Source organism: Microchirus variegatus (genome assembly GCF_963457635.1).
Source record: "Microchirus variegatus genome assembly, chromosome: 5".
Taxonomy (NCBI): domain Eukaryota; kingdom Metazoa; phylum Chordata; class Actinopteri; order Pleuronectiformes; family Soleidae; genus Microchirus; species Microchirus variegatus.
Genome location: NC_139806.1, coordinates 32,606,773 through 32,750,951, shown reverse-complemented (window position 1 = coordinate 32,750,951; position 144,179 = coordinate 32,606,773). Strand labels below are relative to the sequence as shown.

The window sequence follows — 144,179 nt, the reverse complement described above, 5'->3', positions numbered from 1 at the left end:
CCTGCTCCGGGCGGTAATCCGGGCACATCCGGTTACGTACATTGAACCGCAGAAGAAGAATAACGTCCGTTGTGGAGGTGTTTCACGAGCAACAGTGTCTTCTGACTCTGGGTCTGACTCCGGTCAGTAAAAGTCATTAAAGGGACTGTGGCGGGGAGTCGTGACGAAGCTATTTTTAAACACTGTTAAAACAATGTTTTGATAATGAGGAGCAGTGCATCTGCCATTCCAGAGGGGGGCGCTGCGCTTCTGAGAACGGATGTGCTGGATAGTACTGGCCAATCACAAGACTCTGTCTTCTGGGGGTGAAAGTTCACACTGAAATCTCGCAGCAGAAAAACACTGTCAGAAAAGAGGATTTCTATCGGCTAGTTTACAGCAACTAGGAGGTTTTTGACCATAAAAACAAGTTAATATATATGTAAGTAGACCTCCATAACTAACATTTATGTGCAACAGGACCACTCTATGTGACCTTTAAGGGGCTAACTGTATGTCCATAAAATGTGAGGAAATGTCAGGTGTAAAAAAACTGACCCTATTTAGCTGGTCTTAACTTTGAATTCCTGAAAGTTGACATCATCGCATGGACTTCTCAGTTGAATATCATGGTGAAACTGATTCTAGTGTAACAGCAATAGACCAGTGACACTATCCACATGTATATGAACTTCCCCCTGAGTCTGGCTTTCATGTAATGGTACAAGTTGGATCAGTGTAATACATGACACTTGTTTTTTTCCTTTAGCTTCTCTCGGGTTCTAGGGGTCACCACAGCGGATGACTTGCTTTTTCGGCACTAGGCGGACACTGGATTTGCCCTCCTCATTTTGAGAAAAACAGAAAATGCACCATTTTTTAATATACCTTTGATCAGTGGTTCTCAATCATTTTATACCAAGTAGCAGCTGAGAAAATATTGAGCTCTTCAAGTCGCTCCATTATCGGCAACTTTAAGATGCAGTAAATGGGCCGAGCAAAGTCAGCTATGGATCACTCACAGGAGGCAGATTCATTCCCAATGCGATAATTTGCGCCTTTTCCTTTCCACATACTTTTGACACTGGTATAGTCAAATTAGATTAAGATGAGCAAGAGATAAATCACTCTAATTATTATTAAATTGCATTTTTTTTTTTGTTCTTTTGGTTCATTTTCAATGCAATTCCTCAGCTCCACTCCAATCACATACCCTGGTATATATTTCTGATTTCCCCCCATAGCACAGTTGAGAACCATGGCCTTAGATGATGACAGATGATTCAAAGGCCTTTTGCCAAGAAAGAACACGAAATGGACATCGCCGGACTGGTATGATGTTATTTGATGCAGCTGTTACCATCTGGACCACATAGAGATGCAGATCAGGGTTTACCAACCATACAATGGCAAGATGAACTGCACTGGTATATGGTTTGGTCTGGTTTAGTTTGTTGTTTTCACAAAAAATGCTGGATTGATTTTTACAGTTGCTTTCATCATCAGACAGTATAGCCGAGCTGCACCTGCTGCTTCATTCACGTGTCTTTACCGCCATCGTGCTACTGTTGCATCTTCTCAGGAATGACCAAACAAGCAATCTGGTATGAATTGCAAATGTTTAATTGTTTATACAAAGCAACTCTGAAAATGTAACACTTTACACTCCACTTGCTTGATTATTTTAGATGAGAGATTCACTGTAATGTGTTCCCTGTTTGTTTGTTTTATTTGGATGAGAGGAAAGTAGAAAATGTCAGCTATTAAATGTGACAACGCAAGTTCATCTCCGTCCAAGTATCATTACTCGGTTATTTCGTTTTTGAATTGTATTTGCGTGGTTCCTACTGTATTTTTTTTATTATACAAACCACTTGGCGCAAAAACGGCTTACTAACATGACAAGTCATATGATTCACACATATTTCTATGTCAACTTTGGGTTTGGAAAACCCTTGTGGAATATTCCTCTCTTGAGTTTCCCCAAAGCCAACTTCAAGTCTCTGTTCAACCTCTTCCTACGCGGTGACGATCGAGCAACCGACCGCATCTTCCGACCGCACCTTCTTCCCACACCACCCACTTACCTCCTACAATCTCAATGGGAGGTAAACTCTAAACTAGAAGCAGTTACTGTCACTTCATGACGATGAACAATCATCGTCCAGTAACCCATTTTCTGGACCATAAATGCTTTGAGGAGCGTTATTCGGAGTGTACCAGCACCTTACTGTATAATTGCAATCTGCAAATATTTCCTACAGTTTCATCCCTACAAAAAAGGCAGAGACTGGATGTCTTTTCCGAAACTTAATTGTGGCTGTAATTTGCTGCTGGTGTATCACATCTCCCTCCAACTCAAGCCAAGTGCAGCCGCACAGTCCCGCTGCCTCCAGTTCCTCTCTGACTCACCAGTCCAGCCTGAACAATGCCCACCATTGAACTCTCAATGGATGCCTTTGATTCACAGCTGGAATCTATTAATGGTGTAGACAGTAGCCATGGTTACTCCACAATAAAAGAAACACATATATATTACAGAAATTAAAAAGCATTTGAGTGTGATTCATATTGAAACCTGGTAGGTCTCTAACACCTCCTTAGTTGGCCTTAAAAGTCATTTTAGATTTACTAAAGGTTAAGGAGGTGACTCACTTCATCCTTACATTTTCCACTCATGCTCCACAAGTTGTATTTACCTTGAGAACTTATGATTTCCACGATTTGAAACATCTGGGAAACATTTGCAAGACTGCATTCACGGTTTTGTTTCTTCATGTCACCTACATACTGTGCTCCTGACAGCGTTTCCTGCTAAACTGGGGTAATGGGATTCTGCAGCGTTAGACACATGGGATTTGTATGTCGAAGATTTGACCCTTGACTTAAAGGGACAGTACAGGTTTTTCTGAAGTGTCCTTGTATGAGGTACTGACGTCTTGATCACTGGTGCTGTTCAGATCTGGTATTAACATGGTTTTTAGTGATGGATGGTGCTGAATTTGACTCTTCACCTCCTGGATGTGTCCCCTGTGACAACATTAAAGATTTGGATTCCTCTGCCTTTTCTTCAAATACAAAATGAAGTCATGCCTATCAGTAAATAAACAAAATTATGTTCGTAACGAGCAGATTTGTCTGTTGTCGATGTGTTTATGTCTGTCTGACAAGATGAGCAACTGAGTGAATAAAAGTAATACTAAGCTCTCTTATCAAAGTTTAGCATGAAATGAGATTTTAACCATTAGAAGAATTGTGGAAATGACCTCTGCACCCTAATACAAATGACCACTAATTTGTGTAAAAATAAAAAAAGTGAAACTACAGCCAGTCTGAGTCAGGTCAACTGGGGCAGTGGTCTTTAATCACAAGGACAAATTGCTTCATGCTTGCTCAGAAATGTGACCACATGCGTCCTTAAACCATGCACCTCCCAGCCTGAGGATGCAGTCAGGACAGATTGGGAGTGTTACACTGACCTGTGACTTTGTGCCATCTGACATCACTCATGGCTCAATGTGATCAAACTAAACCTGAACTAGCTCTGACGGTGCTGTGCATGCCCCCAGCACTTTGAAACAACCTGAGACACCTGCATTTATGAAGCTGGTGTTGAGTGGCAAGCCAATGAAATGTATAATCTGAACAATCATTAATAAAAAAAAAAATATTATTATTATCAATAATAATAAAGATGATCTTCAGGGGTTTTGGATCAAACAGCCAAAGTGACACAGCTGCATACGCAGTTGAGAGGTGAGGCAGGCCTCTGCGAAAGAAAATTTCCACAATCAGATTTTCTAATCAAAAGTTCTTGTTGATTGTTACTCACAGAGATTCTCAGAAGAACTGGCCAGTTTTTATCACGAAAAAGCCATTATAGTCAGGCAGTGAGTGGAGGAGTAAACCAGGCTTAAGCGCTGCCAGCTGCTTGGGAAACCCCCGCCATGGCGTTCTGCAAGAATGCACAATGTAGGCAAACGAATCAGGATATGACCTGGAGTCACAGGTAGAATTGTGACGGTTTTGTCCCCAGCAACACATTCTATTAAGAAAATTTGCTATTTAGTTTCATAGCACATAGAGGTTTTGGATCCACTGCAGCCTCCAGTAATAATTTCAGATGTGTTAAAGCGGAACTAGTTCCTATTATCGCTGTTTTTTGTGTATCTGCGTCATTACCTTGTTTATGAAGCCTGACGGTTCGAAACAAACAGTTCAGCCATTGCTGAGAACGTTGTGTTTTATTGTAATCTCGGGGCTCAACGAGATCACTGAAAATCCCGTAATAGTTACGTAAGCAGCGGTTCTCCTGAACAACTGATCGTCCTGCTCCGGGCACTAGTCCGGGCACATCCGGTTGCGTACATTGAACCGCAGAAGAAGAATAACGTCCGTTGTGGAGGTGTTTCACGAGCAACAGTGTCTTCTGACTCTGGGTCTGACTCCGGTTTAAAGTCATAAAAGGGACTGCGGCGGGGAGTCGTGAAGAAGCTATTTTTGAACACTGTTAAAACAATGTTTTGATAATGAGGAGCAGTGCATCCGCCGTTCCAGAGGGGGGCGCTGCGCTTCTGAGAACGGATGTGCTGGATAGTACTGGCCAATCACAAGACTCTGTCTTCTGGGGGTGAAAGTTCACTCTGAAACATCGCGGCTGAAAAACACTGTCAGAAAAGAGGATTTCTATCGGCTAGTTTACAGCAACTCGGAGGTTTTTGACCATAAAAACAAGTTAATATATGTAAGTAGACCTCCATAACTAACATTTAATTATGTGCAACAGGACCACTCTATGTGACCTTTAAAAGACTTCAAAATCCTTCATTCCAATTTACCTAAGTGACACAAACTTCTTTACAGAGCACATCAAGGACTCCAGTTAAAGATGTTTCCCTATGGACTTTTCTGTGCGTGAGTGAGCAGTTTACAAACTGTCTTTCTCATGGCACGAATAAATAGAAAACAAATGTTCAAGATAGTGTGTATATATATATATATATAAGGTGGCATAGATTTTATTAGGGGAGCTAAAAATCTGTTTTCCTTGCCAGCTGCCAATGCTTTTCATGAACGTGTGCTCGCCTCGTGTTGGCTCTCAGCAAAAGAGGCAAGCAGAGAGTGTATGTGTTTTAGTACCTCATACAACCATGATTCAAACAAATCTGGACTATCGCGCTTTAACTCAGTGTAATGTTGAAGAAAAATGACGCAGCAGTGTGAAAACTAAACACAGTTTAAATCAAAACACGACTTCCCGTCATTACAATCTGTAGCATGTAATCATAAAGAACCCGAAGTATGTAGCAGAGCGGACAGCGCGGTGGAGGAGCGGGCCGGCCAAGTGTCTGACAGAGCGGAAGAATGTTTAAGACTTCGAATGTTCTGCTTTACAGTTTCGCTGAGGGAAGAGGGTGGTATGCAATGCCAGAGGCACTACAATCACTTCAACATGGCAGCAAAGCAAAACACTCCTTTGGAAAGATAGATTGCTATATTCAGCACTGTGTTCCCCATCATACTCAGGACTGGGTTTAAGAACAGCCTCCTCTTGGAGTTGTTTTTTCACTACAGACCAAAATGGTCATTGGTTCAATTTCCGATAAGTGGGCTTCATTGACGGAATCTTGTCCACTCAACGTCATACACATTATATATACAAGTTGTGCTCTGTGTGTGCAGCAGTGTTTTCTTTTAATGTTCTCTACTTCATGCTTCCTGTCATTTCAAAATGCACTTTTTACCTTTTCCGTGTGATTATTTTTCTAGGTGACTGAAAGGAACATGAATTTAGTAGAAATGTGAACCAAGTGCCTTCTTGGCTCAGAAAGGCAGAAAAATGTATTTATCGCTCATGTACACGAATGACAACAACTCCCAGAATGCACGGCACTCGCTTCCTGCGAGAGTTCACGTTTCCGCCACTATCACTCTGAGAGAAGCAGACGCATCCATGAGCAGACATCGCGAGTTGTCTAAAGACACAAATCCCTGATGGGAATTAGTTGGCGGATACATTACGGACCTGCAAGTTACACAGGGTTGTTCTGCACCGGCTGTGGACAGGAGATTTTTCTCCTGCTGAGTCATGAACAAAGGAAGGGACATTAACAGATAAAGTACACAAGTCTCGGAATAAACTTCTCCTATAAAGACAATCAAAGACAATTCATTTCATCTAACAAGAAGAAAATATGTCTGGGCTCTGGAAAAAAAAGATTTGAGCTTTTTAACAAAAGGTAAAATTTGTGTTAGGGTACAAGTAACACTTCTAAATAGCCTAATAATGTATATAGATTCTTAACACTTGCATAACTTTTAACATCTTCTTCTCTGACCCTCTGTTTCGGGTCCCTGCTCAAAAATGACTATATAGAGCATATCTCTGCAGTTACAAGCTCTACGTGAATTATCTAGGTATCAAATTAAAGATAACGCTTGTGAGATTCCACCAGGTGTCAGTTTCACTGTAGATGCTACTGTGTCGGTAAAATGCAGATGGAACCACGCAAAAATAAAGGATTTTTTTCTCTCACCTTAAAAAAATATTGCATTTTAAAGTAAATATCACCTTTAAAATATGCAGTAAGAGGAGCTTAAAAACTCACCGAGGTCATGTAACAACATGAGCTGTGCAAAAGTCTGATGCTGCTGAAGTGAAGCAGAGTAAAATGACAGAGGGTTTAGTAAGAAGATGCCTAGGTGTTCTCTCGTTTGACACAGTTTGGGACCATCTGTGTGATTTGAGATTTCTTAGGTACAAAATAAATAAAACCATTTAATTTTTTGTACATGTCACTATTGATCTAACAATAACTTGAATTTTTTAAAAAAAGGAAGAAAACTCACTTGTAATCGATGCTCCCTCTGTGGAGCGTAAAGACAACTCTCTGGCCATTTCTCAATATCGATACTTGCCCGTACTTGTCCAAGTTGTGTTCCATTTCTCAAGTACGCGAGCAGCGAATACGGTTCTCATACCCGTAAGTGTTGCATGGCGTGTTGAGCGCACTTGGGAAAGCCATGTATCCCAGAATGCATTATGTCGAAACACAGCAGCAGAGAAAAGTTTGTATATTATTAATGTTTTATTTATTTTAACTTTGAATTTTAGATGTACATTAAAGTCGCACTGTTATTTTATATGTATTTAAATATAATATGGACCCTATATATACATATATATACTGTATGTGTGTATATATGTATATATATATATATATATATATACATATATGTCTAAGTCTTACTCTACACTGCTGTAATATCTATTTTCCACATGGTACTGTATATTTTGATTAAAAAAAAAATCAATAAATGAAGTTAAATATTTAAAATGTGAAAAGAATGACAATATAAATGGATTTATTAAAAGTATTCTATATGTTCATTTATTAACAATGTAGGTGGCAGTAGTGAGGCTTAAGCACTTTGGGGCCACCCACCATTCAAATAGTAGAATAAGGAAGTACGCTGCTGTGCCTAATTGAAGAGATCGTACTTCTAAAGTATATACTTGCATACTTGGGTATTGAGAAAGGGCCTCTGACTCTGGTACCGGGGGCTTCAGGGAAGAGTAAATAAATGTCTGTTACAATCAAATGATTGTCAGTAACTGAAACTGGTTTATATGACATGTTGCTGTTTTTAAGTTGATTCCTTAAAAACTCCTGCCGACTGGTGGACTGACCAAGCTTAATGCTGGTTTTAAGATGATTATCCACAGTGGACAGTGATGAACAACAACAGCCTTGGCTGCCAAACATAATTATGCTCATGTGAATTCACTGTTACGGTTTATTCAATTCAACTTCCTCAAAACAATTTTGCAATTGCTTTGCTTAGGTAACAGATCTGTGAACTCAGTCCAACAGGAAAGAGCTTCATGTTTCGACTACAGTATCTAAACCACTGGATCTTATAATACCCCAGTGAACACATGATTGTGCTCAGGAAGTCGGTTTTTAACTGTTTACACACTTTTGAGTATGGAATGCTTCCAAATGAGTTTGACTCACCTTGGCATGGTTATCAAACTGTTTGTTATGTCTTGATATCCAGACATGTTTTATTCTTGTTAGATGAAATGAATTGTCTTTGATTGTCTTTATAGGAGAAGTGTATTTCCCGAGACTTGTGTTATCTGTTAATGTCACTTCCTTTGTTCATGACTCAGCAGGAGAAAAATCTCCCGTCCACAGCCGGTGCAGAATCCTGCCGGAGTTGATTTGGCTGAGCCTGTTGGCGAGACAACTTGGAAAGAGCATGATGATGCGCGCAGCTGTTGCCCCCAGTAACCCAGTGTTTGGTGGGAACAGTGGACCCTGAGGACTGATGATTAGTGATACTGAGTGTATGGGGAACTTTCAATATCTCAAACATTTTTCCATTTGAACTTCATCCCCAGAATGTCCCTGTGTCTTAAAAAACCTGTCATTTTCAACACAGAGCTGCATGAACTCAGATGGTCATGTGGTTATAATATGGTTATGCATTGGCAGGATGTGTTTCGTGTGTTTTGAGGGGCGGAGCTCTGGTGAGTGGGCAGACATGCGCTCAAATTACCAGGCTGATCAGATCAGATTTTTTTTTGTCAGGACCTTGTGGACACAAAAATCCATTGTCAATTGTGTTTTTCAAATCAGATTTGTATCACTTTATTATGTGGTCCAAGATCAGGGCCCGTATTTATCAAGCATCTTAGAATTACTCCTAAGAACCCTGCTAAGAGTAGACTTATGAGTAAAATAATTATTCGCTGAAGGGTGCACTTAAAAGTTAGTTATCAAGCGTCTTACTCACACTTTCAGCGAAGTGTAGGACTGAATCTTAAGTGTCACTCTCAGAGCTGAATTACGACAGTACTATGTGCCGTAAACTGAATTTTAGGTGACGTCACTTCCGTGTCCATAGAAATGACCAATCACGAAAGGGAATCCCTTGTCTAAGAATAAAGAAATATCGCCGATTCCGTGGGTGGTCCCGGATATTGCCGAGCACCCACGGAGATTGTCGAGCACTCACATGTGCCAGCCTACACTTGTCATTGATTTATTAATGACCACGACCGATCAACGGGTTGCATTGTAATGTCAGAAAACCTATCTGTGGTCCACAATGGACCAAGGCTGAAGTGTCACAAGACATTGTAAAAGAATAACAACCTGGAAATAATAGCGCACCAGTTTATAAGACGCACCGCTACCAGAGGAAACATATTCGTCACCAAGAATTAAAAAGAATGGTGAGTGACAAAACGACAAATTAAATATTTGTTATAGGATGTGTCAGAATGGTTTTGAATTGTGAATTGGGTCCATGATTTGATCAGGTTTTGATTAATTAATGAGTGAAGTTCCTGTTGAGTCAGTAGGCTGTTATTACCTAAAAACTTATAGGCGGTTACGGTAGCTACGCTGTTCAATCCAGGCTGTGGTGTTGGGTTGTAGATTTTTCTTTTTTCTTCTTCAGTCTTTTGCGTTAGGGTTGCATAATTGAGATTAAAATCCTCTTATGCATCACCAGTGTGTAGACTGTGTTTGTGAAAGAGATCGTGTCTGTGTGCGTGCGTGCGTTCATTGCGGCCACTGCTGTTAATTGATCTAATGTGTTTTACTATGAGACGAATGTGCGCGTGTCAAAATAGCAACAATCATGCAAGCACGATGATGAGAACCCACCAGCAAAAACATAAATTGGCACCCCTGACGTTTGATCAGCTGCTCGTCATCTAACAAAGCCAGGACATCCTTCTCACCTCAGTGCCATCCCCTGCTGGCAACTCCTAACCACTTAAGACACCTCTGGAGGTCTCTTAAATATCTGGGAGAGTAGGAGTGATTCTTAAGACTTAAGAAAGTTGATGAATAGCTTTTATTCTTAAGTTTGAGAGTAGGACTAAATTTCACAAATTCTCAGGACTTAAGTGTGAAACGGCACTCTAAGACGCTTGATAAATACGGCCCCAGATGTATATGTGATATGTGGTCATATGACATGAAGGGTCCGATCAGAATCCGTGCGCTATATGCATGTACTGCGTGTTGCTGGCATTGCCCTGCAGCGCAGCAAAATCTGTCGTCCTATAGAACAAAATCTCAACTCCAAATTTGATGCTATAACTTGTTTTTGAATTTCTCAAATCAGTAAAGGTACATGTTCTGTTATCTTGCATTTCTCCTGCTTAAATATTCTTATTCTATGTTTTCTTGTTTGGTTTGGTTGATGACAAAGAGAGGTATTTGTGTGCATGTCTGCTGTTTTAAAGCGGAACTAGACCGGAAGTTCCTATTATCGCTGTTTTTTTTGGTGTGTATCTGCGTCATTACCTTGTTTATGAAGCCCTGACGGTTCGAAACAAACAGTTCAGCCATTGCTGAGAACGTTGTGTTTTATTGTAATCTCGGGGCTCAACGAGATCACTGAAAATCCCGTAATAGTTACGTAAGCAGCGGTTCTCCTGAACAACCGATCGTCCTGCTCCAGGCACTAGTCCGGGCACATCCGGTTACGTACAATGAACCGCAGAAGAAGAATAACGTCCGTTGTGGAGGTGTTTCACGAGCGACAGTGTCTTCTGACTCTGGGTCTGACTCCGGTTTAAAGTCATAAAAGGGACTGCGGCGGGGAGTCGTGACGAAGCTATTTTTAAACACTGTTAAAACAATGTTTTGATAATGAGGAGCAGTGCATCCGCCGTTCCAGAGGGGGGCGCTGCGCTTCTGAGAACGGATGTGCTGGATAGTACTGGCCAATCACAAGACTCTGTCTTCTGGGGGTGAAAGTTCACTCTGGAATCTCGCAGCAGAAAAACACTGTCAAAAAAGAGGATTTCTATCGGCTAGTTCACAGCAACTAGGAGGTTTTTGACCATAAAAACAAGTTAATATATGTAAGTAGACCTCCATAACTAACATTTATGTGCAACAGGACCACTCTATGTGACCTTTAAGAGGGCAGTAGTGTTCAGATGTGGGACACCTGTAGTTAAATATGTTAGCTGTCAATTTTGGTGTGAATTTAATCAGATTTGAATCAGAGTTGAATAATGTGGTTGGTAATCTGAACGTACTCAGATTACTCAGACAAGTGTAGCCTGCTGTTGCCAGTGTTTCCATTCTTGTAGACCACATCTGTATGGCAAAGCAATATCTTAGCACATGATGTTGCTGTTTGCTGCTGCTGCATTACCAATTAAAGGCTGCAGATGTGAAACTCATGTCCATCTTACGTTCCAAAAGCCTTGTGAGGGCCCCAGGCAGAAGGACCTGGAAGGCTTACAATGAACCAGAATAACCCTTCTCTCCGCACAGAAGCCGGTCTTACTGACGAATTACCTGCTTGTTTGCATTTAACTGACAAGCAACCGATGTTTCTGCCGTTACAAATGAAACCCATGAAATGACAAATTTATTTTCATGTAACATAATCTCTACCACTTCTGTCACCATTTTGAAATTTTGAAGCTATTGGCAGCAAGCCTCAACTTTGAAAACAAACAATGTTGAAACACTTAAAAACTAAGCTTGAGTTCCCAGACAATTGTTTGCTTTGCTCACCCTAGTAACTGCCTCTGTAGGGATTTTACCAAGGAGGAGATGGCTTTAATAAAGTTTCAGTTTTGTATTCACTGTGCAACTGGATGGCAAGGAAAAGGAGCTGATGTGTGGACTAAAGCCCTACCCCTCCATTTTGTGTGATCACAAGTACGTGTAGGGTAAACCGGGGTCGTACCTATGTTCCCCGGGTCCTATGTTCCCCGTTTTTCCAAAAAAGGTCCTATGTTCCCCACTTTGTATGTGACAGGGGAACAAAGGACCCTTTTTTGAAAAAGGGTAGGGTTAGGGTTAGGGTTAGAGAAAGGGTCCTATGTTCCCCGGTCACATACAAAGCGGGGAACATAGGACCCGGGGAACAAAGGACCCGGGGAACAAAGGACCCGGGGAACAAAGGACCCGGGGAACATAGGTACGGTCCCGGTGAACCAATAGACCACTTGGCAGGCTATGTCACGCGCACGTCACCTTCTCTCTACTGCGCATGTCGGATGCAGAAAGCGCTATTGCGAACAACAGGTAAACCAACAACATGTCTTGTTCTGCTGTCGATTACACGAATTGTTTTAACAAACAAGACAAAAGCATGAAGTTTTACCGGATACCGCCACGTTGCGCCCCTTTCAAGGCTAACCGGAGACGTCTTTGGTTGCAAGCCATCAGCGAGCGACTTGAACGAGCAAATGATAAAAGAAGCAAGAATGTGCAGTGCTCACTAGATATCAGTTAAAGGTACAATATGTAGTATTTTTGGGTTTATATAACCCAAAATCCACTTTTTTATACATATTATGTGCTCCTGCATTGTCTAGTCGCTGTAGAATAGTTTTTGTTTCATTTTCGTAGTGTTTCAAAAAGTCATGTAAAATAACATGACCGCGGACCACGGTTGCATAGCCACTGTTAGCAGCGAGACGCCATGTTTCTACCGGAGCCTGTAAGGACAAACGCGAGAGAACAAATCAAGCGTCTCTTTACTTGTAGCTGAAGTCCCGCCTCCACTCTCTCCGCTTCGTCTGCTACGGCCGCGGTAGCTCCGCCCTCTCCCTCGCCTCACGAACCTCATCTGCTGACACGGAGAAAGACAACGAGGACGACATTTGACCGGCTGAGGATACCGTAGCGCTCAGGGAAGGGAGGGGGTGAGCAGAGGAGCAGTTTTTTGTTGTAAATTTCAGAATCTCCTCTAGATGGCACTATAAACTACTTATTTCCCCTTTAACGTTACGTTAATTTTTGGCCTCAGGTAACAAGATTAGAAGCTTAGAAGCTAATGTACTCTGGTTGTTTTGTTGTTGTGTAGAATTTTCCAGTAGGTATGGAGCACGTACTATTGCTTATCTTTTATTTTCCTGTCTTGCTTTGTCGGTTTACAACCTATTAAGTAGTGTATTAAGTTGTGTGTAGAATAAAACCTCTTAAAGACCTCGCCCTTCCCAGTGTAGTTTATTGAGCTGTAGGAAGCAGCCGGTAAAAATCTGGACAAGTTGTGTTGCTAACACTTCACTTTTGTAAGCATCCAGAGTCGTGTAGGACTTCAAGTTCTCCTTGGAATAAAGACTCGGAGTGTCGATCAGGTACGAGTGGATATCGGGCCACTGCAGACGGGGCCACTTCATCTCGTCATTAATCCACTCACCGGCGCCTAAAGCATATGTGTCATCAAGCTGTATCCCATTCACCAAGGATAATTTCCTCGCATAACTTGCTTTATCACTAGGCAACAAGCTGGTGAAAACATCTCCTTTTTTTAAGCTGTTTGAACTCGTACATGAGAGCCGGCTAACTTCTAACACTGCTACTTAAACGCTGATTGGCGTCCTTCTGCAACCGAGCTGCGCGCATCCGCACTGTTTGTAACAACCAAGAGGCCTATACTTGTTGAGACAGAGTGGTAGGGTGAAATGTAATTGGTAATTAGCCCTTCAAACTAAGATTTTGCAGGGGCACACTTCAAACGGGCAGCTATGAGATATTTCCTAGATTAACGAAATCCAAGGAGCCTATTTTTTCTGTAATAAATCTAACATTTGTTAGCACTTATGTAGCTACCATATTTTCCAGACGGGTCGTACCTATGTTCCCCGGGTCCTATGTTCCCCGTTTTTCCCAAAAAAGGTCCACTTTGTATGTGACAGGGGAACATAGGACGCTTTTTTTGAAAAAGGGTAGGGTTAGGATTAGGGTTAGAGAAAGGGTCCTATGTTCCCCGGTCACATACAAAGCGGGGAACATAGGACCCGGGGAACATAGGACCCGGGGAACATAGGTACGGTCCCTTCCAGACTATAAGTTGTGCTTTTTTAATAGTTTGGCTGGCCATGCGACCTAAATTTAGAAGCGACTTATATCAAAAAATATACGCTATGTTATCTATGACCACAAGAGGACACCGTGCACACTTTAGCGATGCTACTGCACCCCGACTCAACCATAAAGACAGAGAGAACGCAGATAAAAATGCCACCAAAAAGAAAAAGCTGTACTGCAGAATTTAAACTGCAAATTAATAAAGTATGCAGCCAAAAAACGGTAATCAAGCAGCAGAAAGAACTCATCCGGAACTGGTGAAAAGCAGAGGTAACTCTTAGTTCTATGGAAAAATCAAAGAAGTCTAAATGAGATTGAAAGCGCGATGGCCAGAGCTGGAGGAACGAGTCCAAAAATGAGTTGAACAGCGTGCTGCTGGAATGCTTACAGACCGATGTGTCACGATCTCACCTGCACCTTCCTCATTATTTTTATTATTTGTAGTGTTGTTTTTGCTGCTGCTGTGTTCCCTCACTCTGACTCTGCAGGGGGGCGTGGTTAACCTACTTCCTCCAAGACGCCGGTGATTGTCAACACCTGCGCGGCTCCGCCACACCTGCTCCAGATGAGCAATCAACTGGGCTTAAAAGCGGAGCCCTTCCTCGTCACCGGCGTCAGATCGTTTTCCTCACGTACATGGTATAGTCATGCTAATCGTTTGCTCGCTGAACTTACCTGCTTTGGATACTCACCTGCCTATCTTCGCTCCAGGTTGCCACGTCTCCCGCCGCTCCTCAAACTCACTGGTTGTGTTTCCCTACGGTCCTTGGATCCTGGTCTTCAAACCCGTGAGTTTGTTCCTCGCTGGAACACCGCCATCCTGCCGAGCCACCCCCGCAGTAGCTGCAAGGACCTTTTTCCCCCTGTCTCTAATTCTATCCCCTATCGCTCCCTTAGTTTTTGGGAGTCGCTTTATGTTAATCGTTTCTGTAAATAAATACTCTTTTGTTTTGAATTACACCTTCGTCTCCGTCTGCTTCCGGGTCCAACTGTAAACAAACCCTGACACGATGCAATTAATATATGTTTTTTTCCTCTTCAATGCATATTTTTGACAGATGCGACTAATACTTCGGTGCGACATATAGTCCAGAAAATACAGTCTTGTATGCTCACCACAACAAATTTTGATGGCATGTGTATTCCCATACGTTAAAGTGGTATCCTGACATCTCTGCTTTGCTTCACATAAGTGCATAATAATTGTAAATAACTGACAGCAGCTTTTTTAAATTTTATGTGATGGCTTGTTAAATCTCAGAAAGCAAAAAAAAAACAAAAACATGATGACATAATGACGTGATGTTCTTGAATGGGTGTCCCATTTTGTAGGTATTTGTATTGTAGGTAGATTTTTTACTCTACTCCTTATAACTCCAAGTAAAGTGTTAAGGGGTGGGAGTAGAAATGAGAAATGGGATTGGTCCACCGGGTTGAAAAAAGAGTGTGGGGAGGAAACAGACTCTGGTGAAGATCTTGGCAGGATGAATAGGGAACTTGTTGGTGTGAGTCCCAAAGCAATAAAACTGGAGGAATCCATGGTGCATCAGGCAGGAGGGGAGGCTGGAAGTGGCAGGTTTATGGGAGCAGGTGTAGAGCAGGGATTCCCAACCTTTCTGATGACTGAGCAGCAAGTTCTGACTGACCCATTGTGGAGAGACGTTGTAGCATAGGACTGGGCAATAATTCACCTAGTGGAAGTACACAGTGAGTGCAAACCTCCGCCAATACACTCAAACTGTGTCAATACACTCAACTGTGTCAATACACTCATGTATCCTGTATTCATTGGGCCACAAATTACCTTAGTGGAGGGTAATGATTATTGTAATAAACGGTTGAATTCTTCAATGGCAACATCACAAAAGCTCAATATTAATGCACTGTGCAAACATAATATGGAGATATAACACATGAATAACACATTTTATACCAGATATGTAAAATATTGCTCTCTTGAAAAAGTGATTGCTGTTTTCTGCCCATAAATGCATTTTAAACCACACACTTCATCAGTTTTCACTCAGGAGCTTAAAAAGGTGCAAAATGTTCTCCTCAAAACTCCTCATCATGTCAGGACGAAACAAACATGGTCACATACATGTGTTGGCAAAGGCTGCAGGAAAACACTATGATAACAATATACATGAAATGTAGCACATTTACAGTATATACAGGGTCCAGCTGTTCTGATGGTACTCAAATGCAACAGGCAGACCAGCTACCAAAACAGAGCCTCAACAACACTACGGTGGCCCTGAGGTGCACAAACACAAACGCAAATCACAAAACACAAATGCAAATCACAAAACACAACGCAAATTACAAAACACAACGCAAATTACAAAACACAACGCAAATCAAAAACACAAACGCAAAACACAACGCAAATCAAAAACACAAACGCAAATCACAAACGCAAATCAAAAAACACAAACTCAAATCATAAACACAAACGCAAATCAAAAAAGACAAATGCTAATCACAAAACACAAAAAAATTAATCCAAAACGGAAACGCAAATCAGACAACGCAAACACAAAAGCACAAACACGAAAACATTAACTGAAAACGGAAACGCAAATAACACAACGCAAACACAAAAGCACAAACACGAAAACATTAACTCAAAACGGAAACGCAAATAACACAACGCAAACACAAAAGCACAAACACGAAAACATTAACTCAAAACGGAAACACAAATCACACAACGCAAACACGAAAACATTAACTCAAAACGGAAACGCAAATCACACAACGCAAACACAAAAGCACAAACACGAAAACATTACGCTTACAGTCCTTGTATTTGTCTTTTTCACTCAGTATTGGAAGCACAAAAACTCTGACATAAGAGAGAAAAGGAGGGGAGACAGTTTTTGATTTATATTTCCTCTATTGTATGGGAATGTGTGACAATTTTTAAAAGAACCATGTGTGCTGCAGCTCTGAGACTCTCTCAATAATGAGCCTTTGTCACTGGATCCAAACAGCCTTCACATTAGATGAAAATGCATTGGCGGCCAACGGTCCCCAGCTGGAAGTGTGAATGGAAACTTTTCCAGCATAAAGCCTCCGAAGTTTGAAAATGGGGGATTCCTATAAAACTGCTGGCACTGCTGTCCCCCACGAGAGACAAAACACAAAGACCCTTTCACTGTAACATTTCTATCTCTGTTGCACAGTTACAGTTACAGTCTCAGTGACCACAGTCACTGCTGCCATTAAATGATGAAACAAGTCACTGCCAGTTGTGTATTGTTGCGCGTGTGTGTGACCTGAAGTTTACACAAAGTATTATTACTTTTCAAGGTGAAGACATGTTGTATGGTTAGCATGAGGTTCGGTTAAGGTTGGTTGAAGGAGGTGCTTGAACGGGGTTAAATAAGATCATATGATCTTGTTAAAGGTCTGCTCAGTACCCTTTTGTGTTTACAGTGTGTTGGGTTCAGTGTCATGTGTGAACAATAGGGGAAGTTTTGTACCATCTTACAGATCAGCACTTGTTTGTTTTGGAGCTGTGCCTGTTGGTCTGTCAGTCACTCAGTTTGCTAAAGATCAAAATAGCTCAGCTGCTTCAATGAAAGATGTCAGGATCTCTCTCCTGGCAGGAGGAAAGATAAGCATGACAGGAGTTAATGAAGTTTGCTTTCCACTGCCATTTTCCGCTAACTGCCAGGCACACCAGATGTGGAGTTTTTGCTTCGAATGTGTGTTTCTGTGTGAGTCTGTGTCGCTGTAAATGCTAATGTCATTCAAGACAATGTTTGCACACCCCACAGTTAAAAGGTTGGAGCAGGTCTTGCAGCCACTGTGTAGACAGAGTTTTGCTGGTTGAAACAGAGAATCTTAAGCCCAATTTATACTTCAACGTAAAGTGCTCTGCGTAGGTTACGCAGAGTCCTCTGCGTCGACGTTGAACCTGTCGAAAGAGCCTCTGCGTCGTCTCCGACTGCACAAAATATTTTTTTTCAGTGTCCGTCACTCCGTCAAGGGACAACGGAGACGGCAAGAGCTACGATTGGTCCTCAGGACAGGCTGAGCGAAGCTGCTTTGTGCCGGCTCACAGTGAGCACCGAGCGTCCACAGACGAGGAGCTGATCCCCGCCGATAACGCCGCTGCCAAACTATAAATACGTCATATCTTAACACACAAACCACATGTTTAGACTCTAAATGGCCAATTTCTCGCCTCAAATTATCTTAAAACTGCGTTCCGTCACACAGAAAAGTGAGAAACGGCCACTGTTTCAACAAGAACAGTCTTTCGCTCTCTTTCTTTCTCGGACGCCATTGCTCACTGTAGCTAGAAGCACAACAACCTTGCGCAGCGACCCCTACTGATCGGGCGGAAAATTGCAGCGCGTGTCCGTCACCACGACGCAGAAGTATAAAGGCTCGAGGCGTCTCAGTGGTGACGCAGTCGGATAACGTATTACGCAGTCGGAGAAGTATAATGTGGCCTTTTTGTGTTTCCACTAGCACGCTTCTACCTGCCTCGGCACGGCACAGTTACTTTGCTTTTCCATTAGTGATAGTACCTGGTACGTTTTTTAGTACCTGCTCTGGCGAGGTTCCAAGTGAGCTGAGCCGATACTGTGCGTGACGTCATGGGAGTAAAAGTGGGTTTTTAGCCAAGACTTGAAGGCAGAAATGGAGGGGGGCGGATCTAATGTCCTGAGGGAGCTGGTTCCAAAGACGTGGAGCAGTGACAGCAAATCTATTGAATTAACTGATTCTAATGATTCAGTCCATCAAAAAACAATTGTTTTACAAGTCACTAGTCACTAGTTTGTGAGTGTCGTATATAAAAACGAAGTTACAGTTTAGTTTATAGTTTCATGCAACCATGATGAAACTATATATATACTATACCATAATGGAAAAGCCAAGCTGGGACCGTGTAGTGGAAACACGGCATTAGAACTACCAAGGGGAGACATTTGGACCATTTTTTAGGGTGATAACTTTGTTGAAATTTAACATATGAAACCACGGAAGTCTGACTTTTGCTAAATGTGTGTATTTATTGTTTTAATAATGTTATATAATTAAAATGACAAAATGCAAAAAAAGTTCTAGTAGAAGTGTCTAAAGTAACTCATTATGTTCTTACCTTCTAATTACAGATTAATACCAAGTAACACATTTCTGTTACCATATATTTACTGGGTAAATAGCTAGTATTTGGGGGCTGTAGCTACCTGCTTATTATCAGCTTATAACCCAATAATACACTAAAATTCACCATATGGACTGCCAGGTAAATACCCAGTATTTTTGTTTACACCTATTGGTCTGTATCCAGTAATGTCCAATAAACATTTAACAAGCTTAGTAGCTCCTGGATTAAAACTATCAACTTTAATTCATTTTGGGCCGCCAGAAATGTTTCTGCGGGCCGCCATTGGCCCCCAAGCCGCACTTTGAGAACCAATGGTCTAATCCATTGCATTCTCACACATTTAGGCCTTCATTATACGTGGGTGGAACAAATAGGATGTGATGTCATAGAAGTGGAGAATTCATTTTATTTCAGTGCAGAGGCTGATGGAGGAAGTATTTAATCTTGGCCAGTGTTTATCCAAGCTGAAGTGGGGCAGGACTGCTGGAAAAAATAGCTGTTGACTTTCATGCAGAGATCACAGGATCACTGCTCTCTGTCCTGGACTCCTCATCGAATGAGCACAGACAGAGGCGCTTGTACACATACACAATAGAAGACTCCAGACTAACTTTTTGGTGCACTTTTTAATTTAGATTTAGCACAAGATTCAGGAACAGGCTGCTGTAATCGCTCAAAAAGTGCCACTTGCTCCTTTTGTCTTGCCTCTTTTACATGTAACTGGTTCATGAGTTAGTTTGATCAACAGCCTTTCTGTGTGGAGTTTGGATTGTTTCTCTGGGTACTCCAGTTTCCTCCCACAGTCCAATAACATGCTGTGGTTAATTGTACACTTTAAATTGACTGTATAGGTGCGAGTGAGAGAGTAAAAGCTTGTTTGTCTCTGTGTGTTAAGGCCACATATACTGTACTTCTCCGACTGCGTAATGCGTTATCCGACTGCGTAACCACGGAGACCACTCGAGCCTTCACACTTCGCGTTCGCGGTGACGGATAGGCACTTTAATTTCCCCGCCCAATCAGTAGGGGTCGCTACGCAAGGTTGTGGTTGTGCTTTTGGCTACAATGGCGTCCGAGAGAGAAAGAAGTCGTTGTTGTTGCAGCTGAATAACATTGGAACAGTGGCTGTTTCTCACTTTTCTGGCCAGAAATTGGCCATTTAGAGTCTAAACATGTGCTGTGTGTATCAAGATATGATGTATTTATAGTTTGGCAGCGACGTTGTCGGCGGTGATCGGCTCCGCCTCTGTGGACGCTCGGTGCGCACTGTGAGCCGGCACAGAGCAGCGTTAGCTCGGCCTTGTCCTGAGGACCAATCACAGCTCTTGCCGTCTCCGTTGTCCCTTGACGGAGTGACGGACAATTAAAAAATATTTTGTGCAGCCGGAGACGACACAGAGGACTCTGCGTAACCTACGTAGAGCACTTTACGCAGGAATATAAATTGGGCTTTAGCCCTGCACTGGCGACCTATCCAGGATGTGACTTTACTGTGTCAGCTGGGATTGGCTTCAGCGGCCCCACAACTCTCATGTGGAGTATAAAGCAGTAGAGAATGAATGGATGGATGAAAATTGCTCAAGGCGAATACTGTCGATTGTGTTGATACATGTAATGCGCGATTTTAAGTGGTTATGCAAAAGTTCTGGCCCTTTTGTTGTTGGTTTAACATCTATACCCATGTATCACAGAGACATACTCCGCTGTTATAGGCCTATTTCTTTTCATTTTGAATTTACATCTCATTCACCGGTGTTCTCATGGCTGCTGCACAAAACCCAAGGAGCACTAGTGCTCAGGAATATCTGGATTAGAGCAAATCAGAGGCGAAATCCTGCCCCTTCTCTTCCCTCGATTGCGTGTGAGTTCAGTCAAGCACGGAGAGAGAACGCAGGCATTCGCAGATAGACCTAAGGGAATATGAAATTCCACGGTGTTGATGTGTGAAACCTTAAGCGCACCAATATGATGAAAGAAAATATTGAGCTCCACTTGAAAGAGTTTTGGTCGCATGTGCGACCAAATTGCGTCTCTCCGTTTCTGAAACTCTGTGCATGTATTGACACACTGTATAATACATTTATTGTCTGACTTTCTTTAAGCTCAGTCCTATTTCACTTACGTGTAGACATAGACGTCCGGATTCTTATTGAATTCAATGTTTAATTTTCACTCTGCGCTGTGCTGTCCTACCCTACACTTAAAGGGACAGTGTGTAGTATTTATGGGTTTATATAACCCAAAATCCACTTTTTTTATACATATTATGTGCTACTGCATTGTCTAGTCGCTGTATAATAGTTGTTGTTTCATTTTCGTAGTGTTTCAAAAAGTCATGTAAAATAACATGGTCGCGGGCCGCGGTTGCATAGCCACTGTTAGCAGCGAGACGCCATGTTTCTACCGGAGCCTGTAAGGACAAACGCGAGAGAACTTGTAGCGGAAGTCCCGCCTCCACTCTCTCGCTTCGTCTGCTACGGCCGTGGTAGCTCGCCCTCTCCCTCGCCTCACGAACCTCATCTGCTGACACGGAGAAAGACAACGAGGACGACATTTGACCAGCTGCGGATACCGTAGCGCTCAGGGAAGGGAGGGGGTGAGCAGAGGAGCAGTTCTTTGTTGTAAATTTCAGCCTCTCCTCTAGATGGCACTATAAACTACTTATTTCCCCTTTAAGGCCAGCACAGGGAGAGTGAAAATCAAACATGCAAACTGGCTGATCATGTGCTGCACCGCAGGATTTTTTGATAGACACTAGCTTATTTGCACTGGGTGATATCCAAGATACGAATGGGAGGAATTGACTGTGAGCGTACACAGAGACATAACTGCAGGAACTGACTGTGCTGAAGCCATGTGACAAAGCCTTTGTTCTGGTGTTTTTTCAAATTAAGGTCAGAGAGGTTCTGTCTGGGTGAGGCTCTTACAGTTTTCTCTCATCTGGTAACTTGCATAATAACCAGCATTATTAAAGTACGGTTTTTGCAATCACCATCACTACAAAAATAAGAAATCACAGTTTTAGTTTGAGATGAAGATGACACAAGAAAAATGAAAACTGCTGCACAGGGGCTTTTCTTAGGTTGCAAATGGTACTATTATTATTATTATTAGTTAATATGATTGATGATCACTCAAAGCTGCTTTTTTTAAATTTTAAGTGTCCGTCACTCCGTCAAGGGACAACGGAGACGGCAAGAGCTGCGATTGGTCCTCAGGACAGGCCGAGCTAAGCTGCTCTGTGCCGGCTCACAGTGAGCACCGAGCGTCCACAGACGCGGAGCTGATCCCCGCCGATAACGCTGCTGCCAAACTATAAATACGTCATATCTTAACACACACAGCACATGTTTAGCCTCTAAATGGCCAATTTCTCGCCTCAAATTATCTTAAAACTGCGTTCCGTCACACAGAAAAGTGAGAAACGGCCACTGTTTCAACAACAACAGTCTTTCTCTCTCTTTCTTTCTCGGACGCCATTGCTCACTGTAGCCTGAAGCAGAACAACCTTGCGCAGCGACCCCTACTGATCAGGCGGGAAATTGCAGCGCGTGTCCATCACCACGACGCAGAAGTATAAATCGTCGAGGCGTCTCCACGCAGATGCAGACGGATAACGCATACGCAGTCGGAGAAGTATGATGTGGCCTTAACCCGTTCACACTCATTCACTCACACTTTCACTCATCTTTCAAACCCATTCACATACTGCCAGCACAGCCGTCAGGAGCAGCGTGGGGTTAAAGGTCACACTGGCATGTAGACTAGCAGAGCCAGGAATCAAAGGCCCCAACCTTGAAGTTGAAAGACAATTCACAATACCACTGATTTACCATCGCCCCCATGTGCTCTTAAAGCTCACATAGAGTGGTCCTGTTGCACATATATGTGAGTTATGGAGGTCTACTTACATACATTCACTTGTTTTTATGGTCAAAAACCTCCTAGTTGCTGTACGAACGAGATAGAAATCCTCTTTCCTGACGCTGTTGCCCAGCCGCGATATTTCAGACTCAACTCTCTCACCCAGAAGACAGAGCGTGTTGTGATTGGCCAGCCAGCGTAGAGCCTTCCCAACTGTCTTGTGATTGGCCAGTACCCGGAAGTGACATATTCAGCACACCCGCTCTCAGAAGCGCAGCTCCCCCCCTCTGGAACGGTGGATGCACTGCTACTCATTAATAAAGCTATTTAGATGTGTAACAGTTAAACTGAAATGTCAAATTATGAAACAGCTAAACTGAGTTTAATGACCTGTAACTGAACTCCAAGCTCTTAATATGTTTTTAATGATTGTGTTTATAATTTTATGCAGTTTTGTCCACATTGTGGTGAATTAAGTTTAACCTCAAGCAAGCAAACTGACCTATTTTCTCAAGCAGTCAATCAGTTGTTTGGACCATAAAAGGATTGAAAAAAAAAAGCCTAGATTGATTGGTTTCCCAAACCCCCAAATGATGATATAACATAGCCTTGTTATGTCCAGAAACCAAACATTTAGTTTTCTGCCACAGGGGAGAAAAGAAACCAGAACATTCTGTATTTACATCTAAAAAGCTGAACTTAAGAAATTAATTTTTTGATTATTAAGATAGTTGGTGATTCATTTTGTAGATAATATTTGTTCTTAATATCTTCGTACCGTATATGTATCTCTGTAAATGACCTCTTTTATTCACTTTACCTTCTGCAAGTAAGCCATATGTAAAAAAGTAATACTAAATAAATAAATAAAAGGGTTTAACCAAAAAAAAACTGTGACTAACTTCTTCCAAATGTTGTGTTCACTGTGTCTGTTTACTCCAGAGCAAAATGACAGGCCCTGGCAGTTCTGCAAACAAGAAAAGTGGATTGCTGGATGGGTCACAAGGCTCACATCAGCCTCTTGAAAATACAAACTGATGATGGCGGAAGTAGAAGAGAATCACTGTAATTCTGAGTACATTCACGAGGAAAAAATTCACTTCACCAAACTTTTCCAAAATACTCTGTAATGCATTGTATACACATTATTACTATGGCCATTGTTATTCCATCACACTCTGCTTTCACGCCATATTAGGTTAACTGTATACCATGGTAACATGTCTTTCAACACTGAATTGCAGGTAAATGTTTGGCTTCATTAATTGGACTTAATTTCCACTCTGATAAAAAAAAAGAACAAAAAATCAGCTAACCAACCTATTGTGAAAATAAGTCTTACAACTAAAGTACGTTTTCCTTTTGAGTAGCCTTCAAACCAACACCACCATCATCATCATCATCAATCATTAACTTCTTCTGCTTAGTTTGTGTGTTATGTCGGATTAGGCAATCACAGAGTCGTAAATGTGTGTGGTCAAGGGTCATGTTTCTTTATATAACACGTTTTTTTTGCTGTACACGCTTTAATAAAGTCAAAAGAAACAATATCAATTAAATGGTTAGAAAAACAATCAACAAATAAAACGAGTAAAACACAGCAATAGAAACAACACTTCAGAAAAATAACAGGGGAGCAATATTACCTTTACCTAGTCCCATCCTCATGGCTGAGGGTCAGGGACTATCCCCGATTCCCTCCCGTCTCTGGCTCTGTGAGAACACTCTGCCAGTGATATGCCCATCCAGTCTCGGACATCATCACCCCACCCCACTACTCTTACCATTGCTGGTCTCTTGTAATATGTGAGTGGCGATGTTACCAGCTCTTGTTTACGTCTTTTTATGGTGTTAAATAGTGTTCTTCCCACTCCCAGCTTTTCTAACACAGAGTCGTGTGTGCAATGGTCAGTCCAGTTGATACGCAGCTTCTTCCTGGAGCATTTCATCTCCAGGGCCTGGATCCTGCAGATGTCACTGGCCTCAGCACTTTCAGTTAAGTGGCTGTTTTGAGGGCCCTGTCCTTCAAGATTACATCTAGACTTCGGAGAGCTGCACAAGCTGTTCCTTTGGCATACACCGATCTTGTAGCTGGCTGTTTGTTCCATTGTGGACACCAGGTACTTAAATCCTGAGACTTGTTGTAGTTGTTCTCCTCGGCAGGTGGCTGTTACTTGGGTATAGGTTCCTTGGTTACGGCCATCACTTTGGTCTTTTTGGTGCTCACTAGAGGCAAAAGTAGCTATCAGTGCCAATGTCGTCTGCAAAGTGGAGGTTGTTGATGATCCTGCAACTCACATTGACACCAATCATGGAGTGTTCCTCCATAGATTCCCTCATTTCAGCCTCTAGGTAGAAGTTGAAACACATCAGCAACAACAAGCAGCCTTGCCTTACCCCCTTCCAGACTACAAACCACTAGTGTTGTGTCGGTCATGAATGATTCAAATCTTTTGAGTGAACGAACTGACTGGGATTACTTCATGAACTGAACTCACCTTCTCAAAAACAAAGTACCCTGCGCGAGTTGTTCGCCACTGCTGGAGACAAGGTGAAGGGACCTCTACTGAGAGCCCCCCACAATCCTCCGCATTAAAATAACAATATATAGATAAATAAAAGACATGCTCAACTGGGATTCAAAGTGAAAGCGAATGATTAGGACAATAACTGTTGTTCTCTCATCAAAAAGATTTGATTAGAAAAAAATATCAGGACGTTGTAATAATTAGAGCAGTCACAACAAAATTAGTAATTCTCCTCTGCCTCTTAGCTTGGTTGGAGCTAACAGCTAAGCTAAGTGGTTAATTTATCATCTATTGTAGCCTGGACGTACCCAATCAAATCTGCATGTGATTTGGTTTCACGTCTGGCAAAGACGGCGTTTTGGCCAATTCAGAATCTCCGAAGAAAATGGAACCTATCACATACGGATTCTCTCCTCTGGAATGCAAGAGGCTGGCTAAACATGATGACAGAGAAGTGACGTCTAGCAGCTTTTGTATACATCCAACATGGCGACCATCGATCAGCAGCTGTCTTACAATTCCTCAAATGCCTCCATTGCTTGCCACCATTGCTCCACAAAGCTCCCCCGGGCAAAAGTAATCGGACGCCATTAGAGAGCCATCACTCCTAGAATATTACAACAAACACCATTGATGGCACATTTACCGTCTCTCTGCATGAGTCATCCAGATCATTGGTCTGACTGGTTGTAAGTCTATACAATTGTGTACAGAGGCTTTTTCATCCACGTCCGTTGGTCACTCCACTTGGAAGTAGGTGGTGAATTCATCCTTTCCAGAATCAAATACGATTGAGATGCGTTCCAGCATTAGCTAGGCTATATAATATGTTAACTCAATATTATATGATCTACATCTCAAAATACTTCCCCACACTACTTTTCAGATGCTTTAAAGGGACACTGTGTAGTATTTATGGGTTTATATGACCCAAAATCCACTTTTGTATACATATTAGGGCTGAACGATATATCGTTATCGTATCGATATCGAGAATATGAACATTCAAGATATTAATATCGAAAAAGCGACGATATAAACGATATAGATTTCCCCCCCGCGCTCGCCCTGAATGTACAGCTCCGGCAGTCGAAATAAACTCTTTTTTACGATTGCCCTTGAATGCACCACTACGGCCAGCCAATCACAAACCCTATTTCATGCTTGCTGTGGATCGACAGCTGAAGCAAACCAATGACAAACATAGGAGGGCGGGAGGGAGACGGAGACTGAGACGCACACTCACACTCACACACACACACACACACACGACATACAGCGGGAAAATCAAAAGTGACATGAGTGCGGAAGATAATGAGGCCGGTGGCGATTTTGTGCCAAAACATAAATCATCGATCATTTCGCCACAACCACGGACACTGTGGTCAAGCCGGACAACCGAACCTCACATCAGTTTAACCATCCATTTTATTACAACAAACTCCGAACTCAAGACCCGCTGTCTGCAGACGTCCTTCTTCCCCGGGCAGCATACAGGTGATAATATAGCGCAGGAGATGAGAGGTGCGTTAGCTGCTAACGGTTAGCTGCTAACGGTTAGCTGCTAACGGTTAGCTGCTAACGGTTAGCTGCTAACGGTTAGCTGCTAACGGTTAGCTGCTAACGGTTAGCTGCTAACGGTTAGCTGCTAACGGTTAGCTGCTAACGGTTAGCTGCTAACGGTTAGCTGCTAACGGTTAGCACACTGGGACTTGAAGGAGGACCAACAGGTTTGCGCAATGACTGATATAACGCATCGAACATTAAAGCGGAGCTGCAGTAAAAAATGTGATGATGATGAAAAAAGATTTTTTATTTATTCTTTGGTAACTTTATGTTAATGTTGATGACTGGCAGTGAGTTCTCATAAATATATAATTTTTTTTATGAAAAATGCTTGGTTTTCACCGAACCTGTAGTCATATCGTATCGTATCGATATCGAGATATCTGCCATGAATATCGAGATATGAAATTTTGTCCATATCGTTCAGCCCTAATACATATTATGTGCTCCTTCATTGTCTAGTCGCTGTATAATATTCTTTGTTTCATTTTCGTAGTGTTTCAAAAAGTCATCTAAAATAACATGGTCGCGGGCCGCTACTGCATTTCCACGACGCCATGTTTCTACAGGAGCCTGTATAGACACATGCGAGAGAACAAATCAATCGTCGCTTTACTTGTAGCAGGAAGTCCCGCCTCCACTCTCTCCGCTTCGTCTGCTACGGCCGCGGTAGCTCCGCCCTCTCCCTCGCCTCGCGAACCTCATCTGCTGACACGGAGAAAGACGACGAGGACGACATTTGACCTGCTGAGGATACCGTAGCGCTCAGGGAAGGGAGGGGGTGAGCAGAGGAGCAGTTCTTTGTTGTAAATTTCAGCCTCTCCTCTAGATGGCACTATAAACTACTTACTTCACCTTTAATGTTTTGATTGTTCAGTCACAAGGACGGTTTTTGGTGTTGTTCTCAGCAAAATAAAATTACATCACTGTCTTAATTTTTATGCAAAGAGGGCATTCAAAGTGAATCCAAGGCCAAGCTGTATTCACAGTGCCTGGGTCCCTAAACCTTATGTCTATCAGATCTGGCTATGTGCTTACAACATATAATCTGACCTCAGCATCAGAGGTCCTCCTGCAGTTTCCCTATACATTACCCATATAACTGTGGTAATAACCACAGCACTGTGAGTTTACATTGCTGTGGTTACGCTTCACTGCTCTCTCCACCACAGGGTCCATGACATGTGACTGCTACTGGCCTCAATATAACCTCAATATAACCTCATGATCACTGCACATTTGAATACAGAGCAAGTGCCAAGTCTAACTGATCCAAAATGGGATCCGTTTTACTGTTAATCACTCACTCTGGAAACAAAGAGCATGTTACAATCAAAGAAATGTCAGAAAAGAGGCCAGAAAGGGCAAAAATTCAAAGCCTGACCCTTTGAAGGCGGAGAGGAGGCTTCTTTCTCACTGCCTTTCTTCCTGCTGGTTAACTAGACATGTGATTAACTATTGCTGTCTGCTACTGAGCCTGCCCCGCAGACAGCCTGCTGTGCCTTCAGAGGAATTACTGCCAGAGGGCGACTCAGTCAACACCAAGGTACGTCGTATTTAAATACACTTTACACACTCATGTTCCGTGTCATGATGATGATGTTGGGAGTCTTATGATGAATTTTCATTTTTTTAATCCTGTTGTTGCACTTTTTTTAAAGGTTTATGCTACTTGTGTTTGACCACACTCCTGCCTGAGTGTCCCAGGTTATTTGAGATATCACTAGTGCATTTACTAGGTTTTGAGGCATTCTCACATTCTCTATGTACTGAGAGAAGGTGGCAACACTCTGAAAACTCTGTTAAAGAATGTACAGTGGTTTGAAACTCAAGACAAAATTAAAATGACTGTTTTATCAATGCTATTCTTCTGCTGGTGAAACTATTTCTAGTGTGTGTGTGTATACATCCACACCCGTAACCAAACCCAACCTTCCCTTTGCAAACAGAAGGAGTCATGTAACTGTGCACCTGCTGAGGTGAGTATATCAACTACATAGTAGTAGTTAAATTTCACAGTCCTTAAAAAAGCACATGCGATACAATAACGATTTTTGGCTAAGAGGTAAAGACAGGCATGCTGCAATGATAATAATAATATTGTGGGGGTTTAATGTTTTTGTTCTGAAAGTTCCCATTGGAAATCCAGTAGGATTCCAAGTTGCACACACCCACTGAGTAAATACATCTAGAGCCTGAGTACGGTGCTCAACTATTTAAGTGTAAACATATAAACTGTGAGACAGGAGTTAGCAATATTTTACACAATTGTGTGAGTGTTCTACCATTCAGAATTGTGGGGGGACTCGCTCCTCTGTCAAACTCCCTTGCTTGTTTTTTACCGTTACTGCTCACTTGCACAGGCAGAAATTAGATTATGGCTGCTCAGTCAGTTGCGTTTTGTTCCTTGGCCAGTGGAAAACAGGACAATTATGTGATGTGATGTTCCTTAGCATGCCTTTACGGTGTGTGTGTGTGTGTGTGTGTGTGTGTGTGTGTGTGTGTGTGTGTGTGTGTGTGTGTGTGTGTGTGTGTGTTCTTGTACTTGCAGCATACTGAGGACCAGTTTTTAACCAACAAAGTGAGGTCATTTTTACAGAGTGAGGACATTTTGGCCGGTCCTCACTTTGTTTTCATTGAAATCACTTCCTTAGGTTGATATAACATGTTATACTGAATTTGTTAAAAAAAAAAAAAAAAAAATCAAATTTTGGACGACATAGTATAGTACGACGTTTTTTCAAATTTTGGACCAACATTTTTTTGTCAAAGATTTTCTCAAATTTTGGACGACATAGTATATAGTATGACGTTTTTGTCAAACTCTGGGTAAAAAAATTTGTTGTCAAATTTTGGATCAAATTCTTTTTTTCAATTTTTTTTTCAATTTTTGGATGACATAGTATAGTATGACGTTTTTGTCAAGTTTTGGACCAAAAAGTTTGGGTCAATTTTTTTTTTGTCAAATTTTGGCCCAAAAAATAAATAAATAAATAAATAATCAAAAAAGTTTTCCAGCCCTTTTTGCTCTGGGGCTCCACCTGCAGACATTTTATTGTACTGCAACCAGTAGTTCTTTGTAGATGTCATTCATGAAGTAGATTTTTGTAATTGTGGTGATTTATAAAGTGGAAATGCTGGTCCTCAGCATGCAGCAAGTACAAGTGTGTGTGTGTGTGTGTGTGTGTGTGTGTGTGTGTGTGTGTGTGTGTGTGTGTGTGTGTGTGTGTGTGTGTGTGTGTGTGTGTGTGTGTGTGTGTGTGTGTGTGTGTGTGTGTGTGTGTGTGTGTGTGTGTGTGTGTGTGTGTGTGTGTGTGTAGCCCATGCATTGTGAAGCTAGATCATGTGAAGTGTATAGGTAAGCAGCAATCCCAGGAGAGATGCATCTGATCTAGTCACTCCAAGTCACTGACGTGAAACGTTATTTTGTGGGCCATTCTTTGCAAAATAATTTTTGACATAACAGCTATTCAACTAGTGAAAGTGTTAAGATGTTTTACATAACTGGAAGATAATCGTAAGGAAGTTCAGCGGTTTATGGATTTGCAAATGTGATTGTATGATAGACTATACATCCAGCTCCATTTCAGAAATAATCTGTATCCATTAGCAAACCCAAAATTGTGTATTTAGTGAGCCTTTGGGAGCACTGTGTGCTGGGAGTTGATTCTCTCCTGTGCAGTTGTTTGTTTAGTTTCACATAGTATTTCTAAGTAAACGAGAAAAGTAAAATAAAGAAGATTTCTATTATGAGACCGACACAAAGTAAACGAAGGCGGGTAACTATGTCATCATTTTTAAAGATCTTTAAAAATGTTTTTGATGCAGCAAGTGGACCAACAACTTGTGTGTACTGAGGGGTAAAATCGCTTGAAATTGCCCAGAATATCATTTTAGTGAAGACAAGTCAGCTTGGAAAAACATGAATACACAATATCAACAAAATGGAAAACCCTAATCATCAAAACTGCGTTGTAAAGCCAAAGCTAATCAGAGGCTTCACCCATTGAATTGGTCGATTGGCATCATGCTCATTTAATGCATGTGACTCAATTCCTGCATTTCCTAGGCTGTTGTTTTTGTTTAACTGTAGAGAAATATTATCTGTTTAGCGCTTCTTGATTTTATTACTGTGACAATATAGACATTTCTTACCGTACTGGATTTTTTCAATCAGACAACTGAAGCCTTAAATATGCTCCAGCTGTTCAACACAAACTGTGATTTTTTGTTATTTTATCCCTTCTCTCTCTCTCTCTCTCCATCTCTGTCTTTCTATCTCTCCTGAGTCTCATTATACATTAATCGTTGACAATGAACCAAGACAGAAATACAATTTGAGTTTTCCTTTCAAAAGGGAGAAAAAAATAGTTTTTTTACTACTAAATTTAAGTTTCACAATAGAAATCTATTTCCGTGCTTCATAACGGCCGAGGAATGTGCATCGTGAAAAATCCTGACCTGAACATCCCTGACCTGAACTGATTTTAATCTTGCATAGAGAGTGCAGTACTGATTGATTTTTTTGGATAGGGGTAACTGCAGGTGACCTGATTTTCAGTCAACCATTTTTTTTACGAGTGACGACATCAGATGTGGCCAGAGTTTCAACCCGACTCTTAAATCCTCTTTAAAAACCTTACTTTTTCTCCTTGGCCTTGAATTCGGGTTGATCTGTATTGTTTTATGTTTGCTATTTTATTAATTTGGTTCTGTACAGCGCTCTGGTCAATCTCGGTTTGAATGTGATCTGTAAATAAGATTTGAGTTGAGTATTTAAAATCCAACATCTTTTTTTGTTCTTTTATCGCTCCACATAGCCCAAGCACCATCATGCCTGGCCCGACAACAGGGAAGAAGCTGGATCTTTCCAAGCTCACAGATGAGGAGGCCAAGCATGTGCTGGAAGTTGTCCAGCGTGACTTTGACTTGCGTAAAAAGGAGGAAGACAGACTTGGGTATGTTACCAACATCCAGGCTTTCTGAACTTCACACTGTGTGATTCAACTTAAAGTGGAACTAGACCGGAAGTTCCTATTATCGCTGTTTTTTTGGTGTGTATCTACGTCATTACCTTGTTTATGAAGCCTGACGGTTCGAAACAAACAGTTCAGCCATTGCTGAGAACGTTGTGTTTTATTGTAATCTCGGGGCTCAACGAGATCACTGAAAATCCCGTAATAGTTACGTAAGCAGCGGTTCTCCTGAACAACCGATCGTCCTGCTCCGGGCACTAGTCCGGGCACATCCGGTTGCGTACATTGAACCGCAGAAGAAGAATAACGTCCGTTGTGGAGGTGTTTCACGAGCAACAGTGTCTTCTGACTCTGGGTCTGACTCCGGGTCAAAGTCATAAAAGGGACTGCGGCGGGGAGTCGTGACGAAGCTATTTTTAAACACTGTTAAAACAATGTTTTGATAATGAGGAGCAGTGCATCCGCCGTTCCAGAGGGGGGCGCTGCGCTTCTGAGAACAGATGTGCTGGATAGTACTGGCCAATCACAAGACTCTGTCTTCTGGGGGTGAAAGTTCACTCTGAAATCTCGCAGCAGAAAAACACTGTCAGAAAAGAGGATTTCTATCGGCTAGTTCACAGCATCTAGGAGGTTTTTGACCATAAAAACAGGTTAATGTATGTAAGTAGACCTCCATAACTAACATTTATGTGCAACAGGACCACTCTATGTGACCTTTAACTCTTTAAGTCCAACATGTAACTAATTATATAGTGTTTAAAATCATTGAGTAGTTTGAAGTTAATTCAGTTTATGATTGGGATACATTATGATAATAAAAATGGCTGGTTGGATCATAAATAAAATCAATGTTAATGCAACTATCATTTTATAATATGCACTCACATCAACTTCCCATCCTGTTTGTGCAGTGCAACCTGCACGGCTGTAAGACTAGCTTAAATGCTCTACAGCTTCACAGGAGAAACATGGAGAGAGTTAAAAAACTACTGCATCTGTCAAAAACGTACTTGTGCAACACCGTCATCACACGTCCGCAAGGAATACGCACAGTGGTTTCAGGTTTTTTTTTTTATACCCAACCTGACCAGCAGTGTTAGCATGAGTTGCATTGACGTTCCCCCGATGCTGTCACTACTTGTTTTCCCTGATAATAGACATGTGCAGTGTAAATGAACATGAATGAACTCATACTGTAGATGTAAAATGAAAGGCCCAAATAAACGTGACTAAAACTGTACTCTAATCTAATTATGATTTCAGAATAGGATATTTGTCCTGCTACTGTGAGCAGGTTGTTCCATGCAGGAGCTGTTTTGTTGCTCGGAAAAAAGTGATATAAATGCATTATGTTCCTCATGACTCGTCACCTAAAAATAGAAAATACACAAAAAAAACAGTCAAAGTTAATAATAAAGTTAAATGTGATACAGACTAGGGTGCAGAGAAACATTTGTTGAGAGTTTCTTTGTGAACTCAGGTTTGCACGTAATTCCGTTTATCAATAACATTAAATAAAATATTTTTCTCATGTTGTGCATTAGTGGCATGTTAGTCAAGAGCAAAAATAGCAGCTTGATTAAACAATGAGACTCTTGCTTTAAATGCCATTCATGTTGGCCTGTTAGCTATTACCTAGCTATAGGTAAGTATTAAAAAATTAAATGAATTCATCAATAAATACATAGAAAATGTTTTTAAAAGATAAAAAATACCTAAGTGTGTGTGCGTGTGTGCGTGAATTTGAATGAATGGTGGTGCTTAAGTGGTTATTATGGTGGGGAGTTGTGGTCATGAACCTGGCTTCCGTTATTTGAGTTTGAGTTTTTGTTTGACGCCCATTTTTCTTATCTAATTTCCCTTATCAATCCACATCGCATACAGACAAGAATTAATCGTTAAAAAAAAATCTTATCAGCACATTGGCCATCAATACAATCCCCATTAATATTAATAATTATAGCAATTATCATGACAAAACAGTTCAAATACTTCTGTTCCAGTGCTTGAATGTACAATGTACAAATGTTGTGGTCCCCAAGGACTAACACCATGGCTGTAGCAGCACTGTCCTTCACCTCAGTCGCAGGTGTGGCAGTGCTACGTCCCAGCACAGGTGCATCGTACAGACCACCTCATCCTTACTCACAATAGCCTGACTTCCCTCTCTGCTAATTATAGTAGCACTTTGGTTGCTACACTTCCTCAGCTGCTATAAAGCATGTATGGTCCGGATGTTGTGTATTTATCAACAAATTGACAAAAAACTTTTGGTGATAAATAAATTTTTCATTGGTTAAAGGGTGGTCCTGTTGCACATAAATGTTGTGCATGTATATTAACTTGTTTTTATTGTCAAAAACCTCCTAGTTGCTGTAAACGAGCCGATAGAAATCCTCTTTTCTGACAGTGTTTTTCTGCTGCGAGATTTCAGAGTGAACTTTCACCCCCAGAAGACAGAGTCTTGTGATTGGCCAGTACTATCCAGCACATCCGTTCTCAGAAGCGCAGCGCCCCCCTCTGGAACGGCAGATGCACTGCTCCTCATTATCAAAACATTGTTTTAACAGTGTTTAAAAATAGCTTCGTCACGACTCCCCGCCGCAGTCCCTTTTATGACTTTAAACCGGAGTCAGACCCAGAGTCAGAAGACACTGTTGCTCGTGAAACACCTCCACAACGGACGTTATTCTTCTTCTGCGGTTCAATGTACGAAACCGGATGTGTCCGGACTAGTGCCCGGAGCAGGATGATCGGTTGTTCAGGAGAACCGCTGCTTACGTAACTATTACGGGATTTTCAGTGATATCGTTGAGCCCTGAGATTACAATAAAACACAACGTTCTCAGCAGTGGCTGAACTGTTTGTTTAGAACCGTCCAGGCTTCATAAACAAGGTAATGACGCAGATACACACCAAAAAAACAGCGATAATAGGAACTTCCGGTCTAGTTCCGCTTTAAACGGCAATTAATTGTCAACTTCTTCTATCGACCTTGTCTGTTACACCAACTGTCCTCATGTCCTCCTTAACAACATCCATGAACCTCCTCTGTGGTCTTCCTCTTTTCCTCCTGCCCGGCAGCTCCATTTTCAACATCCTTTGTCAATATAATCACCAAACCGTCTCAACCTCGACTCTCTTACTTTATTTCCAAACCATTCAGGGTTAGGGTTTTTTTTTTTGGTTTTTTTTCAAAAACACATCCTCCGTTGAGGAAATAATGGGCAGTTAGCCTCCTTCTTCATAACAGTCTTTGATCTCCAGGGATTTGTCTATTCTTTTTAGTGATGGAGATTCATCACTCGTCCAAGTGCTGGTTGAGGAGTTGGCTACAGCAACAGGCAGATCATTTATATGCTTTTATTCACAAACACAAAGACAACACTGTCTTCCAGTTCCAGCCATGTTGACTGTGGTCCCACCATGGTTCTTCTTCAGTCATTTGTTTTCCATTCAAATGAGTGGTTGTTTGCTGCACATGGAAGTGGTTTTTTTCCTCTAAGTCCTCTGCCATCTATAAATAGTTAACTCTCCATGTGGTTTACATATAAAACTGTCACACCTAAATCTTTTACAACCACATATGTTGGACCACAGAAAGAAATAACTTATTTTGCTGATGATTTACAACAGAAGTCCTTTTACTGTTAGATTTGTTTGGTATTAAATGTTGTGTCGGGACTTCATTTACCAATTGCTCACAGGGGTTCGTTTCATCTTTGAAACGTTTTGTTGGTTGCGAGACTTTGCAAATCCATGTGAAAGGATTTGTGAAATATGCTGGTTTTGCGTAAATAGGCAGCACGTCTTTGCTAAAGCTGATGCTACTTTATGTCAATTTTAATGTATGTTTACATCATAAAATCAGTAGAATGTTGTGTTTAGTGCGGATTGTGCAGCACAGTTTAAGCAGGCCTGTTCTAGCTAACAGCAATTTAACTAATTAATTAATTATTAATTTATTAATTATTAATTAATTAATTACCACTGTTAGCATAATAAATAAAGTAATAAACTGAACTAATGTAAGTATGAGACTTCTAATTTGAAACTTAACAGAAAATACCTTTTACGCTCTTATTCTGGAAACCTACAGGAAGCTGCATACCGTCTTCCTTGTCAGCAATTAGACTCAGAGCCATAATGCGTGAGTAATGGGGGCAAGATCTTTTAATCAAGTCTTTTCAATGTAATGTTAATGGTCCGAGATATACTTACGTCTCTAAAAACATATAGTGCCACACAAACTCTTACCATTGCACATTTTTTTTTTACTTTTAACCTTGTCAACTATTTGTCAGTGCTTGTAAGGCTTGGATTGATCATGGCACCTAATGTAGCAGATCTGTGGGATTTGGTTTTACAGCTATTACTTTAAAATCATATCACGCACGGCCTGAACCATGAGTAAAGCCTATAAAGTCTGCCATTTAGATTGTAATTTCAAAAAGCACGGCCTCAGAAACATCTTTCATAAACAATAAACATCATCTCAGTCATTGTTGTGTGTGCGCCATCTTTGCTGAGTGACATGTGGGACTTGTTATCTGAATTTTTCCCTCAGCACAGTCTTGTGCTGCTGAGTGTGTTTGTTACTTTTCCAACAATCAGCACAAGTTTGCTTTAATTTTGCTGAAGTAAAATGTCTGACTAGTTCAAGATGCGTGTTTTCAAGTGACTCGCGGAAGGTGAAAGATGTGTTTGTCTGAGCAGGATTAAGATTTACATCTTAAAGCTCTGGAGTCTGGGTGGTGTTTTTTTTTGGTATTGAATTTGTTGAATGAGTTTCGAGTTAAAAGTCCCTCGTTATCAACTTTGAGATGCAATGGAAACAAACATTTCCATGATTTCTGACTAGGTTGTGTTCAGTTGTCCTGAACACAACTACTAGTGTACTGTAAATCAGATACTTTTTACCATAAAGTTTTAGAGAAATTTCAATTAGACAGGAACCCCCCTCACTGTCCATTTTTAAAACTCATCTTAAAACCCATTTTTATTCTTCTGCGTTCAACTCAGCATGAGACTCTGCTCTTGTTTTAGTGTTTAAAGCGGAACTAGACCGGAAGTTCCTATTATCGCTGTTTTTTTTGGTGTGTATCTGCGTCATTACCTTGTTTATTAAGCCCTGACGGTTCGAAACAAACAGTTCAGCCATTGCTGAGAACGTTGTGTTTTATTGTAATCTCGGGGCTCAACGAGATCACTGAAAATCCCGTAATAGTTACGTAAGCAGTGGTTCTCCTGAACAACCGATCGTCCTGCTCCGGGCACTAGTCCGGGCACATCCGGTTACGTACAATGAACCGCAGAAGAAGAATAACGTCGGTTGTGGAGGTGTTTCACGAGCAACAGTGTCTTCTGACTCTGGGTCTGACTCTGGTTTAAAGTCATAAAAGGGACTGCGGCGGGGAGTCGTGAAGAAGCTATTTTTAAACACTGTTAAAACAATGTTTTGATAATGAGGAGCAGTGCATCCGCCGTTCCAGAGGGGGGCGCTGCGCTTCTGAGAACGGATGTGCTGGATAGTACTGGCCAATCACAAGACTCTGTCTTCTGGGGGTGAAAGTTCACTCTGAAACATCGCGGCTGAAAAACACCGTCAGAAAAGAGGATTTCTATCGGCTAGTTTACAGCAACTAGGAGGTTTTTGACCATAAAAACAAGTTAATGTATGTAAGTAGACCTCCATAACTAACATTTATGTGCAACAGGACCACTCTATGACACCTTTAATTGTTTTCATTGTTTACATTTTTTAAATATTTTTATTGTTTAAACATTGTTATTGTTTTATAGTTTTATTGTTTTAATATATATATTTTTTAATTGTTTTATGGATTGTATTTTGTCTCCTCTGTTTTATGTGCCATGATTTATTTATTGTATTGTTAAGCACTTTGTCCCAGCTTTAACTGCCTAAAGCGCTCTATAAATAAAGAAATTAGCACTTTATAAATCACCAAAAAGTGCTAATGTGAGACTCAAAATTTGAGATTTCTCTAAAGCTATGTCTAATTAGTCCGTCTTGTCCAGACCTTATGGGAAATTTAGTTTTTATTACATCTAAAATTTGAGAATTAAATGAAAAATTGTGAATGTGGGACTTTTGACTTGAAATTTCTCTAAAACTGCACAGTAAAAATGTCTGATTTCCAGTATGCTAGTAGTCATAGATATCTGAGGACAATTTTATTGTGTTCTAGTATCTCAAAGTTGAGAATTATTTTCCATTTAAAAGTACAAACGTGGGACTTTTATTTTGAATTTTCTCTGAACCTGTATATTAAAAATGTGTGATTTACAGGACGCTTGTAGTCATAGATGTCCTCAGCAACTCCACAACTTTATCAATCTTGTTCAGAACTTATAGAGAACTCGCTTTATACAGTCGCTCAAAGTCCAGTTATTAGGTCTCTGAAACTGCGAGGAATTCCATTATATTTTCCCTTCAAAGATGTGCTTTCAAATGCGTAAAAATGATGTCATGTCTTTAAGTGCGACATTAACACCATACATCAAATTAGAGAGAAAAGAGCTAAATGATTACGCATGTTGAATTTTACCACAGGCGACAAAAATTGCATATTTGTTCTCACACAGTGTTTTTTTGGGGGTTGGTAAATTAACTGTTTTGCAGGCTTTGATTACAGGTGGTTACAAAGAATGCAATGATGTATTTGCTGATCTCACTTTTCCAAAATTGTCAACCTTTTTAGGGATCTGAAGACCAAGATTGAGAAGGAAGACATCAAGAGAGAGTTGTTAGGCCACCGCTCCAGCCTCACCGAGTCTTACTGTATTCGCTGCCTTCAGCCCTTCAAGTTCCTGGTCAACAGTAAGCGACAATGTCTGGACTGCCACTCGTACGTCTGCAAGTCCTGCTGTCGCTACAACAAGAAGGAGCAAGGATCGGTGTGTGATTCCTGTCACATGGCCAGGTAGGTACATGAAACTTTAGAAAGACATCTAAAATTGCAATAATATATTTTTTTTTTTATGCTGAAAGACTTGATAGGGTTAGGTAAAATAGGCAGTAAAATGCCTCCTGAGAACGCAAGCATATATTTATTTAGCATTAGCATGCTACTATTTTGCAGCTAACTTGGCAAACCTGCTTCCAAAAGGTAAGCTAGCAAGGCTACGATTAGGGCTAACATAAAACAAGCACTGTGCAACCTGACAGTGGCGTAACAGTCACAACAGTTTGCTACGTTAATGCCATAAGAAAATTAAAAAAAATTGCATTGTGCCTAATGAGGTTGCACAGTGTTTGCATTATGTTAGCATTTATCATGCATTACCATAACTGAAAAATCTTCTTCAGCTCCCAGGAATACATACACTACTTCCTACGGGCACTGCACTAGTATGGAATAAAATCATACATAGGCTAAGAATGTTAAAATAAATGGATGAACGAAAATAAAATAAAATACTACTGATAAAATAGATAAAATGCAAATAAAATACCATTAATAAAAATGAACTCACATAAAAAGAAATTAAAAATATATACAAGATATAAGATACAGGGGGCTAAAATATACAAATTGACTAAGAAGATAATACATTAGTTAAAAGCCAGATTAAATAAGCTGGTCTTGAGCCTGCTTTTAAAAATATTAACATCCTCTGCGGCCCTCAGATCCTCTGGCAGGCTATTCCACAGACTGAAAAGATGACTCACCGTAAATTTGTGTTCTAGCTTTGGGGATTATTTGAAGGCCAGTGCCGGAGGATCTCAGGGTCTGCAAGGGTTCATATGGTAAAAGCAATTATATAAGGTAAGAAGGTCCAAGAACCCTAAGACATTTAAAAACCATTAGAAGGATCTAGAGAAAGGGGCGGACTCTGGCTATGTTCTTTAAATGATAAAATCCTGTTTTTGTTGTGTGTTTAATGAGTGGAATAAAATTGAGCACAGAGTCAAAGATGACACCCATGTTCTTTACCTGATTGTTAGGATTTATGGACAGTGTTTGCAGTTTTGATAAAGGTTTCTATCTCTGAGCCTTAGGATCGATAATTTAAACCTCAGTCTTGGCCTGGTTGAGCTGTAGGAAGTTTTCTGCCATCCAAGATTTGATGTCTAAAATACAATTAAAAAGGGAATCGATTGGCCCAGTGTCATCAGGAGACATGGATATGTACAGCTGAGTGTCATCCGCATAGCTGTGGAAATTGATACCATGCCTCCTGATGACATTTCCTAGTGGGAGCATGTACAGTATAGATTAAAAAGTACAGGGCCTAAAATTGAGCTTTGGGGGCACACCACACTTGATTTCATGGATCCTTGAGGAGCTTGTGTCCAAACTTACAAGAAACTTTCTATCCGTGAGATAAGAACGGAACCATTGAAGGGCATGTACCAGAGAGGGGCCGACCAGGTGTCTTCGTCTGTTTAACAGAATTGGGAGATCGACTTTATCAAAAGCAGCGCTTAGATCCAGCAACACAAGGACTGTAAGCTTGTATGAGTCCAAATTGCATGTGAGATCATTGACAATCCTCAATAGGTCTCTGTACTGTGGTTAGTCCTAAAATGTTGCTTAAAAATGGTAAGTTGGACACTGGTCTGTAGATATTAAGTTTCCTCACTGACAACTAATTTTGTTTCTAAAGCAATAATTCACACAATAAGAGCTTACAAAGGCAACTGTAAGTTTAGGAGCATGCATTGACACTTTTTCAAATCAATAACTGTTGGCCCTGTTCAGACCTGGTGCTAACATCCAATTCTGAGTGATCTGATTCCAAGTGGTCAGCATTAAATTTAGGTGTAAACAATGTCTTCAGTTCCCATCAGTCAAGCTACATTCAAAGGTGGTCTGACACATGTGGTCACATTTGTATATGTGTTAATGCAAATCTGTTCTCAGGAGGCATTTTACTGCCCAAGATCTGTCACACCATTAGATCTTAATAATCCAGATCATTCCAGCTCAGTAACTCTTGTTAGCTTAAACGTGGCTCAGTTCTGGAAAGCACTGTTGACTGCCAAAGTTTAAAACACAGCATGCTGTTCACCTCCTGCTCTAACCTGACATCAGTGTTTCACTTGCACTCTACTACCGCAAGTGAAAGTAGAGTCTGAGTAATCAGGCAGCTTAATCGGACAAATAAATGGACCATTTCTTAAAATAAACAGATCATTCATCTACCAATTATTAGTTACCCATGTACATCCATTCTTTGGCAAAGTTGAGGATTTGATGATGTAAGTACACAGGGCGACGTAAAATACAGTTTGGAGAGGCAGAGCACTGCTGTTGTTCATGATTTTGAAGGAATGTGATGAAGTTAAGCCGTGTTTGTATAATTTCTTATTTAAAAAGGAATCTGCATCATATTTTGGTCAACTACTGTGGTGATTTCTGAAGATCGGCACCAGCCAATAAAAACTATACTGGTAAATTAACACTCCCTTGCTTTTTTAAACAAAATATTATTTACTTCCGATAATGTCTCCAAGATCATTTTGATGCTCGATAAACTTACAATAGGGTGAATGTCACCTCTGTCAAAGCCTGAGCGGATCTGCATCGGGGAACCGTGAGAGCAAATCCGACTTTGTGTGATTTTAAAATATGTATTTGGGTCTTATGACTCTGATTGGTTTATAGGTCTGCACATCCTTTCAACTGTCTGTCCCTGACCCTCTTTTTTCCCTCGCCTAAAGAAATATTGCATTTTAAAGTAAATATCACCTTGAAAATATGCAGTAGGAGCTTAAAAACACATGGAGGTCATGTAACAACATGTGGACATGAGGTGTTCAAAGTCTGATTCTGCTGAGGTGAAGCAGAGTAAAATTACAGAGGTTTTAGTAAAAAAGGTGCCTAGGCGTTCTCTAGTTTGGCACCATCTGTAATCTTTGATTCTGTGCTGTCCCGCCGACATGTTTTTTTGTTTGTTTACATAATCATGCTGATTCTCCGGTGCCGCTTTTCAATGTTTATGCTGTTCCGGAAACCGGGGGCATCAGGGAAGAAGACGCAATAGTCCAACAAGATTCTCTTGTTTTAAATAATTTTAATTTAAATAATTAAAACCTTTCTTTTTTTAATGCAAAATTTTAACCAACGCTGTTTATATGCAATTGGTCTTCCTCCTGAGTCACAATTGTCTGAAAAAATTAACTCTGCTTCCATACCTGACACAGGACTGAAATTGTTATTATTAAAGTCACGAATGACTAAGTAATAGCTGCCAATCCAGGAAATTGCTCAATTTAAAACCTTCTAGACCTAAGCTCTGTTTTTGACATTTTAACTTGCATTCCTAAAAGATTGCCAGGAAACCGGGTCGGAATCAAAGGCACTGGCCCTAGAATGGTGTCATTTTCACCTATCCATCTTCATCTCACGTACAGTCCCTGACAAAAGTCTTGTCACTTCTCCATTTTGTAGAAACAACAGCGTATGACCTGACTTTTAATTATTCCATTGGTTTTAGAAATGGCTCATATGAAAACTAAAACCCTCCCAAATTATGTTTAATTTACTACAATAAATATGCTTCACTGAAGAAATTTTGATCATTTAATGAACATGGAAAGGTCTGATTTTGGCAAGACAAAAGTTTTGTTGCCTACAGAGAGTAATGTGAAAAAACACAAAAATATGTTGCATATCAACAGTAGTGGTGCTGTGAGATCCATATTTAATATCTTGCATGAGCTTGAAGGACTGCATCCAATGCGGTTCGACAACGATTCATACACTTTATTGATGAAGTCATCAGGAATAGCAAAGAAAGAAGTCTTCCATGCCTCCCAGAGTTTGTCAAGATTCTTTGGTTTCGTCTTCCATGCTTCCTCTTTCATTCTACCCCAGACATGCTCAATGATGTTCAATGTCTGGTGACTGGGCTGGACAGTCCTGGAGCTCCTTGATCTTCTTCACCTTAAAGGAATTTTGATGTAGAGATGGAAGTATGCGATGGAGCACCGTCCTGCTGCAAAATCTGATCCATTTTATGGTTGGGAATGTTAGAGGTAACTAATAGAAAAGCTATTGATATTGCCCTCCACCCTGCAAATCTCTTGCACACCGCCACACTGGATGTAACCCCAGACCATGATGCCACCAAACTTAACTTCTTTCTGGGTGAAACTCGGATCCATGGGGGCTCCAGTAGGTCTCCTGCAATATTTGCGGCGGCTGTGATGTAATTCGGCCGAAGATTCATCTGAGAAATTCACCTTCAACCACTTTTCCAGCCTCCATCCTTTTAGCAGGCTGTTGGCCTTGGCAAATGTCACACGTTTTTTTTAATTGCCTTTTGTTTAGTGCTGGTTTCTGGGCACTGATTCGATCTTCATGAACTCTGGGAGGCGTGTAAGACTGCTTTCTTTACTATTCCCGATGACATAAAATTAAAGCCTGGATGGCACAGATGTTCCTGCAACTTAATGAATCCAAAATGAACAACATTCTTGTTTGGCCAATCCCATTCTGCCAATGTTATGAATTCGTTTCTCCTCTGTTTATTTTTCCCGCATTAGGAACACAGTCAGAAATGTGGTCGTCATTTTGGATTCCAACCTCATGTTTGACAATCACGTGTCTAATGTTGGGCAATTCTATCTTGCTCAACATTTTGAAGTCAAAATGTTTTCTCACGACCTCTGACTTTGAAAAAGTGATTCTTTCTTTTTATTTCTACATGCTTGGACTATTGCAAGAAGATGATCTCTCATCTCTAGCTTATATATTTATATTATTGTAAAATGCCGCTACCAAGCTTTTAACAAATGCCCGGAGATAGGCACATGTTACTAATATTAATTTATCGCTACAATGGTTGCCTGTGAGAACATTACATAAAACATAAAAATGATTTATTACACATTACGTTTACTATTTTTATTTGACTGGGTCTATTGTTTGTGAATGAGGCTTATTTCTCACACTCTCACAAATGGTTTGTTTTTACAATCAATAGAGTCATCCTCCATTTGCCATTCAAGAGAATACAGAGAAGGCATTTCCACCGGGATTATATATCTATGGATTATTTTTATTTATCTATGGTATTGCAACAAGTATTTTCTGTAACTAATATGGTTGTGCGTATCTTTTATGTTTTCTGACTACCATGTCTACGTCCAACAGGGTCCTCAAAATTGGCACACTAGAGTGGTACCATGAAAACGTCCGTACCCGCTTCAAGCGCTTTGGCAGCGCCAAGGTGATGCGATCGCTCTTCAAGAGGCTGGGTGACGAACACAGTTGCTCTCAAAGTGACTTTGGAGGTGAGTGGTATATTTCTCTCGCTCGTGATATGATTTGTCATTAAAGGGACACTATGTAGTATTTATGGGTTTATATAACCCAAAATCCACTTTTTTATACATATTATGTGCTCCTGCATTGTCTAGTCGATGTATGATAGTTTTTGTTTCATTTTCGTAGTGTTTCAAAAAGTCATGTAAAATAACACGGTCGCGGGCCGCGGTTGCATAGCCACTGTTAGCAGCGAGACGCCATGTTTCTACGGGAGCCTGTAAGGACAAACGCGAGAGAACAAATCAAGCGTCTCTTTACTTGTAGCAGGAAGTCCCGCCTCCACTCTCTCCGCTTCGTCTGCTACAGCCGCGGTAGCTCCGCCCTCTCCCTCGCCTCACGAACCTCATCTGCTGACACGGAGAAAGACGACGAGGACGACATTTGACCAGCTGAGGATACCGTAGCGCTCAGGGAAGGGAGGGGGTGAGCAGAGGAGCAGGTCTTTGTTGTAAATTTCAGCCTCTCCTCTGGATGACACTATAAACTACTTACTTCACCTTTAAATTAACTTTAAGAGGTAAAGAATGTCTTTGGAATGTTTTAATGCCTAATCTACTTGTGAAAAGCTCTATGTGATAAGCAGATGATGAAAACTCTCCCACTACCTAACAAATGCTGTCATGCAGAGAGCAGAGAGATTAGTCTCCACCAGATGACTGAAACGCTGTGGGTATATGCACTGCTGCCACGTGAGAAAGTGTATGTGAATGTTGAGCAGAGCAAAGCAAAGGTTACAAACTTGGTAGGATGTCAGGTCTCAGCTCATGGTGACTTTGAAGCAGCAGCCTTAACAAATTTCCGTCTGTTCTTACTCATACTTTTACAAGCCCCGAGAGGCTGCTGCGGGTCAGTTGTTGATTGTGTTGGAGCTGCAGAGCATTGTCGAGCTTACTTAAGAAATCCCTAAATGAAAATGTTTCAAGGAAAGTCAGCAAGTGTGAACTTTACTGTAGTGGCATGGAAAGTGTTTATCAGCCTTCAAAATCACACCAAAGCATCTTCAAAAGAGTAAAACATCACCATGACAGGTTTATAACGTGCTCAACCTCAACAACTGGAGTTAGTAATGCATTTTTCCAAGTGGCACTCGAGTTAGTATTCATAGGATTTAAAACGGACCTAGACTGGAAGTTCCAATTAACGCTGTTTTTTAGTGTGTATCTGCGTCATTACCTTGTTTAAGAAGCCCTGAACAGTTCAGCCACTGCTGAAAAACACGGTCCGGTTACTTAAACACCGGTTCTCCGGAGCAGCAGATCGTCCTGGTCCGGGCACATCCGGTAGCGTACATTGAACCGCAGAAGAAGAATAACGTCCGTTGTGGAGGTGTTTCACGAGCGACAGTGTCTTCTGACTCTGGGTCTGACTCCGGGTCAAAGTCATAAAAGGGACTGCGGCGGGGAGTCGTAAAACAATGTTTTGATAATGAGTAGCAGTGCATCCACCGTTCCAGAGGGGGGAGCTGCGCTTCTGAGAGCGGGTGTGCTGAATATATCACTTCCGGGTACTGGCCAATCACAAGACTCTGTCTTCTGGGTGAAAGAGTTGAGTCGCAAATCTCGCGGCTGGGGAACAGCGTCAGAAAAGAGGATTTCTATCGGCTCGTTTACAGCAACTTGGAGGTTTTTGACCATAAAAACAAGTCAATATATGTAAGTAGACCTCCATAACTAACATATGCAACAGGACCACTCTATGTGAGCTTTAAGTTCACTCAAGTAATGCCATGTCCAGTGATAAAACAGTCAAAGACTTCAGAATGTCCCAGCACCTTACCAAGACCACATTTCTATACACATGACATCCAAACTACACTTGAGTTGACATGCTATTCACATTTTTTTTAGTTTAAAAACTAATATCTCTGACTGGTGATTCCATGACTTGACTTTTTCAATGAAAAGTGCAGTTCAAAGTCATATTTCCATGCCGTGTGTTGGTTAAACATGAAAATCCTGTTTTACTTTTCCACCATATGGTCCTTTGTATTTATCTGCAGCAGACAAATGTGCAGCGTGCAAGTGCACAGTCTACTTCCTCTATACAGCACGCACTAGGGTGATATATCACTTTCTCAATGTTTCCAGATCTGGCTCGTCAGATCAGTGACCTGAAATGACCACTTGACATGTCGAAATTCTGAATTTCTAGAAAAACTAGGCTTGTAGACATCTTCAGGATAGTTTATCCTTTACAACTGGAGACATTATTAGCAGAGAGAGCAGTGTGATGGGAGGTCTTGCTTATGTTTGCTGCTCATGTTTAAAGTCTGCACTTGCAGTACTTCTTGAAAACCTATCCTCCAACACTCAGTTTGATGTTTCCGAAGTCGCTCGTATGAAACATTGGTTCTCTGCAATGAAGCACCATTATTATACGCCACAGGTCTCCAAGTGAGATCATAGCATCGGCTCAATGAATTTTGAGGACACTGTCGAGACTCCCGTGAGTGCGTACTGTAATGCTGAGTCACACATGAGGGTTCGGGGAGGGTATACAGTGAAAGAGTTGACTGGCTCGGCCCAGCAAGCCCGTGTAATCCTCCAGTCACATGTCTCCCATTCTGTGCCTGGAACTGAAGAATCCAGTTCTCCGGAGCTCCAGCAACCAAAGACAGAGAGAGAGAGAGAGAAACGAGACACACAGACAGACAGAGAGAGAGAGAGAGAGAGAGAGAGAGAGAGAGGGAGAACAAAGCGTTTTTTTGTCATGTCCTGATGTGGAATCAAGTTTCTAGTGTGTATACACGTACAAGATGTTACCACTTATGAAATGTGGTCATAAATATGCATGTTAACAGATGCATTCTGTTGAAAATGATCAGCAGCTCGTCACATGTGGAGATTCATGTGACCACCTGGATTAAATTCAACATGCATGACTGTACACTCACTTAAAAACACACACTCATGCTCCCGACTCTTTTTTTTATTTTTTGGTTTTTTACTGTATGCATGTTGCTGTGGTCCATCAGGCCCCCACAGCTTGGATGGTGTCATTCTATGTGCTCGCTATCTTTGTGTGTAAGTGTGGAAATGTGACACTGATGCTGCAATAGAGCGTAGCAGCGACCGCCCACTTTTTCCCAAGAAGTAAAATTTCCCATGATACATTTTCTCCACTGACATTTTAGAAAAATGCAATTCAGAAAAGTTTTAAGCGTCAAGCAACTACAAGACGAATCATGACCAGACAATTATTAATTAAAAGAGGGGGAAAGTACAAACAGCAATACTACAAGGCTAAATCCAAAATTCCAGACTAAGTGTAAAAGTACTACACGTCCCATTGACTATTGTGAATTGTCCTTTTCCAACGACGCCCAGATATTCTTCTTGAATTAAACCGTCTATAGCAGGGGTTCTCAAAGTTTTGACATCTGAGGGCCAATTTAGGAACCCAACATTGGACTAAGGGCTGAAAGAAATCCCATTTGTAATACTTTTAATGACCAGATTTCAGATGTACAGTTTAGCGTTAATATAATGTCATTTAAGCATTAATACAATAACGCTTTATAATATTCTGGGTAATTACCCAGTATTTTGGCCATTTTTCTTACCTTCTAATTACAGGTTAATACCAAGTAACACATTCCTGTTATATTTACTAGCTACCTACTTATTACCAGCTTATAACCCAATAATACACTAAAATTCACCATATAGAAACCAGGTAACTACCCAGTATTTTTCTTTACACTTATTGGTCTGTATCAAGTAATGTTCAATAAACATTTAACAAGCTTAGTAGCTCCTGGATTAAAACTATCAACTGTAATTCATTGAGGGCCGCCAGAAATGTTTCTGCGGGCCGCCATTGGCCCCCGGGCCGCACTTTGAGAACCAATGGTCTATAGCATATATAACATGTTACAAAAGGAAATCAATGGCTGCTCTGTGGTAAAAATGTAATGTAAAAGTGAACCATCCCATCATAGCTAACAATACTTTAAGCAGTTCTTGGTTCATGACCCTGAGGGTAGTGTAGTGTTATTTCTCACAAATAAAACGTGTGGTTCTTAAAATGCTGTTGATATCATATACTGTAGATCTATGGCTTCTATGGGATCATGTCATGTCATTTGTACTCACCTGCCACTGTCAAATGGACATTCCACTATCTTAACTGTGGCACATCGGTTTAGCAAAATAGTCTCACTTTGTGGCTCTGGCCAAGCTCCCCTCAACCAAGGAGACAACACTCAACACAATTTAATAGGTTAAAGCGGAACTAGACCGGAAGTTCCTATTATCGCTGTTTTTTTTTTTTTTTGGTGTGTATCTGCGTCATTACCTTGTTTATGAAGCCCTGACGGTTCGAAACAAACAGTTCAGCCATTGCTGAGAACGTTGTGTTTTATTGTAATCTCGGGGCTCAACGAGATCACTGAAAATCCTGTAATAGTTACGTAAGCAGCGGTTCTCCTGAACAACCGATCGTCCTGCTCCGGGCACTAGTCCGGGCACATCCGGTTACATACATTGAACCGCAGAAGAAGAATAATGTCCGTTGTGGAGGTGTTTCACGAGCAACAGTGTCTTCTGACTCTGGGTCTGACTCCGGTTTAAAGTCATAAAAGGGACTGCGGCGGGGAGTCGTGACGAAGCTATTTTTAAACACTGTTAAAACAATGTTTTAATAATGAGGAGCAGTGCATCCACCGTTCCAGAGGGGGGCGCTGCACTTCTGAGAACGGATGTGCTGGATAGTACTGGCCAATCACAAGACTCTGTCTTCTGGGGGTGAAAGTTCACTCTGAAATCTCTCAACGGAAAAACACTGTCAGAAAAGAGGATTTCTATCGGCTAGTTCACAGCAACTAGGAGGTTTTTGACCATAAAAACAAGTTAATATATGTAAGTAGACCTCCATAACTAACATTTATGTGCAACAGGACCACTCTATGTGACCTTTAAATATTTTAAAAGCTAAAAGCTGATGTACATATTTCACATAATATCCCTCTTCAAAGAGGCAACAAGCAACTTTCTTGTCCCCAACAGTTGCTGTTTAGTGACTGTAATTAAGACTCAGCAAGAGCAAGACACTGATCAGGACACGAGTACTCATGATGATTAGTTTAAGCCAAAAAGTTGTATATTTCAGCTTTAAGTAACAGTAAATGTGTTTTAAAGAAGTGCATTTAGAAAGACGGCACTACTAATTCACCAAATAGCCACAAACAGGAGTCACACATTTTTCGTAGCTTTAATCCAGCGTGTGTGTGGTCCTCAGATCCACAAAGGATTTAAGTAAATAGTGCATAAGTAGTATGCTGCCTGACAATGAAATGTTTTCTGAGTATGCCTGATGGTAAGTCTGAACAGACTGATAGTTCACAGTCAGAATTAAGTATTCACCATAGACCTGAAAATGATCCACTTGGACTTTGTAGTTTTGAAAGACTAATACAGTTGCTACAGTGGTTTGGGAGCAGACCAGAGGGTTCTGGTTATAGGCTGGCTTTCTCTGTGCTTGTCTGCCTTTTATTCACATTGGCATAGTAACAGACCAACACAGGAGGCAGAGAAGTTTTAGGGCCAATTCCAATTCCTATCTTAGTAGTGTTAGTAGTGTTGATAACATGGGTTTATATATGTTACATAAAGTATATTTGGGCCCTCAAAAGCATCCGTGTGCCCATCTAACGTTCCGTTTACCGGCGTCATTCTTTTCCGGGCACAGAAAAAAGTGAGTTTAAAAAGTTAAAATTTGCATATGGTTGCATACTTGTCCATGAACACGTGTTGAGTGTTCCTTTAACTTCTTTGTGCCTCTCACTGAAACTGGTGTCACTCTTCTCTCATGGTGGTTAAAAATGTTTGCTGACTTTTGTTTTCAGAAATCACCAGCCTCCTTGTGCCACGTGTTGTCATTCAGTTGTTTTATATCCAGTCTGAACACTAACACGACCGCTCTCTTTGTCAGCAGATGGATATGAGGAGCGCTGCATGGATGCAACAGATTCACAACTCTACAAAGAGGTATGACAACCTTTTTCATTGAGTTGAACTACTCAAACTACAAAAAATCCTGTTTCTCTATAACAAAGGTTTTGTTACGATTATACAAAAAATAGACGTTTTGCAGGTATTTAAAGGCATAGTTTACGTTATAACTGCACTAGCTTGAGACATGGAGGCTTGACAACATGGCTAACAGCAGGGACACAAGGAAAAACAGATTCAAGCCACTTAACAAAAGGCTCATCAAACGAAATAAACACTTGCTTTTTTGCCATCTATATCACTGCTCGACAGCCTTTTCCAACTGGAAACTGATCTGCTCAGTCTCTGCACCAATGTCCATTCACCCCTAACCCTTACCCCACCACATAAGCCTAACCCTAACCCCTAACCCAACTACTGGTTGGTGTTAAAGCGGAACTAGACCGGAAGTTCCTATTAACACTGTTTTTTAGTGCGTATCTGCGTCATTACCTTGTTTATGAAGCCCTGAAGGTTATAACGTTGAAGAAGAATAACGTCCGTTGTGGAGGTGTTTCACGAGCGACAGTGTCTTCTGACTCTGGGTCTGACTCCGGGTCAAAGTCATAAACAATGTTTTGATAATGAGGAGCAGTGCATCCACTGTTCCAGAGGGGGGAGCTGCGCTTCTGATGGCGGGTGTGCCACCCCAATGTCACTTCCGGGTACTGGCCAATCACAACACAGTCCGTCTTATCAGGCGAGATTTATGTCTGAAATAGCACGGCTGACAAGTGCTTCAAAAAGGACAGATTTCTATCGGCTCGTTTACAGCAACTAGGAGGTTTTTGACCATAAAAACAAGTTAATATATGTAAGTAGACCTCCATAACTAACATATATGTGCAACAGGACCACTTTATGTGACCTTTAACATTTGGTGGTCATCCCTGTTACCCGCTAATTATGCGGTTTATATCTTGCAGGTGACTAAACCACATTTTACATTTTTTAGTTTGTATTAAAATAACAAGTAGGACTTTTGTTAAGTGGCTAAAGCTGGTTCCTAGTGCAGGGACATGCACGATGCAGTCAGTGCTGACTATGTGTCAGAAACTTAGAAAAGCTATATTAAACACACTTCAGAAAACCTTTTATTCCCTGTTAAGTTTGAGTGAGTTTGTGGCCAAAATTATAAAAATGCAAACCAAATCCATTTGTAGTCAAAGCCAGAGCAGCTGGATCGACAAACATGACTCACTCATGTTGATTTGTTGACCTGACCTAAAGCTGCTGTCTGCTGTTTTATCAATGAAATCATGTCTGGGTGGGAAAAATCGACTCTCATCTGCAACACAGATTGTTTCAGTCGTGCAGCTCAGCATTCGCTGCATGTATGTGTGTGTTAGAGACAGCTGAGTGTCTGCAGGTCTCTGCTGTAGTCAGCCTGATCTTCATCACGCTGACAGGCCCGACCTTTGTTAAAAAAGCACAGGGTTTCTAACATCATTTGTCTCTGTGATATAACCCAGCCCCAGATTCCACAACTGCACCGTGTTGACAGCCGGTGACATCGAAGGTAAAGGAACAGTTGAACTGGTGTTGGCTGGCTAAATACCAGGCTGCCACACACACAATTGCACACATAAGAGTGGAAGCAGAGTTGTAAAGAGCCTCTGCGTCAAGTCTTGGGAGTATAAAAAATCGGCGATGAGTCCACTGGAATTCATCATAAAACTACGACTGTTCTGTTTATACCACAGTATCTGTGTAATGTAGGAGCTAAAGCTGTGTTTATTTTCAATCGCTCCAGCAGTTATCAAGTGGAGAAAAAAACTGTGATGGGACTCTTGGGCTCTGCGGGGCCGCTGGAAGTTCTCTTTGTTCCAATGTGACTAACAATTAAGGTTTTATTTGATTTTTACAGGATAGACTTTTGATGTCACACTAAGACGAGACTAGACAGCTGCCAAGTGATTCCTGTGTCCTCTGTTTGATTTAATTTAGTGCCATCTGCTGTTCCAAATAGTGCACTACATTTTACCGCACAGATGAACACACTGGGATTTAGTTGGTGTTTCCTCAAAGTCAATGATCCATCCTTACGAGATAGGATCCTTCCAAGATCAGGTCCTTTAGAGATGAGGAAAGATTCCCTTCTGGCATTCTAGGAATACATAAATGGAGCAGGCTAGTAAATGTACAAACACGCATGCACAAAGGAAAATTCCACAACATAAATCCACCAGTACTTACTCTATTTTTAGACAATGTACATTTAGTTGTAGTTTGAATGTGAAAAGCAAAACATTCATTTTATTGTATTTTATATATTGAGTTTGCATGGCAACCATTATATATGCAAATGTACGTAAGTTTCCAAACATAGGCCCCAATTGTATAGTTTTTCTAATTGAGTTCTAACAGTATATTAAAACTCTATTTATAAAAAAAAACGTAATTAGAAAAAACCTCTACATCACATGTGTCAAACTCAAGGCCCGGGGGCCAGATGTGGCCCACGAAGTCGAGTGTGTTGACCATAAACTATATTTCCCCACAATGCATGGCGATTGTGTTACCCGTGAAGTGACGGCATCCTGCCACTAGTTTGCAGTGTATCATTGCATATGCATCATGTGACGAATGAATTGAGATTGAAATATCCACAAATTATCCCAAAATGTCCAGGAAGAGAACGATTGATGCAGATGGAAGGCAGTTTCAAGAAAGATGGGAAGGCAAATACATGTTTGTGCTTCAAGGAGGAAAAACCGGTATGTCTTTTGTGTTATGTCAAGTAGATTGTAGTCAAAGACTACAATCTAGACATTTTGACACCAAACAAGGAGCCAAGTGTGCTAAAGTTAGCCTTCAAGAAAAACATCCAAGAAATGTCAAATTGTCAAAGAATTAAAAGGCAAACTGCGATCGCAGCAGAATATATCATCAGTGATAAGGATTCATGTCCTTGACATTTAGTTTGAGGATCCTTCATTGACTTTGAGAAACACCCACTGTCTTGTTGAAGGGTTTGGGGGTAGATTGGAAGGTCCATCATAGTCTCTTTCTTTGTGGGCTTCATATCCTTTGAGCAATACTAATATTCATCATGAGCATCTGGTTTTCCCGAAAACATACTCTGGTGATATTTGTGCTGAGGTATTTTCCAGGCTTCTCAACACCTCTTTCAACAACGTGTATAAAAAAAGAAAAAACTTGGTCTACTCAAAATTATTCACATCTGTCTTAAATTGCAGCACTTTGTTGTCAATTTAACCAAAGATGGTGAACCAGCATGACACATCCAACGTTTTAAAAAACAGGTTTTACTAACCATATAAGGGTTTTTAGTGTCTGTCAATAATGTGTTCGGGTTTTTTTGCATGACGGCTCAAATTTCATATTATTAGACCACTCTAAATTGAGCTAAGTGTTATGCATCTGACAGAGGTTGCAGCAACACTCCCAGTAGATTTAAATGAATAAAGCTATACATATCTTTCTTGCATTTTTACACTTTTCTTTTGTAATCTTAAATTGCTCCTAATAAGCGTATGGCACTCTCAACCGTAAGATAAACCCACCAGGATTTGAAACTCATCATTATTTAATTTGCATATTATTATGATAAAAGTATAACCAATTAAAACATTTGGACCGAATAAAATAATTGGCTGATCTACCTGTCTGTCAGCTTTCGAGTCGCGCGCATCTCTGACAGAGCAGTGTTATCAAGGTAGCGACTTTGACGCTAAATCTGCAGACTTTTTGTGGTGTTTGGCGTTAAAGCACGTATCACTCTGCAGTTACTGTGGTGGGACTTTTAGGAAGGCGGACTTGTTGATGTTCACATTTTTACAAAGTTGCTGTGAGACATGCAAGGAAGTAAGTTTAGCTTTAGGCTACGTTTACACTAGCTGGATATTTTTAAAAACGGATATTTTCTTCCCTTTATTTTCCAAAATAACTTTGTGCACACATCCTCGTTTTCCAAAAACTTATATTAACCCGCATAAATATGCTGTCCAGAGCCATCATAACTACCCCAAGCCAGTGGGTGGCAGCAGAAGAAGTAGAAAGCCATACAAGCCAATCAGAATCCTCATCGACGACAACAACGACTGACCTCTAACCCTCGTTGTATGGACGTAACAATACAAGTGACAGAGTGACAGCAGCGATGATTGCGACATCCTAAAAATTATCACGCCACTCCTCCGGGACCTCGTTAATAACGCTTTACAAACTGTGGTAAGCTACGTGTAGCCACAGCTGCTCTGGAGCAGACTGACGGAAGCGTGGCTGCCAATGTGCGCCAAACGGCCCCTCCGACCACCACTATCATGCATGTTTTTTTGAACTGTGGGAGGAAGCCGGAGAACCCGTAGAAAACCCCCACACACACACGGGGAGAACATGCAAACTCCTTGCAGAAAGGTTGGTGCAACAAAAAAGATGATGAAAAAGAGGACTAATGACAGCAAATACAATAGGGCTTCACTGTGGCCTTAAGCCTGAGGTATGAGCTCTAGTGTGCTGTTCTAGTTCACTAATCATCAAATTGGAGCTCTTGTTACAACTGGGGCTCAAAGTTGTTCCAACCGGGGTTTGAACCCAGCAACTTGGGCCGTCTTGCTGCAAAGGCGAGAGACATAATATAGGAGCTGTATTTCCAAATGCAAACATGTAAAACGTGCTTGCACCAACACAAATGCTACTGCAACCCGGAAGGCTTGCATGATCATAACCAAATGTAAAAAGGTCGCACTTTTGGAGCCTAGATTGCCTAAAACTCTGTTTTTCTCCGTTTGTCTCCGTTTGGAGTTTTCCTTAATCTCCACTTTTGCCGGAGTTTTTAGAAAGAAACGTTTTCAGAGGCGAAATCTCTGTTCATGTGTAAACAAAAGGCACAAATGAAGGGGAAAGTCTCTTTTTAAAAATACCTGTGCTACTGTAAAACGTAGTACTAATCTACTGAGAATAATTTAAACACTAGTGTCAAAGGCATCAATTGATCTTGCCTAATGGTGAGATAAAGTGGTGAACACACGTCTGTCTAATGGGAATTCTTGGCAAAGGGCAAAACACAGTCAAGGACACTGACCACGTGTACAAATCAAAAACCTGAACTATACTTCAAATGTTTTTGTTTTAGTTGTTTCTTTAGGAGCACGTTCTTCGCTTCTTTGTTTCATCTTATCTTCTTTCTTCTCTCTTCATTCTCTCATCTCTGGTGGTGGTGCTGGGGGTGACAAAAAATGAAGAAGGCCAAAAGGCGACTCAGTGTTGACCCCATTGATTTCCAAGTGGGCTGGAACTACCCCAAGTCAAGAGGAGTGTCATATCAGGTACAAAAAGGACAACTAAACACAGTCAGCTTTTCCCCCCAAAAAAAACTAATCTGTATTTCCTCTTACAAAGAAGCCTTTACTTTGTTCCTTTGTCTTCTTTCTGTTTTTTTGTCTTTGACAAACTGCTTTAGTGGTGGATGTGATGATATCTCAGGATATTAGTGTTGAAGTCTGTCATTAGTCATTCTCCTTTTTTGTTCATCTTATCTTCTTTCTTCTCTCTTCATTCTCTCATCTCTGGTGGTGGTGCCGGGGGTGACAAAAGATGAAGAAGGCCAAAAGGCGACTCAGTGTTGACCCCATTGATTTCCAAGTGGGCTGGGACTACCCCAAGTCAAGAGGAGGGTCATATCAGGTACAAAAAGGACAACTAACCACAAAAAAACGAATCTGTATTTCCTCTTACAAAGAAGCCTTTACTCTGTTCCTTTGTCTTCCTTCTGTTTTTTTGGTCTTTGACAAACCGCTTTAGTGGAGGATGTGATGATATCTCAGGATATTAGTGTTGAAGTCTGTCATTAGTCATTCTCCTTTTTGGCCACAGTACACCAGTGTACTACCAAATGTGCATGCTCGTGTGCACACAGACGCTAATGCGTCTTGTCAGCTCATTAACAGAATGCTCTACATAAACCAGATAAAACCACCATAAAATAGACTCAAATATCCAAAAAGAACATTGGATGCACTGGAAAAGCCATGTTTGCTATTATATGAAAAGACATGTTTTTAAAACACTAAATGAAAAGGTAAGTTTCCTCAAATGTTCCATAGATGCCATAGATTTGGTCAAGCTAAAGCCCAATTTATACTTCTGCGTAAAGTGCTCTGCGTAGGTTACGCAGAGACTCTGCATCGACGCAGAGCCTGTCGAAGAGTCTCTGCGTTGTCTCCGACTGCACAAAATATTTTTTAAGTGTCCGTCACTCCGTCAAGGGACAACAGAGACGACAAGAGCTGCGATTGGTCCTCAGGACAGGCCGAGGGAAGCTGCTCTGTGCCGGCTCACAGTGAGCACCGAGCGTCCACAGACGCGGAGCTGATCCCCGCCGATAACGCCGCTGCCAAACTATAAATACGTCATATCTTAACACACACAGCACATGTTTAGACTCTAAATGGCCAATTTCTCGCCTCAAATTATCTTAAAACTGCGTTCCGTGACACAGAAAAGTGACAAACGGCTACAGTTTCAACAACAACAGTCTTTCTCTCTCTTTCTCTCTCGACACCATTGCTTACTGTAGCCTGAAGCACAACAACCTTGCGCAGCGACCCCTACTGATCGGGCGGGTAATTGCAGCGCGTGTCCGTCACCACGACGCAGAAGTATAAAGGCTCGAGTCTGGTGACGCAGACGGATAACGCATTACGCAGTCGGAGAAGTATAATGTGGCCTTTACACATTTGCACTACCACAAGTAAAGACAGCAACCAGGAACCAGTGTCGGATCGCGATTTTTGCAGGTCCTAATATCCAAGCAAAGTTTGATGAGTTTTCATGCAAGACCTTTAAAATGTGCTCTAGTGAAAGTAACAAAAAAGATGATGAAAAAGAGGACTAATGACAGCAAATACAATAGGGCTTCACTGTGGCCTTAAGCCTGAGGTATGAGCTCTCGTGTGCTGTTCTAGTTCACTAATCATCAAATTGGAGCTCTTTTTATAATGTGATCTGTGTTTAAAAAGGTGTCCAGAGCGCATCAGGGAACTATGGTGGCCCCTTTGCATACCTTTGCCTTTGCATATTTTTTTTTATTGTAAGTTTCTGCTTCCAAAAGCGAAAGCCCCAAGACTCTCACGACATCATGATGATGGGTGTAGCTGAGAGGGAGTCGATGCTCGCCGAAGCTGCCGTGGCCTCTGTTTTCCACCAGATTTCACAGGAGCAAAGCACAGGTCAGGACAAACTCGTACTGTTCAAGTTTAACAATGATGTTAGACTACAAACAATGTAAAATATATAAGCTATATGCTGTAAATAGAGCTGCACTACCACCAGCTAATTAACCTTTACCAATTAAATGATTTCAACAGCAGGTAATATGATACAAAGTTATGTATTGTTCAAATAAAAACAACTCGCACTAAGTTCCATTTTCAGGATAATGGGGCCGTACCTATGTTCCCCGGGTCCTTTTTTTTTTTTACTGTTAATAGCACTTCTATTATATTTGTTTCACAGTAAATCAGTCATACACATAGTATGGTATTGCTAACAATGGCTAGCACCAGATGCATTTGCATTTCCGACTTCTCAACTGGAACTGGGGTCATGTCAGTCCAAGATCCAAGTTCGGATGTAAGCGGATCGCAGCATAATACTGTTACATCGTCCAGTGATTCCAGAAAGTCAAGATTTGTAATGATCTTATTTAGAGTTCTTGGCTGTGTGTCCTATCAGTGCTGTAAAACGATGTGGCTTTTGGTGTACTTTAGAGCCATTTTACAGCGGATCTGTACAACTATTGCAGTAAATATCATGAATGGCCATTATATTATTATTATTTGAAGCTATAATCAGCATGACAGTAACTTAATGTTAAGTTTAAGTTAAGTTAAGTTACATTTTCTGTCTGTGGCCATCATATATGTAGTTTTGCCTCGGTTCATAACCTAAGTGAAAACGATTGCTCATGCATGTTTGTTTCTAGATGATCTCGTGTACACAGGCAACCCAACCATCCCGTCTCGCTCAGTCTCCCAGCTCAGCCACTCCTCCTGTGGCAGTGGGAGTGCGGGGGCTCCCCATGGCAGCGGCAGCAGCTATCTGCCTGGCCCCGATGACTCGGAGGAGGAGGAGGAAGAGGAGGAAGAGGAGGAAGAGGAGGACGGTGACCACTGCCAGCATTACCTGTTCTACCACTCTCACTTAGGCCCCTCCAACCACACTTCTCAGGAGAGCCTGAACTCGGCTAACCCCCCACCTCAGGTCTGTAATATGCTTTATGTTAATATATTTCTCAATTCTGAGGTTGTTGCATTGACTTTGCAGCTGCTTTGTGACTCTTGCAAACCCAGCGTGCCTCGTTACTGTGCTGTAAAACCTAAGATTCAGTATTCTGTTGGTTGAGAAATGGCAATTTCTTACGTTTTGCATGCATGCCACACATTAGAAACGGGGCGTACAGTCCTTATATAATTAAAATCCCACTGCTCTCAGATATTCTGTCTGATATCAATACACTTTATTGGTGTGTGTACAACCCATATGGCTTTTAATGATGGTTAATAAAAGGTTCAACATTTTTTCTGTGCTACAGTTCATAAAAACTATTTTATTATTATTATTTTTTTTTTTAATCTCCCTAGTATGTTACAAACTGAAGAAAAACATCTTGAAGCATTTTACATTTGAACATAGTTTAAGGATAGTATATTGAGTGGATGGCAAACAAACAAGTGATTCAACACTTAGTTGTTGCTCTGAGCTCAAGAAAGTGTGTTGTAAAGTTTTTGCTTCAGAAATAAAAAGGTAGGCTTCTTGTAGAGTATGTAAAAAGAGAAATAATGGTATGATCTGTCCAAGAATTTTACTGTGGCTTGGAGTCACATTTCTGAAAGACAACAGCAAGCAGAGCGAGTTTTATTTCATTCATCCCAGGCCTTTGGATCAGTGCATGACAGAGAGGGAGGGAGAGCGACACGTTGTGGAGCGATGTAGTGGCGACAGCTGCAAGATCAGAAGATGTTTACGTATTGCATCAGTGTCTATTTATGTGATGGCACACCGCTCAGTCCCTGGAAATGATCACAACAACTGTTTATGGTGTGTTCATGAGAAGCAGATCAAAACAGGCTTTGTTGTTTACATTAGACTGACTGACTTTCTAGTTGATTTCAAGTCAAAGTCAAAATAAGTCCTCGCGTTCACGTGTCTTTGTGTCGACGCAGACACTGATCTATTTTTGTACGTGTGACGTCATTCGTTTACAGACTTTATTTTTGGGTACATTTTGATTCGTTTATGTGGAAACTCGGGACAAGCTTATCAGGAGTCAGATCACCTGACTTTTGTCTGTCAAATATAGAGTCAAGCTGGAGAAATGTGTGTGTCAATGCTTGGTGGCAACTGAGAAGCCATTGGTGTGTGTGTATATATTACATTTTAGTTTAATAACATTTGTGCAGGTCTGTGCAGTTAGGTTTGACACGTTTGTGTCAAAATGATTCAATCAAAAAAAAACGACTTCAAAACTTTTTCACTTCAAACAAAAAAAAAAACGACTTCAAAACTTTTTTCACTTCAAATCGAAAAAAAAAACATTTTCAATAAAAACAACCACACTTAATTTTTTTTCTTTGATTGAAAATATTTTTTTGGATTGAAGCAACTTTTTTTCGATTTGAATAATTAAGACACAAATGTCCTACCCATAATATGGCACAAACGCAAAACAGCATTACTTCAATCAAAAACTTGCTTCAAACCAAAAAAACCTTCACTTTGATCAAAGAAAACATTTTCAATCAAAGAAAAACAGTGTTCAAATGCATTTTTTGAGTCTCAAATATATTTTTGCATCCAAACAATTTATTTATTTGATTAAAAAGGTTTTTTTTGATTGAAGTGAATGTTTTTTTGATTGAAAAAATTTTTTTTGATTGAAGCAAACTTTTTTTTGATTGAATAATAAAGACACAAATCTAACTCCATAATACTGGGGCCACATGGTTGGTGTTTCGTGGTTCACAACCCAGTCAGAAAAAGGGCCCTTTCTGCATAGAGTTTGCATGTTTTGCTTAGCTGTTTTATGGGTGTGTCACATTTTTATTGGTCCCCATTCTATAGGTAGTTGGTTATATGATTCGGTCATATGAAGAAGCATCACACCGGGTTGTTTTTTGTTGTTTGTTTGTTTTTTGTCTTTGGGTGAGGCACACACCGGGCGCTAATGTTCATCATCTTCCTCTCATTAACAGTAATGCCTCATGTGGTTTCAATAAGGACACAAGTTCTGAAAGCCACACTTGGTACGATCAGAGATTGAGCCAAACCATTTAAGCAAACACAGTTCTTAAGCTTGTCTTGTAATTAATGCCAATTTTACATTAAATGAGAGGAATGTCTTTCTCCCTCTCTCTCCCTCACTCACGTGGCAAAACCAAACCTTCAATCATTTTGAATCTATCACATGTTTCACTGGTTCCCCAGAGCGCAGCCTGCACAGAACACATCTGTACGTGTGAATGGCTGCAGGAGCATTTTCGATGCATCCGTTTGCTATACAATGCTAACTTCGTGTTGTTGTTTTTTTTTTTTTTATTCTACCACGCCGCCACGTCTATTGCCATATTCAAGTAAAACTTGTTAACATGTAATTGCAACATGGAAAGTCATGAATAAGGTTGTGGATATATATTATATAACATGCTTGTCTCATGTTACACTGTAAACAACACCATTTGAACACAATGTATTTATATATATAGGGTCCAGTGGTAGACTGCAAGACCAAAAAGAGAGGCTGGAGATCAACATTAAGGAGGAAAAAACTGCTGTATATTTATTTCTTCTCATTTTCTCTGTAAAACCTAGTCATGGTTGTTTGTGAAAAACAGAAGATCAGCAGTTTCTGAGAAGGCTTGAAATGCTTGATTCAAAGTCACTGATGCCTACATGCCTAAATGCAATGAACTGTTTACATGTGATTGGCTGATTAGATCAGGGCCTCAAACTTGAATTATTTGGGGGGCCTCTAGTCTGGTCAGGAGGGGGGCCAGTTTGAGGGGGGGGGGGAAACCCCTCTGTTCAGGATGAATGGGCAATATGCTCTTAAAATGATATCTTGATATCACAATATCACAATGATATTGCACACATATATTATAGATATTTTTTTTGTTTTATGTAGAATTTATACATATAGTTCACCAAAAAAAAAACGTGTAAACAACTATAATAAAAAAAAAACTAGATTACATAGACAGTAATTTGACTGTTGATTGGAATACATTGAATAATATGATAGTATGAATATTATGAAAAACAATGTAATATTATAATAAGACATTGTTTACACATGCACTGTGTTTACTTGGAGGATGAGGTCACGGGCCAGTTTTCATTAGTAAGTGGTGGGCCGCTTGAAATTGACTTGGGGGGCCATGTGGCCCAAGGGCTGTGAGTTTGAGACAGCTGGGATTAGATCGTCGTGTTAACAAGCAGCATATTTCATTTGTATCTTGACAACTTTTTAGGCTGAATTGGACCATTTGAGGAATTGACAGTCAGTGGAACAGTTATCATTTTTCAGAATATAATCTCTGTCGTGTTCTTCTTACACACCAACCAGGCCTCTTCGACTCCAAACAGCGACTCTCCTCTTCCTCAGAGTGAAGGCGTGGACCTGGAGGAGCAGCAGCTCAGACAGAAGCTGCGTGAAATGACCAACAACATAAGTGACCACAGCCTAAGCTCTGACGAGGACGAGCCCAAAAGGCCTCATTCCTCGCATGAGATCAACGCATGGAGGAGCCTAGACGGGGACATCAGACCTTCCAGAATCCCAACCAGACCTACATCCAGGTCCAGCATCACTGACTTCAGAGTGGGCGAGCAGCCTCAACAGAATGACTCTCAGAAGGTAGGTCACAGGTCACAGCAAAACATCATTTGAGGACAATTTAAAGGGGAAATGAGTAGTTTATAGTGCCATCTAGAGGAGAGGCTGAAATTTACAACAAAGACCTGCTCCTCTGCTCACCCCCTCCCTTCCCTGAGCGCTACGGTATCCTCAGCCGGTCAAATGTCGTCCTCGTCGTCTTTCTCCGTGTCAGCAGATGAGGTTCGTGAGGCGAGGGAGAAGGCGGAGCTACCGCGGCCGTAGCAGACGAAGCGGAGAGAGTGGAGGCGGGACTTCCTGCTACAAGTAAAGAGACGCTTGATTTGTTCTCTCGCGTTTGTCCTTACAGGCTCCGGTAGAAACATGGCGTCTCGCTGCTAACAGTGGCTATGCAACCGCGGTCCGCGGTCATGTTATTTAACATGACTTTTTGAAACACTACGAAAATGAAACAAAAACTATTATACAGCGACTAGACAATGCAGGAGCACATAATATGTATAAAAAAGTGGATTTGGGGTTATATAAACCCATAAATACTACATATTGTACCTTTAATCCTTTATCTACATGTGACCATTTGTACTTATACTACGACCCCCAAAAGTTCATTATATGTTGCACACCTGGCCATAAAAAAAGAAAAAAACTCATCCCATTCCATAACAACTCTGCAGGAATCCAACTTGCGCGCATTTGCACATGCTGTTGTCATAAATCAACTCACTCGGCCTCAGCGTTTATTTCTTTTCTTTGTATTCTGAACACATCGCAAACTCTTAAGAAACTACGCCAAGCTGCCTCGGTTGTTTTTTAACGAGCATTTCTCTCTTTCCAAAATAACAGAACTACAATGCTCTGGTGAGGAATCTATTTTCACCACCACCGCTGTCGCTTTACTGCAAGCCAGTTCAGAGTCTCTCTCTTAAGGACTGAGAGTATGACACAGAACAATAACAGCACACTTCTGAGAGCTCATGAAGCCTCCATAGCACTGCTACTTAGATTAGAGTTCACATGTGGGGACTTTTAATTACCCGTTTCCGTAACACTTTATAATAACTATTCGTTATAACTAGTTAATACATCATTAGTAAACTGTTGAGTAATGAGTTGCTAATGACTTGTTAGGTGTCTGTTAACAGGTTTGCTAAGGATTTATAACGATGCCTTATAGAAAGCCAATAGATATCTTACAAGCTGTTAGTTAAGTGAGTAATAAATGACTTGTTAACTGTATGTTAATGATTTATAACTATACCTTAGAAAGTAGTAATAGATCATGAACAAGCTATTAGTAAACTATTTACTAATGACTTGTTCAGTACCAGTTATTCGTTTGTATATGTTATTGGGACGTTATTCTAAAGTTGCAACTATTCCTCATTTATTAACCTTTAGTAAATGAGGAATAGTTGCAACTTTAGAATAACGTCCCAATAACATATACAAACTATTAACTGGTACTGAACAAGTCATTAGTAAATAGTTTACTAATAGCTTGTTCATGATCTATTACTACTTTATTAGGCATCGTTATAAATCCTTAAAGGTCACATAGAGTGGTCCTGTTGCACATATATGTGAGTTATGGAGGTCTACTTACATATATTAAGTTGTTTTTATGGTCAAAATCCTCCTAGTTGATGTAAACGAGCCGATTGAAATCTGTCCTTTTCGAAGCGCTTGTCAGTCGAGCTATTTTTAGCCATAAATCTCGCCGAGAAGACAGAGTGTGTTGTGATTGGCCAGGTATCTGGAAGTGACGTAATCTATCACGTCAGCTCTCAGAAGCGCAGCTCCCCCTCTGGAGCGTTGGATGCACTGCTCCTCATTATCAAAACATTGTTTTAACAGTGTTTAAAAATAGCTTCGTCACGACTCCCCACCGCAGTCCCTTTATGACTTTAAACCGGAGTCAGACCCAGAGTCAGAAGACACTGTTGCTCGTGAAACACCTCCACAACGGACGTTATTCTTCTTCTGCGGTTCAATGTACGCAACCGGATGTGCCCGGACTAGTGCCCGGAGCAGGACGATCGGTTGTTCAGGAGAACCGCTGCTTACGTAACGTTAACGGGATTTTCAGTGATCTCGTTGAGCCCCGAGATTACAATAAAACACAACTTTCTCAGCAATGGCTGAACTGTTTGTTTCGAACCGTCAGGGCTTCATAAACAAGGTAATGACGCAGATACACACCAAAAAAAACAGCGATAATAGGAACTTCCGGTCTAGTTCCGCTTTAACAAACCTGTTAACAGACACTTAACAAGTCATTAGCAACTCATTAATCAACAGTTTACTAATGATGTATTAACTAGTTATAATAGATAGTTATTATAAAGTGTTACCGAAGTTTCTATATTGAGTAAAATACATAAATCTACAGCTCATCAACGCTTGCGATCAAAGCAATGCTGTGTGTATGACGTGCACACGTGAATCTATGGGGGGAAACAATGTAATGTTACATTTTGGCACACGGTTGTGTTCAGTACGTGTCATGTCAATATTTTTTAAAGTGAAGTATTGGTGGGAAAATGATCTCTGGGAGGTGGAGGGCAAGATTTCTGCAATAGAACACATGTTGCAGCACAATGTAGGGCCTTTTGAGGACAGACAGAATGTGAGATGATGTTGAAAAGAATTACTTACCTTTTTCCAGCCCAAACCAGGTGCTATTTGAGCCTAAATTTAGCATTAATTAACAGGAAATAGCAGTCCTCGCTGTCATTCCCTAATTCTGCCACATGCTGTAATAATACTGGTATACACATTTGTGATATGTCAATAATTATTGTCAGTTTGGTTCCAAACCATGAGCTCACATGATCACATGTGGTTTGCAGAAACACACAATAGCAACACATGATCCCAGGAGACTGGGCTGGGATTTCTCAATGTGCTCGTCCGCTCCAAACTGTCGACTGAAAAACAGATTTGTTTATTTATGAATTTGTTTTGTTTTGTCATTTTTTTCACTTATCAGTTCTCAAATGTAGATAAAAGAAGAGCATGCTTAAGACGACCAGCTTAAAATTATGACACAATTATTCCATCATGATATTATATAATAATATTAAGATATTTGTTATATTTCCCAGAATTTCAAAGTAAAAGTATTTGTTTTGATAAGGAATGATGATATGGACACTTCATTTTATTGATTCCAACTGGCATTTGAATAATAGACAGCGTTTCTTCAGCGTTACTTTTTTTGGGATGACAGCAGAATAAAGATCTACAAGCAACAAAAGCTTTAGTGAATAACACAAATCTATTTTAGTGGAGCCGCAGAATGTGATACAACGCTGGAAAAGATTGAAATGTGTCCCTTTTAAAGCAGGGGTTCTCAAAGTTTTGATACCCGAGGGCCAATTTAGGAACCCAACTTTGAACTGAGGGCCGCCAAAGGAAAAAAAACAGAAATAAATCCCATTTGTAATAACATTAATGACCAGATTGCAGTTCTACAGTTTAGTGTTCAGTAATATAAGCGTTAATATTATGTAATTTAAGCATTAAAATAATAACGCTTTATAATTTACTGGGTAATTACCCAGTATTTTGGCCATTGTTCTTACCTTCTAATTACAGGTTAATACCAAGTAACAAATTTCTGTTACCATATATTTACTGGGTAAATAGCTAGTAATTGGGGGCTGTAGCTACCTGCTTATTACCAGCTTATAACCCAATAATACACTAAAATTCACCATATAGAAACCAGGTAAATACCCAGTATTTTTGTTTACACTTATTGGTCTGTATCCAGTAATGTCCAATAAACATTTAACAAGCTTAGTAGCTCCTGGATTAAAACTATCAACTGTAATTCATTGCGGGGCCGCCAGAAATGTTTCTGCGGGCCGCCATTGGCCCCGGGGCCGCACTTTGAGAACCAATGCTTTAAAGGCAAGGCCAAAGTTATTACAATTTACCCTAAGGGATTTCAACCAGAGTCACGTGGTGGCAAGACATTTGAAATCAGGGCACAAGTTATTTTTCCTTCTATTCTCTGGGTTCTGCCTTCAAACATTTCTGGCTGTCCTCACCACTTATCCTCTGAGGGTCATTAATTTGTTGTTGTTTTTTTATTCTTATAAGTATTTCATGTGTGAGAAATAGTTGGCCAAAGATTCCTCCAGTCGATCATACCATATTTCTTTCGTAGATTAACCATACGACGGAGACCGCGGAGAGGAAGTTGCACCACCTGGAGGAGGAATCAGAGTCAAACTTCAGAGGCTCGACAGCTTTACTCGTCGCACTCGAAGGCCAGGTAGCTCAAGCAGCTGCTAAAGTCCAGAACGCCCAGAGCGAGGTAAAAAAAAAAAAAAGAAAAGAAAAAAGAGGATGACAACTTAAGCAGTTGAATGAATTGGTTTTACAGAGTCATATTTTCCCCTCAAGGTGTCTTACATAGAGAACAGGATTGCTGCTCTGAATGCTTCTGGCATGCCTGTGGACAGAAGGAGAAGGGTAAAGACCTGTCACTTTCTTTAAAGCGGAACTAGACCGGAAGTTCCTATTATCGCTGTTTTTTAAGTGTGTATCTGCGTCATTACCTTGTTTATGAAGCCCTGACGGTTCGAAACAAACAGTTCAGCCATTGCTGAGAACGTTGTGTTTTATTGTAATCTCGGGGCTCAACGAGATCACTGAAAATCCCGTAATAGTTACGTAAGCAGCGGTTTTCCTGAACAACCGATCGTCCTGCTCCGGGCGGTAGTCCGGGCACATCCGGTTACGTACATTGAACCGCAGAAGAAGAATAACGTCCGTTGTGGAGGTGTTTCACGAGCAACAGTGTCTTCTGACTCTGAGTCTGACTCCGGTTTAAAGTCATAAAGGGACTGCGGCGGGGAGTCGTGACGAAGCTATTTTTAAACACTGTTAAAACAATGTTTTGATAATGAGGAGCAGTGCATCCGCCGTTCCAGAGGGGGGCGCTGCGCTTCTGAGAACGGATGTGCTGGATATTACTGGCCAATCACAAGACTCTGTCTTCTGGGGGTGAAAGTTCACTCTGAAACATCGCGGCTGAAAAACACTGTCAGAAAAGAGGATTTCTATCGGCTCGTTTACAGAAACTAGGAGGTTTTTGACCATAAAAACAAGTTAATATATGTAAGTAGACCTCCATAACTAACATTTATGTGCAACAGGACCACTCTATGTGACCTTTAAAGGAATTTATTTTATGTAGAGTCAGAGCTGTTTAAAGCAGAACTATGCCGGATTTTCACCCTAATTTAACAGCCTTGGAGTCATTGTGATGGTTCAATGGCTTGTTGCGGAGAGATTGTTGCGTCTGTTAGTGAGAAACACAAATTGATTCGCGGCATTACACCAGATACCTGCTATAAGATAATAGCATTATTTCAGATGTTCATCATGACAGAGCCAGCAAAAAAAGAAGCAGAGAAAACTGTTGTTGGAGGAAGCGAATGGCGAGAATTGAAAAACAAGATGTTGGCACACTCGCTACCAAACACATTTGTTTTTTGGGTGGGTTGTTGGCACAGACACGGCTCCGCGCTTTGTTTTTGCCGGCTCAGCTGGAAAAAAACTTCACATGACCAGGAGAGGTTGAGGGAGGGGTCAGCGCGGAGTTTCTATGACGGTGAGGATAAAGCGGTAGGCGATGGATAGATGGGTGTTATCGTAAAAAATATGTTTTCCAAAACTGTAGGGGGAGCTCTCTGTAGAGAAAAAGTTTACCGGACTTACAAAGTTCTGCTTTAAGGATACCAGATGGAAATCTTCGCTTACTTAAAATATCTTTTCCTTCAGTGGAAAATCTAATAAGTGCAAACACTGGACTTAATTATCAAGCGATTTTAAGAACAGATTTAAACTTAATGTATTGTATATGCAGTTCTGTGGCTCCAGCCCTGTACATTTTGAATCAGTCTATAAAAGCAGATGTGTCTTTGATTCTATCCTCCAAAGTGCCATGTATCTTCCCCACATTCTTACATCTTTTTCTTTGTCTCTCACTCCGGGGGGTTTTCTAGTCTGCGATCCCGATCCAACCGCGAAGACTTTCCCACATCAACACAAGTAAGAATCAGCACTGCCGACCCTGACATCTTTACCCTGTTAAAGTCAAGAGCGCCATTATCTATTTTGTGAACTGGTGGACCGTGTGTTCTTGTCCTGTAATTATCTTATAATCCTGTAAAATAGTGTCTTCCAGTTCTCAGTGTGTTGACTGATTTAATATTTCATGCAGAATAATGGTTCATCCATAGATGGTTCAGCTGTTCAAGTGCTGTCATCGGTAAAAACGTTTGGCATTGTTTCTAATTAACTTTGTCCTACATACGTACAAGAAACAGCACTGACTATCCTGACTATCCAAACTGTAGATAAATTAAAAAGTTACTTATCAATCCTAAAAATGTGGGTTAATCTCCAATAATTACCAGGGGAAATGTCAAAAAATCTCAAAAATTATCAAAGGAGTGGGTTTTATTTAGGGACAGCACTGCCAATCACAACCGGCTAGCTGCATAAACCCTGCTGCTGTTCGGTGACTGTGTCAGACGGAGTCTGTGCTCTGGGTCATAGAGGAAGTACTGAACAAATAGTTTTAAGGTCCCCTATTGTGCAAAATCAACTTTTTAATATTTTAGTACTTATATTTGGGACTCAGTGGGCCATACCAGTCCCCAAAATGTGAAAAAACAAGACTCAGTCATGTTTTAGTGGTTCCACTTTGTGTAAAGCCCAATTTATACTTCTGCGTAAAGTGCTCTGCGTATGTTACGCAGAGACTATGCGTCGACGCAGAGCCTGTCGAAGAGCCTCTACGTCGTCTCCGACTGCACAAAATAATTTTTAAGTGTCCGTCACTCCGTCAAGGGACAACGGAGACGGCAAGAGCTGCGATTGGTCCTCAGTACAGGCCGAGCTAAGCTGCTCTGTGCCGGCTCACAGTGAGTACCCGACCGCCTACAGAGGCGGAGCTGATCCCAGCCGAATACGCCGCTGCCAAACTATAAATACGTCATATCTTAACACACACAGCACATGTTTAGACTCTAAATGGCCAATTTCTCGCCTCAAATGATCTCAAAACTGCGTTTACGTGACACAGAAAAGTGAGAAACGGCTACTGTTTCAACAACAACAGTCTTTCTCTCTCGACGCCATTGCTCACTGTAGCCAGAAGCACAACAACCTTGCGCAGCGACCCCTACTGATCGGGCGGGAAATTGCAGCGCGTGTCCGTCACCACGACGCAGAAGTATAAAGGCTCGAGGCGTCTCCGTGGTGACGCAGACGGATAACGCATACGCAGTCAGAGAAGTATAATGTGGCCTTAAGTATAGGCGATAAAACACGCGATGTTTACACCTCCCGACCAAGCGACGACAGTGCGCACATTTCACCGTGAATGTTGGCACCCCGCCAGGCAGAGTACTTCACAGCTCCACCGTAGCTCCCCCTTGTCCCTGTGAAATACGAGAGTGCAGGCGAGGGAGGAAGAGCGGCTGCACAGCGGAGCACAGTGTTTTACACAAACTTCTAGCCTCAGAGGACTTGTGTGTCCAGTGGATATATTTTATTTACGAAGAAAAATGTTCACAAGGCTGTTTTGGCAGAGTTATTGAACTGCTATTGTGCTTCATCCTTATGATTTTTTGACTAAAGCATGACACAGACATGTTCATTAGGGCACCAGGACCTAGTTTAACTTGGGTTAATAGGGTATAATATGGGACCTTTAACAGATTCTAATGATTCAGTTACACTGACAACAACTGCTTTACAAGTCACCGTTCGCTCGTTTTTTCGAGTGTAAAACAGGCATTTTCATGCAGCCGTGCCGCGATGACCACCCACGTTGAGTAGGTACTATTTTTGTAGTGGAAAACCAACCTAATCCGTGTGTAAAAAGGGCCATTAGTAAATGCTGACTGAGCTATGCCACCTGTGGTGAGAAACCAACACTGCTGCCAGTGAGGAATTTTGGCCACCTAATAAAATCTACACCAGCTTAAATCTATGATATTTTAGGAATATATTTTGCTGCTTTATTGTTCCATTAGTTCCACTTTTTTTTTAAACTTGAAACTAAAGTTTGAAAACTGTTTTAAGCTAAAGTTCAGAAACTCTTATTAAGCCCACTGGAGCACAGGAGCTGCCCTGGTGTGTGCGTTTGTCACTTAGGTAAATCTGAAGAAAGGATTTCAAATGCCTAAAGGCCACATTATACTTCTCCGACTGCGTAATGCGTTATCCCTCTGCGTCACCACGTAGACCACTCGAGCCTTTATACTTCTGCTTCGTGGTGACGGATAGGCGATGCAATTTCCCGCCTGATCAATAGGGGTCGCTGCGCAAAGTTGTTGTGCTTTTGGCTACAGTGAGCAATGGTGTCCGAGGGAGAAAGACTGTTGTTGTTGAAACAGCGACCGTTTGTCACTTTTCTGTGTCCCGGAACGCAGTTTTAAGATAATTTGAGGCGAGAAATTGGCCATTTAGAGTCTAAACATGTGCTGTGTGTGTTAAGATATGACATATTTATAGTTTATCCGTTGTCCCTTGACGGAGTGACGGACACTTAAAAAATATTCCGTGCACCCGGAGACGACGCAGAGGCTCTTTGACAGGTTCTGCGTCGACGCAGAGGACTCTGCGTAGGCTACGCAGAGCACTTTACGCAGGAGTATAAATTGGGCTTAAGTCACAAAATTACACATTTGAACTCAATGAAAGAGACAGCAGTGAAGGTGTGAATCCCTAAACCAGTTTGAAGAGTGCCTACGTTCAATTGGCCACATCTTCCTCTAAATATGTTCAGATTGTCCATGTGTTTCCATGTATGACACCGTTGGAAAGCTTATAAACCTCCCTTTCAGACCGTAAATAACTCAAACCCACCTTGGGAGACTTGTTCCTGGTATTTCCATGGCTGGGCACAAATATTATTTAGTTAATCAAACACTGAAGCTGACATAGATTTGTTTTGGTGAGACTTTTGTTGAGTGGCCTTGAATCTGTTGTGTCTCTATTCTATGAGCGCGAGACTTCCTTGTCTTATTTTGGTTCTCAACACAGGGCTAGAATGTCCAGATTTTCCTCCAGCCGTCTGGTTCGTAACACATGAACTGCAAATTGACTTCCATTTAAAGCGACAGCATGCACTTCTCCTTTGTCCTCCTGCTCCCGCTCACACATGGATGTACAATATATAGTTGCTGTTTGTCTCCAGGCCAGGTGGACAGATTTGTGAGGAACTCCCACTACAGGGGCTCCCTGACACAGAGGAACCCCGTGAAGAAGCCAAAGACCAGGGCCACCTGTGCGGTATGACCCCACCCTGTGGTGCTGGGTGTTGTGAAGAGTTCATATCCAAACAGGACAGAGGAACTAACCGTTTCGAAAACTAGAGGAAATTCAAACGTAGCACGATATTTTTGGATACTCTGACTTTCAGCTGACTCACATGTATATGACTGTGTTGCGAATGTTGCTTCTAATTTTGGATATGAACTCTTTGTGGCTTGGTGTCACCTGGTGGTGGCTTTTAGTTGGGATTAGTTGTGGGGGTTTTTTTCAAGGACACGTAAGATCACACCTCCTTGATTAGATTGATTGATTGCATGATTAGAATTTCCATGTCTGATTTTCATATTTACAATCTGAAACCAATTTTTTAAATGCTTAGCAACTTTTCTAATCCTTAAAATATGTAAGGTAGTTATAACACATTTTCTAAAATAAATGTTATAATGTTATAACATTGTTATAATGGGTTATATATATATATATATATATATATACATATATATATATATATACATATATATACATATATATATATACATATATATATATGTTATAATAATGTTATAATAAATCTGGAGCAGTCCAGGATCAAATTACTGCCGTAGTAAACCTCCATGTCATCTGGTATTAAGTGTTCAGCCTCCAAATTCAGGTGTGGAAAACACCTAAATTCATCTTCAATGTATTGTCCGATTTACAAAAATGACAAATGACAAATTACACATTACAAAAAAAATACATTCAGATACATTCTCGCTGGGAAACGTGAGAATTAGCCTTTAAATCCGTTAATGTCTAATCAAAGTCCACCTCCTCAGCTGACTCTCATCAGTGTTGTTGTGCTTCTCAGGGCCCAAACATTACAATATCAATACTGATCAACAAATGATGAAAAAAATGAAAAAAATATCTATAATTTATTGTGAAAAAAAGAGAAACTTTATTGCTAATCTGACACACAGCAGTTCTGAATAAGTATGTGAACTCTCACTCTCCTGTGATTATCATTGTTTGGTTTTATATTCTGAAGCAAAACAATAGACAAAGTGCTCAAGTGTTTCTTTTGGGATTACGCTGATTAATTTTTCTTCAGTGATCACTCACAATCGCACACAATGATTCACAAATCATCACCGGGTTTATAATGAGATCTGCTGTGAAGGTCGTCCTCTTCTCAATGATTTTTTTCTTGAATCCATAAATCAAAAATGAATTAACCCAATCAAAGCACGAAATGACTGATCACCTAACCACTGTCCCTCTCTGTTGTGTCTCGTTGCAGAAACCACTTATGACGCAGGGCTCCTGAGGAGGAGACTGAGCCTCATGTGACCGAGCAGTTGTTTGTGAGTTTACGTTGACGTTCCGCTGAATAAACTGAGGTGTGTGTCACTTACATTTCAGAGATCGTCTCCTGGAGTGGGACTGCGTCAAACTTTATTAAAGACTATGCCCTTTTGACATTGACATCTTATGTTAATGTATTTATAGCATTGGTTCTCAAAGTGCGGCCCGGGGGTCCAATGGCGGCCCGCAGAAACATTTCTGGCGGCCCACAATGAATTACAGTTGATAGTTTTAATCCAGGAGCTAAACTTGTTAAATGTTTATTGGACATTACTGGATACAGACCAATAAGTGTAAACAAAAATACTGGGTATTTACCTGGTTTCTATATGGTGAATGTTAGTGAATTATTGTGTTATAAGCTGGTAATAAGCAGGTAGCTACAGCCCCCAATTACTAGCTATTTACCCAGTAAATATATGGTAACAGAAATGTGTTACTTGGTATTAACCTGTAATTAGAAGGTAAGAACAATGGCCAAAATACTGGGTAATTACCCAGTAAAGTATAAAGCGTTATTATATTAACGCTTTTATTACTTAACGCTAAACTGTAGAACTGCAATCTGGTCATTAAAATGATTACAAATGGGATTTCTTTCTGGGGTTTTTTTCCGTTTTTTTCCTTTGGCGGCCCTCAGTCCAATGTTGGGTTCCTAAATTGGCCCTCAGGTATCAACACTTTGAGAACCCCTGATTTATAGCATATCATTTAAGTGTTTGTTCAGGTTTTTTTGAAGTGTGGTTGTATATTATGATACTGACTTATTGTTGACACTGGCTGCACACTCTTAATGAAAGCATGGCTCCAATAACAGGACCTTAATAAAAAACCTGACTTTAGCCCCTTAACAAATAAAATCCCCACCTGCTTAAATCTACAGTATATAAAGGTTATGTTAGTCACTTTATCTCATCATTACACAGCCTTTTCAATGGTAAACTTAAGTCTGTGCTGCTTTGCATATCGCTCACTCTCTGCACCACAGTCAATAGTAAAAACCACATGACACCAGGAGTTATCGATCATTAAGTGCAAATTGAAAAGTTATTTTGTGACCAGTGTTTGAAATCCTTCATTCAGATTAACTGATGCAGCGATACAAAACTTGCCAAATGAGGCAGCAGTGGATCAACTGCTAAATGTTCTCTATGGAGTTTGTTGCAGGAAAGTGAACCAAAAAAATAAATAAATAAATAAATATAAATGTATGTATACATATATTCTCTAGTCAGAAAAGGCTGTGTATCATTGAACACAGTGCCTAACCTGAACTATCCCTTCACATGACATGCATTAGCATTGCTAGGTTCATTCATCTTAGAGTATTTAAACTAGTGTAAATTGTTGTGTTGCAAAGATATTTACATTACATTTCGTGCTATAATCTCGTTGTCTCTTGACAACGTGATTCTGAAATCAAGGCAATCAGGCATTAATTATGTTAAATAAGAATACAGTGATATTAATTAAATAAACACACAGTTTTTTCTTCTGTGTTATGTTGATGAATAACCTTTTTTTTTTTTTTACATCAGAATTATTACTGATTATTGTGTTGTATACTGAACTTGCATTGTTGTCACTTAAGTAAACTTGTCTTCCTCTTGTATAACAATAACACAATGCACAAAGGTAACTTCTGATTATTTCTCTCAATGACTCAACAGCAGTTGTCTCTCAGATGCATATGAGGAAGTGTCTCGTTTTCTATGTTTCTATTTGTTTACTCAATCATTTATAGTAGGTGTGTATATGTGATAAATTAAAGGAAAGTGCTGAATGAGCTGAGGATAATGCTATGATGTTCTTGAGGCTTTTTAGCCGTCCATGTGTCTATTTGAAATCCTTCCGTTTCACTTCACTGATGGAGATCAGAGAGAAATGAGTCACTCTAAAGCCAACACTGAGCTGCTTAATCTAAACCACTGTTAAGTCCAGGCCTCTGTTTCATTAAATGTCTAAATATAAATATGCAATGAATTGTTTTGTCTATTAGTAAATGATGTACAAATGTATTTTTTTTAGTTTTTGACGTTACAGCTGCAACTTCAGAGAGCCAGCAGTTCTCCAGGCAGTGCAACTGTTTGTTTTGCCTTTGTTCCTTCTTCTTGCATGTGCACATGTGCATTATCTCACCATGTCCTTAATAAATCACTTGTCTGTTAAGGTCACATGACAACTGTGTTTCTGCTTGGAACCAACAGGGGAAAAATGCATTATTATGAAATGGAGTTAAGGCCACATTATACTTCTCCGACTGCGTAATGCGTTAACCGTCTGCGTCACCACGTAGACCACTCGAGCCTTTATACTTCTGCGTCGTGGTGACGGATAGGCGATGCAATTTCCTGCCCGATCAGTAGGGGTCGCTGCGCAAGGTTGTTGTGCTTTTGGCTACAGTGAGCAATGGCGTCCGAGGGAGAAAGACTGTTGTTGTTGAAACAGCGGCCGTTTGTCACTTTTCTGTGTCCCGGAACGCAGTTTTAAGATAATTTGAGTCGAGAAATTGGCCATTTAGAGTCTAAACATGTGCTGTGTGTGTTAAGATATGACGTATTTATAGTTCGGCAGCGACGAAGTCAGCGGTGTTTAGCTCGGTGCTCACTGTGAGCCGGCACAGAGCAGCTTCGCTCGGCCTGTCCTGAGGACCAATCGCAGCTCTTGCCGTCTCCATTGTCCCTTGACGGAGTGACGGACACTTAAAAAATATTCGGTAACGCTTTCTTTTACAGTCCCCTAATTACCAGGTATTTACCTGGTAAATTCATAGTAACACAAAAGTGTTACTAGGTAATTACCAATGGTAATAAGAAAGTAAATACAGTGAAACCGTAGCCAAAATACTGGGTAATGCACGGTAATGTACTCGTTAAGTAAAGTAAAACTGTACTGTAAAAGAAAGTCAAGCTTGTTTCCATGTAATTACCATGTAATTAATTACACACATAGTTTGGGTTAGGGTTAGGTTACCCCTAAGGTAAATAGCTAATAATTAGGGGACTGTAGGTACTTGCTTATTACCAGTTTATAACCCAATAATACACTAAAATTTACCATATAGATACCAGCATTTAGGCCATAGTTTCGCTGTACATACCTTCTTATTAACAGCAGTAGTTACACAATAACACACTATAATTTACTATAAAGTTACCAGGTAAATGCCCAGTATTTTGGCAACAGTTTCACTGTATTTTCTTTCTTATTACCATTGGTAATTACCTAGTAACACTTTTGTGTTACCATGAATTTACCAGGTAAATACATGGTAATTATGGGACTGTAAAAGAAAGCGTTACCAAATATTCCGTGCACCCAGAGACGACGCAGAGGCTCTTCGACAGGTTCTGCGTCGACGCAGAGGACTCTGCGTAGCCTACGCAGAGGACTTTACGCAGGAGTATAAATTGGGCTTTAAGACCATTGAGGTTCCATTGGTCAGCGGTTCCCAAAATGTGGACCGTGGCCCCCTAGTGGTCCTTGAAGCTACTGCAGATGTTCCATACGTGTACGCTCACAAATCGAGGGACGAATTTTGTGTAGTTTGTGTGTCAATTGTCAGCCAGACAGCATCTCAGCCTCATTTGAGATTGAGTATGAGTCTGGAAAGCGTGTAGTCACCTCCTACTTCCAAGAGATGTGACCTACGGACTTAGATTGAAATGCTTCTGTACACAAGTGGATAGACCCACACCCAAGCACACCAATGACCTGGATGACGTATGTTGGTCTTCGGTGGCTGCCATTTTGGATGCATCCAAAAGCTGCTAGATGTGGATTAAGTGAACCGATCGTAAACATGTTTTTTTTTAAGCTAGAGAAGACAAAGAAGCGACGTCGAGCCACTTTTGTATACATCCAACATGGCTGCCACCAAAGACCAGACCAAGAGTGGAAGGAGATTTTTACGTTCTTTTGATCTCCTGAATCTGGTTTGAATCTCGATTCTTGAGCAATTCTGACGTCAACCAGTGATTAACGATCACGAGCGGAGCAGAGATATCTTGGAAGTCGTGACTAAACAGTTTCACAACGAACATTCCTAACAGCGGCGCCATCTTGGCACCATCTCTATCATACTCCAGCCTGGTCACCAAGAAAAGGATGAGAACATGTCACCTGTGTGCTGATTATTTTAAAGAATATATATTTCTTACATATCACAGAGCAAGGCAGCAGACTACAGCTGCAGCCTGGATGAGACTAACCTCAGGTGTTTAAAATAACACAATGTAGGATTTGCTCTCAGGGTCCCCCTACAGTTGGAAACATGTCTTATGGCATTTTATACAAACATGATGAAATTTATGTTTCAACATATTAGAAACTAAAACGATGCAGACCCACTCAGGCTTTGGAGGTGGTGCCATTAACCCTGTTGTAAGTTGATGTGCCATCAAAATGATGTTGAAGACATTATTTGAAGGTCGAAGATCCTTCATCGTGTCGCGTTAACGCTGTCATAACCAAGTGTGCTGATTGTGATTGTGATGCATTGTGATTGTTTATGAGGAGGCTGTTGATACTGAGGGAATAAACATCTTGTTCGGCCCTAACCTGGAGCTTTTTGTCCCTAAAACTTAACCAAGCAGGAAATGGGTACAACAGCCTCATTTCCTGATTCCCACCAAAAGTGCCATAAGTGATTGAAACCACATCTGTGGACATGAAAAGCAAGTCTTGTCATTTTAGTATGGAAAAATGCAGTAGAGAGGCACAAAGGCAAAATATAATCCTGACAATTGAGTGGTGTAATAAGCTCACATTACGTGTTTTATTTTCTCGATCTCATCTTCACAACTTTTACTTTTTCCTTTGCTCTGGTTCTACAGAAGCTTTTTCCAATCAGCACGGTTTCACTGTAGCATCTACACGCTTAGTGATGTTTTAAATCACTGCTCACACGTCTGCATCCCATGGAACCCCACTATTGTGAAAACATAATGTTTCGCAATAAGCCAGAGTCTGACTGCAGGGGAGTAAAGGCACTGTATATGGGAGTGTGAGCAAGCTAAATACATGCAGATCAAGCCTGGAATCATTTAAATCCTGGTGTGATTGATGCACAGGAACTTATTTACAGTTGGTGATTGTAAAAGGACTACTGGGAAATCAGAGGCCTGGGGGGGGGCTAGATCAAACTTTCCTTTTGGTCCAGATCCAGATGTCCAATAGCGAGCTGGATCTAGGCAACATCATGTGACGACAAATGTGATGACACTCTTTATGTGACGACACTCATCCGTTCACATCAGGGGAGGAAGAACAGACAGATCAGTCAGAGAAAAGTAAAAGCAGTTAGATAGATAGATAGATAGATAGATAGATAGATAGATAGATAGATAGATAGATAGATAGATAGATAGATAGATAGATAGATAGATACTTTATTCATCTCACAGAGAAATTCACATCACAGAGAAATTCACACAGTTACTTCAGTTCTTAAAAGAGAGTTTTTAATGAAGACAGACGTTTTAGCTTAAAGGAAAACAAACAAAAAAACAAAGAAATAGGTCGATTTTGGATCAAAATGGTAGATGATTTGAGAATTGAAAAAAAAACACACTGATACAAAGTGACAAATGATCTACCTGTCTGGGGTTTTATTCAAATAACAATATCACACACAGTTAGGGTGCAACTCTGCAGCATGAAGATGGAATGAAGGTGTTTCCGTGATGCAGATCCACCAGGTGCGTCTCCCTCCACTCTAACAGACCTTCCTGCTCCGCTCCGACACTCTCGTACACTCTGTGGGCTGAGACATCACGTCACGGTCGTGTTCAACAGGGAAGATGAAACGTGATGTCAGAGTTCAGCGGAGCGAGCGGTGAAAGAAAACTGGCAATATTTCTAATTCATTTTCCAAACGGCCAGTAAAGGTAAGATTCACAAGGATAAAGTACATTTGCTTGTCATGTTGGTATGTGCTGCCCCCTATTGGTAGATTTGCAGCATCTCTGCGGAGTTGGAGCCGTGTTGTGTTTGTTTCCATGACCAGTTTTTCAGAAGGAAATTGAGACTATTTGGAATCATGGATTGGATCACAGCTTGAGGTAAATTTCGAATAATGAAGTCACAAAAAAACTAATTGGAACTTCCTGAAGCAGGCAGCAGTGGATCAACAACAACTGATATGTGCTGTGATGTATAATCAATGATTTTCTCTATGGGTTAATTACTTTACAATACCTCAAACAGCCCTACTAAAAAATCCAAGCTGTTCCTTTAACTTACCTATAGCGAGCAGAAGCTCGCTGACTTGGTCTCCTGTCATGGCTGATGTCTCTGTGAAGGATAAACCCCTGTCACTGGCTAGACTCTGTCCTTCCTGTGTGATGACAAGGAAATTAGGAATTATATATCAGTTGATAAATTAAAAATATCGGTGTCTATAGTGAACGAGGGCTGATTGTGATGAGGTCTGTTTTCTACCTGCACTGAGACTTGCCTCTCCTCAGCCAGATCCCCCTTGTTTCCCACCAACCACATGACAATAGTTCCTGGGATATAGTGTTTCTCCAGCTCTTTGATCCACATTTGAGCTCTGATAAATGTTTCCTACAGTGACACAAGCACAGTCAAAGTCAACCAGCAAGCCAAGAGGAAGTGAGGTGAATCATTAATTCATCATCAATCATTAAGCCTCTGTTCCTTTTACCCTTTTTGTGATATCGTAGACCAGGATTGCAGCATGGGCTCCTCTGTAGTAAAGTGGCGTGACACTGTGGTATTTTTCCTGCCCGGCCGTGTCCCATATCTCAAAGCGAAGAGTGACATCACTCAGATGCACCACACGGGTCAGGTAGGCACCTGGAGGGTCCACATATAACATCTTCACTTGTAAATCTAGCAGTGCTTGAAGGATGGATTAATGGATTTGTGATATTTAACCACAGCCGTAACTGTCATGAAACTCACAGCCCACAGTCGGCGACGGACTCCTGAACTCGTCCCTTCCGAATCGCAGAGCCAAACTCGACTTTCCCACACCAGAACTTCCCAGAAGGACCATCTTGACCCTGAGCGTCCGCAGGGGTCCCTTCAGAGTGTCCCTGCGGACTTGCACTCCACCTGGCGCCCTCGGGAGACGCTCCCCCATTCAGAGAATGGTTCTATTTTTCCTGTTAAAAAATCAGTATACTGCTCAAAGGAACAAATGTGTCTCCTTTGTCGTTGCCTCTGTTTCCTTGACAGAAAACAAAACTAAAAGCAAAGTCCAGTCTTAACTTGTAAATCGTCAACACTCGCTCCTAAAATGTCATAAAAGCGTTCTCACCTTCTTATCACACCTGGTGATTCCAACAATGAAGTCAGCATTTCCTGTTTGGGACACTTTGGAACATTTCTGACTCGTACAAAAAGACTGTGGGAAAGTTTGGTCTCTTATCTCCTATCTGTGTTACTTCCCCCCTGTAAATCTGCAAGTTTAATGTTATGTCGGTGTTGAAAGCGGAAGCTGATTATTTCTCATACACAAACATAAGCCATGTTGAAGTGATCAGTAGTTTGAACAATAATGACTTCCCTGGATTCTGCACACAGTCTGCATCTGACCTGTTTTCTTCCTGCACTTAGCTCCTCGCATCACTTCTCAATCAACACAGGAGGGCGCTGTTTCATTCCTTACAAACTTTCTGTGTGACTGATCGTAAAGTAGTGAAGCTTCACAGTCTATGCTCATCATGTGGTGCTCTTTTCCCCCCTACATTTAATTTGGACTTTTTAAACAAAGGTCATTGGTTATTTGTATATTTAATTTGTATATTACATTTATATATAGTTTCCCTGCTGTACAGTACAGACCAAGCTATCTTTAATAACCCCCTGCTCCATTCCTATATTCTTATGTTACATTTGTAATCTATCTCCTCCTCCGGTCAGTTGTTGTGTCTTCTTATTCTGTTTAAAGTGCAATTACACAGTGATCAAATTATTTGTATGTGTGCATATTTGGTCAATACTTGGTCAATAAAACTGATTCTGATTCTGGAAAGTCCAAAAGTGCACATATGGGATTAGGCAGTTTTTCAATTACAGTAATTATTGCGATAATACAATGTTTTTGCATTATATCATTATATCATATAATTGTATTTTTGTAATTTCAAGGGTTTTATTCTAATGTTATTATCATCTACACAGTACAATAACAATAAAAGCTATTATATTATATTATATTATATGTTATATTATGTGATGTTATATCTTGTGTTTTATACATATGCTTTTTTTTTGTTTTACAATTTAAAAGTACATATCTATGTTCACATTTTATCTTTTTGTAAATTAGATTATTTAATATCTGTTAATGTACGGGCTCCATGCTGCTTAATGTGCTCTCATTTAGTTTTGCAATTCAGGGTATGATGTACGAATTTCTGATTTATTTATTTATTTATTTATTTATTATTTGTTCCTTTTTGTCTGGAATGCGTGTCAAGTGCATGATAATGGTAATAATAATAGCACTGTGGTTGTTATCATAGCCAATCCACATAACAACTGATATGGCATCACACAAATATGTAAGAACACCATATAAAAACACCCTCTTTAGTCTATGATACAAGATTTAAAAATACACAGTGAGGTCACTATAAACTGTCCCCTGCCAGTCATGACACACTGCATTGCACTGTGACATCAAGATTATGGAACAGTACATTGTGTTTGACTCATTCAGCAACTGGCTCTGTCTCTTTAAGAAACACAAGCTCTCTCACTGCTCATCAGTAAAAATAGCAGAGGGAGTGTGAGAGAAAAGCCAGGGTCCATGTCTGTGGCTGCAGCTGTGCTTTCTGCCTGAAACTGATCCCTCAACAAGTCCCCATCCAGGGGTTGGTGCTGCATTCAAGGAACCTGCGTAAATCTCAACATGGGGATTCTGATTCAACATCACTATGTAAATGAAGCCAATGGTGTAGCAATTGGCGTGCTGCGAATTTGTGTAATAGTGACAGATTATAGATTAGACACAAATATGGCCTATATTGGACACATAAATCAAGAACTGACAGATGCACAATATTGTTGTTGTTTTTCGATGATATTTAACATGCTGATATGCTGAGAGGGTGCTTGGGCTGATAATCGATGCTGATTTTTCTAGTGAAATTAATATTTTGCATTTTTGTTGTCTTCACAGTGTAAAATAAAATAGTAGGAGAGCGCACAAGCATGGAAGTCGAGGTAGCAGCAGGTTATTCATCCTACTGTGTTTTGTTTACATTCCAAAGCCATTATTAGCCTATACCGATATCGTGCCAATACAATAAATCATTTACCAAAAAATGAAATGTATCCAAACAATGTTTCAGCCTTGACATGACCTGTCATTATGCCACATTTTTATTTGTTTATTGCAGGAAAGTGTATATTATTATCATCATTATCAGGGGTAACACGTTTATTGTTGTATTGTTGGTATTTAGACTGTATAAATACATACGTTTTATATTACAGCATATACTCTGGTCCCTCTGTTACACACTATGTCATATTCATTGTACATATTCAATTAGATTATACCTTTTGGTTACCTTGTATATACTTTATTACATACTTCAGCTGCACGTGTACCTTTGTGTGTACATAGTAGTCATTATTTTATTATGAAGCAGTATGTTGTTGGTACTAAAAAAACAACAACAAACAAACAAACTGCGTTTCACGGAAGAACACGATATATCCCACACGACGTGAAGGCAGCACGAATGAGTACTCGCTCAGAAGTTCGTGCGACAGGTACGAGTTCGGCGAAGTCCGTCGCACCGTGAAGCAGCCGCTTACACTGCCAGTATTAGATAAAGCGACACATTTAAAACATGTTTTAACTGTAGTTTGCCTACAGTTAGTGTCTTTATCGTCAATGCCGGGGTTAACGTGTCCCCACAGAGTGCTGTGCTACAGTCGCGACGCTGTTCGGACCGAAGCTGCAGTTGGGGGGCGCTGCTAGCTTAAAGAGAGACGCACGTGCTTGACTTTCCTTCACTTCACGTTACTAGTCCGCACTGTGACGGTCTTCACAGTCAGGAAGGAGTGTTGAGACGGATGTGTGACAATGCTCTCACTCCTCCGCCTTTAACGTGACATTTTTTAGGGACACACACACACGCACTCAGACGCCGTCCCGTCGTTGGACTGTTCGGTGCCGCTGCTTCCGCCGCACCGCTGGACTGACCGTACATTAAACGCGCCTCGGCGGATAGGATTCGAGGGCTGTGTGGTGTGGTGTGGAACCATGGGGACGCAGGGCACAGGACGGAAACGGTCCACGAAGAAGGATAAGTCGACGGCGGAGGACGATGCCCTGAATCTCATAGCGAGAGAGGTGAGCGGAGCAGTTTGATTTGAGTGAGGAAGGAAGGAAGGAAGGAAGGAGTCCGTAACATAAGTGTTCCTCCTCTAATACATGACCCACACACCAATGGGATAATTAATGATATCGCGATTAATAACACTCACTATAAGTTAGTCATGGTGAATTTTAAAGTGACGTGAAAATGCTGCCTGACAGCTGTGTAACATACAGTCCTGGTTATTTATTTTCAAGTGCCACAAGGGGGCGCTGCATCCTTCTGTCATAGGACCTCATTATTTATTATGTCTTTCTTAAGAATTAATATACATGTCCTGAGTAACATGCCTTTACGCCATTACATTATTTATTTATTTATTTTAAACATGAATGTAATGATAACATTATTTCATCTTTTGCCTTCATATTTGTAGGATTTTAGGTGTTAACACAAAACACTTTGTATGAGAGAAAGTGCTTAAAATCTGGACATCGGTCCATCTGTGAAGATCTGCTTAAAGCCTACGGATGCTAACCATAATGAAGACATATTTTATTTTATCACAATACTATTGTGAGCTGTAATTGTTTTGGTTAGAATAATTGTATGAAAGATTGATTATATGACTGATTATGTGCTATAGTTATTTGTGTTTGTACAATGTATGAATATTGTACCAGGACAGGTTGAAACGTTTGTGATATTGCTATGTAAGTAAATAACATCTTTATTATGCATATTTTCTTGGACCATATGGACATTTCTGGACCAAAGAACTCGATAAGTGCATTAAAAAATGTATATCTTTATCTTTGATGAAACTAATCTTAAATTGCAGGTTGATAACAATCTTTGCTGACCCTGTTCTACACTGTGCTCCCTATTCTTTAGTTTGACTTCCTAACATCCAGGCAACTACTGGTCTGTTTCCTGTTGTTACAAATTTGTAGACTTGAAACATGCTTACATGGACTCACTCAACTATTCTTTAAATGTTGCTTGGTAACATAGTTTCACCAAATGTGTGTTTTATTTTTTTTAAGCAACACCTGAGAGTGTTTGTCAAGGATTTATCTAACAAGCGGAGGAGAAAAACATTTCCTGTCTCAAATCCATGTTACAATAAGACAATAATCACAGGCTACAAACATTGTCCTAAGGCAACAGAGTATACGTAGTTTGTAGCTGGATGAGACTAGAGGACAATAATTCAGTCATGATTAGTGGAATATCATTTTTATTCAGTCATCACATTTTTATGAATGCAGCCTGGCCACATAGCGGAATAGTGGTTACAACAAAAAAAGACCCAAACAAGGGCCCTTCTCTGTGTGCTTGCATTTTCTCTGGGTTCTCCAGTTCTCTACTACAGTCCAAAAACATGCAGAGGTTAATCTGACATTCTAAAGTGACCATAGTTGTGAGTGTGACAGTAGTTGTGTGTCTTTACACAGTGGTATGCAAAAGTTAGGGGTCCCCTGTAAATCTTCAATAGCATTATCTGTAAATGCTTTGCGAGTGCGGCTATTTTAATTTGAAAAGACTAGGGCTGTGAAGTCAAAGTCGACTGGTCGACACGCTCTGGCTCGACCAAAATGGTGATTGGTCTACTAGTTTTTTTTTTTTAATAATAATAATTATTATTTTTTATGGTGAATTTCATTAGGAGGAAAGTACCAAGTCTAATAGGGGTGTTTTAGAGCCCACGTTTCATTGTTTTCACTCCGGTCTCAATCTAGAAGACGCTTTAGCGCTGTAATTAAGGGAATAACAGATGCGTCAGATGAGCTGATCTCTTTAGTTAACTGCTCAAAGAGAGAGGGAGAGTTCTGTCTGTTACCATGGTAACATACGCTATGAATCCAGACTCTAATTGGAAGCATTTAGAGCAGGGGTTCTCAAAGTTTTTGATACCTGAGGGCCAATTTAGGAACCCAACATTGGACTGAAATCATATGAACTTTATTTCACTTCTCAAATATCTCTGTGTTTGTCTCCTATATGTTATATTTAACTGAATATTTTCTTATCCAAACGACCAATGATCGATAAAAGAAAATCAGGAAAATTTACAGGGGTGCTCAAACTTTTGCATACCACTGTATGTTGCCCCTGCGATGAACTGGTCACCTGTCTAGGGTGAACCCCCACCTTTTTCACCTTTGTCAGTTGAGATTGGCTCCAATGTGGAGGATAAAGTGGTAGACAATGAATGGATGGATGATTATGGCCTCATCAGCCAGCTCGTTGGTAAAATACGACATTGAAGCACCTGCGGTATATAATAAATTATTTATTCAGCAAATGAAAATAAGCTTTATTTCAGATACACTGGTGTTGTGCTGTAGTGCAATTGCAACATGACCCACAGCAGAATTAAGTGGTTGACTGGTCTTTGGGATAATGAGCCTTTCATGTGCTAACCTGTGTGTGGCTGCCCCACATTAACGCATGTCAGGACTCGACAGCAGTTGCACTTCATTGTTTCTAACAGGTGGTGCGGTCATGTTATGACAGGTTTGCACTTGTTCCACATGTCTAATCTCTTCAGGAGTTTGCTGGAGGATGAACTATAATGCTTAGTGAGTGTGTATCCAGGACTTAAGTCTCTCTGTTGTGTCTGAAGTGTGATACACAAGTGTTGGCACAAGTGTAGAGCTGCACCATATTGGAAACAAACTCACACGCTGTTCCTCATTCATTTTCAAGTTGTCATCTGCTATCACAGCAGTGTTAGGAGCTGCTGTTCTTGTGAAAGTGAAACTGATTTGTATGCTGCATTCTTAATCTCAAAACAGACTCCATCAACTCGTATCAGACCTGACTGAGGGAGCGTGCATGTGTATACAGAAGCAGCGTGTGGATGGGGACAATAAGTATTTGTCCCACCAAATCAAACTGCTGACAGAATGGGTTTTTTGAGATGTAGAATTCTCTTCCGACACTTTTCGGGGGTAGTGTTTTCAGTTAGACTCAATCCTGTTTGACTGCATTTTTGTCTGGACAGACTGAATCTGAGACCTTTGATGCATTGGTTTGGATGCATCAGTCACAATTCGACCATAAACTGTGAACAAAATTCAACTATTACTTTCAATTTCACATCATACTCTGTCTCATAACAAAGCCTATTATGCACTGCCTGGACAAAAAAGTTGCCACCTGTATGTAACTAAGCAAGGTAAGAGCCTCCTATTGGGTAATTATTATTTGCCCGTAATAATTATGTCCCCAAAGAATGAGATCAGTTGACGACCTATGACCAGATTGTTCCATCAATTGATTTTTTCTTACCTGGTGGCATGGCCTGTGGTGGCGGCCCACGGTTGAGTGCGGCCAACGGCTTCTCTATTGTGACATTTGGTACCAGGTCGGTGACTGTTTGTTTCAATGGACGCAGTTTTGAGTGTGACTTTGTGATAACCTCCATTACAGTTCCCATTATCGGGGCAGATTTTTTTTGGGTTTGCTAATAGTTTGCTGGTGGATGTTGCTAACCGTAGTTTGATTGATGCTGTGTCTTTTGCTACCTTTCCATGTCATACGGGTGGATCTGGGCCATTAACCCATGCTTCAGCATTGGGGGGATGTGTTTCAGTGTTTGCTGGCAGATTTCCTGTCACTGACAACACCTGCGTTTTCCACAGTGGTTACCAAGCATGGTGTGAAACACTTAATTTAGCCAGTTTTCGCTCACGGCGCCTCAACGCGGTTAAGTTAGCTACAGCTAAAGAGGAGTTCGCTACCATGGATCGTTTAGGGATCGTGTGGCGTTCGAACAGCCCGTGGGCCTCGCCACTGCATATGGTGCCCAAGTCGGGTGGGTCTTGGCGGCTGTGCGGTGACTTCCGCTGCCTGAATAACATCACTGCGCACGACTGTTATCCTATTCCAGACATTCAGGATTTTTCAGTTCACCTGGCAGGTATGACAATTTTCTCTAAGGTGGATCTGGTGCATGGTTATCATCAGGTCCCTGTGAGCGCAGAGGACGTGGCCAAAACCGAAGTGATTACACCGTTTGGGCTTTTTGAGTTCCTCCACATGCCGTTTGGCCTTAATGGCTTGATTGTCAACACTGCGAAGTGTCAGTTTGGGCTGCCAGTGATTGATTTCTTAGGCCATTGCAATTCGTCGTGTGATGCGGTCCCTTTGCCTTCTAAGGTGCAGGCGAACTTTCCCTGTCTGGTCTCGGTCAAGTCGGGTTTTCGATGTGGTTCACTCACTCTCTCATCCAGGGCGTCGGTGAGGAGTCCTGGTAATAAACCTGGTTAAACACATACCTGCGTCTCTGCGTTCTTCGTTCTGCCTCAATATCTTAATTTGAACATTGTTGTTTTATATTATGTTGTGTCTATTTTGTACCATTTGTGTTGCTCTGAATAATTCAAAAATTAGTTGGTACTTGCACTTCAGTAGTCTTTTCACTGGATACTTTTTTACTCTTACTCAAGTAATAATTTTCTTTCTTTTACTTCTACTTGAGTAATTATTTTTATTATGATGATTATTATAAATCATGATAACTTATATTTTTATATATGTATATATATATATATATATATATATATATATATATATATATATATACACATAATAAAGTAACAGTACTTTTACTTGAGTACATTTTTGGCTATTCTACCCATTGAATGCAAATTACTCCAGCTTCATAACTGTTGCTCTGTTTGATGAACGTTATTCAGTTGGGGGGAAGTTTGTTCTATGTCAACCCAACCAGGATGTGTCAGTAAATTTGCATATGACTTCTGACAAACACACGCTCAGCAGTCATGGTAACGGTGTCAAACTCTGCAGAGGTTTGGCTCTCTGAGTGCAGACTGCTCTTCACTGTCAGACTGACTGTATGCGGTGTGGTTGTGTTTCTGAGGTTGCACTTTCCTGCTGCTGCTTCTGGAAGTCGTGACTTGTCGTAGTCTATTTGTGGTGGAAGGAATGTCACCAGGCTGTAGCAGCAGCAGATAAAACAAACAAACAGCAGGTTCCCTTTGACGGATGAGTCTGTTTTCAGACCTGGGTCACCGCTCGGGACAGCTCAACAGTAATGACTGACAGTTTTTTTTTGTTTTTTTTTTTCTGTCACATCTGTACAACAAAGAGAAAGTCTGTGCCTTTAAGTGGTAGAGGGGTTAGGTTCTCCACTGGCAGTTCACTGACAGGAAAGCATGTCAAGCCTTGATGAGTTGGCCCATTCTGAAAAAGAATGTTAAAAATAGATGCTCCTGAAAGATCAGCTGTTGCTGCTCCCCTGTTTAGATTGGGTCAGTGGGTGGGGGAAGGGGACAGAGGAGAGGGAAGAGGGATGTGGCTAGGGCTGTAACGTCAAAGTCGCCCGGTCGACTATTGGTCGACACGTTCTGGCTCGACCAAAATTGTGATTAGTCGACTCATTTTTTTTAGGAGGAAAGTATGAAGTGCTAATGGGGGTGTTTTAGAGCACCTGTGTTTCACAGGTAAACAGCGTGTCTTCAGAGAACAGCCCCCTTGTTTTTCCACTATTTTGGTTTAGCCCAGCCGAGTGGTTTGTTGTCGCGCCGTTGCTAATGAGAGATGGACAGATTATCGTTGCCATTTATTAGACGCAAATTTTTAGCTTTTCATTTGAGGCTACAGTCGGTCCTCCTGTCGCATCCATGTCAAAGACATCAGCAGTGTGGAAAAAAAAAGGTGGATCGCAAACTTTGCAAGCAACAGTTTGCTTTTCACAGCTCTACTACAAACATGGCATATCCTTTAAAAACAGTAAGCTAAGGTTGCTCCGTCTGTTTTGAGTATTAATATATTGCCATATTTCAATGTTTTAGTCTAATAATCATTGATTAGTTTTATAACTGCAGGCACACCTGCCCGCAACAGCGGCAGTGTCCCGCGGTCTATTTGTGTCTCAGCCGCGAAGCTGAGCTCCTGTGTTCAGTCTCGCACTGCTTGACGTTAATGAGGTTAGAATAAAAGTGTTACAGTTACAATATATTTTTTATTATTATTCATTTTTAATAGGTCATGAAAAATTATCAATAATCATGGATATCGATCGATATGAAGTAGTTATAAAGTCATATCGCCAAGCCCTACCTGTCTGTTATGGCTTGTGTGCTAAAATGAAATTTCGATTTATTGTTCAGCAAGTAGTACCCATAGGTATATGATGAATTGGCATCCCTGGTGTGGACAGCAGATATGAGGCTAAGCCTTTGGTTCCATACGTCGTCTGTGCATCAGCCAGATTTTGTGAGTTTACGTCTAAATATATATATATATATATATATATATATATATATATATATATATATATATATATATATATATATATATATATATATATATATATACAAATAAAAACAACATTTCTAAATTTGATTGCTAATAAAAAAAGATTCAAGGTGTTCCACCTCCTTCGCTCGCTACGTTTTTTTTTTACTTTAGGACAACCAGATCCTGCACAAACATGTTTTGTCAAACTAAAAAAGGAAACCAGAAGGTTGTTTTTTTTCGCAAACGCTTGTTCCTCCCCTACAGATTCTGCATATTCAATATTTAATATATTTGCTCATGTTTACATACAGTCCCTAACCACCTGCATCAAGTGAGACACTATTTTTAAACCAGTTTAAAATGTTTTACTCTTGCCCGACCCCTAGTTACAGTCCTGGAATTTGGCTCAAGACAAACTTTACATTTCTTGTTGTGAAGATCCAGTGTCAGTTTGTATTGCAGTCTCAAGAAAACAGTTTAAATCTAGAGTGAGCACAACTTGGCCTGTTGAGGTTGTTAAATTTAATTGGGCAAATATTGATGAGTCAAAATGTCTCATTGGTTGGAAAGTCAAAACAAGTTATTGACGGATGACGGTAATGTTAGGTGGTTGTTTTCAACACTTCCAATGACCTCATAACGTGATAATTATATAAACAATATGAATACAAGAATTTATGTAAGTCATACTTTGTTGTTAATAGATGCTGCTTTAGTTACTAAACCTAACTTGGATAGGTTAGTGTTTGCATCGTAAACTTCTGCTTCAAAATGAGGAACGCACACTTTAGTAGGTTTGCCTAAAGTACATAGTACCTATTACAAACGGCTCATTTGAAAATCAATTTTTTTTTTTAAGTGATTGCACAGAACATAAACATACTCGAGGCCGGTATATTCAATTTCTGCCAATAAGCACTCCTAAAGAATCTGTCAAATTTCTCGATGGAGTTTAGATATAGGCATGTGGACCTGCTTCAACCCTTGTAAATGTTGCACACTGGGCCTTTTTACTAAATAATTGCTTTAACATTGATCTGAGAGATTCATAGTCTAGTGTTAGAAGTATAAGGGTTATGGTTTTGCATCATCATCATCCATCTCTGTCCACAGCGTCTCATCAGGTCCCACATAATGGTCTGTTTTGTGTGGTGAGTTCTAGAAAACAGTCAAAACTGAGGATTAAATTACCAGGTTGCTTTGCTGTGTGGCTTTAAGAAGCTCACTGAAGCGTTGAAGAGGGACTGAGTATTTAGAGCGGATTAAACTGGGGCTTGTCGGCAAGGAAGGGGAAGCCCACCGCACAATATGCGTCTCATTCTTCAGGTTATCCAGGTTAACAAGCCAGCAAGGCCTTGTCCCTCATGCAGCCACATAATCGATTACGTCGACTACAAAAATTTGTTGACGATAAAATGTAACCGTCGGCCGCTCCATGCTCATCTGTAACTGCAGTGTAAACAAACACGCACTTGCGCTATCTAGCCACAGGAAGTGCTGGGGGCAGTATTCGCTGTTTACACCCCGCAAGGAAGCAGAGAGAAAGAACGCACGAATGATGGCGGAAACGGAGTCGCGAAAAACTCAAAGTTCCCAAAGTTTGGGTGTAATCTTTGTGAAGCGCAACTCTCATTCCATGATGGCACTACGGCGTTGCAAGAACAACGTAAACGCCGACACCCCGGAGCCGCTGTATCATCGTGTACCGCAGAGAAGTGAGTTCACAAATAACGTTGATATATTTATAAATCACATACTCGTGTAACCCTCAGCCTATGATGCAAGTACGTAATACGTTTGTGTCGTACGTCTATTAGTCGGAAAGTCATGGAATAAGGTTGCTTGGCGAACGCTAGCTCACTTACGTTAATGCATACTTAACGGCAGTAATCGGTGAAGTACAGGTGAAGCTGCTTTGACATACTTAATTTCAGCCCCTGTCGATACGAGAGTTTATAATGAATTGTCAACTGTGTGATTTTGAGCATATTAATTTGATATTTAAGCTGTAAGAACTCTGTGATAATTTGTTTCAGGTATTTAACTGTGATAAATGTCATGTTATTAAGCCACACACGTCCACTGTATGTAGGTTAAACAGAAGTCCAAAATAGGTGCCAACGAAGATAATTGATAGATTAGTCGACAAAAATAATCCTTAGTTGCAGCCCTAATATATATATGTATACAAAATTTAAAAAAAAAAGTTATATATATATATATACACACACACACATACCTATCTGTTCTTGCAGTGCGTACCCCACAAACTGAAATACAGTTGCTTTTGAGAGTAGTTCATACATGAGGTTGTTTAAACATAAATAAACCTCTCAGGTGATATCCACCCTCTCTATCCTTACTTTTTGTGTGTCATCTAAATGATTTTGGTTTCCTTTAAACCTAAATTGTGCCGTTTTAAATTTGACAATGTCCATAAATTTCAACAATTTTGAACTGCAGAACAGATGATTGGTGTGCTCTGCATAATACCCTGCATGATTTATTTTATTATCCATCACAAAGTAAATGGTGAATGTTTTAACTTCACTCTGACTAATCTTCATTTAACATGAATGTTTGAATCAAGGTGAATGAAGCAGAATTAGACTTAAATCAGAGGGACACTTTCCAGCCATTATGCCATGAAGTGCTTAAATGAGCATGAGTTGACTGAACAATCAATTGTGCATTTCCTCAGATACACAAAAAGCTGCCTTTAGTTCTGCGTGACTTGCCAGTCTCATGTCTCCTTAAAAGGAAGTGGAGGCTCTGTGTGAGTAATGGCTTCCTCTTGATGACATCATCACAAGCACAGCCCATGCATATTGTTATCACAAACTCCTTCCTGTTTATTTGCCACAGCTGGGTTTTCCTCCAAATCTTGGCCTGACAATGGCGTGTGGGGATCTGAATGCTGGTATTATGGTTAAGTAAATCAGTTTCCCTGAGGCTGCTGATGCACTCCTGCCATTTGAGGGCAAATGAGGTTGTCCAAGTCAAAAGGATGACCAAAGTAAAATGGTCAAATACCAGTTAATTTTTTTATGTAACTGCTGCTCTGGCAACTAAAACGGCACAATCCTAGACTCCTTCCTCTAGATTTAAGGATATAGTGGGTCCTTGAAATCCTTGAAAATGTGTGAATTTCAAAACAAAATTCAAGGCCCTTCAAATTGTTTTTAAAATTGCCTTGACTCATTGTAAGTGCTATGAAATAAAATGAATTAAAACGTTTTTGGCCTAATAATATGTTGTTGTTGAGACTGTGAAATAAAAACAAATGTTAAGCTAGGACGGCTGACATGGGGCGATAGGCGGGGTACACCCTGGACAGTTTTCCAGTCCATCACAGGGCCACATAGAGATGAACAACCATTCACTCTCACATTCACACCTCAAATAAGAGTGGCCAATTTACCTAATCCCCCATATTGCAAGTTTTTGGACTATTGGACTCAAATCTGGGTATTCTTGCTGCAAAGGCAATAGTGCTAACTGCTACACCGACCATGTAGCCCACAATGAGACTAATGATACATGTATTATTTTTGAGTAATTTATTTACTTGAGCTAAATGTTTCTGACACTTTAAATATATAGAAACAAACATGCGATATGGGGATTAGGTGAATTGGTCACTCTAAATTGACCGTAGGTGTGAGTGTGTGAGTGATTGGTTGTTTGTCACTATATGTGGCCCTGTGATGGACTGGCGAACTGTCCAGGGTGTACCTCGCCTATCGCCCAATGTCTGCTGAGATAGGCACAGCACCCCCCGCGACCCTCTGGTGGAGGATAAAGCGATAGATAATGGATGGATGGATGGATTTTAGAGAAATTTGACTGAATGAGCACAACACGCGCTCCACTCTTCTACATTCTCTTCTTGGGTGTCAGTGTCCACATACACATCACCCATCAATATGTATATTTTTCACACATAAAATATACATGGGAATAATATTCATATACATATGAGACTCTGTAAAGGTAGTGTGGAGGAAAATGTAATCATTTAGAAATAAACTTGCTTCCTGCAACAGATCCCCTGTTATTCACTGCACCCAAACAAGCCACATTGTGTAACTTCCTGTTAGCTCTAGATTACTCCCATCATGCCTCACTAGCAGTGAGAGTTACGCCACAAACTGATGTTGCTTGTAGCTTCACGTTCAGGCCACAGGATTCTTCTTCTCATAACGTCCATAGAGAAAAACAAGGAAGACCTGACAGTGTTGTCACAATCCACAGATGACAAAACTCTAAAAACTTGAGAATAGAAATGTTATTTCTTTATTCTGTTAACTTTTAAGTGCTTGGTTCAACATTCTCGTTAAGTTGACAAGTACTGAATCAAATATTAGTGTCGTCAAATAAATGACCTGAATAGGAAAATGACGTCATTCTCCACATCCCAAAATGTGAGAGAAAGAGGCTGCAGCTATTAGCTATTTCTCCGGATGATTTTTATGGAAATATTTTTATAAATAAACTTTTGAGCATCTACAACAACAACAACATCATTTTCTGAGATGCTTGTGTCTGGGCTGTCTGATATATATGTATCGCTCTTGCTTTATTGCTGTTAACCTGTGGATGCAATAGTATAATATATAGTTCACACACAGGTGACGGTAACACAGAGTATAATATGATCTCTGTTATTTAAAATACTAGTGCAGTACCTGATTTTTGCAATGTCTTGCATTTCATAATCGAACAATGTCAAAGTCGGCACTGCACACCCTGGTGCCCTAAGAACGTCACTTGCCGAGTTTGAAGTCTGTAAAGTGACCTGTTATACAGCTATATACAAATTAACTGACTGACAGACGTTGTGATGTGCATTTATAGGTAGATTGGTCCACGATTCAAATGTGTCTCAATCCATAGTGGGATCACTGATGAATAACATTCTGCAACATCACCCAAGCTCATCAATAAAGCTCCATATGTTCTCTTATCTTATTGAGATCGTCATGCGTGATGATTGGATGGATGTGTCGTGATTTTAAAAATGAATGCAGTTTCATGTTTGCATTACAGAATAATTTCCCTGTTGCACTGCATTTCTTCACTCTTAAAACCCCAGCTGCCTTCGACGATTTATTTTTAGAGACGTCCAAAGCATACAATTACTTTCCTTCCCAGCCCTTCAGTAGCCTGAACAGTTGTTAACCCGTTTGTTTGCAGTGCTGAGAGCTCTACAGCTGTTCTGTGCTGTGTGTGGTGCAGTCTGAGGTCAACTGGCTGGGCTGCGTAAGCGGAGACAGACTGAGGGACAGCAGCAGGACTTCCTTGAGCATGTTCTGAGTGTGCAGGGACAGTACGAGTCTAAAATGGCCACAACCATCAAGTTTTGCTGCTTTCTTTTATAAATATTACAATATAGAGAAAGGGGTGGGTCTTCAAATACAAAGTGCATTTAAAGGCAGGATATTTTTGGCCATTGTTAATCAATAATTACATGTTAAAGCAAAACAATATAGTTTTACAACCTTCAAAAAATGTTTCCAAAATTGTTTTCATTGTACATCAACTTACAAAATGTTGAATGTCACACCTGAACTAAAGCATTCAGCTTTATGTCATTCCTAACCCCAACAAACCCTGAAAGATTGTGACAAAAATAAAACATAAAGCAATCAAACATGTTTTCATGGAGCTCAAGACCAGGAGCCGCAATTACAAAACTTTGGTATTAACATCCTGGCCATTAAATTCACTTATTTACTTCCCCTACTCATGCTGCATTCTACAGCTTTAAGCACACTGAAGTGAAGACGACCAGCAATAATTACAATTATGAAAATATGAGCCCTGAATTCTTTTCCATTCCATTGTGTTTTAGCTACTTGGCTGCTCCTCTAAGAAACCATACACCATAATCATTTATTTTATTTTACTACTAAAGATGGGCTTAAAGCCAAAATTCTCAAGGGCTCCAGTCAAAGATAAGGCAATGGCGCTCAAGTAAGGCTCTCTTACTTGAAAACTGCATGGAAAACAATGCAGTTTTCAAAGGCTGATTGTGTTTACTCGTAAAAAAATAGGAAGCAGATATTGCTTTGTCAGGCTCATTTATTTGAAAACCACAATGTACCTTGCGTACTCCTGTACTTCCCGAACGTCATCGGCCTCAGTCCAAGTTCTGTTCCAATTCTCTCTTGTAAACAACAGAACAAGATGAAGCAAACTCTGAGAATATAGACCAGGTTATGGCTAAAAGATGCTATGGTGTGTGGACAAGTTTGTCAAGTTTTTCAATTTTGTCTCATAACTTTTTTTTTTAGATGGCATAGTTTTCAAGGGTGCTGAAAGAAAAGCTTCATTTATTCATTTCTACTCCATGTGGTAAAATGACGTCAGTTGACTCATGTCTGTGTCTGTAGAATGAGCTAAGCTTTTTCTGAGCCACTCCTTTTCAGGCAGCATTTGGGAGGAAATGCACGCCTTTCCAAGAGTAACCAAACTATTTCTTTTTCTTTTTTCCAAGTCTGTCACCACTGTTCATGACAGGATAATAGCAAACTGTGTGCATGCATGCTTTATGGTCCTGCCTTATTTTAAACCCAGTCAAACTCCCAGTTGGTCAGAAATCTGGAGCATTTCTGTTTGCTTTCTTTGTCCGCCCTGTCAACAGTCATGGTCATTGAAATGCCCGTCCATTTTGGTGGTTGAAGACTGGCATCCATGGCGTGGGAAATAAACCGAGTGCAGATAAAGTCAGGCCATGCAGGCATTTAGTTGTGGTGCCACTTAAACACGCTGTGGCCTCAGAGGTTGTCAGCAGACACAAGGGTCAAATTGACGGACTCCAGGCCAATACAGCTGTCCTCTGTAGTCACATTCTCACTCTAAGGTCATGAAGTGCAATTTAAAGTTATGTTACATTATTTACAGTTGCATCATGTGTGTGCTTAATCTGTAAAATAATGCAATTTTTATGACGTGATTGTATTTGCAGATGGTATGAATGTTTGAAATTGACCATTTTAGATTTGGATTGCATGGACATTGACAACATTCAAAGCTACGGCTCCCTTTCGATGATTGCGTCACGATCTGATTTATGCGTTCCGCCGTTCAAGAGGATAGGATGGTGTTCTTAAAGGCTCGTCTGTTCCGCAGCTGACAGACATATTCCATTTTTGTTACAATGCATTAATTAATTGGTTACAATTGGGGTGTGAAGAGGGTTTTAAAGCAATACAGTAAAAGAAAATGCTCCAGAAAGTCATCTCCCACCATACCTTTAAACTCTACTGTTTTTCTCTTTGTTAAACTCTTGTCTTTTCTTATCTGTCAATTCATATATTTTTTTTTTGCAATGACCCAGCTCATTGGTTCTCTCGAGAAACCATCACCCCATTGAAATGGTGCTGAATGAGACCAGTTTTGATAGACTCTAAGTCGATGTAGGTCATTATAAATAGCTGTGAAGGAGGACGAAGCAACGTGTGTGAATCTGTCTTTTGGCCTAGTTAGGTAAAACTTTGTGGCTCAAGTCACTGCAGTTATTCATACAGTATACAGTAAGGATATTCAGATGATCCAGGATTCCACTTATTTAAAATGGCTTACATAAACAAATATTTTTATTTTATATATTTAAAATTAAAAAAAATTAAAAAAACATCTCAAGAGCACATCTTGATATTTTATAGGACTTGAAAAGAATGATAATAGTTAAAAAAATGTTTGTGAAAATGGTCAACACCTTAAATTGTACAAGCACAGTCTTGTTGATTATATGACAGAGGCAACAGACAGCTTTCAGGTACTGAGCAATTCCTGTTTGATGACTGTCATAAAAATACAGCAGTAGCAAGATGCAGATAAGGACACAGGTACTGTACCTCAGAACAAGTGTGTCATGACATAATAAACACCTTATATCTATAATATCACTTTTCATTTCACTGTTCAGGACACAAACTATTGTTGAGGACACAAAACTACTAATCACAATTTCTTACATTGATTTTTAACAATTTACATATATTTTTTATTTTTATTTTGCAACTTATTGAACAGTGCAACCAAACTGTTTTCCGATATAAAAACATAGCCATTAAAATATATGTAACCAAAGTTTCTCTCAGTTGATTGGCTGGAGCAGAAGAAGTTACAAAGGCTATTATCAGCCTGTCGGGGGGGGGGGGGGAGCCTCTGCGTCGTCTCCGACTGCGCAAAATATTTTTTAAGTGTCCGTCACTCCGTCAGAGATTCCAACGGAGACGGCAAGAGCTGCGATTGGTCCTCAGGACAGGCCGAGCTAAGCTGCTCTGTGCCTGCTCACAGTGCGCACCGAGCGTCCACAGAGGCCGCCGACAACGTCACTGCCAAACTATAAATACGTCACATCTTAATACGCACAGCACATGTTTAGACTCTAAATGGCCAATTTCTCGCCTCAAATTATCTTAAAACTGCGTTCCGTCACACAGAAAAGTGAGAAACGGCCACTGAAAATGCAGCGCGTATCCGTCCACGACGCAGAAGTATGAAGGCTCGACGGGTCTCCGTGGTTGTGCAGTTGGATGGGTTAGCATTACGAAGTCGGAGAAGTATAATGTGGCCTTTAATGTCAGTGCTTTGCAAATAACCAATGTTTTTGCCAAGAAGTCAAACCATATTCCATAGAACAGAGGTGGAGTTCTTTTTAGATAACAACTCCTCCATTTTGTTTTGTTTGTTCAGCGCGAAAGTGATGAAATTGGTTTTGTCACTTGCAATTTGGCTGCTGCACTGATGCATGTAAACAGATGAACTGAAAGCCGCTATTCCCTTTTTGCGAAGTTTAAAGTGAAATATCGTAGTAGCATAGTTTAATGTCAAAATGCGTATCTGCTACGCGAAATGCGTAGAGGTTAGCCGGTCTGTGTAGGCTCTGTTGCAACGGGGCACGCAGTTACTTTATGTGCACTGTAGCGGAGACTGGGAGGGATGGATACAGTGTGCATCCCATCGACGCAACATCGGTGAGGTAAATGCGTACTTTCTGCCACAATAGTCTACTGCACTACATGATTAATTAAATGAGTGGCATCTCAAGGTGGGTTTTATTTATTTTGTGCTAATCAAGGACATCAAGTGAGTCAGCTCAAACATTAGTTAACAACTGAGGTATCATTGCAGGTGAACACATTGCATGCCTATACAGACATTTCTAGTTAGGAGTTATTAAAGGTGATCTTAACATGTTTTTTTTGTTTTTTTACAGCAGTGCTGTTGTGTAATTACATGTAATAATATTCATTGTAGATTGGGGCTGACCTTGGCCTAATGCAAAGCGAATTTGGCTTATTACTAAAGGGTTTGAATCCTGACCGATCAGGGGCTGGGTTACATCTGGGCAAGGTACCAAATCACCATTGCTCCCTATTAATTAGACACTCTGAATTGACCCCAGTCATTGGTGGCTACCTCCAGTGTACACCCAGTGCTGGTCCCAAGAACTGGATAAATGGGAGGGTTGCGTCAGGAAGGGCATCCAGCGTTAGCGTTTGTTGGCAGTCATGGAGGACTTCTTGATTTGTGTTTGTGAACATCTTGTAGTTCCAGTAACAACCAGTCTGACCATTCTCCTCTGACCTCTGGCATCAACAAAGCAATTTACCCCCTTTTTTTTTTTTACCCTTGGGATGATTGTATGTGAAAATCCCAGCAGATCAGCAATTTCTGAAATACTTCCTGTGTGTTACCAACTACCATGCCACATTCTCAGTCACTAAAATCACCTTTATTTTCCCTTCACATGCTCAAATTCTGCAGGTTGTCTTGTTGCTGCCCTGTCATTTGTGGTTTCACAATTGCAATGCGATTTGATTGTCTGCATGTCCTGCTACTATAATGTACCCACTACTTACACACCAGTGACAAATAACAAGCAGTTTGAGTTAAAAAAAAAAAAAGCTTGGTGTTCAGTGGAGTAAGTGCATGCTGGTACTTCATCCTCAGGGCAAAGTGGTCAGCTTAATGGAGGTTTTCACTTCTGTCATTGGAGGGCAAAACAGTAAAGCAACGTTCTTCCCCAACACTGCAGCTTTTCTATCCCCAGGCTCATGGGAGATAAAATGTGGTTTAGTCTAGACACTTCGTAATAGGTACATTTGAGTGTAGCTGCATCAGCATCAGCACAGCTACAGCAGTAGATTTTAAGATTTTTTTTTTCCCCCCTCTGTGTCTGCAAGTTTGGGCAACACTGTATCTCAAGGACAATGAGCAACCAAGGACTAAGTGAGTTAGAAGAGCAATCAGCAGCAAGTGTTTCTGGAGCTTGTCCTCATCTTTATAATAACTCTATTTCTTTTACTTGCAAGTCATGAGATGTTTTTGCATCAGCCAGTCAGCTGAGATGTTTTTGGATGATTTTTGTCACATTATTTGCCAAATTCCCCCTCTTGGAGAATTAAAATCTTTAAATGACCTGTCAAACATAAGTGAAAATATGCATGGGATATAGGGCTGCAACAACAAAAATGTGTCAGGTTATTGTTGTAAATCACACACCGGCCGCTTCATGCTCACCTGTAACTGCAGTGCAAACAAACACGACCAAACGCACACTCGAGCTGTCCAGGACTAGCTACAGGAAATGCTGGGGCCAGTATTCGCTCCCTGTTCACATCCTGCAAGGAAGCAGAAAAGAACGCACAAATTATGGCGGGAAACGGACAAAGAGGCTCGAAAAAACTAAATCAGCGAAACACGCTAAATGCAATCTCTGTGAAGCGCAGCTTTCATTCCATGGTAGCACTACGGCGATGCACAGCTCATGTCCACGTGTTGTAACATGACCTCCATGCGTTTTTTAAGCTCCTAGTGTATATTTTAAAGGTGATATTTATGTTAAAATGCAATATATTTTTAGGCAAGAGAAAAAAATCCTTAATTTATGCTGTGATGTGCATTTACTCTGACTCAGTGGCATCTACAGGGAAACTTGTATTTTGTAATGAACCCCTGAAACAGTCTGACATTTATTTAGAAATAATCACAGGAAATGTAATGCTTCAGTGAGGTTTCCTTGACCATTGGCTGCTGTATACAACTCATTTTAGTTTGTCGCACACTTTATTACAGAATTGTGAAATGTGTGTTATGTTATGCATGTTACATATGAGGAAGGCTTTCACTGTTATTTTAGCTTTTTAGTTGTGGCCTGTTGCTGTAGTTGATGCAGAGTTATAAAGTCTGGGGAGAAGAAGCCAGTCAGTTGAGCTTGAAGCATGACCTTTTACCGTGCTTCATTATTGCTATCTATTGTCTTCCTCGTACATACGGCATCCTGTTTTTGAACGAATGAAAAACAAATTTTCACTGACATGTTTTATCTATTTAAATTAGTTAATCTTATTCTGGATCTCATGAGCCCAATTGTGTTGCTCGTCTTGCAGAGCAGACATGAACATCTAGTCATGCTCCTATTAATTAGGGAAAGTTTTTTGAAAATGTTTTAAAGAAATGTGTACAGGATGAAATGAGTCATGACTGACTCTGTCTTTCTCTGTCGTTTCCTGTTGCTCAGTCATGATGACTGACACTGAGGGGAAACACAAGGAGGGAGAGCTCACAGTGACCCCACCTCGAGGCGAACAGGCTCTAATCACACAGTGTGTACCGCAAAGTCAGAGGAAGGAAATGCTTACCCACACTACACCACTTGCTCTGAGAGAGATCCTTTTAAGGTAGAGGGCCTGCTCTTGCCCAAGAGCTGAGTGGAGCAAAAAGGCAAAGCTCTGAAATACAAAAACGTAAAAATACGTGCACACATTTACGCGCAGTTGTGACTGCATGTTTGAAGATTGTTACACAAGTGTACACTCGTGAATATAATTCAGTAGATGTATTCAGAGTTAAAGGTTCATGTGATACTCTAGTGCATGGGTGTCAAACTCTGGCCCGCGGGCCAGATTTGGCCCGCCGTGTAATTTCATTTGGCCCTTGAGCCAATATCAAATTAACATTAGAGCTGGCCCGCCGGTATTATACAGAAACACCGCCACTGTAACACCGCATTCACCACTAATACTACAAATCCCATAATGCTCTGCTGTTGTTTTGTATTCATTGTTATTTTATTTTCAAATTTATTAGCTTGTGGAAAAAGTTAATGTTGATATTTACCTCAGAAGGCTGCAAATAGAAAAGAGGCATTCAATTTTTTATTTAAATTTTATTTAATATGCCATTGATGTTTTTTCGTTTGTTTTTTGAAAGTTGATTTTGCACTATTAAGTTTTATAAGCGTTGCTTGTTCCATATTCAGTGTTAAAGCAAATCAGTGTAGCAAACTGAGCAATAATTAACATTTTATTCATGCACTTTCTCTTGCTACTTCAAGGCTTGAATGTTTAATTCATTCATTATTGTTATTTTATTTTCAAATGTATTATTAGCCTGTGGAAAAAGTTTATTTTGATATTTACCTCAGAAGGCTGCAAATAGAAAAGAGGCATTCAATTTTTATCCATCCATTATCTACCGCTTATCCTGCATTTAAGGTGCATTCAATTTTTATTAAAATTTTATTTGATATGCCATTGATATTTTTTAATTATTATTATTATTATTTGAAACTTGATTTTGCATGTCACTATAGAGTTATATAAGCCTTGCTTGTTCAATATTCAATGCAAAACTTGTTTGGGTCCCTATTAAAAGGTTAATTTGTTCAACCTTGGCCCGTAGCTTTGTTCAGTTTTAAATTTTGGCCCACTCTGTATTTGAGTTTGACACCCCTGCTCTAGTGTTTATAGACACTGGTAGTCCAGTCTAGTGTGACACACCGCAGAGTCACCACTGACATCTTTCTTCAGTCACATTGCCAATAACACAGCAGCATTCCCTGAACAGTCCACATATTCTTTGTAAAATTATGTGTCACCCTTTTCTTGCATCAATAAAACTGTCGAGGAACTGGACCATTGATCACACGCTGGGCATATTGTTTACATCTTTTTAGACGGGTGTAATTTAAGCCTCTTTTTTTGTCTTTGTCACCCCTCAGGCTGAGGCCAGGCTGGCAGCGAAGAGGGCAGCCCGGGCAGAGGCCAGAGAGATCCGCATGAAGGAGCTGGAGAGGCAACAGAAAGAGGTATGCAAATCAAAATACCCTCGTATAAAAGCACTGTGATAATACTCCTAATGCACATTACGAATATGTTACTGAAGTAACATGTGATTTTCAGCCGTCCTGTTTCTGCACTTTCACGGTTGTTTGAAACCTTAAAGGTACAATATGTAGTATTTATGGGTTTATATAACCCAAAATCCACTTTTTTATACATATTATGTGCTCCTGCATTGTCTAGTCGCTGTATAATAGTTTTTGTTTCATTTTCGTAGTGTTTCAAAAAGTCATGTTAAATAACAAGACCGCGGACCGCGGTTGCATAGCCACTGTTAGCAGAGAGACGCCATGTTTCTACCGGAGCCTGTAAGGACAAACGCGAGAGAACAAAACAAGCGTCTCTTTACTTGTAGCTGAAGTCCCGCCTCCTCTCTCTCCACTTTGTCTCCTACGGCCGTGGTAGCTCCGCCCTCTCCCTCGCCTCACGAACCTCATCTGCTGACACGGAGAAAGACGACGAGGACGACATTTGACCGGCTGAGGATACCGTAGCGCTCAGGGAAGGGAGGGGGTGAGCAGAGGAGCAGTTCTTTGTTGTAAATTTCAGCCTCTCCTCTAGATGGCACTATAAACTACTTATTTCCCCTTTAAGTAGTTCCGCACTACATTATCCTTCAATGTTAATCTCTTCGATCTTGTGGGTCAGAGGTCAGCGGTGTAATCAGAGTGCCATAGGTGTCACATAGGCCAACACAATCAGTGATTGCTGCCAGGTATATGCTCACCCTCAATCCTCGCAATTCTCTCTTTACCTCCTGATCACTTTTTTTATTTTTATTGTTACAAGGTATTTTCACATAACCTGGGCCTTTCTGTATCCAGTTATCAGGCAACATTCAATGATCGACAATCTGCATAGGTGCATGAATTCGGGAACAGTAACGCACGCACACACCAGTCATACGGACCAGATTAAGGGTCATTGTTAAGCTTGAGTCTGGTCGGTGTGTGCATGTGTGTTTTTGTGTCTGTGTGTGTGTGATCTAAACCCTTTAGCCGAGTTCTAAAGTAGCTTAGCAGGTCGCATTTCCTGGTCCAGGCTCCAGCGGATCAGTTGTTGTTTACGTGAGCGATGGGTGGCTGTGCTCACTGTGCTCACAGTCGCATTCGGGGCGTTTTGGATGTTTCCTCGCACTTTGGAGACCAAATTTAAAGGTGGATTACTGGACGCGTAGCTGCAAACACGGAATGTGGCGCTGTCTGTCAAATTCGGAAGCGTCTGTCCAACCATGATCTTGCCTATGTGATTTACCATGTTTGCATCTGCTGAGAGATACAAGTTAAGTTTCCCTGAGGTCAGCAGGATGGCCGGACATGAGTTTGTAAGGAGGGGGCTGAAGGCTGCTCTCGGTGGGCGCCCAGGAACCCCTCCAATCAAGAGAGGGAGCTTGGTGAGTTGAACAGAACAGTGGCAAATGTAGGCTGATTGGGTAACTCATTATGAATGGGCTTATGACGGTGCCCGGCTCAGTTGCTAATTGGTTGTCCAGACATACAATGAGCGAGAAGTAGTAGACATGAACCGTCCAGTCGGTCAATAATCTGCTCTACACACTAAATGCATACTATGTTTTCATGGTTGACTGTTTAAAAGCATGATTTTCTTTTAATTATTTAGACAGATGTCACAGGTCAAACCAGACCGAGCAGTAAGTCGGGATGACCGGTTAATTGTGTATTAACTGTTCGGGCAAACGGGGATTCTTCTTCCTTTTCATGATGATACCAACATTAGCGTATTAAATTGATGAAATACATTGTTTTTGTGCACTTATGCATAACATTATCAGGGCTTCCTGGCATTTCTTTCAAAAGATTTGCAGTAGTGTTTGTTGTTTTAGCAATGCTACAATGACCATATACGATACAACCAACAAGTTGAACAGTTGCAGGACTTATAAATCAAAATGGAATGGAAATCTCTAATCAATTAATGTTGTTATTATCACCTGTTTGTCCTACTATTACATGTCAAAAATGGCCCACATGTTTATTAATTTAACTCATTGACAGCTTGCTAATATATGAGTGAGACCAAGGTTAACTTTAAAATATCACCATTCCACTCACAATGCCAAGATTTGACACAACAATATCATAATTTTAGAGCCGCAACTAACGATTATTTTCAGAGAAATCAGCTGATAACACACTGAGAGTCCTGGACTGACCTCCGAGTCCAGACCTAAATATCATTGATATCACTTAGACCGAGGAAGACATAAAAATACAGCCTAAATATAAAGAAGCTCTGCTGAAAGAAACCTGTTATAATTTATTATTATTACAACAACAACAACAACAACAATAATAATAATAATTGCAATATTATTATTGGCATCTATTAATGTGTCGATTATTTTCCTGATTAATCGTTTGGTCGAAAAAATGTCAGCAAATGTTGGAACACATTGATCAATGTTTGCCAAACTTGGAAATGTTCTTTAATGTCTTGTTTTGTCCACAAACTAATTTCTTTGATATGTGGAGCAAAGAAACAAAACAATCTTGTTTTGATAATGAAAAAAGCTTCGATGATCGATGATCAAAATAGTTGACAATAGTTAGCATAGCATAATTTTGCATCAACAAAGCCACTCTCTGGATTATCAAGTTCTCTCTCAAGGTATTCAAGCTGTTATTTTTTTATTATTACACATATATTTATGCCATGACTTTTAGATAGTGCCTGTTTAGGAGTGTATTTTTCAGCATGGCAGTGATCCTGGCACACTGCTGGTAATACAGAGAAATCAGCTGATAACACACTGAGTCCTGGACTGACCTCCGAGTCCAGACCTAAATATCATTGATATCACTTAGACCGAGGAAGACATAAAAATACAGCCTAAATATAAAGAAGCTCTGCTGAAAGAAACCCGTTATAATTTATTATTATTACAACAACAACAATAATAATAATTGCAATATTATTATTAGAATATTACTTAAGCAAATCTAAAAGACCGTCTTAACACGATTGTGCCCAGGGAGGTCAGGTAATGAATACTTTTACCCTTAGAATTAATTTTGTTTTGATTTATTTTAATTTGCATATGTTCTGCATTTTATACCTGTGTCTAATAAGACACTGAAAAATAAATGTGGATCCTTTAAATTTTAATAAAACAACAGAGCAAGTGGTGACATAAGAACTTGTTTTAATGTGATAAATTAAAAAATGGTGCATTATTCCAAAATGAATATACAGATATGATTTAGGAGATGCATTGTTTTGATCTGTTCTTGTTTTTATAATCTTGACTTAACAAACACACAAACTAACAAACTGATGCAGGTAAAAACACAGCCTCTTTGCTGAAGGCTATGTAGTCTGGGGGTATTGGTTTATAACAACAAGCTACATACAGGTGACAGTATCCACGGCAGCTGCACAACTCTGTGCTTGAGAACAGAAGCCTCTATGCTTTGGTGTGGTGAAGTTGAGTCTCAGCTGAGTATCAGTAAATGATGATTATACTGATAAATGGTGAACTCGGATGTGCAAAAAAGACACTTTTAACCTTTGAATCTGTTTGAAGCTGTGCAGCAGCTGGTTGTGGCACAAACTTTTGTGAATTTTGCAATTCTTTATGCGTTTTCTCATCTAACTCTCAGCAGCAAATAAAACTTCAAAAATGTAGTATGTATGGCTTTAATGAATGAGGAATTCCTTTAACATGTTTTGTTTGGCTCCTTGGACAATTGCTTGTCCAATCTTACATCTGTAGTCAAGGGAACTGGCACTTAACAGTTTATTGCCAGTGCCACCAACTTTAAGGAACCATGGGAAAATGCCTGGTGAAGTTTTGTTCGTCTTTAAATCTTCAGGAAATCTGTGTTTTTTTGTCTTTTACTGCTCAACATTCTCAAGTTCCTTGTGTTTTTCTTCTACATGTCCCTCTTTGACTATGACTTTTCAGTGGCAACTGATTCTCATTGTCTTTCTCTGTCGTTGTCATGTCATTTTTGAGTTTGATTAATTTTCTCCTCTTTTCATGTTCTCCTCTCAAAACCTTTCTCTTCATCGGTGTTGGTGTGTAGATCTTTCAGGTGCAGAAGGTAGGCCGACTCTTCTTCTTTTTCATCTCAGACTAGAGGTAGACCTCAATATATTGGTTTGGCGTATTAATCTGGCCAATATCTGCCTTTTAAAAAAAAAAGAATAATAATGTACATTTGCAAATTATAATTTCTTATTCAGCCATTTATCACAAACGACACACTTATGTTCTCAGAATCTTATATGATGCTGTGTCACTAAACCTTTATTATTATAGAAGTTAGTTTTGGTTCATGTATTTAATATTTAATTGATACATTATTGCTATTGATGATACTATATATAATGCACTGCAGCGCAGACATGAAATGTAGTTTGGAAACATAGACCATGAGTGTTATATAGCATCCAGTTTCAAAGTCCTAACCAATAACCGTTTAACAGTCATCAGATGTAGGGAAAAAAGAAAATATATGTGCCAAAAAAATTGGCATCGCTTATCCTAAAAATCAGCATCGGCCACAGAAAAACCCATATCGGTCTCAGATCAGATGGTATTTAATTTAATCTTGGTGATGGAATAATTCCAGGCATGTGGTTCCCATTTTGTCTGTTTTCTGAACTGTATTTTTCCTGCCGTCAGTCATTTCCTGTCTCATTTTAGAAATATTATGGCCTGAATACCAAATTAGATGACCGTGTGGACAACAGATGGGGAGATATTGAGCAATGGATGGTACTGATGGTTTCTGTTTTGTGTACATAATGGTGTGCATGTGTTTTGTTTGGTTTTTTTTGCTCAGTCTGCTTATGATTTTCAGATCATTCCTGTTGAGCGTTTTTAGAGAAGAACAGATTATAATGAATCAAAGCTCAGTCATTAACGATAATCCCGTTAAAAAACAGCGGGCTGCCTGTTGGGCTTTGAATCAGCATGACCATCTGCCCGAATGGTGTGAGACTGCATGGGATTTACTATGTTGAATTTGCCACTTTAATGACGTGAAGTGATTTGTCATGCAATCGTCAGAGAGGTTGAAACATAACGGTGAGGATAACTGGTGTGCAACTAATTGGACTAACATGGTGTTGGTGATGTGTTTTTTTGGACTAATGTAATTCTCTTGCTCTGTTGGAGGCAACAACGGAGTTTTTGAGTTTGTACAGTGCTGACATGTTGTGTTTAGCCATGTTGAATGGTTTGGTAGAGCATGGTACATATTGGTTTTTGTGTAGATATAGTACCAAAAATAACCAGCCCCAACTGGCTCTGTATTCTGACACTTGTCACTGATTGTTGCTCGGTGACATGGCTCTCTTACTCAATATGTTGAATTGACATTAGAGAAAGAAAAAAAAACCTATTTATTTTGTTTGTCTGACCAGAGCTGGACTTTGAAAGTACAGGTTCTTCTGAAATTGTACTAAATCCAATTTCTCGTTTAACTGACTCACCCAGATAATCACCAGATCTCAGATTCAACCTATCCTGGGCACTACGTGCTTATGCCACAGTTCCCACTCCTGCTTATTCCTGGAGAGAGCAGCAGTAGTTGGTACACAGAAGAATAAAACAACAGCACTAAAGAAAATTGTGAAATTTCTGATGAGACCGATTTTATTTTATGCTCCGCTTGACATACCAAACAACTACCCACCTCCAGGAAACCTTCTAATACTAACAAGTGTCACGCACTAAATTCAATAAATTCAGGTAATGTCCGGAAAAGGTAGGAGAATGCTAACGTCAGCAATTGGGAGAATATTAGCCAAAACATGACTTCACTAACGGCAATCTTAAAAAAAAAAGAAAAAAGATACCATACGTAAACCCTGAACATTCCTCTGTGGTGAAAGCACGTCGGTTTTCAGCTCTGTGACATTCATTAACTCTGTTCTGGCTAATGTTTCTGTTTTCTGTGAAGGAAAACAGTGTTTGCAGTGTGATAGGAAGCTGAATTACAAACACAGTGGAAGTCATATTAACTAATAATATTATTATCAGAAGAGATTAACATATTATGCTTTTAAGATTATAGAGGGTGAGGCAGAGCATTGGTTTAAAATGTCCACAAGTTGTTAATTAACTCTATGGGCAGGAAATGAATATTAAAATGTCCGGTGTGCAACATTTAAGAGGTATACTTAATGTCCAAGTGAATAAACACATGTATATTGTATACACATGTAGGTCTGTCACGATAACAAATTTTGCTGGACGATAAATTGTCTCAGAAATGATTGCGATAATCGATAATATTGTTGTTCTGAGATAATTTTCATCTAATACAATGATAATGGTATAATAATGCAGGTTCACCTTTTCAAAGAGAAATAAACTTTTATTTTTTAAAGAATATTTAACACTAGAACACAATAAATTAACAAACAAGCAAATCAGCGCATGCGCGCGCTCCTGGTGTTGTTGTATGGCAGTGCTTCACAGCGCCACCTAGCCACCTGGCATGCATACTACATCAAATTTCACACACTTTGGGACCGGAGAGAAAGAGAGAGACGGGGAAAACAAAAAAGCATGCAAATGGCATTTACCGCGGCCAGAAAAATGATCAAGCTAATTTTAATTATCGTGCGATTAATTGATTTATTGAATATCGCGACAGGCCTACACACATGTATATGTCACCAGTTGATAATGAGTTTGGTGCCAGTGGAACATATCGCACAAATATACTCTAATCTTTAAGTTCACACCTCGTTTGACTGGCATGAACCAAATTTTTTTTTTTTTTTTTAACAAACAGATTTTTAGAGGTTTTACATTGGTTTGGCACAGAATGTCACAGGACTGGAGTGGACTTTCAGTTATCTTCTTCATCCGTCTGTCTCATTGATCTTTGACATCTTTCTCCTCCTTTACACTCTACGTCCCCCTCTTTTCTTCACCTTTATCCATCTCCACGCCCTCATCCAGGAGGACAGTGAGAGATACTCACGCTCTTCACAGACGCACATGGTTTGTAGCCTTCCCTCTGTTTCCATCTCCTCATGTCTTTCTGTCTTATAATCTGCTTAATGTCTCTTTGGGGGAAAAGAAAACAAGGGAGCAAGTAATAACCCTTTGTGAGATCCAGCAGTGTGTTTATCTAAAACATAAATTCTAAGGAAATACAGTTTATTGTGAGTTCTGAAGTAGTTGCTGTAACTCACTGTCGCAGAAGAGAAAATTAAAGTAGAAGCAACAGACCATAATCACATGTTCTCTGTCATTATTTCATCAAATTAGTTGTTCTTGTTTGAATTTGCTGTTTATATAAACAAACAAACAAACAAACTGTCCTAAATTAACTAATTAACTGCCCTAATCGATTAATTCAGTTGTAGAACAAGAAGTTGACCAGACTGGTTTTTATGGCTGCTGCCAATTTTTAGAAATCGTTATTATTGTTGTTGTTTCTTTTTCATTTGAAAAATAAAAAAAAACTGTTTAATGATACCACACTTTCCAACATTAAACAAAATATATATATACATATATATATAACAAATAATACAACACTAATGGTTTATTTGAGAATGTAGGTATTTCAGAGCATTAAAGGAAATGTTAATTCAGATATGTGTTTAAATCATTACTGTTTTTTTTACATTAAAGCAACAATTGCAAATGTATCTTTCTAATTGTTGCAATTTCACCTTTAAACAACCTTTTTTTTGTATTGGCAAAGAGCCGTCTTCAGAAATGGGAAAATGAATGCCGCTTCGACTTGTGACCACTGCTCTCCTAGGTGTTGTTCTTGCTCTTTTAAATACAATAGTTTGGAATGTTTATTGTGGTATCTACAAGGTAATCTTTGACTATCCCAAAAGACACTAAAGCCCAATTTATACTTCTGCGTAAAGTGCTCTGCATAGGTTACACAGAGACTCTGTCGAAGAGCCTCTGCGTCATCTCCGACTGCACAAAATATTTTTTAAGTGTCCGTCACTCCGTCAAGGGACAACGGAGACGGCAAGAGCTGCGATTGGTCCTCAGGACAGGCCCGAGCGAAGCTGATTTGTGCCGGCTCACAGTGAGCACCGAGCGTCAACAGACGCCGAGCTGATCCCCGCCGATAACGCCGCTGCCAAACTATAAATACGTCATATCTTAACACACACAGCACATGTTTAGACTCTAAATGTCCAATTTCTCGCCTCAAATTATCTTAAAACTGCGTTCCGTCACACAGAAAAGTGACAAACGGCCACTGTTTCAACAACAACAGTCTTTCTCTCTCGGACACCATTGCTCACTGTAGCCAGAAGCACAACAACCTTGCGCAGCGACCCCTACTGATCGGGTGGGAAATTGCAGCGCGTGTCCGTCACCACGACGCAGAAGTATAAAGGCTCGAGGTGTCTCCGTGGTGACGCAGTCGGATAACGTATTACGCAGTCGGAGAAGTATAATGTGGCCTTAAAACTGTATTATTACTGAATCTCCCGATTAAGTATTATATGGCAGCAACGCAAAGGACACAAAATTAATCAATAATTGTTATAATTCACTGTTATTGTTGACGGACCGGTTTCAAAGCCCTAACCATCCTTTACAATGTGCTCTCTCACACAGGTCTCAGACGACGATGAGCGGATGTCAGTGGGAAGCCGGGGAAGTGTCAGGGTCAGTATCACTCGAACAGCGCATGCAATGAAAATTCCAAAACTCTCTTTCGTTTTCCCTCGGCATGAATACGATTCATCGCCCTTTGATTTTCAAAGAGTAGACCTCCGCCTTTTACACCTCGACTTGTGTGGAGGCTGCGCGTCTGCCCCACTGTCGGTGTGAGCGGCAAGTGTTTGTGATGGTGCTGTTGTGTTTTTGCACAGTCGGATCTCGATGCAGCCGGTGCTTATGGTGGAGGGGTAAGAGCTGATGTTCTGTGAATTCGTTTTTAACCCCTCTGCTTTAAGGATTGTTGTGAATAAATCATTTGTGATTTAACAGGTTTTAACTCATGGGTGTCAAACTCTGGCCCGCCGTGTAATTTCATTTGGCCCTTGAGGCAATATCAAATTAGCATTAGAGCTGGCCCGCCGGTATTATACAGCGGCAACGCCGCATTCACCGCTAATACTACAAATCCCATAATGCTCTGCTGTTGTTTTGTATTCATTGTTATTTTATTTTCAAATTTATTAGCTTGTGGAAAAAGTTAATGTTGATATTTACCTCAGAAGGCTGCAAATAGAAAAGAGACATTCCATTTTTTATTTAAATTTGATTTAATATGCCATTGATGTTTTTTCGTTTGTTTTTTGAAAGTTGATTTTGCACTATTAAGTTATATAAGCATTGCTTGTTCCATATTCAGTGTTAAAGCAAATCAGTGTAGCAAACTGAGCAATAATTAACATTTTATTCATGCACTTTCTCTTGCTACTTCAAGGCTTGAATGTTTGATTCATTCATTATTGTTATTTTATTTTCAAATGTATTATTAGCCTGTGGAAAAAGTTTATTTTGATATTTACCTCAGAAGGCTGCAAATAGAAAAGAGGCATTCAATTTTTATCCATCCATTATCTACCGCTTATCCTGTATTTAAGGTGCATTCAATTTTTATTTACATTTTTTTTGATATGCCATTGATATTTTTTTATTATTATTATTATTTGAAACTCGATTTTGCATGTCACTATAAAGTTATATAAGCCTTGCTTGTTCAATATTCAATGCAAAACTTGTTTGGGTCCCTATTAAAAGGTTAATTTGTTCAACCTTGGCCCGCGGCTTTGATCAGTTTAAAATTTTGGCCCACTCTGTATTTGAGTTTGACACCCCTGTTTTAACCCATCTGTTACGGTGTGTGTATGTGTGTGTGTGGCGTAAATCTGTCTCGTCACCATTGGTTTTAACCAATCAGAGGGCAGTTTAGACGGAGAGTGGGCGTTCCTGTCGGCTTCTCACAGCAACTATTCTGCATGCAAGTTCACTCGGTGGACAGACCACTGTTCTAACCTTAGCAAAAACGTCCTCTATTGCATAGAAACTTGCCAATAAATGCGTTTCAGAGGTGGAGCGATTGCCAAGAATCATCTGTTCTGGAACAAACCAGTGTGTCTGTCTCAGGACAGAGAGCTATGATCCCAAAATGTATTTTTACTACATACAATTGAAAGGCTAAAAGATGCTAGCGATTCGCTACTGCAGTATTAAATTGTTATAACTATGTTAAAAAAGGGTCTATGAATGTAGATGAACCTGATTAGACTGCTGCTGACCTCGGGGTCCGTTAGATTAAATTTTACGCTGACTAAGGAAACTGTGTTCTAGCTTTCCTGCTCCAAACAAAATACAGTCAGTACTATTTTAGGGTATGTTATGTCGTTAAATGTTACGTGTTCTCTATGCCACATGAATGTGGTTAAATTATTTGTCTCACTCAGTTTATTAGACAAATCAGCTTGTTGTGTCTCGTTTAAAGCATTTAAATGACCTTGAGTGAACTTCTTTACCAGTGGCTGTGTGAACTGTGATGAGTCTGTTGTGCATGTGGATGCAGTGCATGTTGCCTAGGTTTTCTTTATTAATATGTTTTCTGCTTTGTTTCTCTTGTTTTTAAAGCTTTTTCTAAAGAAGCTTCACAATCACATTAAAGAATTAAAATGAGTGACAAAATGTTATTTAAAATGTTTTGATTTTCCATAGGCCTGGGCAATATATATCGATTTTAATCGTTCCGGACGATTTTAAAAATAAAAACATTATTTTCTTCTCTTACTACGTTGCACCTTTTGCCCTCAGGAGCTTCCGTGCTCCCAAGAACCCCCCCCTACTTGTTTCCCCTCCGGACATGCACACGGATGCACACATGGAGACAACATTGCTACTGCAAACGAGTGTGAGAATGTTCTTACCAATAAATTACTAGTATCTTCAGCGATTTGGAACTGGTTTGGGTTTGTTTAGTTTGTTAAAAGTTTGTTTAAGGCCCATTTCAACTAAAGGCAGTAGCACAAGTAGGGACAGCAACACTGATGAGACTCAGTCTTTGCTCCGGAGACCTCCGACACAAGGATCGAGCCGAACAGTGCCGAACTGTAGATCATTTAAAAATATCTAACGGTCCCGAAAAACGTGGGTTTATCTCCGACAATTACCAGGGAAATGTCTAAAATCTCAATATTTAACGCAGTAGTCTGGTCCGCGACGGACGCTGTCTCTTATTATATTTTTAGTCCAGAGACTGTGACACAGACACAGGAGTCTGTGCTACGGTCATGGAGGACGTATTTAAAATAGTTTAACTGACACTGAAACACTGTGTAAAACGACATGCATTTACACATAGTACGATTTTTTAATATATAAATTGTGGATTTTATTTTTGGGTCATATCGCCCAGCCCTAATTTTCCACCAAATGTTTATTTTTTGTGTTTTTTCCTCCTGTTCTGTTTGTTTGTAAGTTGTGGTTGTCTATAAATGGTCTGTATTTATATAGCACATTTCTAGCCTTGATGTTTGTCCACTCAAAGGTGTTTTGCAATACACTTTTTGCCATTCGCCCATTCATTCATACAGCTTATCAATGAGTGCAGCGCAATTTCACACAGCTTTCATACCATCACAGCCATCATGTAGGGTTAAGTGTCCAATTGCCCAAGGACACATTGGTATGTAGACTAGTAGAGCCCAGAATCAAACACACTACTTTCCATTTGAAAAATGCTTGTTTTGAGCTGCTTTTGTCGTGAAAGTGAAAATGATATGTGGATCATTGCACATGCAGTTTGCCACTTTGTCACTCATGTAACAAAGAAAGATGTCTGTATTGGCTTAAATGGAACCTTAATGATTGGAAGGACTTATTTTGTTGAATTGTACATCTGTTTTTGAATGTTGAATTAGAAAAGGTTGTAGCATGACACGTTGCGTAACATTGCATGTCCCTGTAATGTGACCATTTCACTTGTGTGATGTCGATGCTTATTGTCCAGCCCCGTTTTTGGAGTGAGAAAAGCTTGATGTGCATTAGCACATTTTTACCCCTTATCGCTCTCTTCTCTGTATTCACTCTAAGGGTTCCGCTCATAAGAAGTCAAAGAAAAAGAAGAAGCATAAGCACAAAGACAGAGATGTATGTAAAAGCTCAAACTGCACAAATGGCCTCCACATTAAATGGCCTTAGTGTTTCTCACCACTGTTCTTTATTCACAGAGGAACGGCTATGATGATGATGTCATATCCAGCAGGGTTAGTAGCTGCGTGCACAGCTGTAGGAATGATGATGATGTGTTGATTGCACGATTCTTTCTAATTAGAGAGCGGTAAAGTAAAACCCATGCTGCATGACGTCACCCATGACTCTCCTGTGTCTCTCCTGCTGTTAGAGCTCCAGACTCAGTGATGAAAGCAGAGCGTCTCGCTCGTCCAGGCTGGACCTAACGGTCTGTGATGCTTTCTGAACTATAACACTAAACTGCCTTATCTTCATTGGTCATAGCTAGTTTTTAGGTTTCATGTCTGTCTAATAAGGATCTGTTGACACAAATCAGTTTTTGTGTTTCTATAGCTGGTTTGACCGTTGCTGGCGCTGTACGATATGGCCAAAAACATAATCTTGATTTAAAAAAAAAAAAAATGTTTAACAGAGTTAAACAGATAAACCTTTTGCAAAACTGAGGTAAAACTTAAAAAGTCATTGTTATAACTCAAGATCTAATATTATTTTGTACTGTGCATAGACCTATTGATATAGATTGAACCTCTGCTATGTTGTCATTAAAGAAAATGATATCATGCTATATATTATATTATATCCCAGTCGTAGCTGCAATTAAATTGATTTGTTTACTGTGTTCATGGGAAAAGAACTCCCCTTGTCCTATTCATGACTTGATTTTCCAAATTTCAGTTCAGGATGACCTTGAATGAATGAATGAATGAATGGATGAATGAATGAATCGTTTATTTCGGGCATGACTCAACTCAACTCAACTTTATTTATAGAGCGCTTTAGGCAGCTAAAGCTGGTACAAAGTGCTTAACGGTACAATAAATAAAACATGGCACATAAAACATAGGAGACAAAATAAAAACAATAAAACTATAAAACAGTAACAATGTTTAAATAATAAAAAAAAAACAATAAAACTATAAAACAATAAAATGTTTAAACAATAAAACACTAAAACAAGAGCAGAGTCTCATGCTGAGTTGAACGCAGAAGAATAAAAATGTGTTTTAAGATGAGTTTTAAAAATGGACAGTGAGGGGGCCTGTCTAATATGAAGCGGGAGGGCGTTCCAAAGTTTGGGACCGGCAATGGAGAAAGCTCTTTCCCCTCTGAGCTTCCGTTTAGACCTCGGTACCTCCAGGAGCAGCTGGTCAGCTGACCTGAGGCACCGAGCAGGAGTGTAAGGATGGAGAAGCTCAGAGAGGTAAGGCGGGGCAAGACCATTTAAAGATTTAAAAACAAATAAAAGAATCTTAAAATGGACTCTAAAATGCACAGGCAGCCAGTGAAGGGAGGCCAAAATGGGAGTAATGTGCTCCCTCTTACGTGACAAGTAATCAACATCTGCATACATCAGCATTTACATTCATACACATGACCGAAAGGGACAGTGGGAGAAGCAAAGCTTATCTAGTCCCGCCCCCATTACCCATACAATTTTATTACTTTTTTTTTTTTTTTTTTTTTTTTATGTTAACTTTCGACATTTTGGACGTCGCAGCAACAATAGCATAAGGCTGCAGTTAAAAAAATGACCTAATGACCTTTACAGGTCATAAAAAAAAGTCCTTTCCTATTATATTTGATTCTATTCTAGTTAAAATGTCAAAAGTTCCATTAGAATACGTAATGTTACTTGTCTGTTTTCGTAGTCTGATTTCATAAGAGATAATGACCACACTTATTTTGGTCTTTCGTGCTGGCATTCAGTTTTGCATTTGGCACCTTTTATGACGGCCCCAAAAACCACTGTGTATATTTCTTTTCTAATTACCTGGCATGGTTTGATTGATTATAGCTCCTAGCCATATAGAAACAGAAAAATGTTCCCAATTACAATTTTTGCATTTAACTGCTCTGGATTTGCACAAAACTGAATTTATTAAAAAATTATTAAAATGCTACAAATAAGGTTTGAATGTGGAAAACTGAACATCTGTGGTTAAGCATTGATAATGGCAGTGACTTTTTCCATATATAAATATTAAAATGAACTGAGCCTCCTCATTTAGAAAAGCACTTGTAGCTTGTAAACACTAGTCACGTTTGCTTTTATGTCAAACAAACCAAGAAATATCAAATAAGCTGGGTGCTGTGGATTTGATGTTGTTACCTGTGCTCCTCATACTCTCAGAGCTCCTTACTGACCGATGACAGCCGAGCGCCTCGTGCCTCCAGATTAGACCTGCAGCCGGTGGGTGGTACTGCACTGCACTGCACTGCACTGCAACCTGTCCACGTTTTCTCTTAACACGATGGCCTGTGGTGTGCTAAACTTGTGAATGGTGTTTTTCATTGTGGCATGTAGTGGTTTCTAACCCATTGTGTCCTGTGTTATACAAAAAAATATATACGTATGTGCTACTACGTTTGGTGTCGTCAAAACTTTCTGTTAGTTGACTTGAGTCAGTTCGAAGACACTTGTGTTGAAGACTCACAGAAGCTTGTCTGTGGGTTAAAATTGTGTTTAATTTGTGTGCACTTTTGTGTGTTTGTTATTTAGTCCACATGCTGTATTTCACTCGCACTGCATTTCTTCTCACTGATGACTGAAAACCTGCTAACAGTTGCAAGTAACACATTTTTGCGTGAAGAGCTAGGTGACTTTGTGAAATGGATGTTTTGAACGTTACCATTCTCCTGTTCCTATTCCCCTGCTTCTCTGTGCTCATCACTCTTGCCTCCCTCTCCTCATTTCAGACCTCTTTTGCTTCCTCTGACTTGTACAATCTCAATGGTCTGTCCACCTCCAGAAACCACGGTTCCACTTTCAATGGTTACCAGGTCTGTATATGGACAAATGCCACATGAACACACACTTTCTTATGTACAGCTTACTGCAGTGTGCCCCATGTTGAGGTGACATGCAGAGACAGGATAGTAAATGGATTGTATCCACTTCACAAAAAAGCCCACCCAATAGAAGTGAACACTAGCTATGATTCTGTGTCCCACCCTCCATGGCGTAACGGCAGCGGCTATGTGTGATTCATTATCAGCCTGGACACAGAGTGCTCAGGTTCTCCTCTCTGCTCTGACGGAGGTTACTTTGCTTTTGGAGGTGATCCCGGCAACACACGCCGCTTGTCGAGCTCAGTAACTGCACCTCAGTGTCTCCAAACACCACAAAAAGTCAGCAGATTTAGCGGCAAAGTCGCCATGTTGGCAACACTGCTCTGTCAGAGATGTGCGCGACTCACGAGCTGTGACGGCGATCGGCGAGGCGCGTGACAGAAGACGGACGGGAAGCTCTGCAAATTATTTTATTCGGTCCGAACATTTTAATTGGTCATACTTTTATCATAAATACATACAGACATATGAGAATTAAATAGTGGGTTTATCTTACGTTTTAGAGTGCCATACACTTATTAGGAGCAATTTAAGATTACAAAAGAAAAGTGTATAATGCAAGAAAGGGGAGTATAGCTTCTGTCTGGTGAACCTTTTGTTTTGTGGCTGAAATCCGTTTATCCTGGTGTTCCAGCTGGCAGCCATGCTTTTACTGAGCACCTGTCTGTTGCAGGTTCTGGGTGCAAGGGGTGTCAACAGCTCAGTCAGCGCTGACTGAGTCACTACATTATACAACCACACTTAATAAGATCTTGAAATATCCGTTAATTCCTTTCTCTATTCATTCACCCACTGTCGCATTTCTCACGTCGTCTCATTTTATCCTGTTGTGCAGTTCTACAGGTCACTCAGTCAGATCAGCCAGCAGCTGTATAATAGGGTTGGTTCTATTCATTTCTAGCTTAGTAACTTCCACTCAGTGTGAAGTGACATGTATAATTCCTCTGTCACATCGGTGTGTTTATGAGCACATAAAATGTTTGTTTTTTTTCAAACCAAGGATTTGATGGTTATGTTAATGCTGAGAGCCTCATCACTGCATGTTTACTGCACAGCTCAGCTCACCAGTAAATGTCAGTTTAGAGTGAACCAGGCACTGAATGTGTTTTTTTTTTTTTTTTCACCATTGAGAAGAAAAGCATGTAATAGAATTGGAACGTCAGAGAAATGGCATCATATGTTGATGGCGCTGTGTGTGATGTCATGTGCAGAACTATGAAGACAGTCTGTGCAGTGGATCACGGCGACTCACTGGCTCCAGCTCCCATGTAAGGTTTAGTTGGAAATGCAGCTCGCAGTGTTCAGTGTGTTTGTGTGTGAACTAGTTGAATGGGTGTGTGTCTAACATTGTAGTCTGAGAACGTTTTTGTCTGGTTCTCACTTGACCAAGAGGAACCTTCCCTCGATTGTGATTATGAAATTTAACTGCCAAACGGGAACTATATTAAAGCTGCTGTCGGTAAAAACCCTTTAAATATAATGCATGTCAAAGGTTCATATTTTTTTAACAACTGCCACTGATCACAGTGTTTGCTCAGTGACATCTGCCTTTAAAGATTCACCACTGGTCACAAAATAAACCACCAGTACCTGCAAGTATTTATCAGCACTGGCTTTGAATGGCTGTAATGTAAACAAGCAAGTGAAAATGGTAGTTATGCCATGTACAAGGTGAGTTTTACAGTGAAGCGGTGGAGTCTCCTCCATTCTATATCTTGTCTGGTGTGGCATCATGATGTGCACCATACAAGCAGTGATCTAAAATCATTTTTGCTCATTTGCTAGTGAGGTTTGAAGTGGGGCTGAACAATTAATCTATATCGAAATCGCAATACTCCCTTCTGCAATTTTCAAATCGCATTAGGCTTGATATTTGTTGAAGCCAAAATGTGTGTCAAAATATAATTTTAGTTTCATTATTGTCTTGGGGCCAATTCCAATTCCTATCTTAACCCTCAAACTCAACCCTTAATCTTAACTGGCCCTCAAAACCAAGTGTTGAGGGTTATTTTGTCACTTAGAAATGGGACACCCCTTAAATGCAGATACGTCTTCAGACTGTAGGGGGCAGAATAACGCAAAAGCTGCAACTCCAAAAAAGAAGAAGAACACATTTACGTCACGGTTATTTATTAATTATTTTATTTCAGTCAAGTTATTAGGTTGTCAGTTAGTTATAAGATGATACTCATACAAATACCACAACCACGGACATATTCAGCTGACAGTTACCACACACCACGACTTATTGAAGGGTTAACGATAGCGAACGATCGCGTGTGCGCACCCGCCGGCTATTGACAAACGATCGTAAAATAAATGTTACGCAAAAATGAGGTCAGTAATCCATAATATGGGCCTAAACTAAGATAATACAATGGTTTTCATAATTTTTATACCTCTATTAACAAAGAAAATACTTAATTTGTATCGCACTCGCTTCGCTGCTTTCGACGCCATTTTTCTCATGTGAAAACACGCAATGCATTCTGGGTAGCCCTTGCTCCCAAGGGTGGTCTTGGAAACTCTCAATATTGAGGGCGATACAGCCCTTAAACTTGGCCCTCAACTTAATTTTTCGGGACATCGGGACAGCACTTGCACTAGAGGGAGCGCATTTCTGAGATTGAGGGTTAAGATTGAGGATTAAGCAAGGAATTGGAATTCACCCTTGGTCTATACACATCTTACTCTACAAATTCAAGATTACATGGTTGTTTTTTTACAGATTTGCGCAAATATCAGACATAAATATGTTTTTTGAATGAAAATTAGTAAAAAAAAAAAAAAAAAAGTCACCATTTCCTCGGATGTCGCAAATATCACAATCGCAGTTCCCGTCAAAATAATCGCAATTAGATATTTATTCAAAATGGTTCAGCCTTAGTTTGAAGAAGCATTGAAGGGAGAGATATGAAAGTGTTACCACTGTGACAGTGCTCCCTACGGTCCCGCCATGCATGGTGCACGTTGGTTGTAAATGGTACATTCAACTTTCACGACAACTCAAAGACAAATGAAAAGTTATCCTCCGAAAATCAGCTCATTTTGCTGTAAAAGAGGTATCAATGTCGGGGGCTCTAACACTTAACCAATCAGGAGTCAGAACTCCACACGGAGGCGGGCCTCTCTGCTTGTGAGGTGAGGCTGTTAGTTGGTGAATAAATGCCCACCCCTCCACCAGCAAACATGATGATGAAGCGAATGTTCAAATGGGGTTCCGAATGCATGGCGGGATAAGTGACTTATGTTGTGCTTTGTGGTATCTCACCATAGTATCCAAGTGTGTGCAGTCCTTGCATGCGTTTGACTCCCGTGTGTACACATTGATGACGGTGTGTTTTCTCCGCAGCCTTTAGAGTACACTAGTTATCGCAGTTCCAGCTCCAGAGCCTCGAGCAGGGCCAGTTCAGCCCGCGCCAGTCCAGTGGTGAGACTTCACTGCCCAGACACCCTGCCACTCACTCTGTGGTTTAAACATGTGTCCCATGTGCACAGTAGAATGACGAGGCTTTGTACCAAGTCAACTTTATTTATATAACGTATAATAATGCAGAAATATATATGAAGGCTATGGAAAAACACAAACAAAACAAATAAAAACAGACAGAAATTAATATATTTCATATATAGAAGTGGGCACCCTTTAACTGCACGCTGATCAAAATTTGTGAAAAAGATATGACAAACGTTTGTATTAGGGATCGTGAACCACAGTATTATATACATGCGTATGTATATTTGCCTTATAACAGTTCTGAACCAAAATATGTCCACAGCTATTTCAGTGAAAAAGATATGTTTTTTAGCCTGTTTTTAGTATGTGCAGTTTAATTGGTACTCACTATCTTTATGTAGATGGTTCATCTTCAACTGTTGGACCAAAACATCTTCTCACTGTTGTTGTTTTTATTGTTTCAACCAACACACTGATGTCGTCCTCGCTGTAAAATTAAAATCTAGATATTTTCCTCCTCAGTAAATATATCAGCTTTGTCAAAGCAGTTCAAACGACACGAGTGACTGGCAAAGATGTGTGTTTTGTTTTATTTGGAGTCAGCGTAGAGAAGCAGATAAGTTGTGCTCATTTGCTAGGATTTTGGTTGAATATACAAGTCGACAGTTATGAGACTGTGTGTACTGTCCATAAAATGTAACAAATGGTTTAAAAAAAAAAGTTTGTGTTCCCCAAATATGAAAATGGTGATGTCCTCAAATGTCTTGTTTTGTACACAAACCAAAATATGCGGTTTACTGTCGTAGAGGTGCAGAAAAGAAGAAACATTTTCATATAATATATATATATATATATATACACATTTTTCCAACTTGCTGATATTGACCTGTAATCAGTATTTGGCTTCTTTGCTGTTGTGTTCCGCCCCCTGCTGGCTGATGTAGGACAACAGCGGCTCTGTTGCCAGTTTTTTGAGGAGCACAGCCAGTAGCAGTGGCCTCACACGGGACCTGGACAATGTCACTATACCCGACTTTCCAGATGTGAGCTGAGTTTGCATCCATGTGATGGACGGGTCGTGCTCGTTTTGTTGTTGCCTGTGTTTTTTTGCCACTCGTCCTTCCTTCCTGTTTGTACGTTGACTGTGGATGTTTACAGTTTGACAAACCACTGAATGATTTTTTTTCATGTATGTGAGAGACGGCATGATGTTTGCTGTGTTTTTAGTACACGGTGTGTCGTGAAATGAACTGACAGACAGATTTTTGGCCTGCCGTGTAGTGATTACCACATAACTAATATGTGCCTGGTGTTCCACATCACTTATTTAATTATTTCATCAGTAGAACGTAGACCTGGGATGTTTTCTATTATCCTTTTTTGTCATGAAAGATTAAGATAAGTGTGGTTTTCTCTGGTCCTGTGGCCTTTATGTCACCCTCTGATTATTCTGATAAATTGTTCTTTCTTTTTTTTAACAGGTGGAGGACAGAGATTATCTTGAGAAGGTGAGTAACTACATCACTAAATGTCATGAATTTTGTACCCGATGAGACCAGCGATTTCAGTTTATGCACAGTTTTTATTGTGTAACGGCTAAATAACGAATGAATAAATACCGCATTTGTCCTCGCTGTTCAGGGATCCCGAGCGGCATCTTCCTTAACCGCAGCAACGCTCACCTCTTTAGGTGGAACATCCTCCCGGAGAGGAAGCGGAGAGACGGCTTTAGCTGTAGACGCCGAGACCTCCATACGAGAAATAAAGGTAACACCGATGAGATGGACGTGTCCTCTGTTGACTTGGACCACTGGAGCAAGTGCATCTCGGGCAATGCTGCACTTCAGGTTTATAATAAAACTCTGTGACAAATTAGATCAATGAGAATCATCGGTTTGTCATGTTTTAATGCACAGAAATCATTTGGTATTGACCAGGATCCAGTGTCTTTTAAGAAGAAGCAGAAACCGCCCTCATTTAAATGTCATTGATTAAACAAGAGTATGTTAATACTTTAAAATAAGTACACACTTTTAGCATCAGAGTTGACACGTGTCACGATAAGATAAGATAAAATAGTCCTTTATTCGTTCCGCAGTGGGGAAATTTCCAGTGTTACAGCAGCAAGACAATAAAGATAAGGATAATAAATAATAAACATGCATTACCAAAAAGAAATAGAATATATAAAGTACAATATATAAAGATATTAACACTGACTATAAAAATAGGTTTAAAAATAGAATGTAGAATGTACATTATAACCGGTCTGCAGAATATACGCAGTATGCACATGGTATTTATAGTGTAAGGAAACGAGGCTGAGCTATTAAATAAGGATATGGATATTGCACTGATGAGAAAACTACAGTATAAAAATAACTATACTATAAACTTCAGTAGTTGTCTGAGCTTGTGTTTTACACGAAGAATCTGTGTGGTTTTGTGTTTCTGTTCATTCCATTTTCATTATTCTCTGCAATTACTCTCTCTGTTATCGTGATCACTGATTGATCACCAGGCAAACTCGGCTTCACTTTTTCTGACTATGTCACACTGTGCTTCTCTGCTCACGCTGCTGCTGCTGCTGCTGCTGCTGCTGCACTCTTCATCAGGAGATTCATGAACTGAAGGATCAGATTCAAGATGTGGAGACCAAGTACACACAAAACCTAAAAGAAGCCAAGGTATCAGCCTGATGTCCTCTCACAGGTTGCTGCCACTGCTACAACTTGCACCATTATCATTTTTTGAGACCGTCGACCACTACATATCAGTTAGCAGACTGATAATGTGCTGATTCCCAATAGAAACTGAAATCAAGGATGCATGTTTTTGTTATCCTAACTGTATAGAGTATTGGAAATGCAGGTCTTTTTTTTGATCCGTGTTAAATTTAAAACATTACAAAGACATGGTATTTAATGTGAAAACTGATCCTCGTATTCGTTTCAAATATTGACTCATTCTAAACACGATGACTCATTTTGACAATGAAATCCTGCCAAAGTTACGTATGCATGTAGCTGTCCTTCATTTTCTGTGCACGCTGTGTTTGTGTGCGTCAGCCTTCACCTCTTTACTTTTTACATTTTCACTGAACGTCGTTTTCAGTTGTGAGGATGCAGATAAGGGAAAAAGCCCCCGTCACTTGCATGTTACTACACATTTAAGGCCTTTGCTCATCTACAGCAACACAAATAAACAGCACCAACAGTTTATTTTAGTTTAAGTAACAATTATGTAATGCACCCTTAGTGTGACCTGATTAACACATGTATTTGTTGGACTAAATTAATATATAAAATATTTTGGAACATCACATCGTCAACTTCATGCATTAGATGTGTACATGTCAAAAGCATGACTTTCCAAAAACATTTAAGAATTGGTCAAATAAAAATAACAACAACAATACACATCTAATGTGTGAAGGCCTTTGGGTTTACTTTTTACTTTTACATTATTTTTTATATAAAATATATAATTGCACAATAAAAATGGAGAGACGTGTTTTTCTTCAGCAAATGTTGAGGATTATCTTTTTTTCATCTTTTGTTATTGACAAATTGTTTAGTTGTATGAGATGGAAGCTAAGAAAAGAAAACCAGTCAAAAATAGGATAATTGTCTATATTATATAGTCTATATATATTGTATATCTATATATATATATATATATATATATAGTCTTGCTTAATATATAACCTTCGTTTTATGTCCTGCCATCAGGATAGATTGACAGAAATGGAGGAGAAGTATCGCAAAGCGATGGTGTCCAACGCCCAGCTGGACAACGAGAAAAACAACCTGATGTACCAGGTGGACACGCTCAAGGACTCGCTCATGGACCTGGAGGAGATGCTCTCTGAGTCACGCCGACAACACGAGGAGAAGGTCAAGGTACAGGAGACGGGATGGTAGTCGGAGTATTTATGTTTACTTAAATGAAAGCTGAAAGAATCTCACTTGAGATATACTCGAGAAATAATTTTTTAAGCGCTATATTTCGAGTTTGGTCTTCGAAACCCTTCATTTGTATTTACCGAAGTGACTCAAACTTAATAACGAGACAACGGGAGACTAGCAGATTTTTTTTTTTTTTACAATGATACCTGGAAATATCATAGGTGCAAGCAAGCACACATTTTATAAGATGATAAAAAATATAATTATAATAATTATAAAAATATAAGTGGCTAAAACCATTTTTTTCGTTGTGTACCTTGTATTTTCAGCGAGGGCACTCCTCTCAGGGCTGTGTTTCCATCATGGTATAGTTTGGTTTAGTACGGTATCAGGGTTAGAATAAGCAAAACAAAATTAATACAAAATATTTTTTGCTTGTAATAAACAAAAAATCTGCCAATGGAACAAATGAAAATGATCTTTGTAAGATTTCTTGAAATAAGACATTATATTTAAGCCTTACACCTAACTTCATTAGAAGTGGGTTTGTTCTGGTGGAAATAACTTGTTTTGATAAACGGCAAAGGTGAGACGACATTTGGTAAGACGATGTGACACGACGCATCACATTTGTGTTTTGTGTGCGACACCAATGCCTGATTGAATGATGTGTTCCCCACAGGACTTCGACAGAGAGAAACACACTCACGGTGTCCTTCAGTTCCAGTTCAGTGAAATGAAAGAGACACTAAAACAAAGTGAAGAGTTGCTAAATGTGAGTATTTGAAACTGAAGCAGGAGAGTGCAAACAGTGAGACTTGTCACTGACCAAAAAAAAAGGAAAACTGATGGACTTGTCACTTTGACACACTGCATCCTGGTTTACCTTTCACCACCTTCTTTTCTTTTCACCCATTATACTTATAACCTTGCACTCCTTCTACTGTATTTATTTCTCTTCCCCTCAAGCTATGTTTTCATGTCTTGTTATTTAGGAGATCCATCAGCTGCGTATGAAACAGGAGGGTTTTGTTAGAGAAGTATCTGACCTGCAGGAGACGGTGGAGTGGAAGGATAAAAAAATCGGGGTACGACCCGTACCAGCGGTTCTGTCTTTTATTAACGTCATCACATTGAGCATTTACTCTTCCTGCCTTGAACTGAATATCTCCTTTGCATGTCACTTAACACACGCTTTTCCTCTTCGGCATTCTGCTTCCCTGCTCAGGCCTTAGAGCGGCAGAAAGAATACTCGGATGCTATCCGAACTGAGCGAGATGAGCTCAGAGAGGAGGTGGTGACTCTCAAAGACATTCTGAAGGTACACAGTCGGTGTGTCGCGTCCATTAAACTCCCAAACAGACGCGTGTGTTCAGTTTAGGGAAAATGAATCTATAAAGTGAGAATAAAGTTTTTAATGTGTTAGTTACAGTCGATCTTAGGGCGCTTTCACACCAACAGAAGTTGGTGCGCACCAAACGATCCATTCGAACCAAAAACTCTATTTCGTTTCGTTTTCGTTGGTGTGAAAGCATCAATCGCACTCGGGTCCGCACCAAATCAAGCGGACCGAGACCGCTAAAAAGAGGTCTGGTCTCGGTCCACTTGACTCCGCACCAAATGTCAGACTCTGGTGCGGTCCCTCTGGTGAGAACGCGAACTCGGGTCCAAACCATATTCTGCAGTAAATGCCACATGGACATAGCCTACCTTGTAGGTCTTTGGAGCAATCTTCGTCTCAACCACATTCATGAAAATAGCGCGTCTCCTCTGCCTGAAATGACGCGCTATACGTCTTCGCCGACTCCAGCGCATCAGCAGATTGTTCTCCAGACGCAGCCGCGACTCATTGGACTCAAACTGGATATTTTGCCAAAAATTGCCAATACAGAGAACGTAATAAACGAAGATCAGAGCAAGTAGCAAAGTGCGAACGTGTTGCTCCATAGCGAGTCAAAATTGGCGCTTTTCTACCGGAAGATATAAACACATTGATGAAGCGTCAATCGGGCCAATTTTGGTTCGTTTGCTGGTGTGAAAGCGGACCACACTGGAGTCATATGTTACATAATAACAATTGTATTGCCTGGTGCGGATCAAATAATCCAACTAGTGGTGTGAAAGCGCCCTAAATAAGTGAAACACTATCCTGCCTCGTTGGTAGTTACTGGATTATTATTCCTCACTGCAAATAATTGTTTTACTGTGTACGTTAACGTGATTTTAATTTCCAGCCGTTTCTTTGTATTGCAACTTATTTTCTGGTTCTAATAAATGACTTTTATCATGTGTTTAGAAACATGGGATAGTGTTGGGACCTGATCTAAACATCAATGGGGACAATGGTGAAGCAGAAGTTGATGGAGACTCTGCCTGTTTGCCAGCTCAGGATTCACAGATTTCCCCCACAGAGGGAAACAGCATGCTTGGTAAGTGGAACACATTTTTGTTTACTCCTTCAATGCATGGCTTACACAAACTTAACTGAATACTTTCATTCCAACATGTTAAGTAGTGATAATATGGAAGATTAATGTATTTAAATCATAATAATAATAATAATAATAATAATAAAACACTCTCCAATTGTGAGCATGTTATTTTGAACTCTTCAGCTCATAGTGTTTTTTGCTCACTTCTCTCAAGCTTTAAAACTCAATTTGCAAATCGTCAAAAAACAGACAATCTTTTAAGAGCTCAGAGAGGCTTGTAAAAGTCTGAACGTTACCATAACAGCGGATGATATTTCATAACAGATGTGAAATGGTGATTGTTTTTCACTCCTTTTGTATCAGACGAGAAAATAAATAACCTGAGGTAAATGTTTGTGCTGTATCACAGATCTTCATTGTTTCTTTGCAAAAACACCTAAACAAGAAATACTAACTCCTGTAATAAACACACCATTCAATTCAGTTTGAGTAAACATTAAACAAAATACAATACCCAGTACAAACTACAGTATATGAGGTTTAGGGCTTATTGGTAAGTGTAAAAGTGTAAAGTTGGAAATTACTGGGATGCAGGTGAATGGATTGTTGGCTCGCTTTGATACACACACACACACATAAAGGAGCTTATCTTTTAAGCTTCTTCTTAAAGATTCTTCTAAATGTCTTAAGAAACTAAGATCTCTCTCATAAACTTGCCTTGTCTTTACTGCGAATGTTTTGGCTTTTATTGGTTTGCCCTTGCACCTTTCTCACCATTTGACCTCATGCATGATGGTTCTAAATCATATGAAGCAGGTGATGTTGGTGTGTGAATGCTGATAGGTCTGCACTGGCGTTAAATTTAGGGTTAATGTGTTCTTTTTATAAGCAAACGGTTGCATTAAGAGACATTGTTTTTGAATAATTGTGTATATAATACAGTATATAATTGTAGAACACCCGTGTCGGTCTTCTTTTCCTGTCGCACTGATGTTCTGGAAGTTGTTGTTCCTCCAGCCTGTCTTCCTCTTCTTATTGTTCTTCTCGTGCTTCTATTGTTTTTCTTGGCTCTTTGCTTCACTTTCTGGCCACTGAATCAATCAGGTGTTTCGCCTGTATCTTGAACTCTGCTGATTTACTTCCCTCGTGAAGATTACATTTTTGAAAAATCATGTCTTGTCGAGATTTTATTGGCCTTTTATCATCATGTGCTCTTCGTGATCTCTCAGGCAACACAGAGGAGACTCTGTTGAGGAGTTGTGGAGATGAAGAGGTGGATCCAGAGCAGCATCCAGAAATTGAGAAAGAGGAAGCTAAAGAGAGTCAGTCAAACTCTGATACACTTCTTAATGTCGATGTGTCCACAATGGAAGCATCTGGAGAATCTACAGAAGAACAACAGACCTGCTTACCTACAGTAGAAGACAGTAGTGACCAAAGTGGCCTCAACAAGGACCTAAACAATGACATAAATGACCATCCAATCACAGAGGCCAAAGTTGAAGTCATGTGCATACCTGAACTTAAAGACATTGTTAAAAGTGCTGAGGAAAATGTACTAGACGGAGAAACACCAGAAGATGGGAAATTAGAGACAAGTAAGCCAGATACGGTGGAGACAGATGGTAAAAGCAGTAGTGTTGACACAAATGGTTCTGGACAGACATGTAATGGGCAAGAAGACAAACAGGAAGATGCTGAGGAAAGTACTTTGACAAATACAGATTCATATCCAAAGCAAACCGATGTCAAGGACAGCATGACGGACAGTTTAGTTCATGAGATAATCTCTGCTGAATCAAACACGGCACCTCATCACGAGTCCGAGAACGCTGAGGAGGCAGAGGACGACGAGGCGGATGTACCCAGTAAATCTCAGGGTGCTGCTGCTGCTGCAGGGAAAAAGAAGAAAAGGAAGAGAAGAGGCAAAAAGAAAGTGAACCTTCAAAGGGACGGAACAGATAAAGAAATGGACAAAACACAAGTTCTAAAATCAGCTGAAGGCGATAATGGGTCAACACCTGATCGTAACACTGATTCTGTCATTGAAAATGTAAAGGAATCAAAAATTGAGCAAGTTGAGAAGCAAGAGCAAAAGACTGATGAAGTAGGTGCAGCAAAAGCAGTGGAAACCACTGAAACCTTGTGTCTCACAGACTCTTCCAAAGATCTAAGAATGGATCGTGTTACAAGTAGGCATGATGAAGATCAAACTGAGGCAGTAGAAGAAATAAAAGTAGTGGCACAGTGTGACATGCTCTCTCACATGGAAACGCACAAGGAATTAATAACCGAACCAACAAAAGATGAACAAGATGAAGAACAATCCTTGGAAACGGATAACATAGGAAAAGTGGAATGTGTAACACCTCCAGAGGCTCCTGTCGGTACATCTAACTGTACCGACACCACCAACAGAACAGAGAGAACCGGTGTTCTTGACAAAGAATGTACTGGCAGTGTAGATAATGCTGTACTGGTTTCTAATGGCGATTCAGAAATGATTGATCGTGCAGAAGATACAGTTTCATCAGTTGATGGGATTGTACCTGAATCCACAGCTGATGAACAAGAACACAGCCCTGAAAATAAGGGGAAGGAAAACACTGGAGCTGAATCACATGGTCCAACAACTGCTGACCTGTCCGAATCCACAAATGATCCTGAGAGACAGCACTTCCCACCAGTCTTGCCACCCAATGCTGATGACTTAACTGACCGCCTGGAAGTTGGGCCTCTTTCTGAGCCACTATCAGATCCAACAACACTTAGTGATGACACTCCAATCGTGGTTCTTGACAAAGATCCAGAGGAGGCAACTGAGACCATTAACAATGAAGAGGAGTCTGGAATAGAGGGTGAACAGGAAGACTTTTCTTCTACTGTCGATCCTCTGAGTCATAATGGTGATAATTCAGAGCTCAAAGAAGATGAGACACAGGAGGAGCTGAACAGACAGTTGAGGGAACTGGAAGATGCTGCGGCGCCAGACAGTTCCTTACATGATGAGAAAGGTGTCAGTTGTGATGCATCATTAACTAAGAACCCTGATTCATTTGACACTGTAAAGTGTCTGTTGGAGACTGAAGGTCAGAATGAAAACGCAGATGATGTAGACAGACGGATATTAGAGGGTGAGGAACAGGCAGCTGAGAACCCTGATGCATTTGACAATGAAAAGAGTCTGTTGGAGGTTGAAGTTCAGGATGTAAGTGAAGATGCTGGAGACAGACAGATTTTAGAGGGTGAGGAACAGGGAGCTAAGAACCCTGATTCATTTGACACTGAGAAAAGTCTGTTGGAGACTGAAGGTCAGGATGTAAGTGTCGATGCTGGAGACGGACAGAAAGTAGAGGGTGAAGAACTGGGAGCTAAGAACTCTGACACATTTGACAATGAAAAGAGTCTGTTGAAGACTGAAGGTCAGGATGTAAGTGTCGATGCTGGAGACAGACAGATTTTAGAGGGTGAGGAACAGGGAGCTAAGAACCCTGATTCATTTGACACTGAGAAAAGTCTGTTGGAGACTGACGGTCAGAATGAAAACGCAGATGCCGTAGACAGCCAGATATTAGACGGTAAGGAACAGGCAGCTGAGAATCCTGATGCATTTGACACCGAAAAGAGTCTGTTGAAGACTGAAGGTCAGGGTGTAAGTGTAGATGCTGGAGACGGACAGGTTTTAGAGGGTGAGGAACAGGGAGCTAAGAACCCTGATCCATTTGACCCTGATCCATTTGACACTGAGAAAAGTCTGACGGAGACTGAAGGTCAGAATGAAAACGCAGATGCCGTAGACAGCCAGATATTAGACGGTAAGGAACAAGCAGCTGAGAATCCTGATGCGTTTGACACCGAAAAGAGTCTGTTGAAGACTGAAGGTCAGGATGTAAGTGAAGATGCTGGAGACAGACATATGTTAGAGGGTGAAGAACAGGGAGCTAAGAACTCTGACACGTTTGACAATGAAAAGAGTCTGTTGAAGACTGAAGGTCAGGGTGTAAGTGTAGATGCTGGAGACAGACAGATGGTAGAGGGTGAAGAACAGGGAGCTAAGAATCCTGACGCATTTGACAATGAAATGAGTCGTAAGACTGAAGGTCAGGATGTAAGTGAAGAAGCTGGAGACAGAAAGATGTTAGAGGGTGAACAACAGGGAGCTGAGAACCCTGATGCATTTGACAATGAAAAGAGTCCAAAGACTGAAGGTCAGGATGAAAATTTAGACGCTAGAGATGGCCAGGTATCAGAGTGTGGCGAAAAGGCAGATGAATCAAACACCATTTCTGCTGTGGAAACAGATGAGATCAATAGCACTGATGTGTCGAGTACACCTGACTCTCCGAGTGAAGCTACAGAGCTTGGTTCCTGTTTGGAGCAAAACCCCAGCAATGGAGACGAAGTTGTTGCAGAAGATCCTAATTATAAAAGCGAGGCATGTCTTTGTCCTGTCACCGAGCAACTGCAAGAATCCAGCAAAGATGAACGCAAGGATGACTTATCTGAACCCATGCAGCAGGGCAGCGAGAATGAAGATGACGGAGAAGACGAGGAAGGGCAATCTTTTGATTTCGATGACGTAGATATTGAGGCGGCCGTAGAAATAAGTATCGCTGAAAACCAAGAAGAGGAAAAGGTTGAGGAGGGAGTTGAAGCAATGTCGGATGGAAGCAGTAGTGGTTGTCCAGAAGAGCTGTGTCAAAGTAAAACAACTGAAAGTACACAAAGCAAAGAAACTGGAGGCAATAACGAGAAGTCTAATTTAGATGAGTGTGACCAGGTATATGCACTAAATACAGAGTCTGCTACAAATCCTCAGGACACCCGCAACTCTTTGACTCGTGAGGGAGCCACTTCAGATGGGGACAGGCACGTGATTAAAGAAGAAACCGTTTTAAATGTCGGAACGTCGGGTATTGTCGAGAACATTGACCAGGCAACATCTTTACCAGTAGAGGAAGGAGTAGATGCAATTGAGCATGAGATGCAGGGTGATGATGTGGTTTTACCAAAGAGTGCAGACCAAGTGGCCAGTAAAAAAGAACCACAGCATTCAGGAAAAGACATAAAGAAGAGTGTTAAGAAAGGCAAAGGCAAGAGCAAAGAGGACTGTAAGATGTCCTAGATAAGAAATTGTATATACTATTGGTATAGATTATTATGATGCTCCTTTACTTCTCTTTGCATTGCTGTTAAAGAGGTAAAATGTTTAAAAATCGATCATTCCCAAGTGATCATTGTTGTGAGTTTGTGTGTTTTAAAAAAATCAAATGATGCACATTTAAAACGCTGCTTGTGTTGTATCGTGGATGAAACTGCAACAGTTTCACAGACCCTTTGTTCTGCTTAATGTGATCATGATCTCCTCCTCAATGTATGTTACACAGGTGTACAATACAATCATATTAGCTGAATGATAGGAGCTATATGTTAATATTTGCATCAACCGCAGTTAAAGTGACAGTTCGGGTTGTCGTAATTGTGGTCGTGTTACATAGTGACACGTGCATCTTGCATACAACTGACCGTGGTCTGTGCACTCCCTGCACGCCAGGAGAAACAGATTTTAGGCACTTTATAAAATCTTCACCATCATAAATGAAGCTTATGCTTAATGCATAATTTAGTCATTAAACTGATACTTTGTGCCACTTTGTAAACTGCTTTTTCCCCTGCACCAAAGTCCATAAAGAAGACCTGCCTGTCTCACACAGGTCTGGACCCAGAGGGTGCACACAGTGCAGTCATCTGTATGTAATTCTATCACTATAACTTGCTGTATGTTCAGCATCAAACACATGTTTTTTTTTTTTTAGTGGTGGAATGTTTACTTCTGTTTAAGTTAGCATGCTAACTAGCCGGACGATATCTTCCCTTTGCTGCTTCTCAGTGCTGCTCAGTTACACCCATTTCAGGATTTTAGCAAACTGGATTTTTCGTGTTCTAGCTGTGAGTTAATGGTTAAAATGAAAATGCAATGGTAACCGTGGACTGATCTAATTAAATAAAGTCATTCCTGAGGCTCTGAATTCTAAGGCATGTTAATGTGTAATTGATTCACGTGTAACACTGCACTCTCACGTACACTGTGGAGGTTTCATCTTGAAACGCTTGGAAGTTGAGAAAATGTTCAGCTGTTCCAATGGCAGCAACCAATCAAATCAAGTGATGGAAATATTATGTTTACGCTCAAACAGTGTACCGTCCAAAATGTGCTACTGAACATGGCCGTTCTCCCCATTTGCAATGCTTTTGACAGACGGTGCACTCAACAATGCTGGATACCCACATTGCAATTGTTTAAGCAGCAATAGCAACTTTATTTTATTATTTTTATACAAATTTGGCCATGCCAGACGCCGCTTAAGCAACCAAATCCACCTCCAGTAGCGTCAAAGTGATGCGTACGTGTGAGTGCTGTGTAATAAATGCATGTTTTCATTTTGTGGCACTTAATGGAGAAGATGAATGTTGTGCCTGAACAATCGAATGCAAATAAATACCCTGCTGATACAAAATTTGAAATGTTATGTTAATTATGTTACTTTTTTCGGGGGATGATACAACACCTATGTTTTTCTCTCAGCATATTAGAACTTGGATTTCATTTATACTCCAGTGTCAATGTAGTTCCACCAGCTGTGTGTCTCCTCAATTGACCCTCCGTTCCACAGTATGTGCATGCTAACATGCTAACACTCACACTCCACTCCATCGACCACCCCCCCCCCCATGGATTCCTGCACTGTTGCATGCATCAGCACTTCCACCTTGACCCAGCCCACTACCACACACACACCCACCCATCCCGCCTCCTTGGTTCCTCCCACTCCTGGTATGTTGACTTATTTTTCTCTTTTTAACGATGGACTGCAGCATTTTTGCGGAAAACACTGATGTTTTTAAGTTCTTTTCTCAAATGTTTGGGGTTTTTTTGTCTTATAGAAATCCGCCTGAGGAAACTGGTGGATGAGCGGGAGAAAATGATTGAGCAGGTGAGTCAGTGACAAGAGATGTCCGCACTTAGTGACATGTTATTTTTCAACAGCATAGACACTCGTCCAGAATACAGGGCGATTACTTTTCACACACTGAATGTATTTTTTGCACCATTTCAATTGGATCAAATTGCAACATGTCTCGTAACTTATTGCTCGTTATTGTTCAATCTGAGGATTATTTTTGTAATTTAAATATTCAGACAATGGTGAAAGATGTTGATGTTTCTTAATCAAAAATACAATCTTCTCAAAAGCTTTATCCACAAACCAGTGATATTAAATTGTCCAACATAAAGGAACAGACAAAATATTTACATTTAAAGTTCTGAGGGTTTATCGGCAGAAATTGAATAGTTTGTATTTTTGAATATTAAGTGTGTATTTGCTTCAGCCAGTGTACATTTTACATTCTGAAGTAGAAGATTACTATACATAAGAAAAGATGCATTATCCAACTGACACTGATTGATCTATTTGTCCGTCCATCCCATCCTTTTTAACGCAAGGAATGTGGTACAAACATACTTGATAATGTGCAGAATTGATTTTGGTGCTTTTTATTATTATTGTTATCGTCAAAATGATATGTCAGGAACAACAATTGAGAATCCTTTCAAATTTGGAACAAAAGTTCAATGGTAATGGTTCACAATGCCTCACAAAAAAACATGTGTTTTGCCCTCTGACCATTAAATACCCTTGAAATCAACATGTCTGTCTTATATTAGTGGTAAACACTGTGTAGATGTTATGTGTGGAAGCAAACAACTGCTGGGTGGTGATTGTAGTTGATCCACTCTATTGGTCGACTTAGTCACAATACATTTTGACAATGGTCTTAAAGCGGAACTAGACCGGAAGTTCCTATTATCGCTGTTTTTTTTGGTGTGTATCTGCGTCATTACCTTGTTTATGAAGCCTGACGGTTCGAAACAAACATTTCAGCCATTGCTGAGAACGTTGTGTTTTTTTGTAATCTCGGGGCTCAACGAGATCTCTGAAAATCCCGGAATAGTTACGTAAGCAGCGGTTCTCCTGAACAACCGATCGTCCTGCTCCGGGCACTAGTCCGGGCACATCCGGTTACGTACATTGAACCGCAGAAGAAGAATAACGTCCGTTGTGGAGGTGTTTCACGAGCAACAGTGTCTTCTGACTCTGGGTCTGACTCCGGTTTAAAGTCATAAAGGGACTGCGGCGGGGAGTCGTGAAGAAGCTATTTTTAAACACTGTTAAAACAATGTTTTGATAATGAGGAGCAGTGCATCCGCCGTTCCAGAGGGGGGCGCTGCGCTTCTGAGAACGGATGTGCTGGATAGTACTGGCCAATCACAAGACTCTGTCTTCTGGGGGTGAAAGTTCACTCTGAAATCTCGCAGCAGAAAAACACTGTCAGAAAAGAGGATTTCTATCGGCTAGGTTACAGCAACTAGGAGGTTTTTGACCATAAAAACAAGTTAATATATGTAAGTAGACCTCCATAACTAACATTTATGTGCAACAGGACCACTCTATGTCACCTTTAAAACAATAGGGAATTCAAGTATTTAAAGCATTTGATTTTTGACAATGACACCAGCATGCGAAGTGTGTTAGACTGTGCAGTGCATCCGGTGATGTGCTCTAACTGTGTGAACAGGTGAAGAAACTAAAGGCTCAGCTGGAACAGCAATCCCAGAAGAATGGCTCAGACAGTAATTCAAGTCCAGACGGTGAGATTTTTGAAAATGGCAATGATCCCAACATAATGGAATTACAGAGTAAGTGCATGTTGATAATACACATGAGCAGCATCTGTGTGCCACCTCCTTAAACTCATCAACGTGTTCTTAATCCGTCCAGGAGATTCAAGCAGGCAAATGAGTGATTTGAAGTTCAAACTTGTGAAGGCCGAACAAGAAGTTACTGCTTCAGAACAAAACGTAAGCGGAGAAGAATCGTGACGGCACAGTCTGCGAGAAAACGACATTGTTCCAATTGATTTAATTTGTTCCAGGTGACCAGACTGGAGGGTCAGGTGACTCGCTACAAGACGGCAGCAGAGAATTCCGAGAAAGTGGAAGATGAGCTGAAAGCAGACAAACGGAAACTGCAACGAGAGGTAGAGCATCGTTTTTCCTCCGCTTCAGAAATAAGTTACGCCAATTTTCAGCCTAACGGCCAACTCGCACATGCCTGATGGAGGTGCTTTTCATTCATTTGAATGGAGCAGTGTAAGTCCGTAGCTACTGAGAGAATGCGGCAGAATTTGAGAAATGTTCAACGGACCAAGTGCAATGTTATCCAATCGAATCACATTTATGCGTTCAGCTCAAACATAGCTCTTGGACAAGATTCTTTTCCCATGTTATCCGTTAGACAATGTGCACCCAACAATGGTGCACTCAGCAGACATCGCAATCACTTTAAGTAACCCTTGCTATATCGTCAGCCATGGCAGACACTGCCATGGTAACCTTCAAGGTTAGCCATTGAGGGGGGTTGTACCTATGTTCCCCGGGTCCTATGTTCCCCGGGTCCTATGTTCCCCGGGTCCTATGTTCCCCATTTTCCCAAAAAAAGGTCCACTTTGTATTTGACAGGGGAACATAGGACCCTTTTTTTGAAAAAGGGTAGGGTTAGGGCTGCTGCTGCCATTGGAACATTGTTCCCCGGTCACATACAAAGCGGGGAACATAGGACCCGGGGAACATAGATACGGTCCCCATTGAGGTGTGCCACTGCTGTGCTCAGTTGACCTTAAACAACACATCTGTAGTTGCCAAGTATATAATATTGGATATTTGTATTTGTGTGAACTTGGCTTGTTTCACTCTCACCATTTCACCCAACAGCTGCGGTCGGCGCTGGACAAGGTCGACGAACTGGAGTCGAACAACAGCCACCTTTCTAAAAGACTGGAGAAGATGAAGGCGAGTCGCGGTATGGCACAGACTCCGTAGCACCAACCTTTCCCCTATATGTCAAAGCTGGCTGATCACATGGAAACAAAACCTCCTGCACTGTCTTTCATCTGCCTGATAGTTTGAAAAAAAAAATGGACAAAAAAATTCAAAAAGTTACTTATTGCATTCGAAGAATAGAGAACTCCATCAAGTAATGTGCCATTTCTGTCTGTTTTCTGTCTGCACACACCCAGGAAGCACATGAAGTAGGACAGCAGATGCTTGCGTACCTCACGACATTGGTTGAACCTCTGCACTGCTTTATTTTGGGATGGTGGGGACAAGTAGGGGGGGGGGGTTGGACTAAAGAACCCTTTTTTAAATCCAGTATAGCAAGAGACACAATGTTGCACTGCCCTTGTACTGCTGTTTGTCAACACATTTACTTGCCTTGCTAACGACGGAAGAGAAGAAGAGACGTATCCCAGGGCAGAGGACAGAGCCAGTGTCTTACCTTCAGGGACGTGAATGCTTTGTATGTGTTGTGAAAGAAAGAGCAAAACTCAAAAGTGTATTTTTCCCCTTTCTGACTTTTGCAATCCAAAGCCAAACTATTTTTTAAAATGTAAATGTTGGATAGTCCGTTCAGGTTTGTGTGTTTTTAAAAACTGAATTCGACAAAAGGACTTGGTTCAGGTCACAAGACGCAATAAAATCCTCACGGTTTAATCAGTCAGCAGCTTTGAGCTGTGCTCGTTCAACAGCAGCCGGACACAGGTTTATGGACTCAGTGTGGAACCTGATCTTCTTGTAGTGTGTTCTATTTGCCTCAGAGGTCATTGTTGTCCTTGGTGTTTTGTGGCAGTTGGCATTAGTGTTAGATTAATGAGGATGACGTCACACATGAGTTAAAGTACGTCCCACTTTCCACAGGGAGGTGGAAGAGGTTCTAAGGTTGGGCGATATGAAGATATTAGATGGTTAAGGATTAGAACGTGGGGACGATCTGCCAAAGCAGAGAGATTGAGGTATCGTCTATAGGGCTCATTCTATCATTGCTCTTTTGTGCTCTTGCACGGACGCATCCGTTTTTTCTCCTCGGCCAAATCACACCATTTGCTCGTCTGCTTCATGTCCACCCTGGAGAAACAGCGATCGACCAATCATAGCAAACTACAGGTGTGAATTTCTTTTTGATTCAGGCCACGTCCACGCAGAAACGGAACAAAATGTAAACCATCTTTTTCAGCGTCATTTTAGGAAATGTCTCGTATCGTTCTGCTGCACGAGTGAGCTTCATCTAGCTGCGTTTGCTGCAGACGGAGAGCCGGTCTGACTGTAGACAGAGAGGAGCAAGAAAGAAATGGCAATTTAAGAACATACAGACACTCGGCTTGATCAGGAAGAGTCTCTGGACATTTATTTCTTCCAACATAAATGGAACATTTCACATTGGTGCCTTCTTTGTTTCATCCTTCATGACACACATGACAGAGAGAGAGAGTTCCTTAAGGCACGGCAGCACTCTCACATGTGTAAATGTGTTGTTTACCCTTTAAATTAAAATAAAAATGAGTTAACAGTTAAGTAAAACAGTCACCAATGTAAAAACAATCATGACAACACTGTAGAAATGTGTGCACAGACACAAATAGCACAGTACTGTGTGTACAACTGTGTGTATGGACTCAGAAAAACAGTATAAAAAAGAAAATACACCTTTGATTTAGATCATCATGAGGAGTGAGATGAGTTGATAAGTTGGAATTACAACTTCAGGGGGCGCTACAATCGAAGCTATCAACTCACTGGGTAATTTCGACCTCCGAGTACAACTGGAACACACTGTTGTATAGTAATATATCTGCTGGTTTGTGCTTCACTGGTTGACTCTCATGCACATAACGAGGACTCGAGGCCGTGTTAGACTGCTGCTCCACTGTTTACAACCATGTTTGTGAGGAAACTCAGAAGTGTAATCTGTGTGCAATAAAATGTCAAACCCTTTAGAGGCATGTGGGCAGTTGAGGCCTGGACTCACTCATCTTTGGACACATGACTCGATGCATGGTTCACTTCCTGCCAACCCTGCTTTCCCTCCATGTTCAAATGTTTTCAGCTGGGTCTCACCTGAAACTGAGGTCAAGTCGAAGAGTTTTGGACCATATGCCACATAGTCTGACACTGTAGATGTTCACTTTACAATGTAGGGTCTGTGTCAGTCCAAAAGTAAAGTTTTTTTTTTAAAGCTGCAGTAGGCAAAATAATAAAAAGTAGAGATTTCATATGCAACAAATAGCCTGAGGAAACCGCTATCTCTGAAACACTATGCTGATGTCAAAATGTTTCATTATGCAACTCCATTTGAGTCTAATTTTTTTAATTAGTTCATGTAGTAGATGTAGTAGAAGATGTCTGCTCTCACACTGATTGGTCAACGTTTCCCGTCGCGGGACAGAAAAACACTGTGAACATGATTTACAATATACTGGATGTTTATTGTAAAATTATTTACAATAACCCACCAAAAACCTACCCACTGTACTTTTAATTTATGATATAATAAATATAAAGTATGTTTGCATTCTCATGTCCTGTGGTGTTATTTCAGTCTTTAGAATACTGAGTAAAATAACATTAGTTCTTCTATACAGGACACTGTCTAAACATTAGCCAATATGTCACTTCATAAATATATTTACCTCTACATTTCTCTACAGACATCCAGGTTTGGTGTATTGTCTGGTGGGTGTCGTACTACCAGAATTCTCCTGTGTCTTTGTGACCGACATATCGGCACAAAACGTCCGCTTTTGGATTCGCTGAATCATACGGCGCCCGTAAAAGTCCCTATAATCAGCAGGGAGTTCGTCCAGAATGTGCAGCGCCCTCTCGAGCACCTGAAGGGCTCGAGTTGCAACCACTGGGTCTTTGTTGCCATAAGGATCCTTTTTGTCATAGCTGTCAGCAGGTAGATGGCGCCAGAACACATTAACACCCACACCAAACACCAGCGCCTTGGTGTTATGAAACCACAGGGCTGAGGGAAACAGGCAAAATGGATTAAGTGAAGTCTTTCATAGATGAGGAACAGCTTTACTTCAATATGCAGCGTTTAGATCAGGGGTTCTCAAAGTTTTGATACCTGAGGGCCAATTTAGGAACCCAACATTGGACTGAGGGCCGCCAAAGGAAAGAAAACAGAAATAAATCCCATTTGTACTAATTTTAATGACCAGATTGCAGTTCTACAGTTTAGCGTTAAGTAATATTAGCGTTAATATAATGTAATTCAAGCATTAATATAATAACGCTTTATAATTTACTGGGTAATTATCCAGTATTTTGGCCATTGTTCTTACCTTCTAATTACAGGTTAATACCAAGTAACACATTTCTGTTACCATATATTTACTGGGTAAATAGCTAGTAATTGGGGGCTGTAGCTACCTGCTTATAACCCAATAATACACTAAAATTCACCATATAGAAACCAGGTAAATACCCAGTATTTTTGTTTACACTTATTGGTCTGTATCCAGTAATCCAGTAAACTTAGTACCTCCTGGATTAAAAACTATCAACTGTAATTCACTGCGGGCCGCCATTGGCCCCCGGGTCGCACTTTGAGAACCAATGGTTTAGATGATGGAGTGATTGCCAAAGAGCTCAGTTAATGAGGACAACTCTCCTTACCAGGGATAAAGAGCACATCTCCAGGTTCCAGCACACACTCGTAACGCTTAGCCTTCACAAACTCTGGAAACTGCTTCAAATCTGGCGAGTCAATGTCCAGAACCTCAGATTTATCACCTAGAGGGTTAAAGTGAAATGAAAGATGTCAAACAATCACACTTCAAAAAATCTGATCTATGTTTTTGGATAGAAAAAAAAACGCATTTATTTTCATCTGTCACTGTAAAACAAATGCTGGTAGTTAGTTCACCGAGATGATCAGTGTGTGGTCCAGGTGACCACAGAAGGATAAGGCAGTGCATGTAAATAAAGAGAGCTGTTGATCCATGGTGGCATTTCACTGCTTTTCATATGTTATTGTAGTCATATTCAGCATATCATCAGCCACATGTATTTCCTCTCATCTGCAGTTTCTGCCATTTCCTGTGATGCTAAATAAGGAGTGACATTTTCTGTCTGTCTTTATATATATATAAACATTTCGTTTTCCATACACTTCTCCACTTCCCTCAAGTGTAACATTTATTTAGATTATTTCTGCATTTCCATTCAGGTTTTTTTTCCTTCAAACATAGAAATGAACATTAAAACAGGCTGGATGGACATATTTAGTTGCATCTTTCCATCGCTACTCACCAGACAAGTAGAGGTGCAGTGCATCCTGGGGGCTGTAAAGGACCACTCTCTTCATCCCAGTGACCTGAGCGAGCAGGTTATCCATGACCTAATGGAAACACATCCAAGAGGAGAGATCTATCTTTGATAAAGTCTGAGACTTCCATTTAGCTTTGGATTTATTTCAGATTTCTGTTAGATACGACTGAAATACGGAACCTCCCTTTTTCAAATACAGACATTTCTCAAGCGTCCGTGGCACTTCACAGTCTACTCACATTGAACACTCACATCATAGTGTGTCCACAGCTGCAGGCCACAGGAGCTGATGCGGAAGACGCTGGAGAAGAAGTGATCGGCTTCAAAGAAGTGTGGGATATGAAAGTCCTCTGCCAATACAGGGAACTGTTTGCTCAGATCAGCAGGTTCCTGGGAAAGAGGTAGAGCACACGTCTCATTGTTCAATTGCGCAAACCGAGTTAGATTAAATCCTTTTATTGTGGTTGTAGCACGACAAAAGTCGGTGATCCAACTAAACAGAATTCAGTACCTTTCGGACGTCCTCTCCCAGGGATCGGAGATAATAACTCTCATTCTAAAATAAAAAAAAAAACATTAGAGGATTTTAGAAACTTGAGAAAAAGAAAATGTTCACTAAATAAAGTATGTATGATCCCAAGTCTAAACCATATTAAGAATATAATAATAGTCCATATACTTGGTCCGATACTTGCCTCACACAGGAAAAAGTCAGCGTGTTTCTCCTCAGATGCTCTTTTAACAAATTCCTTAAACTGCAGAGTCCTGTGGGGGAAAAGAAGAAGAGAAGTTAAGACATTTGCAGAAGAGGAAGTACAGGTTTAAGTAGATGTGTGTAAGAGAGCAGAGAAACTCACTTGTAAACAAAGTTCTTGTGAAGGAAGTCCATCTGTGGCACTGCAGACACATGGACCTTCACTTCCCTGTCTCCTCCTCTCTGTGCGAGATAGTCAACCGTCCATTTCTGCAGACAAGGCCCGAGATTTACGCCTCTCAGCACGGCTGGTGTCCGCTGCAGAGTAAATACTCGGTGATGAGGTGATTCTACTGCAGAATAACAGTCGTTTTCATCCCTCAAAAGCCATGTCTTCAAACGAGCTCATTTACTCTTAATATTGTACAGTATTGCTCTAGAAATGCCTACGATAGCATAGGACACGAAGTTAGTAGAAATTATTAGAGCTGCAACTAACGATTATTTTCATAATCGATTAATCTGTCGATGATTTTCTCGATTAATCGATGAATCGTTTGGTCCATAAAATGTCCTAAAATGTTAAAAAACGTTGATCAGTGTTCGTCAAACCTGGAAATGACGATGTTCTTGAACGTCTCGTTTTGTCCACAAACCAAAATGATTCAGATTTAATGATTTCTTTGTTATGTGGAGCAAATAAACTAAGAAAATATTCACATTTAAGAAGCTAAAACAGTCAGAAATCTTGTTTTAATCATGAAAAAAGCTTCAAACCGATTATCGATTATCAAAATAGTTGCCGATTAATTTAGTAATCGATTAATAATCGATTCATCGATTAATCGTTTCAGCTCTAGAAATTATATTCTATTAAGATATGTCTAACTTTAGCCCCACTTTAGCTAACAAATGTAAGTACATTAGCTTTCACCGTTGCTGAAAACAGTGTCCGTTTTAAATTAATAACCATAAGCCTTGATTAACACGGTAACTACCAGCTGTGTTTACCTACTGTCGTGTCTAAATCCTTGTTGATACTGTACACTTTAGCCCTTAAATCCCTTAAAAACACACTGTCCTGAATCACCACCCACGCTGTTCACCTCTCCCGTACACACACTTACCTGTGGACAGATTTCTCGCATGAAAACCTCCCTGTCTACGTGTGTAAATGTGGGCACAGGTATCTTCTCCTGGAACTCCATTAGAAACTGTAAACAACTCCTGAACTTCAGTGTGTTACATTCTTAAAGTGTCCCTAGGAAACAAAAAAACGAATAGGCGAAAAATAGACAATTTCGCTTATAGATGTATACATTAAATTTGCGTTTCATTGATAATATTAGTAGGTAACAAATTCTTCTTTGGCATTTCTATCTGTCATTTATTATGTTTTTTTTAATTGTTGTTCCTCTCCGGAAGACACAAGTCAACGGACCAGATGACTTCCTGGTAATCAGATATGGCGCTTCCCGTGCTGAGAGGTTGTTACAGGTTCCCTTCATCATTTAGCTTCACTCGTCTGTTCTCAAAAGAACACATTATCCTAAAACGACACGATAAGACGCGGCTGCCTCCGCCATCACCTGCGTGTGGCGCAGCGGCAACGGTTCGCTGTTATTCCTCCGACCAGGGAGGAAAACAGAGTCAGAAGGTGGTGGTCGTCGGTATTCCGAACCCTTTCGTTTGGTTCCGCACTCGGGTTTACTACTTTCTGATCAGGGCGTACTTTGACAAAGAGTTCAGCATTGAAGAGTTCACGGAGGGAGCGAAGCAGGTGACGTGCAACGTGCTTTCATTCGCGTCCTGTCAGTCTGTTGACATGTTTGTTTACTTGTTTGTTTGTTTGTGTTGGTGTTTCAGGCCTTCTCCCATGTCTCCAGAATCCTTTCACGGTGTCAGTTTGAAGCACTGGAAGGGCTCGTGGCCAAAGACGTGAGTATGACACCTGACATGGTCTAAATACGAAGATAAGTCCTCAG

The 144,179-nt window shown here is 40.4% G+C and overlaps 5 protein-coding genes across 6 annotated transcripts in view; 3 read left to right on the top strand and 2 right to left on the bottom strand.

Annotated features, from left to right (window-relative positions):
- Positions 1-31,763: 31,763 nt before the first annotated feature.
- LOC310927439 (melanophilin-like) lies at positions 31,764-72,670 on the top strand (the record flags this gene model as incomplete). The annotated part of the gene is given in 14 exon segments (XM_083889734.1): positions 31,764-31,888; positions 38,629-38,850; positions 44,032-44,171; positions 50,137-50,192; positions 55,755-55,844; positions 57,277-57,396; positions 57,399-57,402; positions 58,144-58,421; positions 61,786-62,076; positions 66,233-66,382; positions 66,472-66,540; positions 68,079-68,124; positions 71,285-71,379; positions 72,644-72,670. Coding segments are annotated over 14 exon segments (1,713 nt in total).
- Positions 72,671-78,344: 5,674 nt separating this feature from the next.
- Positions 78,345-79,816, bottom strand: LOC310927639 (ras-related protein Rab-17-like; the record flags this gene model as incomplete). Its single annotated transcript, XM_083889991.1, has 5 exons — positions 78,345-78,472; positions 78,952-79,045; positions 79,150-79,275; positions 79,376-79,527; positions 79,636-79,816. 5 exons carry the CDS (start codon positions 79,814-79,816, stop codon positions 78,345-78,347), a joined length of 681 nt encoding a protein of 226 aa, XP_083746117.1.
- Positions 79,817-82,486: 2,670 nt separating this feature from the next.
- On the top strand, positions 82,487-139,173 carry lrrfip1a (leucine rich repeat (in FLII) interacting protein 1a). 2 transcript variants are annotated; one of them, XM_083889279.1, is made up of 28 exons: positions 82,487-83,047; positions 102,304-102,390; positions 106,471-106,488; positions 107,094-107,165; positions 109,365-109,406; positions 111,006-111,056; positions 111,263-111,298; positions 114,459-114,515; positions 114,596-114,631; positions 114,769-114,825; positions 116,749-116,808; positions 117,315-117,398; positions 118,679-118,735; positions 120,820-120,897; positions 121,869-121,967; positions 122,406-122,432; positions 122,566-122,691; positions 123,540-123,611; positions 124,656-124,826; positions 125,515-125,607; positions 125,828-125,920; positions 126,061-126,153; positions 127,129-127,261; positions 134,210-134,259; positions 135,905-136,025; positions 136,108-136,187; positions 136,262-136,366; positions 137,100-139,173. In XM_083889279.1, exons 1-28 carry the CDS (start codon positions 82,958-82,960, stop codon positions 137,205-137,207), a joined length of 2,196 nt encoding a protein of 731 aa, XP_083745405.1. In that variant the 5' UTR covers positions 82,487-82,957; the 3' UTR covers positions 137,208-139,173. The 2 variants fall into 2 exon arrangements, with proteins under 2 accessions (XP_083745405.1, XP_083745406.1); XM_083889280.1 differs by lacking the exon at positions 123,540-123,611.
- Positions 139,174-139,791: 618 nt separating this feature from the next.
- tyw5 (tRNA-yW synthesizing protein 5) lies at positions 139,792-143,402 on the bottom strand (the record flags this gene model as incomplete). Its single annotated transcript, XM_083889890.1, has 8 exons — positions 139,792-140,190; positions 140,847-140,963; positions 141,483-141,570; positions 141,753-141,890; positions 142,012-142,056; positions 142,196-142,265; positions 142,358-142,512; positions 143,322-143,402. 8 exons carry the CDS (start codon positions 143,400-143,402, stop codon positions 139,865-139,867), a joined length of 1,020 nt encoding a protein of 339 aa, XP_083746016.1. The 3' UTR covers positions 139,792-139,864.
- A 257-nt stretch (positions 143,403-143,659) lies between these two features.
- Positions 143,660-144,179, top strand: part of maip1 (matrix AAA peptidase interacting protein 1) — a gene marked incomplete at its 5' end in the record, with an annotated part of 4,840 nt that continues 4,320 nt past the window's right edge. Inside the window, 2 exons of the mRNA XM_083889044.1 lie at positions 143,660-143,974; positions 144,061-144,132. Of these exons, the coding sequence (XP_083745170.1) occupies positions 143,660-143,974; positions 144,061-144,132 (387 nt within the window). The remainder of the gene's footprint in view (positions 143,975-144,060; positions 144,133-144,179) is intronic.

Coding starts and splice junctions, on each gene's coding strand:
- lrrfip1a (XM_083889279.1), top strand. CDS start 82,958: ATGGGGACGCAGGGCACAGGACGGAAACGGTCCACGAAGAAGGATAAG. Junction 114,516..114,595: donor ATAAGCACAAAGACAGAGAT/GTATGTAAAAGC, acceptor CTTTATTCACAG/AGGAACGGCTATGATGATGA. Junction 114,632..114,768: donor ATGATGTCATATCCAGCAGG/GTTAGTAGCTGC, acceptor TCCTGCTGTTAG/AGCTCCAGACTCAGTGATGA.